The sequence below is a fragment of the Barbatula barbatula genome, assembly GCF_947034865.1.
Source record: "Barbatula barbatula genome assembly, chromosome: 7".
In the NCBI taxonomy this organism is placed as follows: Eukaryota; Metazoa; Chordata; class Actinopteri; order Cypriniformes; family Nemacheilidae; genus Barbatula; species Barbatula barbatula.
This window is the reverse complement of record NC_136770.1, coordinates 6,012,490-6,156,668: the sequence shown is the minus strand read 5'-3', so window position 1 is coordinate 6,156,668 and position 144,179 is coordinate 6,012,490. Positions and strand designations below refer to the sequence as shown.

At 41.2% G+C, this 144,179-nt stretch overlaps 1 protein-coding gene across 3 annotated transcripts; it reads right to left on the bottom strand.

Annotated features, from left to right (window-relative positions):
- Positions 1 to 44,426: 44,426 nt before the first annotated feature.
- Positions 44,427 to 100,130, bottom strand: zeb2b (zinc finger E-box binding homeobox 2b). 3 transcript variants are annotated; one of them, XM_079460367.1, is made up of 10 exons: positions 99,992 to 100,130; positions 98,631 to 98,795; positions 61,464 to 61,727; positions 58,033 to 58,101; positions 56,121 to 56,312; positions 55,044 to 55,258; positions 52,998 to 53,106; positions 50,532 to 52,525; positions 48,893 to 48,995; positions 44,427 to 46,885 (listed from the first exon to the last, which is right to left on the bottom strand). In XM_079460367.1, the coding sequence occupies exons 2-10, from the start codon at positions 98,701 to 98,703 to the stop codon at positions 46,311 to 46,313; spliced, it is 3,594 nt and encodes a 1,197-aa protein (XP_079316493.1). In that variant the 5' UTR covers positions 98,704 to 98,795; positions 99,992 to 100,130; the 3' UTR covers positions 44,427 to 46,310. The 3 variants fall into 3 exon arrangements, with proteins under 3 accessions (XP_079316493.1, XP_079316492.1, XP_079316491.1); XM_079460366.1 differs by lacking the exon at positions 99,992 to 100,130 and having other exon boundaries at positions 98,631 to 99,012; XM_079460365.1 differs by lacking the exon at positions 99,992 to 100,130 and having other exon boundaries at positions 48,815 to 48,995; positions 98,631 to 99,008.
- Between the last annotated feature and the right edge of the window lie 44,049 nt (positions 100,131 to 144,179).

Here is a 144,179-nt window from a genome sequence, read left to right as displayed (position 1 = left end):
CTCTTCGATGTGTTTTGTGACATAAATATACTGGTGGGAGTGGTTGTTTGAGGGTTGTTTGGGTGGGTGTGTACTGAGGCATTTTTAGTGAATGTGATGTATTCAGTGGGTGGGGTTTGATAAGTGTTTGGGTAGGTGGGTTAAATTAGTGTTTAAGTGCGTGTGGTTTGACAATTGTTTGAATGGGTGGGGTTTGATGAGTGTTTGGACATTATGTAGCACTGCTCAGAACGATTGGCATGTGATATCACTGTACCACGCGCGAGACAATAGGATTGTTCGACGATTTAAGGACCGCAAGAGCGATTCGAAAGCAAACTTTCGCTCTCACTGTACTTTGATGTCATCCCCCTGTCGGATCTTGCAGCGCCGAATCAAGTCAAACAAGCCTAAGAGCTGAGTGCTCTGTATATGTCATACCCCACCCACTCAAATACTAGTCAAAAATTAAGTAGGTGTGGTCTGATGCGTGTTGGAGAGGGTGTGGTTTGATGAGTGTTGGAGTGGGTGTGGCTTGATGAGTGCTTTAAAGGGTGTGGTTTGATGAGTGTTGGAGTGAGTGTGGTTTGATAAGTGTTTGAGTGAGTGTGGCTTAATGAGTACTCGAGTGGGTGTGTTTAAAAATGTTAGAGTGGGTGTGGTTTATTTAGTGTGGTTGTTAGAATGTGTGTGGTTTCATGAGTTCTTTAGTGGGTGTGGTTTGATGAGTGTGAGTTGGTGTGGTGTGTTTAAGTGGGTGTGGTTTGAATAATTATTGAGTAGGCGTGGTTTAATAAGTACTTGAGTGGGTGTGTTTAAAAATGTTAGAGTGGGTGTGGTTTATTTAGTGTGGTTGTTAGAATGTGTGTGGTTAAATGAGTTCTTTAGTGGGTGTGGTTTGATGAGTGTTTGAGTGGGTGTGGTTTGAGTGTTTGAATAGGTGTGGTTTAAAGCGTCTGCCAAATGAATAAATGTAAAGAGTTCTTAAGTGGATGTGGTTCAATGAGTGTTTAAGTGGGTGTGGTTTGCGTGTTTGAATAGGTGTGGTTTAAAGGGTTCTTTAGTGGGTGTGGTTCGATGAGTGCTTGAGTTGGTGTGGTGTGTTTAAGTGGGTGTGGTTTGAAGAGTGTTTGAGTGGGCGTGGTTTGAGTGTTTGAATAGGTGTGGTTTAAAGGGTTCTTTAGTGGGTGTGGTTCGATGAGTGCTTGAGTTGGTGTGGTGTGTTTAAGTGGGTGTGGTTTGAAGAGTGTTTGAGTGGGCGTGGTTTGAGTGTTTGAATAGGTGTGGTTTAAAGGGTTCTTTAGTGGGTGTTGTTCAATGAGTGCTTGAGTTGGTGTGGTGTGTTTAAGTGGGTGTGGTTTGAATAGTGTTTGAGTGGGCGTGGTTTGAGTGTTTGAATAGGTGTGGTTTAAAGGGTTCTTTAGTGGGTGTGGTTCGATGAGTGCTTGAGTTGGTGTGGTGTGTTTAAGTGGGTGTGGTTTGAAGAGTGTTTGAGTGGGCGTGGTTTGAGTGTTTGAATGGGTGTGGTTTAAAGGGTTCTTTAGTGGGTGTGGTTTGAAGAGTGTTTGAGTGGGTGTGGTTTGATATTTTCCTCTGAATTGCCCTGGTAATTTGAAAAATCAACTATAAATGTGAAGCCAGATAACCAGATTGGATTGTCATTACAAGAGAGGCCCGTGGCCATGTCATTCTAAATTGTGTGTGTGTGAGTAAGACTCTGGTAAATGGATTCAATCGTAGTTCTTGGCCTTTTGACCTAGAGCAGATTCAGAGGGAATATAATGGAAAGAGAGAACATATTGAAGCTTGCCAGGATCTTTCTGAAGTCACCCCAGAGTCACCGGCCAGAGGAGGAACAACCCAAAATCCCAGTAATTATACAGCAAGAGAGATGGATAAAGAGATTGTTGAGGAGTTATTCACTGGGGATAGTAATCCAATAGCTTCCCTCGTCTGCCACCTCCCCAGTGGTCCTCTCCATTTTCCCCTCTCATTTTCCTGTGTGTGTGTTTGTTTACGTGTGTTATCACCTGCCTGCTCTGATCTTTTGTTTTGTTTGAGAAATGTTCCTTCTTTCTCTGCTTTGCTAATTCGTTCTACACTTTTGTCTCTCTCTGTAGCCGTTACCGCTGCCGGACACAACGAGATAAAAAACGGTTAAAATACGATAACGATAGATAATAAAATAAATATGGACAAACTCCCCCAGAGGAAGTGAACAGTGAAACGTATCTCCAATGTCTGCTGATATGAAGTAATTAAGCAAATTACATGAACAAAAGACTGGAGGGTTCCGCTAATGGAGTATCTCTCGACCTCTGGGTAAACACAGGAATGTTTTAGATAGCGACCGAGGGTCATATCAAACATGAGCTAGCGTTCGGTGAGTCGAGATGGATGCCGAGGCCCGGGAGAAATGTCAGATGTTTGGCATGTAAATGTCGATACCTCTCCAAGAGAAACAACCTTTACGAGACCGAGACGCTTCAACACACCATTACGACGCAGCGGCCCATCGGCTCAGCGGAGATAAACACGACAATGGATAAACGCCGCTAGCATGGGCAGCTAAGCTAATCAACGCTGCCCACCCTGCAAGCATTCGCACGAAGCCAGTGAAGACATCAAGACAAAGAGTTTGTGGACGCCTGCGTGACAAAGAAAGTGCGTGTCCGTGTGAGTGTGTGTGAGGGAAAATGCAGATAGAAAGAAATCTTTAACAATTCAATATGTTCCGAACTGATCTTGGATGACAGTGGTGGTTTGTCTGAAGTTCAGGTTAATTAGCTGCTGCTTATTTTTAATGAACTTCATGCAGTTGTTTGCTTGTATAATCAAGGCACAGAAGCAGAACCACAAAAAGCTAAGGTGCCAAAAATAAGCTGACAGAAGCACAGAGCGCTTTTGCTGCCGCCCCGCAAATGGGAAAAGCCAACTGCCTGCTTCATAAAACTCGCTTAGCACACACTCAAACAAAATGAACTGTAAAGTTCGTTAGATGGAAATATTAAAAAAGAATTAAGCTAATGGAGGTAAAATTAAAAGAAATGAGGCAACAAACACATCACACCAAAAATGGTATCACTCTGACAGCTAAGATCTCTAATGACGGAATACATTCGGAAAAATTAAATGGCATTCCGTGCTTAAATTTCTTTGAAAAGTAATGACCCGTGAACGATGCTCACTCCAGGCAGTTTGTCGAGAGAGGAGGGGCGGTGAGCGAGCGAGATGGTAACAAAGAGAAATGTCTTGCAGTCAGGCATAGGTGACAGGAAATGCTGAGCGCGGGGGAACCGTGCCAGAAATGTTGAGAAAAGGGAAAACCGGGAGTTTGAGAGCTGAGGAAAACGGGATGATAGAGAGACGAGTACATGGTGAGAAAGGAACCTGCACAAGAGGTTGTGAATAACCTGAGGACTGTAAATATTGCTTTGTAACTCACAAAAGAAAATCACAATAACCAATATCGTGGTTGAACAAATAAAAAGACTTGAAAGGAATGAAATGTATCCCACTTCTTTTGATATGAAAAAACAAACTCCTCTGTCACAGGAACAGGTTGTGTGACATGCATTTATCAAAATTCCGGATTACAAGAAATCGAGTTGAGAATCACGGCATTAGACAGCAAGCAGAGCACCAGTATATATTGCAGTTGGGGTTGTAGGGCCGGTTACCTCTTCTTTTTTGTCTCGAAAGTGCTTCATTTTGCCAGATTAGAGAAAAGAACCAAATCCTGGATACAGTGAGTTTTTTTGTGCTGACTGTTAATCTGCTCAAGGAGAAAAAGCAGATGACAATGGAAAAGCACCTTCGGTAATTGGGTCCAACAGCTTACCGTATTAACCCAAAATGAGCTCTTCCCTCTTTAAAAGCCCAGATCCATTATTTCAATCTCCTCTTTGAAAGCGTTCGGGCCCACACGTTCTTCATTTGCAACGGACTCCGGATCGTGAGATTCTCCGTACCTGCTTACATGAAAAATCCCACCAATGACACGCGCTTCCCTCAACCGTCCACTTCAGTGACGACCTTCATCGCGCTCCCTTGAAACAAAACAAATAGAATTTAGGTCTTTTGATTGGACGCAGCTGTCGCCGCCGTACCACGAGCGGATTTGGACTTCACAGCTCTGAAGATTCTTGAAGTTTCCATTGAAGTTCTCAGACTTCAGACAGACAGTAGGTCTTAAGATGTGCGATCCTTCAGCTTCCCTACAGCAGATATCCAAAAAACATCCAGAGTCGAGAGTCTTCATCATTCATGATAGAGAATGTGAGAGAGTGTTTTCACCTGCTGTTAGGGATCATGTGAGATGATGTGAGAAGACCGCTGCACAGACAAACCAGTCATGATTATTCATTAAATCCAATTAATTAGTTTTCTTGGGTTTTAAAGGGATAGTTCACCCAAATATTGAAATTCTGTCATCGTTTGTTCTCCCTCATGTCATTCAGAACACGTGTATGATGTCAGGTGTCCATACAATGGAGGTGTCTGGTAACCAACATTCTTTAAAAAGATCTTCTTTTGCCTCATACAGGTTTAAAATGACGAGGATAAGTAGTGAAATTATTTTCTTTTTTGGGTGAACTATCCTATTAATAAAAAATGTAAATGGGTCGTTCCTATAACGCAGTTGTGTCCTATCACATATGTGGTAATGTATTTTAAAAAAAGTAAAAACTATGAAAACCCATGGGACGTTTCTCCCATGAGAAATAGACTCCAGTGAACAGACATCCTTCCTGCAGAGCTACTGAAAACTGTTTTCAGATGTGCCAACTAGGGCTGTCACGATATCAGATTTTCACTTCACGGTTATTGTGGCAAAAACATTTTGCGATAACAAGACTATCACAATGTCTATTTACAGTTTTTTATCAACAAATAAAATCAGTCTGTCAGTCAGTATCAGCGAGTTTGTAACCACCGTTCTGTAATCTATTGACAGAAATGCATTATAATATACATAACTGTGTCTTCGGGGGTGTGTGAAGACCTTACATAATGAAGCGTTATGTTTTTATGACCTTAGAATGAGCTATTTCTGTCTACAAACACCGCGGGTCACCATACATGGAACGCGCCATTTTGTTTCTACATTAGCCCTAAACAGACAAATTGCTCTGTTTCGTAAATATTTTATCTCCTTTGGCAAAGAAGCAAAAGCGTGATGACATCTTAGTTCTGTGCAGCCACCGAAGTGCTTTGAGTGGAGTGAGCCATTGGTTGCAATTTCTCAACCTCACCACAAGGTGCCACTAAAATTGCTTTTTGAATTTAAAATGGATGCTAAATTATTTACAATATCATCATATGTGTAACATTGACACGGTATCAATGATTGATGTTTTTAATATCACGGTTATTGACATTACCAGTATATCGTAACTAGACCCAACAAACCAAAGTCTGAATTTAAAGGTAAAATGTATTTTCCAACATAAACTTTTTGTCCAAATGGTCTGCTTTATCCACATTTAGTTTTTGCTACTCTTGGTGAATGGAATAAGTTTCTCTTTATTTTTCTCCAAAGACGCAATAAAGTAAACTTTTACTGAGCTATAAAGCAGCAGTTTTGAAGCAACAGTATTTTCCTGTCAAAAACACGCGTGGGTTTTGGTACGTCCGTCCCACCTGATGTCCCGATCCGTGTTTATCCCCCAACATCACACAGTCTGATGTGAATGTGTGTGTGTGTTTTTTTCTCAACAGTGATTAGTTAATGGGGTGTTTGCGAGTGTGTTATTGTGTGTCACTGAACAGTACAGGTAGTGGAAGAGACACACTCATGAAGGTAATCAGCCGTGATTTCTGCACAGAAGCAGAAACAGTTTCCTGTACGCACAGGTGTCTCGCTCGGCTCGCTCGCTATTGCTTAATTGAGCAAATCTCTTATTTTAGTCCCTCCTGCAGCTTGTTAAATGCATGCACGCAAGCGCTCACACTCAGCGCTGGTTATTATAGACGAGTTACAGCAGCCTGTGATTATTCCACAGATAGTTGCCGAGTTTTTATTCATTAAAGCGAGTAAACAACGTTCGCCAACAGACTTCACGGACTCCAATGTTCCTGGGAGGTAAAGGTGGACTGTAGTAGTGTATTACCTCAACATGGAGAGAATTTCATCATGGTTGTTCCCTTAAAAACACAGAGACTGCGATATAGTTTGATCAGGGGAGATGTCTGTCTTAACCAGACATTAACCATTTAGATGAAAGTAAAATTCCTTCAACGGTTCCAGGAAGAGATGCGCGTGTCTGGCTGGCTCTCACCTCAGGAAACTGATCATGTATTAAATATGCATGACAGAATGAGCATATTATAACATTTAAATTTGGATGGTTCCATCAGAGACCTCACAAGAATCAGAGATGAATTAAATATCAGCGGTTTAATCTGGAAAAGCTCCTGGCAGAGAATAGAGAAGAACAGCATGGCAGGTATTATTTGGATGGTGTTAATGTGCGTGTGAGAGAGCGAGGATATCATTACTGGATCATATGAACTCTTGCTTATCAACCTTTACCTTGTTCATTCAAATATTGTATTTGTATTTTAATATTATATACAGTATATATACATATATATATATATATATATATATATATATATATATATATACATGTATATAACATTTAACACATAAGCACACATCACTGGAATGTTGGATCTTGTTGGGCCTGCTCAGCAGAAGCCTGCTAACATCAGGTTTAGGGCGACATAGTTGAATATTGCATTGAAAGTATAAGTCAGACTTAAATCGTAAATATCTAAATATTTTTTCCACGAATGCTAATTGTGCAGTCCATGATATTGCCGCAAATTCTCTTTTAACTCCTTTTTTATCTCCTATATTTTATTATGTGTGTGTTCACACATATGTTTTATATCACTTTGATGCAGTGCAACAACAAGAAATGTCTTAACAGATGAACGCACTGAACTGGACATTACACAGACACATCGGGGTCCGATTAAAAAAAATAAGCATTGTGTTAAACTGAATAAACACACCAAAACGGTAATAAACTATGATTTGAGAAGCACTACAGCAGACTCGGGATAGTGCATGCAGGCAGGGGTGCAGTGTTGCCAGGTCTAGTTAAATTGAACTTTTGATGTTGTTTTTCCATCTAATGACATACCTCAGAAAGTGAATAGAAAGTTTGTATGTAATTTCTTTAATTTTTTTTAAACAAAAAAAATCTGTTGATTTAGTTTTTTCACGTTTTTAGATCTGGCAAACATGGCATCGTGTAACGTAGAAGAGCTTGAAATTACAGCTTGCAGGTCCGCAGCTTCGACTAGAACATCATGTTGCACTTGTTGTTTGTTTACACAGACACACCAACCTTATCTCACAGGAATTCGTAACTCATACGTAAATTTGTGGCAAATTTGTATGAATTCGTACGTTTGAATCGTTACTAAAAAAATACAATACCGAAAGTACCTTACACAATGGCGGGTAAGCAAATCGAACTAAAATGTATGAATAAAAACTTACAATAGATCCGAATGTTGTGGACACACAATATACTGGACTTTATGCAGAAAGTCACTGCACTGAGCATGAACACACTGCATGGAGTGTATACAGTAAACAGACGGGTTTGTTCGTGTGTGTGGTCTCTGCTCCGGTCTGTAACTGTCACACAGAGACGAGCAGGTCTCTGTCTGTGTCTGATGTTGTTTCTGAGTCCGGAACATCATCTCCTTCACTGAGTCTGTCTCCCGAGGGCGGTGTGTGTGTGTGTGTGGAACATGGCCTTCCTCTCTAAGCCTCTGTACTGAAGGTCAGAGTGTGTATGTGCGTACCGTTGTTGAAGGTGTTTCCAAATTGCTCTGATTGGCTGGGGCCCTTTTTGCTCTCCTAAGGTGAGGTATTAGCCAAGATTATTTATTTTCTTTCCCAACCCTTTATTCCCGAATCCCCATTTTACTCATCATACGCTTTCTTTCCTTTTCCTTCTTTCATTCTTTTTCTCTCTCTTTCAGTCTTTTATTTCCAGTGTCTCCTCTCCTCCAGAATAATGGATCTTCTTCTCGAGCGGACGGGCTACCGCTGGGATGACGGTAAACTGGCTTCTTTTTTCTTTGCAATTAATTGGTGTAGAGCCATGTGAATATATGATAACAGATTTTTTTCCTCATCCAGGAAAAGGGAGGTTAATTAATGTAAGAGCTGTGTTCATGGAGATGCAGATTTGACTCCACACACACACACACACACACACCCACCCCTTGTGCTGCCTTAAGAGGCCCGATTCCCTGCTAATGACCTAGTTCTTTTAATGAGCAGTATTAACCCCACGGCTACAGTCGCCCAGGTCTTAATTGTCAACTGAGGCTGAAACAGGAGACCCCCCAACCCCATCCCCCGTCAGCAGGTATGGAACATTACCACATGTCATCAGAGGCGACCATAAACGAATTTGTCACCAAGGTAACCAAACCGGTCTCTCCCATCCAGAGCAGCTCCGCCGTCTGTTAAAACATCTCTCCTTTATTGTTATTTTAACAGTTTGTCAGAGGGGACAACCCAGCCCCCCCTAAAAACGACATGTCAGTTGCAGGCGCAGCCAAATAATGCAGTAATTATGAAGTGCATGAGCTCGCAAACCTGCAAACTCATTAAAACGTGTTTAAATTGTGTTCTTGCATTTGGAGGAATATGATTAAATATTCTGCTTTATATCATACCCAAGAGGTGTTTTCCAAATTCAGCCATTATTTACAATGAAATGTAAAAGGAATGTTGTAGACAGATATGGAAGGGCCTCTGTATAGATGACCACCGTGTCGCGGTGTGTCTCAGATGCGTCAAATGTTTGGGATTCAATACAACTTACGACACAAATCGTTTAACAGCATTGGTGGCATTATGCAGATTGCCAAGGTCAAAAGGATTTTTTTCAGATTTTGAATTTAAGTACTGTTTGTTATCCGTCCCGTTACATTTTTAAACACAAGTTGGGTCAGCCGATCATATCACAGCTTACTAGATTGAACAAAGCCTGTTCCGGATTTCAGAGTTAGATTCTGCGTGTTGTCTAAAGTTGAAATGATGAGCCATCAGGTTGTACAAAACAGTAAGAGAAGGGAAAAGGAGACTGTGTGATGGGCCTTCAGAGCAGAGCAGAGGAGAGAAGGTGTTGGTCCTAGAGAACCGGAGCAGACAGAGCAGAAGTTTGACTGATGGTTATTTAGTCTAAATGTGACCTAAGAGGGTAGAGATACAGGAAGTGCCTTTAGCGTGTGGCAGTCTGACAGAAGCAGAGCAGCTATGGGGTCACACGCTGTCCTTCACATACTGACATGAATGTCCTGTCAAAGCTACAGTCTTCTCCCTGTCTCTCTACAAGCACACTTCAAATGCACATACAATTTATCTGAGGATGTCTGCCGTAGGGAGACTTTTTGATATGGGCTTAAAGTTGGGTCCAGGTTGACTGACATGTGATGTAAAGGTCAGTGTAAACTTTGTTTACATGGAAAGCATGTCTGTCTCAATTATTTGCTTCTAAAGGCCCTTCACGCCAAGAACAATTATGAATATAAGTATAATATTTAGAAAAGTAAGAGAACAGAAGAAGAGAGGAAAAACATTGTAGGGTTTAGTTTCAGGGTGTTTTTTTTGCGGCTGATGAAAACTAAAACCTTGACAGCTAATTGACTTAAACAATAACCGCAAACATCAAAATTACTTTAAAATATACGTTTAAAACAAACAAGTTCTTACAACGGCTTACACATGTGGTTTCCGCAGCAAGTAACATAAACAAACGTTACAGTATGTGGCCCGAACGTAACTTCCGATAGACCCCTGCAAGCAATCAATAACTGTTGAGTAGTTTTAATGTAAGTTATCTCAATAATTATACAGAAAAGAAAATATGAATATAAATTATATAAATAGTTGCAACCAAACACACACCGAGAGATGACTTCGGACCAGGCGCTTACATCGGATAAAACTGTCTTTATACCACATTTAGATGTCATTTTCGACTGACAAAAAGCTGTGAACCCGTGTTGCATCTGACCGGACATCTGACTCATATTTGTATTTTTTTTGTTATTTGACAAAACGCTCCGGTGACAGGTGAGACTGAATTCGTGCGAATATAAACACACGCAGGGTCACAACTCCAGTGATTCTGTTCCTCTCATTACACTGTTTAAATAACCTCTGAATTATGCATCACACAGAGCGTTTGAAATCAGGTTAATTAGAGAAGAATATTTTGTGTTATTTATGTTGTTGTCTGAGAGTAGAAAATACTTTTTTCCTGTTCGCAGCCGCTGTAGATTGCGAGTTCGTGTCTCTTCTGTGAAGCTCCAGATGAGGTTTAAAGGGGAAAATCTCCCACTTGAATTGCACTTCAGAGACGTCACGGTAAATTTACACAGATTCGCTACCTCAGGAACTGTTCACACACAAGCTCTCGCTTCCGCCCCAGGATCTGCTAAAGGTTTCTTTGACACAGCTAGTATCTCAAAGGAGAAAAGTTTGTCTCATTTTTGTATGGGTTCACAAATAAAACAGGACCGTGTCAGACCACCTTCATCGCCATCATCATCATCATCGTGGTGTCGACGTGTTTGATCGCCGGTCGTTTCTCTGTCGTTACAAACACCAGCATCTGACGGTTCTGGAAACACAATGGCCTTGATGTCCTCTCGTCAAGTGTTTTTCTCCATCTTCTTCGTGGTTTCTTTGTGCCTGAGGGTCTCACCGACGCCGCAGCGTGCCTGTTTATTCTGGGTAATCTCGCACTCATCTCTGTGTGCCTTTGACAGATGGTTTCAGGCACAATAGCATTAAGAGTTAGATTTTTCTGCTGCGTGCAACACAACAAACAACCATCAGAGCAGCCATGTGTGTCGTAGGCCAGATCGTGTGTTTGTGTAGCGTGACATCGACAGACACACACACGCGTCTCCGCTGCTAGATTACACCCCTTTATACTCCCCCTGCGCAAGGTAAACTACATTAACCTTGCTTGCCGTTATTAAAATGATAGATTTGCCAGGTTTACCTTTTTATTCCTGAGACACGCACACACTCGGAGACACAGCGGAGGCAGGGTGTCGTCGTTAATATCCGGGCGTGTGGCGGCAGTGGTGTCATTTTTAAAGCGGGTGTCGGGGTGTCAGCGCGGCGCTCAGAAATGATGCATAGAGGTAAATAAGGAGGGTGAAATTAGCCCTCCTGTCACCGCGCTACCTTTCACCCTCGGGCCGGGGGAAATTGACTGCACGCTAGATTTTCAAAATTAGTCCTTAATGTTGGCCTGACAAACGGGGGCTTCATAATGCTTTTCCGTGTCATCCACAAAGAATCCATCATCACCTGCCCCCCATCCACCTCCCTCTCTCTCACTCAGATTTCCGTAATTCAGTAATACGGTGAAGCAGGGTGAGAGAGGTACAATGCCGTATCATTTATATTCAGGGTTTGCACAGGTATTTTCCCATAAGGGATTTGCATTATAATAACGGCTGCCATTTTTATGGTCGGAAATCGGCCAGTGAACTGCGGGATGTTATTGCAGGATGTTTCGGTGGCAGGGTGCTAAATGTGTCTGCTACTACATAAAAACATCATGCCCTGAAAAATTGTTTGCTAATACAGATGATGACCTCTAATGGCACTCGCATAAATAAATCAAGATTTAATATTCTAATGTGCCCTCATTTAAATATTCCGGTTTTATGGATACCTGAAATGGCCATATATCTGATGCTTCCGTTATACGGATCTCGCAGTTTATGTACGCATTCCAAGGTTAAATATTTTATAACGCAATTTGGCCCAAATTTTGAAACAAATGAATGCTGCTTCATACCAGGTCGTGAAATCCAAATGCTTTTCTGCCATTTTGCTTCTCTGCCACATTCATTCACAAACTCACCTACTGATCTGTAAATATTCTTCTCATAATCTCTCTCTTCTCATGTCGCCCATTTTAAACACTTAGGTCAGAGTTCAGAGTCAAATACGCCCAGTTTTCTTTACTCAATACCAATATACATTGCTATAACAAAAGATTTTCAATTGTCATTTAAAAAATCATATACACAGTATTGCACTTGATATAACTGGGGATGACAATGCCTAGGCTATATCTCGCAATACATAATGTACTTCATGGCCCAGTTTAACAGACAAGATTTAAGCCCAGTCCCAGACGAAAATGCATATTTGAGCTGTGTTAACTGAAAACAACTTGCATTGATATATCTTAAAACATGTCAGAGCTACTGTTTTGTCTCAATATGCACACCAGTACTGTTTTTTTCAAAGCCACATTTATAAAGATACTTAATCCAAGCCTTGTCTGGGAAACCACCAAATGTGTGTTAAAATGAGATTAATGTAGAATATGTGCAATCCCTGGGATCAAGCCCACCTTAACGTTGCTTTAGTGCCATGCGCTAACCACTGACTGAAAAGGGATTCAGTCTACATATTCCAGCAACATAATTCGAACTGCAAGCTCACAGATATGAGAGAGTGTAGATAAAATAAATCTTTGACGATCTAAAGATCTTTAGTTCTTTGGAACTCGTGTTGTTTAAAAACTAAAAGCTACGCGTCCCTTACCAAAGAGTCACAGCAACCCTTGAATCCAGATAAGAAAGTTCTTCGCTGTCCTGCTAAAGAACCTTTATTTCTTTCGTAAGTGTACACAACTCTGTGCTCACACCCCACGCACACTCTCGTCATCCTACAAGCTGATGGTCTCCAAGCCATTTATTTGTTATTAATGTCAAAGTCTGAGGAGAAACTCGCTCTTATCCAAAGCTCCTCGGTGCTGACAGACCTGAGAGGGATCAGGAACAGAGGCATTTCCACTCTCGCTGTCCTCTCACAGCAACAGAGGATCTGTGTGACGGTGCTGACACAGACCAGAGGCCTCTTCTTAACATTTAGCTTCATTAAATATAGACGAACTTGAAAGTGACGTGTAATTGTGTGAATGATAAAATGCTCTGTTTGATGTTTAAAGGGAATCATTGTTAGTTGAATCTACCTGAAATATAAACTTGATCTGTTTAGTAAACCGAAACGTTCCACTCTGACTTACCAACGGGGCGAGACTTCATGAAGTTTTGTTAGCACTTTTGAGATGGGTTCCATATGGGTTCTGACTGACACAAAGGTAAGATGTTGTCGAAATGTAATTTCTGGAACTGATAACAGCCGCAGAGTTGTGGTGGATGGTAAAGTGTGTTGCCTCTAGTCTATGAAGAGTAAATCTGTGTTTGTTTCTGCAGGTCTGAGCTGATGAAATATGATTTCTCCTCATCACATCCCTCCGAGGCTCTTATCGTGGCACATAGGTGGTCCGCAGAGCCTCTGTCAGATTTATTGATACCTCTCGCTGCGGGACTTTGTCTTTTTGTAGAATCTCGGATGTGTAATAATGCAAAAAGAGGAAAAAAGCGCTTGTGCTGACAAAGCATTTGTTCCGTCAACACGAGCTGTCACGGTCAGTGTGGTTTGATCACGCAGGTGCTGATAACAGCCAGCCGGACAAGAAAATCTCTGCTTTTTATTCAACTGTGCAGGGAAAGAAAAACGCCTCGGGCTCTTCTGTTCCTCTGTATTCAGCTTAAATAAACTAATTACAATAAGTCATGGTCAATAATTACAAAGGTAGGGCCGCGGCAGATGCGCTAATAACATGAGAGAGAGACGCGGAAAGACACATAAAGGTAAAACTAATTGTGTCTGATAAGGTTACGGTTAAACAGCACTTTGGGATAGAGAGGCTGCGGCCATGAGATTCCCATTAAAACTATTATCTCCATTATACACGTGAAATTCACGGAGCCAAATGCCGAAAGTGCCTCTCGTATTTCATACGCGTTCGAAAAGTAGCAAGCGTACACGATGAAGGCACGGAAACGTGATTGATTTAATGTGACCTTTAGATTGGCCTACACCGAGAAATCTTTTAGTTGAAATAAAAATAACCGCGACATACATAAGTCCTGAAGAAACACAGAGAGATCAAAAATATGTATGCGTGTACAGTATATACAGTATAGACAGACATTTAACATTAGATGATATATTAAATAAAAGATTAGGCTTTAAGAAACATAAGTAAAACACGTATGAATATAAACCAGAGACGGATAAATAATACATACAAGTACGGGAGATTGCCTCACTCAGAATCTAATGAAATATGTTAGAGATGCAACACTGCGTAATTCGGTATTCATTGAAGAAATATGAAAGGTAAAGCTTCCAGGTGTCATTTATATGATCAATAACAATAGAATGATGGATAGAAATGAAGATTGGTATGGGGAGACTTCTACGCGTTGAAGATTCTGCAGTTAAATGAACAGACGCGGGTTCGAATGCACGTCTCCTTCAGTCTCTGACCTTATTTGTTTGTGCGGAGGTAATTTCATTAAGCGTGCGATTCCCTGAGCGCCCCGCGTTACCGCTAAACGCTGGCGGGGGACGCGCGGCGTGGGATTTGGCACCGGACTGCTGAACGGAGAGGCCGCGCAACAATGCGACTCTTTCATGTTGACAAATTCCATTAGTGAGAAAAAGGTTGAGCTTAAAGAGCGTTTTATTTATGATAATAGTTCACTTTAAAGTGAAGAAATATCCATCACCTGCCACCTATACAAACAGACACAATGCGCCTCTGCTTTTCTTTCTCCTGTCAGCGAGGACGCGTCGAGCGCGCTTTCTGTCGCCCTGCGCTTAGATAAGCAGCTCTCTCTTTCTTCCTGTCTATGTGTGCATGTGTGAGCTCAAGCAGGTTCCAGGTTAATGGCTACAGGAAGGGTGAACACGTAGGAGATGTTTAACACTCTCATCTCCGATCCTTCGCTCTGGCATCCAGCAGAAGAATCATTCATGCGAGAAAGAGAAAAACCTTTAGACAATGTCCGTTAAATATACTACCGCTCAAAGGTTATGGGCTCTTATTGTTTTTCCACATTTTAGAATAATATTAAGATGTTTGAACAATTGTCTTTCCCTACGATGTGCCATTCACAATATAAGAAAAACATTTTTAAGGGTTTTTACAATGATGGAGCGGATGTTTTATATTCTAGGGAGCAACTGATTGGACCAAGCATTTTAAGGAGAAGTGCAGAATGATGTCATTAGATTTAATTTTTGGTGCACATGAGAGAAGTTTGCCTACAGTATAATTCTATTTTTTGATGCACGCTAGGTTAACCTCAAGGCAACCTAAAAGCCACAATAAAACATTTTTTGTTTCAAGGGGAACAGCTCTGCTGTTGTTATGGGCTGTTTAGACTACAAGGTTACTGTTCCTTGCAATATATTTTATCATGACATCACAGAATGAGTTGATTATAAATATCAGCTCCATCAGGTTTAGGGTTGAAAGCAGCACAGGGTGTTTTAATGAGACAGAAATGTGCATGGCAGAAAAGCACAACATTGCTACTGAAATCCTCAGTTTTGGTCAGTTAGAGAGTAGGAACTCAAGTGAGAGAGAGAGACATCGATTTCTGGGCCAGCAGAATGGAAAGCACATTTGAATAGTTGGTACAGACACGCTTTTGGGTTTAGATGAAAGTATGACAGATGTTGGAAGTATATGTATTATATGGTGGCTCTTTAGCCTCAGAAACACAAACAGAAGACCACGAGAGAGGGACCGTCCCAGTAGCACACGTTGGACCTATTAGAACTGCTTAGTAATTCAAGAAGAGACCATTTAAAGAAGGCCGAAAATAGATTCTTTATGGACTTCCCAACAGCCAAAATCTCAAAAAAGATAGATATTGTATCCAAATTCTATTGTGTGATAGTCTTAGTATAAGTGCCTTCTGAACATAGAGCCATTTATTCTTTGACACGACTGAATTATTCAGAATGGCAAATGTTCTCATTCTTACAAGCTCTTATAAGTTCTTATTCACTTGAATGTGAAACACTGACTGTTGGCAACCTCAGTGCAGTAGATCATTGCGGTGTAACTTGATTTGGGGTGTAGGGGGGTAGGTCTACTTTTTTTCCATAGAAAAATTATGTTGCAAGGGTTTCATCTCTGTTTTAAAGTGAATAACGAATGCTAGCAAATGATAGAAAAAATGGTGTGTAGGTTTTGAACCAAAATAACTGTAAAGCAATATTTTACTCACACATAAATAAAATGACAACCCAATGATTTGCCTGTGAAGTCAATACAAAACTCTGGACTTTCTCTATAAATACTGAATTATATCTCGGAGTAATTATTTCTCTATTTACGCACTTTTTAATGTTCGCCTGTTGACGCGTTTCCAATAAGAATAGGTTTTGCAGGAACATACAGTATTGTCCCAATATATTTTTTAGAGGCATTGATATACATATGGTGGTATTGGGGGCGGGGCATTGAACACAATTGCAAGCTAAGTAGCCTATTTTAACTTATAAATGCGTGTAAGTGTTAACTTTTGAGTGCATGAAGCACACATGGCTCTAAAGCTAATAGACAGGGACTAAACGGCACAAATGTAAATTGTGTATGGCTTTTAACGGATGAAGTTTTCTCAAGGTAAACCGGCAAGGACAGCGTGGCAGCTTATTCCTGAATGCTTTAACGCACTTATAAACACATTTGCATAATTTGGTTACTTGCGCACTAAATCAAAATTCTGTTCTTTATACTTCGAGCTCGGGCTCTTAATTTGCAATCAGGAAATGCTACAAAGGACTTTTGTCAAGTACAACGAATCAACGGAACGGGGAATGAGTCTTAAAAAATGAGAATGATTTGGATAGCCCACCCTCTCTTCCCACCCAGCCACTTTAGCTGCATAATCTAGTAAAGATTAAAAATAACTATCATAAAACAGGCTTCGGCTGTAAGTAATCCACCTCTACGGAAGAGGACGGGCCCCGTGCCTCTCCTACCCGATCTGTCAGCCTGTATTTTAAACAGTTCTAATCATATACCTTTGTGGACACTTAATTAAAATTACAAAACCAATTTTAATCTGTAGTCCAATTAATATGCAAATATATGCAAATGTAGCGAAACAAGGTGGTGATTAAGTTAAGAACACTCTCCTTTAAGTGTGAAAACAAACCCTGTTTTTTTTCCCCTTCCCCTCTGATGGATTGTAATGTTTACAGGGCCCATGCTGAGCACCAGAAAATAGCCTTAGCGGAATCGTCTTTGAGAATGCGCCAAATAAACGCACGATTGCCGCGCGTCTAAACGGGGACGCGACGTGACCGACTGTTACGATTCCATATGTTGCAGGGTCATTTTCACTCGTCGCATTCATTCAGTTAAAGGTCGAGCCAAAGTTAGACGTACGCCGCAGCTTTTTAAAATGCAAGACTTGGTTTATCCTGCTCTAGGTGAGCGCTGACAAAAGGATGGTCGTATTTCTAATTAGGCCTTGGAGATAGTCCTTCAAAGACATCTCTGGAGGGGGCCGCCCAGACCAGGTAATGACTGCAGCTCATCATCAAATCGGTTTCGTCGAGAAAGTGTTTTAGCAAGAGATGAGTGGGTGTAGAAAGGCCACGGAAGCAAACTTTTCTCTTTCTCATCCCAATTATTTTATTCCAGAAGGTTAAAGTGACACTTTCCGCAAACAGCCTCGGCGCCGTCAACAAAGTTTACACTTGAGGAATCAGAACCTCTTCTTATCACAACACACCACCTTACGCACTTAAAGAAGATGTCTATAAGTTGCGGTTAATTAGAGCGTTTCCGACGAAACAGCCAAAACAATCGAAGCAACGACAGCAGACGACTCCGCAATTTACATCCCGCCCGAGTGGCGGAGGGCTGAGGTGTCTGTTGGACTCTAATTAGTTGTGTTTGAGGAAAAAAGGTTCATTTTTCTCTTCCTTTACAAACCACACAGAAACGGCCTCCTCTAAATGAAGATCTCCCAACCCAAACAGTGATGAGATGCAGAACACGTGTCATACAACTAATGAGAAGCCATAAACCTACTGTACGTTTTAAGGTTAATGGTGGGCAGGTAAGAGCTGCTAGTTTAATGTTATTTTCAAGGTTATCGTTTTAAAAATCTGTACTTGTTACTTTTAGAAGGATAGAAATGTTCACAGACGTGTTGAAGTCTGTGATGATTCTTGTTGGATTCATATGTAATGAGAAACTTGTAAATCCAAACTGACCTCGAATTACTGTTCCTGCAACACACACACGGCCGCGAGTGGGCGCAGCTTTAAAACAAAATCTAAAGATGAGTGAATCTCTGCAGTAGCACCGCATTCATCAATACACGTGTAGAAAGGTATTACTGATGGCACTGTCAGTCCTCTCCGTCGAGACGTTCACTCAATAGTCATTTGAAAATTAAATCAGAAGGTTTGACAGAGTCATAAAACAGATTGTTTGCGGCCAAGCAGTCCACTTAGGATGAACGCCACCGAATATCTCATTTATTAATCAACGGCAATTTCACTGATGACTTCTGATTGGATTAGAGATCAATTTCAAAGTAAAAAAATCATTTGATTTAATTCTCTTTATTGGTAATAATCTGACATCGTCCCCGTGCTCCAACAAATCAAAACTCCCATCGATTTCAGCAGACTAAGCTTCACACGAACTCAGGCAAAATTCACTTTGTATATCACTGACAAACTTTTACGGATCTGTACCGGTGACCTCGTGAGTTCAAAGGTCCTGTCATGCTTTGGATTTACGGAAATCTCCTTTCTCTCCACCATATGATACCTTGAGACTCTAGTTAGTCACTGGACACCAGTGTAGAGTTATGATGGTCTGGTCGGTTCTGATGCAGTGCAAGGCAATATGAAAATGATTGTTTTAAAAGTCCTTTGAAGTGGCGGTTCTTGAGCACGTCTGTTTGGAACAACCCTACAGTACAACACGGCTGCCAAGATTCTTACAGATTCTTACATACCATAATCAACACCTTTAATTAAAATCAGTCGTATATTTGTGTGCGCCATGTATTTTTGAATTTAGAATATTTCAGAAGCTTAGCAATATGCCAAGGTCAAACATGACTTGAACTATTAACACAATCTGATGGCAACTGTTTTACGAAGAGGCTAATTGTTTGAATTTGTATAATATCAATCAAATGTTTTATTATATTTACATTTTACGTTTACATTTAGTCATTTAGCAGACGCTTTTATCCAAAGCGACTTACAAAGAGTTCAGGGAGCAATAAGCGATATGTCATAAAGAGCAATAGTACGATAGGTGCTAATACAAAGTTACTCGTTTCAAAAAACGCTAGACTTTTCTATTTGATCCGTCTGAAATTAAACGATTATTACGATCTTCTTTCGCCCCACTGATGTAAGATTTATGGGGAGGTAAAGCTTTTGGTTTTGCCTTTTTTCTAATAAACATACAGTACATTTTTCACACGAAACCTTCATTTTTCCCCCCCATTAGATCATTCGATTATTTTTTTTACTTTTAAGATAAGTTAACTAGCTGAAGTGCACTTAATGTACAATTGCTTTTTTATGACATGTCGCTTTTTGCTCCCCGAACTGGATAAAAGCATCTGCTAAATGACTAAATGTAAATGTAAGTGATAGTTCAGCCCCCCAAAAAATTCTGTCATCATTTACTCATCCTCAAGTTGTTCAAAACCAATATAAATTGCATTGTTGAACACAAATAATGTTTGTTACCCAACAGTTATAGGATAAAAGGCTAATATGGAAGTCAATGGTGCCCCGGAACTGTTTGGTTTTGCACATTCAGTAAAATATCTTTATTTTTATACGCCAGACTAAAGAAACATTTAAAGGTTTGAAACAACTTGAGGTTGAGTAAATGATGATAGAATTATATATTTTTTTGTGAACTAATTGGTTTGTATTATATTTGCTTAGTAGTTTCATCCACCGTTTTTTGATATATCACACAAGTTGTCATACCTTTCTGAATAAATGAAATCTGCATTACCTGCTATGCAGTTTGTACACACACAAGTGTGCAGTCAACACACGCAGATCTCTCATCAGAGAATCTAACCACTGCCTGACAGAGAGAAACCAGATCATAACAGACTCATATGAGCATATCCAGCATTCCCATAGAAGATCAACCTCGCGCAGACAGAACCCTATAATAATCTCCAATCCTGTTCATGTCAAGTCTCTAGAGGAACAGCACAGGGTGATAAAACATGCATAACATGTTAAATTTTTCACTATGTACATAGTTCAAGTAAGTCAACACCCAGGCGACGTGTACTACAGTAATACCGCACACTGCAGCCTGTGAGATCTATGTCTATAAACACACAATAACCCTTAACTCTCCCCAAATCATCATTCACACATCAAAGCCTCATATTTACTCCATTATTTCTCCATCCCTTGTTTTTTGCCTTTAATCTGTGCATCATTTGTTTTTTTTCTAATAAAAACAGCAATTTCCTTCAAGTATTACAACATGCTTTTTTTCATATAAAAGGGTTTTTAAATTTTAAGTGCAGGATGTCAAGAGAGAATATTCTTGAGACAGAGAGATCATTTCACCCAAATACTCTTTCCCTGCTCAAAGATTGTGTGAAATATCATCACTATTAACCAAACACACACACACACACACACACACACACACACACCGACAAAGAAATTTGCAAAGTAGTGCAAAAAGTAAGTTGCTTTTACTGGTTTAAACAGTCCAAAATCTCAAATCATTGTTAATATCTAATCTTTTGCAGCTGATTTTTGTGAGACATCAATTCATATCCATTGGACAACTTTAATAAGCCAATTTCAATAAGAAATGCTAATAAGTCATGAACATCCTCAAAACTATTTAGAATACAATTTTTTTTTTCATTGGGAATATTTGTGACAAAAGCCACCAAGACATTGTAAGGGTCAAAATTCTTGATTTTTATTTACATTTAAGCATTTATGCATATTTTATGGCAAAATAAATTAAAAAATCATTGGGTTTTAAGTAAAGATCATGTTCTATGAAGATATTTTGTGAATTTCCTACCGTAAATCAATTAAAATAACTTTATTTTTGTGAATGGATGCAGCAAAATTGGCTGGAAAAACACTCCTAGAAATTTAGCTTGCTGCTGTTTTAGACTTTGTCTTTGAGAATTGCCCACTCAAGTTTGGTATCTGTGTAAAGCTTAGAATTTCAGCTTTTGGGTTCATCTACACTCCACAATGTCAGCGGTAAGTCAATAGAGAGCATTTAAACAAGGCTTTTCAGATTTCAGATGATGTAGATCTCAATTTCGAAAAAATTGACCCATTTGACTTATTTTTGTTGTCCAGGGTCACATATGATAACTGCCTGTGGTAAACAAGAGCAAGTCACAGATTTATACAATTAAATCAATGTTTTTTCTTAATCTTTGCTTTTGCACATGTGGCACAAATGTAAAAACGTCCTAAAGCTTGACTATAATATAAGGCTTCTTAGTTAATGTTATCAAACCCGTTTTATTTTGTGATTGTTTCCACCCAAACTTTGGGGTTCTTTCCAGTATGTATAGCCTTTTTCTTAATCCAGTTCCCATCAACATTCAGTCTAGTTGAATTCCAATCATTTTGATTGATTTTTGTTCAACAAAACAAGTTTGATCAACAATACAAACAATTGAAGAGTTTGTGTGCAAAATCAGATTTTGGAGTTATCAGTACTATTAAAAACAAAGGTGCTTAAAAGTTTTCTTTGCAGCGATGCCATAGAAGAATCATTTTTGGTTCCACAAAGAACCATTATTGAACAGCACATAGTGATAAAACATGCATAACATGTTCAATTGAACATTTTGTGAAACAGAAAGGTTCTTCGGGTGTTAATGGTTCTTTATGAAACCAAAATGTTCTTCTGTGGCATCTAAGAACCTTTTGAAGCACCGTTTTATTAAGAGTGTGCTGATCTGTTTTTGCAAATTAACTCAATTATTAATATCATCACTTTAAAAATCTTTCTGTTTAATAACATCATATGTGTGACAGCACCTTTGCTTACCAGCATCCCACACATTCTGTTGAAATTCACTGGGTTTGTGCTCTGTGATTGGTTCAAAGTCAGACTCGTGCTTGATGTGGCACACGGTTGGAGATAGCACACTTTTCCTTTCTGTCTGTTTCTATCCCATCAGCGCTCTCTGTCTCTCCCGTGAAGAGCCGGTTTGTGGAAGGCTTGGGGAATCAGCGCTCTCTTCTCAAGGCCTTCAGTAAAAGCGTTTCTTCTCACTCATGAGCGTTCTATATATCTGCCTCCTGTACGAAAATCGCCCCTGGCAAAAAGAAATATCCTTTGACGTCCTCAGGCTGTAGTTGTCCATGATCAAAGCTTCCGTAAGTCTGTCCTGACAATCCGATATGTGCCGCTCGTGACTCTTTGTTTATGTCCCATTGAATCCGTCCCGAGAGGTACAGTATGCGAGGTCAAAAGCCACACAGAAGGAACACTGTGCTTTTCGTCTTTTACACCTGAATAGGAAATACAATTTACTGGCAGACCTGCTAGTGAGAAAATATATATGACATTTTCCTACTGGCCATGAAACTACATTTAGCTGTATGATTTTTACATGACAATGGAGATATTAAGCTTGGTCCTGTATCAAAACCAAAAGTGCTGAATAACTTGGTTGGTTAGTCTTCTCCATGAAAGATGCACGTTGTGATGTTATCTCAGATACAAAAGAAGTGATCAGATCAGATCGGATTGGCTGTTATTGTGTACACAAGATTTTATCGTAATGGAGACTTTAGATTTTATCGGCATGGAGACTTCAGATTTTATCGGCACGGAGACTTTAGATTACAAACATACTAAATGGATCTGCAGTCATGAAAGATCAACTTCCTAAAGCAACACCTGCGGACCGCTCACAGCCCGCCCTCGTTCAAGGCAGAGGGGTCACAGACTAAGAGAATGGGACGCACAGCGTTGTATTTGAGCTGTGCTGATGAATGAGTTTGTATTGTTCGTCTGTGGGGTTTCCTGTCAGACAGGTCAGTCTCTATTAAATTAGCACTTGTCAATGTGGCCGTCGCTGATTGATAAATGGTCGTGTCAGAGAGACTAGAGAGAGAGAGAGAGAGAGAGAGAGAGAGAGAGAGAGGGGCATTGTTCAACCGGGAAAAACTCTTTGTGTTATGCAGCAAACCACAGCTAATGCCGCAAGCGCTTTAATTTAGTTTCAACCTTTCATTGATCACATTGTTCATCTTTACTTATTCTGTTAAGAATGACATCTTCAAACACGCACACAATTGTGAATGACTTACTTACATTACAATTCAATGCATTATAACAAAATTAAATAAAAATATTTGAACAAATATATATATTTTTTATTCATTATAAAGGAATAGTTCACTCAAAATAACACTTTGCTCAACCTCCAGTTGTTACAAACCTGTATACTTTTGTATTGTGCTGAACACAAATGGAAATATTTAAATGAATGTTTGTAACTAAGCCATTTTGGGTCTCCCTTGACTCCCATGGTAGTCATTGGTCCTGTGTTCAATGGTGACCCAAAGTGGCTAAAATACAAAGTTCCATTTAAATATCTTCAGTTTTGTTCAACATAACAAAGAAACGATGACACCATTTTTATTTGAAATGAACTGTTCCTTTAACTCAGATGCATTTCCCCAAATCCACTGCAAATACAGAAAAGTCTGTTTCCATTTCCCTCTTTAACATGATCGTTTGATCAATATTTATTCAACCCTGCATGCTTCTCTTGCCCTATGTCGTGTCCTGATGCAAATAAGGGTTAAAGATTGCCCGTGTAAATCTGTGTATTATGCATCTGTCCAAACACAAACAGACTTCAAAGACACGAGCATTGAAAATCACCTCCGGATGCTGAAAGCGTCTGTGCGTTTCTCAGCGAGTGAACAGAGAGCCGTCAGTGAGCCACAGGCTGCTGCAAGACTGTCACTCATGCAAATAATCACTTACTGTACACTGGTTGAGTTTGCTTTGGTTAAGGCAAATTACCATCTGAAAATGAGCTGCAAAGGACTCTGGGCGAGAAGCTTCTATCATCAGCTCTCTCTCTCTCTCTCCTGTTTTTCTTGTTGAGACGAGAGAGAAAAATAATGGGAAATGTTGCAAATCCTACTCTCCAATATTGCTTCAGCGTAATATAAAATATATTTTGTGCTTGATAGAACATCACATCTCCACTTTCTCTAATTTGATGACTTTCAAATCCTTCTTAAATTGTGCGTCCAAAAATACCTGTTTGAATCCACGATAAAAACACAGTGTGTATTCGTGCGCGTCATGTCAACACTTTCACTGCAGGAAACTTTGCACTGCCAGTACGTTTACATGACGACAGGAGGTTACATTGCTAAAATTTTGACGTGAATCTGCAAATGAGAAAATGTTAAACATTTTTGGCCATTGTGTTATTGATGGAGACATGTGGTATTCCACTCTGAATGAAGGATTGTTTTGGGGATGGGGGTGTTCAAACCTGAGAAGACCCTTTGCTCATTATTTTACAGAAGGTAAAAAAAAGAAAAGAGCAGTTTGTGGCTGCACGTTTACCTCGTTCTTTGTGTGCCGCTCCGGTGTTTCTCTCTACCTGATTCCGGCAGCTGGCCTGGACGGATTAAACCTGCAGCGATGTTTTTTAATCAAAGTGTGGTGATCCCTGGAAGGCAAATTACTGCTGCAGGGAGGAGAGAGCCAAACTTTCTGACAGCAGCCAATCAGAAAGCAGAGTGAGGTTTTGGCATGACTCTTTGAAGAGACATCCTCAGTCCTGGATCTACAGGCCTGTGGTCTGGCCTGCACACAGTCTCCAGTCAAGCGAGACCTTATCCTAACCTTAAATAGGAAAGAACATCTGTTTCCAAGATGCAGGAGAGAGAATCCAATAAGGATGACAACATATGCCAGTGTAATTTACAGCCGTACACTTCAAACCTTTGCAAACACACAACAAAGCAGCTCAGAATAAAATACATTTTTAAAGAAATCCTTTTAAAATTTCACATTTGTCTTTATGTGGAACGGTACAGCAGACTTTCGGAAATATATTCAGGTAAAAATAGCCAACGTCTTTGAAAGCTAGTAAAACAAACCAAGTAATGCCACAAAACATGACAGAATTAAAAAGATCTATTGTTGTTTTCAACGTTTTCCATCCAATGAAATGATGCCACTCCCAGGAGGATGATAATGTCATGAAGGCTTTTGCTAAAGTTAGAAAAAAATCAATTGAATTTATATACAAAAACCTTTCAATTCACACAACTGGAATGTTTTTAATAAATTGCAAGTAATGAATATAAGGTGAGATTTATGATGGCAAAAAGGACCAAATTCTTCTCAATGTTTACTATTGATGTATTTTTAAGTTTCTGCTGCGGTAAGGACAAGGTTTCTGAGACCTCAATAGGATCACAGTCTAAAAGTGAAGAGGAAGGTGGAGGAAATCTTCTAAAGTCGTCTTCATCTGCTCTGGTCAGCCCGGGCTCTCTGAATTAGAATTAAAGACTTGAAAGAAATGACGATTCAGGGGGAGGTGAGCTTTAAACCTACAGCTAATGCTTGGCATTCCCACAGCAGGGGGTTCTGGTTGTTATTAAGGAAAAGATTCAGCAGCATCTCTACAAAATCAGAATTATGCTTTAACTGTTAATGAGCGTTTCAATAAGAATAAGACGTTTTGTTCGTTTAAAAATATCTGGTGACCGAATGCGTTCTCTTCCCAAAGACAAACAATTTCAGAACAATAACTCCGGCAAAGATAAAGTTTTGGCTGGTTGATTGTCATGCATTAATAATCCGTTTCTTGCTTTTCTTGTTACAGTGTTGCCGTTTCCAAAAATGGTCAAATAATTAACAGCCCACTGATGAAGATCATTTGGAAAATAAAAAATCATCAACAATAATTTTAGTTTGGAGCGCGCGTCTTTTGTGCATATTAATTAAGCATTATTGTAAATAATTAGGTGGCTTCTGGTAACAAATCTTCAGCAGGCAGGAGAATTCAGCGGACGCGTTCAGAGCGGTGATTACCTCTGCGTATTTAACCCTTATGATGACTGTCAGTCATTTATTTACAATAAATATTGTGTTATTGTCTCAACTGTAGTGATGTCGCCAGGTGAATCTTGTGAAACCCAAGAAAATGTTATGCATTGTGTAGTCTCGCGTTATATATTATTATTGTTATGTTAATAATAATACAAGTATTTACATAACGTTCGAATTTGTTGGAGTATTATGTGTCAAACAAACTGTAATTCTCTACGATGACAATTAAATAAGTATCATTATATGACATTTAGAAAAATATGTTGGACAAACGTCTGGTGATTAAGACAGAGAGAGGGAGAGAGATGTGGCTTAATAGCAGCCCATGAATCTGCAGTAATTAGAGCTGTGACAGCCGACAGCTCCCAAACGCAACACTCACTGCAGAAAGAGCTTCAGATGAATGCTGACAGGTCAAGAGTGAAAGGCCAAAGGTCAACCTGTTCATTTTAAATGAAGAAGGATCTGAGCTGGGCTGAGGTGACCTACATCAAAAGACGAGGAATCAGAGGCGAGAGAGAGACTTCCTCAGGGAGCGCTGTATCGCTGCCAGGCTTTAGACGGAGGCGTTTGAAGAGGTCCACTCAAAAGTGTGCATCCCTTTTGAAAGCATACGGAGCAGTTAAGAGCAGAAATTGAGTGTTACAGGAGAAAAGGCCCTCTTGTTTAGGAAAGGTGAAGGACACTTGCCTGTTGTAGATCTGATGTATGTGGTGCACAATGACCACCACACAGTTGCAGTCATTATTTATGCAATCTCATGTAGCTTAAAACACATATTTTGATCTTTCATGAAACATGCTTGGTGTGGTCATTGTCAACTTGTATTAATACGTTTCACAAATTCACTTCTTACTCTTCTTACAGGTTTGGCTTTTTATAATGAGAACTAAATACAGACAGATTTCGTTCTTTTTAAAAGCACAGTTGTCTTCTTGAAACGTGCGTGGTTTTTATCAGGGAAATACAGTAAGAGAGCTGTTTTCATGCAGGCCTGCGTAGAGATAAGAAGCAGGTCTGTTCGTGTGATTCGACGCCGGGGACTACACGTTTGAGTTTGGAAGTAGAAGAGTTTGTTGTTTCGCCGCCTTTGACTGAGGTCATATCAAATTAACAGTCTATCTTCGGCGTAAAAATAGCATACCATTAATTTCTGCTGCGCATAAATCTTAAAGGTTGACCTGATTTTTAATGTTAAACTCTGTGAAGAAATTAAAGAGCACCGAGTATTTTACAATATGCAGACAGAAACTAATTTTAGCTCGATCTCTGACGCGCTGTCTGTCTGCACAGATCTTAAACTGTCTTTTTGCCTGTCTGTCTGTCATGAGAGGTGTTACGGTGATTTAACCACAGGTTAAACCGTAGTAAAGTGACGGTAAAGAACTGCCTCCAGTGGATTAATTCTTCAAAGGCCACAGCAAAATGATCTGAGACACCAGTGTTCTGTAAACAGTTCTGTATATTAATTTCAGTAATCTGAATAAACATTTCTTGTATCCAGTACTATAGATTATTAGTCAATACAGGCAGTTCACGACTGGCAAGTAATGAGCCACATTTCACAACGCCTGATCACAGAACAGTTTTATCCGTATTGTAATTAGGATTTTAAAATGTGTGTCATTACCCAAAGAACTTGGCAACACTTTATAATAACTTTCATTTAATAAGCCATTAACAAATATCATACAGCGTAATGCTCAGCAGATCGCTAGTGCATGCAGATCCATCTATGAACACGTATGAAACTATATGAATCAACATTTCTTGACATTTCTATCTTGCCGAATATACATTGACTAATGATGTGTTAAGCGTTATATAATGTAATAGCATTTGTTAATTTAACTCGTGGAAGTTATTATGAAGTGCTTCCAAAAGCCATAATGGAAACTTCAACTTCGTGGGCAACAAACTCACGCAGTCACAATCATTTTTCAGGTAATGCAATTCAAGTTTAGCAGGCTTAAATTCTTTAATTGTATCCGCAGCGGTTAACAAGCTTAGCGTTGAGCATACAATGTGGTCAGCGTAGTTTAAATAGATCCTAATTATTTCTTGTTAAAGGTTTTAGATTTGTTGCCTCTTGTGCAGCGCAATGATAAACCTTCCCGCTTTCAAAAGCAGCCATTACAAGTGCATTAGCTAAGCATTAGCACCCGCTACTTTATTAGTACGTTCAGCCGCTAGTGCAGACGCTGGCGCCGGCGAAAGCAGATTATGCCTCCAAATCAAGGCTGAACTAATGATAAAGTGACACAACAGAGTCAATTATAGTATTTTCATCAGTCCTTGCGCTGTGCATTTACTGTTTGTTATTTCAATATCACGGAACGCTGGATGTGAAGTGACAGTGGCTGAAGATGAGTCAATCAGACTGCAGACAGCTGGAAGTCTGACAAGAAGATGCTTTTATAGAAAATAATTTCAGTTAAATCAGGACGGTTTCCAAAAGCTGAGAGCAGAAGGCAGTTAAGTGTTTTTCAGTTTAAGACACCAATGTTGGGAAGAGCTTTTAAAACTGCTAACTAACATATTTTTTAGCTAGCTTCTGCATTAAAGCGATACTATTTTTAAATAAACCCTATGAATGTACATACTAAGGACAGAATTGATCTTGCACTACATAAATAAATACATTACCTTTCCGGTTTTCCAGTCTTTGCTGGTTTAAACTGGTTTAGCTGGTTTTGGTCTTTGGGGTCATACTGATTATAAAAATGTAGAACAATAATGCACTGTTGCTTTAAAAAACATTCGCCATTTGCTTAAATGTAACTGTAAAGTTAGAAAAATGACATAATTTACAAAAGCTCTCTGAATGAAGTGATTTATTGAAACAGTAACGTGGTATTGTACAATTTTTCTCTCATGAGAGTAGTTTGTTAGACCACACTGTTTTGAAATCGACTACATTTGTCCAAATATAACAAAACTTGTTTTTTGCATTATTAGCTATACAGTAGTGAAAACACACTACTGGGTTGCAGTGTTCAGAAGATCCCGTTCTCAGAAAGAGAGCCAAAACTATATTTTCAAATCCAAAGTTTTTTTGACATCGAGCTTTATATTTAGAACCGAGAAAGCTCAAAACAATTAAGTGCATTTCTCACAGTTTTTATAATGTGCTACATAACTTCAAAACCTCGACCATGAAGCGTGTGAAATGAATCTTTGATCAGCAGATGTTAGAGGAGAAAGCTCTTTACTCCAGACAGCTCTTTCAGCTGATGAACAACCGCAAAAAACAAATGCGATAGAGCTATAACCTCATTTAAGTCTATACAAGGTTAAGGTCTTAAAATATGCGACGTGTGATGATAACTTCAAAAACGTCACCCCACCAGTAAAGCAATAAGAGTCCATTTAAATTGTTTCTCAATAAGAACGGCTTGAGTTATAGCTTTAAGGGGGCTAACACGTTTTCTCATCAAAACGCGATGCTGTTGAAGGCGAACAATTTAAGAAGAAACGCAAGAGCATAAAACAGCAAGAAACGATGAGAGCCATTAATAAAACGCATCTTGCGGCCGGCGACGTGCAGACTGAACCCTTGAGCTTCAGAAAGCGGGCGTGTCTCTTAAACGGTACCCGCTTCCAATCCTTTCATGTGGTTCAGCCCACGGGTCTACAGCACATCACCGCGCGTCGTCCCATCCAGGAGTATTTGCGTTTCCTACGCTTTCTACGTTTCAATCAAAACTTAGAACAAAAGCGCTCCCCTCCCAAAGAAGTGCAGATGCCTGAGTTAAACCAGATGAACCCCCCTCCTGTTTTTACCCACCGCTGCCAAGAGTAGTCTCAGGGACATCCTGTGCGCCGAACCCCACATTACTTTAACTGCGTTCAGAAACAAAGACATTCCTCAGTTCGAACCATCAGCCTTTGAAAATGATCCTGATTACTTCAGTTCCTCTGATTTCTGCCTTTTGAAAGGGTGGAACCCAACATGCGTTTATCAGAATCCAGCATCTGGTCCGATATTATGTGATCAGCTCCAACACTGATTTCATATAACAGATAACAGCCGGTAAGACGGGATACATGTAAACCTCGCTGATCAAACAAAACATTGCATAGATCAAATGATATCACAGCCATGTTTACACAAACGGGAGCTTCATGTCATCTTCACTTCTGTAAATGAAATTTATGATAGTAAATTCAGATGTGGTAGCTGAATGGTAACCACAGGTTCAGTGACTACTGTATTACTCACATATGGACGGATAATTTAGTGGGCTGTTGGTTGCTGCTGTGGGTTTCTGAGACCACCACAGGTGCCCCACAAAGGCCCGCCCTAGCGCCACAGCTTCACCCCTAAACCCACCCCATCGTACCCCACCACACACACTTTCATTGGTCTAATTCTGTAAACACTTCTACGGCACATAATCACACACAGATGATGTGTAACAATCACATTTATCCTCACACACAACTGTGACCAAAGGAAACCCTTTTGTGATTTAAAAGTGATTTTAAGGTGAAATTGCCTTCTACCCATCATCCTTTATTCAGACAAACAGGAAACCCTAGTTGGATCTCTTAACTGATCTGGAATTCCATTTGAAATTCAGGTTTGAAAAGCTGCAAAAATCCCAAATCTGATCAATACAGAAGCTGTAAGAGATTGTGAATCAGGGACAGTATTGTGTGGTGTTTAATTCTAACCCTTGTGATGTCATCTCTGCAGCGGCTCATTTCTAATTTAAAAGCAGTAGTCCTTCATCCTTATTAAAGACATTTGAGGGCATTCAGTAGCCAGAAGGTATGCTTTAAATATATGTCATTTATCGGCTTTTTGAGGGGAAATCTGGTTTACGAGATGTTCGCTACAAGTACAGACGTACTGAGAACACTAATGGATCAGAATGTGTTACAGTATGAAGGAAGAAAGGCAAAACCATGCAACATCCAGAATACAAAAAAAATCCCGAACAGCATTTTAATAAAGCGATTTTTTTATGCTGTGCAAAGTGACTAAACCACAAACAGCTAATCACATGGATGGTGCATTCCAAGTAAAAAATGACTTATGCTCTCTAAGCATGTTTATATGATGTGTTCATGCACAAAAAGTAGAAGTATGTCACGTACATACATTTTTGAGATTGAGCGTCTGAACTGGACACTCTTAACCCTCAACCTCTTCTTGGGGTCAATATGACCCCAAACCAGTTTTCCTAAGTTAAAGAAAATGGTTCCCTTCATCTCAGTGGAATAATTTTTTTCTTCTACATTTCCTATCTTTATTCACATGAAAATGGGCTTTATAAGGTTGTTCTGAAGGTATGTCAACTTTTTCTCAATTATTCTGGTATTTGGGGTCAATGTGACGAAGTAATTGTTAAAAATATACGGTATACATCAATTGTTGTCATACTGACCCCAAATACCAATAGTGTAAACAGGAAACTATAGGACCATATGAGGGTTTAACTAACACTCTTGCACTCTTAAAAAGAAAGGTGCTTCATGATACCATAGAATAACCTTTTTTGTATAAATGGTTCCATAAAGAACCTTTAACATCCTAAGAACCTTTCTATTTCACAAAATGTTTTTTTGTGGTTAAAAAGGTTTTTCAGATTATAAAAAGGGTAAGAAAGAGATGGTTCTTTAAAGAACCTTTGACTGAATGGTTCTTGTGTAACCAAGAATGCAATGGCATTCTTCTATGGCATCACTGTAAAGAAACTTAAAAGTATCTTTATTTTTAAGGGTGAAAGAAACATTTCATCATGCTGAAGTAAAACTGCGACATATATTGAGTCCAGACTGTTGGTGACGAGTCTAAACCACAGAAAACTTAGTTAGTTTATCAATGTTCAGTAGAGCCATGCATGAGAACAGTTGAGGAACGTCAATACATTGCTCCACCTGGAGACTTCAGCACACAGACTCGAGTCGACAAATCCCTCGACAAATCAAACTTATCCAAACACGATCAAAACAACTCATTTGCACACAAAAGCAGAGAGGATTAAGTATGTCCATCCTTCAGCTCCTGTAAACAGACATTGTGTTGAGACGACACAGCTGTAATCGTACTTTGCTTACTTCTTTTGTACTTTAATCTCCTTTTATTAAAAATACTTTACGCAGAAAGTGCTAGTACTAGTATACTTGTAAGTATACTAAGACTAGTAGGGACTAAATTGGCACTTATTAGTTTATTACAGTGAAGTTATAAAAAGTATTTAAAATGTTTTCTATGTAACACTAGTAAATCTTGAGTACACAGCTAGTTTGCACAACATTTTTCCTGAGAACTAGCCAACGTAAAAAGTAGACAGGAAGTCTACTTTCTTTTTTTAAAGACGTCCACTAATGGCGCACTTGAATTTTGTGGAAGGATTACGCAAGAAAACACACAAGACCTGACAAAAATGTTTTGAACGTTCGACTATAAGTGCTTAACTTCTATACTGAGATTGTATACCGTAAACATTGATTTGTATAAAGATTATATTGTATAAGTATAAACTCATAACAATAAAGATTACTTAAAGTATCTTTTTCTGGTTCTCTAAAGAACCTTTAACATCTACCGAGCCAGTGGGGCTGGGGGGGATCTGGGACCGCCCATAAGGCATTAGGGACCCCCAATAAGAGGTAAAATATAGACTTGGGGTCCTTCAGATATATTTTTAAATAATAATAATAATTTCGTGCACATAGGATACAGTAAATACTGTGAATTAATTATTTACAATAATTAAGTCTATTAACCTATGTCTTTTTTATGTGACTTATGTCTCTTTAAAATGCTTGATATCGTTTATGCTTGTTGAGAACTCAGGAAGTTTAATACTCATTTGGGGGGGAGTAAAGCTATTCGGGGCCTCTCTTTCTTTCTTTTTTCTTTCTTTGTGTGTGTGAAAATCTCAGAATACATATTTAATAGGATCGTTCTTATATTTTCTCTTTTCCAATCAGAGACTGGTGGGTGGAGTTTGTGTAAACAGCCTTTTGTTAACAAGGTGAGCTATTGGCACTAGTATAACTAGACATTCCGATAATATATTTAGAATAGTTTAAAAAACTATCTTAAAATAAGTCTGAAGATCTTGGTGCCGCCCAAAAAAAGACATCTCAAGGCGGGGACCCCCCATTAGACATGATTCAATTCGAGCACTGTACAGACCTACTGTGCAGTTTAAAAATGTAAGAAATGGTTCTTTTATGAACCGTCGACTGAAAAGTTCTACAAAGCTAGTTTGTCTACAGCATCACTGCAAAGGACCATCATCAGCACCTTTTTTCCAGAGTGTATCATGAAGATGCATCTCACAATGGAAAACTGTTGAAATGAAACCAGAGGTTGTTTTGCTCTCCAAGCTTTCCGGAGAACCCGTGAACTCTATTAAACTTTGACAGGTCTATTTAAGTTGAACTTAATTGTTTACAAACCTGTTCAGCTGAGGTCTGCAGGAGAGATTTCATTTAGATTAATGATATGGAGCTGCTTTCTAATGAGGCCGTTTGACAGTAGACACTTCCATTCCCTGGGCCTCGGGGAAGTGTCTTTGTAGTTCAGGTAATTACACACAAACCCTTCACAAACTCTAACCTTTAGAGCTTAACACACACACACACGCACCCTTCCTTCTGTTAGTGAACAGTAAACGCATTCAACCATTGGACAAAATGGTCTTAGACAGACACGTGCAATTAGCTCGGACTCTTTTTGTGTTGTAAGCAGTAAGGATGCTGTTCTGCCTGCGGTTTATTTGTTGAGTCTGAACTCATATAAATCACTTTAACGTCTCAGTTGTTTCTCCTGGATGGCGTTGAGATCAGATGAAAGGTCTGAAGTCTACGGTTTCTCATATGTTTCTCTGAAGCAGACAGCGTTTTTTTTTTTTCTCGTGTTTCAGAAGCGATTGCATAGATCGTAGACACAGACATTTGCGCGGTTTCTCACAAAGATCCGAGCGATGTTGCGAATCGCTAAATAGCTTTAAGGATGTGAATAAAATCATTTGAGATTAGGATACCAATGTGCAACATAACCGAGGTCTCTGAAAAGTATCCAAAGCTTTCCTATCGGAGCACTCTATGCAAGTCCTAGTCCAGGCTCTTGTCCTGTCCAAACTGGATTATTGCAATGCGCTTCTGGCTGGACTTCCTGCTTGCACAATCAAACCTCTCCAGATGATCCAGAATGCGGCGGCAAGAGTGGTCTTCAATGAACCGAAGAGAGCGCATGTAACTCCGCTCTTCATCAGGTTACACTGGCTCCCTGTTGCCGCCCGCATAAAGTTCAAAGCTCTGCTCCTGGCCTACAAGACCAACACCGGATCTGCACCATCGTTTCTCCACTCGCTAATGCAGATCTATGTTCCTGCCAGATCACTGCGGTCTGCAAAGGAACAACGACTAGTGGTACCATCCCAAAAAGGAAAAAAGTCACTCTCCCGTACCTTCTCTGGATCTGTTCCACATTGGTGGAATGATCTACCAGCTGCTACAAGATCAGAAGACTTGGTTGCCATCTTTAAAAAACGCCTAAAAACGCATCTCTTCCGTCAACACGTCGCTGATTGATTTTTCCTAATTCTCTTCCCTTTCCTTCTTTATAAGAAAAAAGAAAAAAAAAAAACTTACTAACCTCACTATTCTTAGCTTTTTATACTGTGCTAGGCTTTAATGGACTAGTTTGATGCACTTATGTATTTTGTGGCCTATGTTGTTATAATTGCTTCCAATGTTTCCTCATCTGTAAGTCGCTTTGGATAAAAGCGTCTGCTAAATGACTAAATGTAAATGTAAATGTAAAGCACGTTCTAGAAAAACTCAACGCACATGAACACTAGAGACCGTTCATTCTCTCAATCATCCCTAATTTTGACTTTAATTCAGCTTGGCACGCATTCTGCGGAGCTCAAACTAAAATATATGTTTAGCTCTTGTTGTTTGATGCGGTTTTGTCCTGGTGAAGGCAGTAGACAAAAGAATGCGGGCCGGAGACGGGCCGCAGCAGCAGCACTATTGAGAGCCGAGAAAGTGCAGAACAAAGTGATCTGTGTGAAAGGCGAATGGAAGAAAGAGACAGATTATCTTAATTATCATTCAGAGGCAGCGCTCAGCAGCACCTGTGCATGAATAATAACATTTATCAGCGCTCGGAGATGTGCGAACATTCTTTAAATCACCCTCATTACTGCCGTGCCGAGAGATCAGCCCTGAATTATCTGTGTCTACACACAGACGGACGGAAAGCACCTCCCTGTCTCAGGGGATGGGGCGTACACGGGCCGCGCATCAGTGAAAGGCCTAACCAGGACCCATAGAGTGCCACGGTGGGCATGGGACACAAAGCGCTCCGGGGGGAGATGGCATGGCTTCATCCTGCATTAGCTCAAAAACCTCACAGTGCTCGGTTTCAATATTGTCTTGATGTGAAAAGCATTTGATGGGATAAGGCCCGGTGAATGACTGAGGCTCTCTGCTGTCACACACGATCACTTCGGTTTAATTCAGAGCCTGTCAGGAGACACACGATCATATTTACGAATTGCTGTATGCTGATGGAACGCTATGCAGGAAGACGTGGGTAAATTAAAACTCAAACAAGTTATGAACAAGTTGGAAAAAGAGAAAGAAAAAGCCAATGGCCCTTTAATTTGGACATTTCTTTACTCACTGCCATGGAAAATGAGAATTTGTGTTCAAGTTACTTGAAGTTTAAATTTGCTATTCTTAACAAACAACCTGAAAGAGGCACAATTCATGCCCTCCATATCAGAACTGCTGAAACCTGGCTGCCACGAAAATTGCCACGTTTCCTAAAATATCTGAAACTCTGATAATTTGAGAGTTAGTCATTCAGAATTAAAATGTCTTTCCTGAAAAAAAGAAAGAATTAATTATGCTAGTGGTAATGTTCCTCATTCTGTGTTTTAGTCCAGAGACTAGAGAGGTTTAAATAAGAATCCATTTCCAGGTCCGGGGAGACGTTACATTCCTCCACGGGCCGCAGCTGGTCACTTTCTGGTGGTTTGTAACTTCTCCAATCACGTCATGGTGAATTGCAAGGATTCCCCAACCGCCCACGTCTACAAACACGCACTACGTTTGCAAACAATCTCCATCACCCCCATTTCATGCAAAACTTCAGCACGCCAGTCGCCTACACAAGCAATTGCGATGATCTGTCCCTGCTGTCTAAAGCCTTCATCGTGGGCGAAGAGGAGACCCTCATTTATCAAATACACGTCATCTGTGAGGGGGACTGAGGTGAATAGTTTTAGAAGTCGTAGGGCAAGGGTCCGAGGTTGAGGAGGGCAGACCATGGGAGGGCTTGAACAAAGACGCGCTTAGAGAGGAGCGTCAGTGCAGCAAACAGATAGAAATGCAAAGAATTCACCCACTGCAATGCAGCCACCAAAGCAGGAGGAGATGTTGAGCAGGGCTGTCAAAAAGTCAGCACTATAAGAGTTGCCTTTGTCCAAGCCGTCACGCGTGATGAAGAATAGACTCTTTTATTTGAACTGGTCAATTCTGAGGTTGTGTCATTTCCTTCTGACATCAGGAAAATGCTCTGAAGTCTGGACTTGACTCAAACTCCAATGACCAATTCTTGTAGGGTTCAAATCTCTGAAGCCATGATCATGAATACTTAACCCCAATGGGGCGACTAAATCTGAATGACACACAAGGTACAACATTTATTCCTGGAAAACAAAATGAGATTTGAGGATCAAGTCATATAGGTTTATGTCGCGAGCTGGTTTGTAGGGCTAAGGTCTAGAACACGTCCAAATTGTCTCTAATGGTACCTCAGGCAAAAACAGACTCGAATTAAAAACGTTTTATCAATTTGAGCGTCTTGTCGAATCACATCATATGAAAGGAATCATTTTCACCCTTATATTCACTTCGCACTAATCTGATTTTTTTCTCTCTGCTCTTTAAAGATGAAGACGACTAAATCAGTCTAAATTCACCTCCATCACCGCGCGTGTGTGTGTGTGGGTATCACGAAGCACTCTGAGACTTTTATGAAGGTAAATGAGATGATATTATTCTGCGGTGTGATACGGTCTGTGTGTTGAATCATTTATAGATCTCTAATAGCTCTTCAGACTTTTGCATGTGTCAACCGGTGAATGTAGTACACTGACCTTCAGACAGCAGATTAAAGACACGTAAGTCATTTCTTATGAATATTCGCAGGTCCTCCTAATATGTAAAATATTTGCTTTTACTCTCTCCTACTGTTTGATTTATATAAAATATTGCATCACGATAAATTATTCATGTCAATTAGCTTTTCATCTTCCCGGATACAAACTCATTGATCCTTTTTAACAACTGTTTGTTTCAGCTGGTGAGTGTGTTTCCATAGCAGAGGGGCGTCTGTGAGCCTCGGGCAACATTTCTTTAATAAAAGCATCTGATTTTTGCATACCTATGATTTCCATATTAAAGGCGTGTGTGGCTCTTTAAGTGGATTTGGGCACTCCGAAATTCCCCGGAATTCCGAGGTCCTCAGCGTCTTCCCATCAGAGACAATCTGCAAATTAAAAAAAAACTTTTCAAACTCTATTATAATCGGGACAAAACTTATTAAAGAAATGCAATACAATGTTTTTATATTGTAGATTAAAAGACCACATGATATACTATATTTAGCAAGAATTGGGGACAATTGTGCTAAAAATCTCAATAATCCTGAACATTATTAGTTATTATATGGAGACTTTTTTAAATAAATATATAGATCTTTTAAGCAAATTATAATAATGAAATGAATACAATTATAATTATTGATTATAACACTAATGTCACTAATACTAATTCATTTTATTTGAATACTAATAATAATACATTTTATTTTAGATTTAATATTGCAAATAAACCAGGACTGAATTTATAAAATCTCAATAATCCTGAATATAGAGATACTTTTTATGATAAATATAGATATTTTATTGTTAATAACAATATTATTATTGTTATTAGTGATATTGTCAATACTAATAATAATACAGTTTATTTTAGATTTAATATTTCCAGTTGTAGTTCTTTTAACCAAAAGATCCTACGAGAACTTTTAATAGAAGTGATAAATCAGGAATGCATCATTTAAATTTATAAAGGCATCTTCTTTTAGACCTTTAACATCAGCATGAAGTCTGACTGAGATGACGACTTCCGATGCGATTTCTCCTCAGTTCTCATCGTATTTGATTTCACAGTCGATTAAAAGACATTTTGTCACAGATGAGATACAATTTAAGAACTTTGGGAAGTAATATTTTAGTCAGATGACTATGGATCAAGGGAAGAAACTTAAATCTTAATCTCCGTTCCTGTCACAGGACATTACACTGTCTCTTCTTCTGGGGTTGGCATGCGTCACGGGTTGAGGTTTACCTCGACGGGACAGAACGATAGTACGCTGGCAGTTTGCGGGTTTTACAGATGTCAGAGGGGTCACGGACAGTAATCATAACACATGTAACACAGATCGGACATGCCCATTGGTCAGGTACAGCGAAACCTCATGTCAGGTCATGTCAGGTTTATTGAAAGAGCACAAGATTTAATAAAGCTTATAGAGGCCCATACGGATACTGGACTGTATTTTCCCTTCGGCCACACAGGAAGTGACCTGCCACCCGTCCGTATAATGTAACTTTGACTGGTTGTTCCTTCTGGGCACGACCGTTTGAGTCACTATGACCATCTCAAGGAGAAAGACTGAGCAATGCTGAGGTCAACATTTACATCATCATGTCCATCATATGTCGTGACCTAGATATGTTCAGTTCAAGAACATAGTTTTGTGTTTGCTAGGTTGAACACGTGTCGCCATAGTCAGTAAAAATGGTAGATGCATTCCTATTCACTTCCACTATAGAAAAAACAATATGTCCAAGATATTGCCGCTGACATAATTTGGACCCAGAGACTCTGCCGAATAGTGAAAGTGAGGTGGAGCAGCGTTTTTAGGGTCCCGCCCATAGTCCTCAATCGACTCAATCGTAAACGAAAAAATGTCATTTTTTGTAACATCTTATAATGAACTAAATCTAAACGTACAAGTACTAGAAATATGAACATTCATTAGCGTGATAAATACTAACAAAAATGATCATCTTTGGCCCAAAATGTTTTTGTTTGCCGTGATTCCTGTTCGTTTACATGGAGAGGGCGGAATTTATGACCTATACTTCAACCTTTACTTTTCAGGACGTTTGAGGCAAGCCTGGTTGTCGCAAACAGCTTAAACGGACTAAGCTCCGTCCACTAAGACAGGAAAAGCTGCCTGAATGACATGATGTGTTAAAAGGTGCAGTGGGTTGGGTGTTAATAAGTGATTTTAAATGCCACAGTTTGAATATCAAGTCGCTTTTAAAATATATACATATCAATAAAATCAGGTTACATTGATCATCTTGGCGCCATTTCTGTCCATGATTCTTTCTGTTGGCATTGAGCGGGTTTAAAGGGCTGCGGACCCCCAATCAAAGCTCCTCCTCTGATCAATTTAGAACCAATCAGCAGCCTCGCAGGATCGGGATTTCATCAAATTCTGAAAGAATTCCAGCATGGAGTTGTATTTTTCTTTGGTTGTTTTTCCCGTGGTAAGGGCTTGTTTCGGCAGCATGAGAGTTCTCGTGGGCTCTAGACTCTGCTTTTAATGAAGTAAAAACAACTCCCACACAAGTTCATGAGTGTTTCTGAGCAAATTCTGAGATGATTACAAGTGAGCGAGCCGGAGGAGGTCTCTGACTCCTGAGGAAAAACTGATGTTTTTTTCTGTCTCTTTTCCCCTGTTTATTTTTTCGCTTTTTCACACGGTGATTCCGCCGTTTTAATCACCCTGTCTTTTTCATAATCGATACATGGCTTCGCGCCAAATTGCCGTTTGCACTAAAATGAAATAATTAAAGAAGTCAACACCAAACAAGCACAGATAAACATTTCCACCAAAAAGCAACTTAATCGTGCAGTCCAAGAAATTATTGTCCTGGACTTCATCCAGATCTGAGACATCACATTTCACAGGTCTTCAAAGATCTTCGTGCAGGAGACGGTGAGCTGCATCTTCCAACGAAGCATTTGATGTTCCTCTCTCCAGGAGGTAAACGCGGAATCCGGCCGGACTCTTTTACATATCACAAATGTTTCAACTGATTGCAGCAAATCTAGAAAAATACAACATCAAAAAAGGTTCCCGAACATTTACACAACCATCACTGCAAGAGAAGGCAGACGGGTGCAGACGGATGCGCAGCTCTCGGCCTCGTTAATGTATTTGCTGGATAATTACCGGTCGAAATTTCTGCCTCACCCTAAAAAATGAAATGCAAATGAGATACGCATAAAATTAGGCCGGTGAATAAGTGAGTAATTGAGCCTCCAAACCTTTCCTTTTGTGTGAGGACATTTCACACTTTCTCAAAGCCTTTCTGCTGTTTTCGCTATAATGGACGGGGTTGGAATCGGTTCACTCTCGGCTCTTTGATCTGGTATTAAAGGATAAAGGAAAGTTGAATTTTTCTAGATTAAGGTTTCAAAGCAACAAAATGGCCGAGACCTTTTTTGCTCTCTATTTCAATTGAGCGAGTCGGGAATCTCTTTGCCTCTCAAGAGTGGAACTTCATAACCGATGAAGAAAGAGAGAAATCTCTCCAAGCGTCTTGAGGTTAATTATAAGACGCTAATGAACTGCTTGAGGTTTGTGTCGCTTTCACAGATGACACTGACACGTATAGTTTTCATCCGAGTTAAAAGTGAATGCAACAAATATTGTTCGGGATCATTTTACGTTAAAAGAATGAAAAACGTGACCCAAAAGGTGTTTCAGATTCAAACTGAGCGTGTTAAGTGAACATAATATTAACATTCACAAGCAATTTAACTTCTACGGTGTGACACATTTGTAAGTGAAGCTGTAGGGCAGGACTTGTACAGGGAACCTTGGGTGGATGGGAAGGAGTTGAAAAATAAGAAGTGTTAAACAGAACAAGAACATTGTTTCAGAGGCCGATCAAGTTATACGATTTTACATTTAGATTAAGTCATTTAGCAGACGCTTTTATCCAAAGCGACTTACAGAGAGTTCAGGGAGCAATAAAGCGATATGAGGAGTAATAATACAATAGGTGCTAAAACCAAGTTACTAGTTTACACAAGAGCCAGAACAAAACCTGTTGTAGGGTTAGTTTTTTTCTCATTTGCTCATTTTGTTTTTTTTTAATGTTGTGAGAGATGTGGTTGACCGGACTGAGTTGGGAAGAATGTTCCACCAAAGTGATTTAGCTATTTTGATAAAATATAAGAGACAAACATCTTATTATTGGTGACGTGTATTGAGAAGGTTTTGGGGATAGTCATTTTTGCTTCATAGTTTAGTTAGTTGTTTTCTACCTAAATACGAAAATAGGTTATTACAATTATTATAATCAATATTATTAAAAAATATTTGAATACTACTGACCTGAGAATGTCAATTAATGTTATTTGATATTATTATTTAAACAAAAATTCCAAATATACACACAATAAAGTCTGAATAAAAACAAATGTAAACACTATATTTTACGCTATAATTTAAGTGATTATTCATTTATATAAATTGTTTTTCCCCATCTCTTTTTTCTTCGGATCCTTTATTTTTATATGTGATATTAAGACGTGTAATTAACATGAAGCGCATTAAAGGGGCTCTTAACTATAATTTGCAGTTCATGAACTGTTTTTAAAAATTACACTTTATATAATTAACTTCTGTCATTAGGCCTAATCCCCAGCGGCTGTGTGTAAATGCTTTGCCTTAAAAAATCACATATAGAGAGAAGGATAAAATGAGACGTACCGTGGGTTTCTCTGTCCAAAGAACAGATCTAATAGCGACTTTGGAATGTGCGACTTCGGAACTGACTTCGGAAACAAGAGAAAATCAACATTTGTACGTGTTTTTTTAAAACACACGCCTTACAACCCTGGAAATAAATCGGCAGCACGTTTTGAGGATCTGCCTCAACTGAACAAGTTGAAATAAATCCAAATATTAAAAAAGTCTAAACTACTATCTGGTTAACCGTGTGACATCATGACAGACAGCTGCGGAGTCACATGACTATATCGATGACATCAGCAGTGTTATATGTAATATAATATGTTCTGTCCTGAGCTCCCGTGTGTTTTGCTGCTTTTACTGTCTGTCAGTGTGTGTGAAGGAAACAGAAAGTGTGTGTGTGTGTGGGGGGGGGGTGTCTGTGTCAGAATAACTGACCGCTAATCTAAACAGATATGATTATAACCTGTACGACAGGCCGCCACACGAGCACAATTCTGCTCCCCTGGAAACACGTAATGAAGGATGTTCCTCGTCCCCAGCTGAGACCCTGCAGTCGGAGCCATGATAAGCCATCTAATCAGAGCTCACACACACACACACACACGCACGCACACACACACACACACACACACACACACAACACAACCTGCTGCCTGCCGTTCAAATCGTTTCTGCATATCAAAGGCTCCACAAAACGAGCTGGTAAAACCTGTAATTACCTTCCTCCTCTTTTAAACCAATAGCCCAAATAAGCTGTTACTGTAGGTATGCGTGTGCGTGGACATTAAAGCCAGATGTGAATGTATGTGTGTGTTGAGCTATAAATAAAGGTTAAAAGGTCATTACAGTATTTTCCCAGTAGAAAAAACATGACCTCATTGAATAATTTAATATGCAATCATTTCTTTAATGCTTACTGGGTGTAGTTGGGTTATTGCTTTTTAGGTTTGTGTCATTGTGAACTTGTCCACTGGTTACGAGGATTGTGTAATAAACCAGTTCTGATGTGTGTGTGTGTGTGTGTGTGTGTGTGTGTGTGTATCTCTGACAGTCGCTCTTGGCCTCTCACTGCTGTCTGTCTGTGTCAGACTGTACGACATTGAACTTTCTCTTTGTGACTGCCAGGCTGCACACACGCACACACCTACACACACGCAGACACACACACACACACACACACACAAACAAACAACACACACACATAGATTTGTACAGCCAGCATATGGGAGACATGAATTATTGAGTTCGGTCAAAAGTGTGAGTTTTTGCAAAACTTGGGAACAAAACAGACACTTTAACTCCAGAAATGTGTCAGAATTATTTTTAACCACATTTCATCTATAAACATAGTAAAGTATAGTGTGACCTATTGATTACATTACATAATTATGTGTGAAAATATTATAACTGCAAAATAATAGACATCATGGCAGTATCTGTAATCACGTAGTACACTGAAAACGTTTTCTATTTTCTTATGTAATCTCAACTTTCATCTTTAAAGAAGACAGCTTGAATCTGCATAACGCTGACTTTACTTCACCCTGCCATAAAAAACATGAATTTTATATTTAAATATACACAATTAGTCTTTTTGTCTACTACGAATTTTACACAAAGTCTTGGCAGATATTCTTGAAACATAATTAACCTAATGTGTGTATGTGAATTCTGTCTATACAACATATAGAGCAGGAATGCGTTCAGTGTGTGTATGTGCGTAAGAGAGAATATCTGTGTGAGTGACATTTGTTTTTACTTTGGAAGATTTAAGCCATGCAAAAGAAAGCTGTTTAAAAAGCACAAGGTCCGAGCCAACAGCAACACACGCTTATGACAGACAGACAGACAGAGAGAGAGAGAGAGAGAGAGAGAGAGAGAGAGAGAGAGAGAGATAGAGAGTGCTTTCTGCCACTCAGTAAGATGGGTGAATAAGCTACATTGAATGGTTAAAAGGGAAAAACCTCCAACACAGTAGAACATTGCCTTTTGTTTAAACTTCTTTGTTTATTAATAATAATGAGTAATTCTATATTTTATTTATTTATATATATATATATATATATATATATATATATATATATATATATATAAATATATTTGTATGTCTCCACATACGTTTTTTTATAAGCTTTGTCTATCAGCTGTATGATGTCACCGTATCACACTATCAAATCCTCTATTGGGAGACTGTGAAACAGAAAAATAGAAGCTTACTGATATTTGAACACATTTTTTTGAATGCAGACAGCCTTCCCCTGAATTATTTTAGACACATACAGACCCTATAGCTGTTTAAAATACCATACTGTATCATAACCCAAGGCACTTTATATGTACACAAATAAGGCCGGGGCTAGTTTTTACACGTCAATCATTTTACGGTTTTGTGCCAAAATTGCAAATCCACAAATATTTTTCCTATCGGTGGTTTCTATTTAGATTTTCAGTTCTAAAAATTGTTACATTTGTTTATTAAACTACAATGTAAAACTGCAATAGTGTCATTTTTGCATTATCTGTTAGAACAAATAAAACACAATAAACCCACACAGGCAAACATTAAAATCTGTACAATGAATGAAGTTTAATTTACATAATTTTCATACATTAATTATAATATATCTGTTGTCTAACACAATGGGCAAGTACAGTGCAAATGTTTAGTCGTTTTTCTTCATTGCATTAAAAAGTGTGAGAACTAGCCCCGGTCCCTTGAGGTAAGTTATAATATGTTTTTAATATTTTAATTCTTCCTGTTATAAAATGTCGTACTCTATTTATATGTCATGCTTTGGCAGCATTTTAAGAAACAGTCGGTTGAAATTGAAGAAGGAGATTCGATAAAGGCCATTGTGATGTATCGATAATGAGGCGTCTTTATTTCTAAAACATCAGTTGATCAGGTGAGGAGGGAAACCGACCATCTTCTGTGTGTGTGAGAGCGTTTGATCGGCCTTTCATATGCATATGCCGTGAGAACTCAAGATACGTTAAGCTTCGCTGTCCTCTCTTCACACTGTCTCTGTCTCTCTCTCTCTGGCTCTCGCTTTGTTCGACAGGTTCTTTGCTCTTTATTTGAAGAGTTCATTGAAAACCTGCTCGGCCTTTATCGGCTGTGAAGTTGTTGAATATCTAATGATGGAGGCCGTGAATCACCTCTGAAAGGTGAAATATCTGCCGCTCTGAGACTGAAGATTATAATGGTGTGTGTCCTCTAAAACAAAACACATGAATATATGGACGACCTATGATAATTCAAACCGTCTCTTTCGACGAGCACACACACGCTCACGTTCACACACTGGCGTTGGAAAACGTTCTTTAATTTGGCTACTTTTATTTGAGCATGGTCATTTCCAAGAGAAATTAAAAATTCCATAATACTCTTACAAAGACATTTTCAGGAAAGTTCTCGTGTAGTCAGTTACGGTATCTTACATTGAATTTCAACTGTCCTTATTCCACTTCGAACATAAAAAGTGGATCTTTTTTTTACCGCTTTTCAGTTGAAAATACAGTGATCTTACAATATTGTATCAAAATTTCCAAATTTTGGAATTTCCAATAACTGGAAAATAAAAGAACAGAAAAACAAAATTTTGCATTTCACAATTAATGTTTCAAAACACAATAAATGCTCTCATTAACTTCATGTTCCATTTTACTAAAATAGATCTATTTCTTGAGGAACTATAATACTGTACTGTACAGTATGAAATAAATAAAATTAGGAGATACAAAATGGGCCACATAAATAAGATGTCCTTAAAACCTACGAACAAAATGATGCAGTTCCGTTGTTTGGTGTAATACTGAGAACAAAATTGCACAAACATCATTGTAAACCAAAGAGCTGCTTGGCTGACGGAGAGAACGAGAACTGAGCGTTTGGTTCGGAGAGAGGGTCTCTCTTCTCCTTTTAACACTGAACAGGGTTGGCACTTCAGAAACGTGCTGATTAACAGGTTCGTCTATAAGGCAGCAACCTTACAAAGGCTTCATCTGACCTCGCCTGTTTATTTCCTCATTCTCTCTCCAACAGCCCCTTTAAGACTTCTTCAAAACAAACAGAATACTTTTACGTTCCTTCACATAAATTAGGTGACGAGGCCATAAAGTGTGTGTGGTGAGGGCAGAAACACGCATTAAATACTAATCGCCCGCAGATTCTTTTTTAACACTGTATAAATATACATCGGCGAATAATTGTTTTATTTCTGTAGTGATTATAGAAGCGGAGTGCAATTTTTTTTGTACAAGTTACTAGTTTGTGCTATAAATACTATGGAACACAGGATTTTAAGATGGTAGCACCACACATTTTTTAGGCCGTAATACTGTACAGTTAAAAAAAAATCATTTTATTCCTTTTCCTTTTTTCTTGTTTGCATAATGCAGCTTCTCAAACGTCCCCTGAACAAACAGTCTAGTCAGAACGCGGCCTGAGACGGCTAAACGGCGTCCTCCGCCGCGTCCTCGTGATCCGACTTGGATTCCGCCTTCCCGTCCATGGAGCTCTCGTCCATGGAGTGCTCGCCGTTCTCCTCGTAGTCCCTCATCGTGTCGCCGTCAGTGTCCATGCTTTTGTTCTCGCTCTCTTCCTCCTCCTCCTCGAACTCCTCGTCTCGCCGTCCCATCTTCACGAACGTTCCCTCCACCTCCTTCAAGCGCTCTCGTATGCTTCCGTTCAGTCCGTCTCTGAGGATGGGTTCTCTCTCCTGGTGCTCCGGGTATCCAGGCGGAGCGATGCCCTGCAAGTACGCCCGGTTCAGCAGCAGCTCCGTGGGCTCCAGGTGGCCCTTTTCTCGCGCCTCCCTCTCTGCCGCCTCTCGCTCCTCGGCTTCCCTCTTGCAGTACGAGTATCTGTGGTTCATGTGCTGGGAGTACGAGCCGGAATGCGAGAAGCGTTTGCCACATTTGTCGCACTGGTAGGGCTTTTCGCCCGAGTGCAGGCGACTGTGTTCGATCAAGTGATGCTTGTGTTTGAAGGCCTTCTTACAGATCTGACACTGGTGCGGTCGTTTACCTGCGGAAACACATGAAAACAGACGAGACGTCATGAGCGAGCGCTCCGGCAGGCACCAACGCATTACATTTTACAACACTAACCAAAATCAACTGCAAATAATAGGGGAAACTAAACGGTTCGGATGAAAAACAAGCGAAAACAATCGAATACAGTCGTGTGTCATGAGTGTTTGTCTTCTCTGGTTGCAGTTCTGCTCGACGTGCCGTCTGTGCGAGCATTTGTGTATTTACTTTGTAACATTCCCTCACAGAAGTGAAGCGTGAAGCGGTGAGCCAACACAGAGCCGCACCGCAACGACGCTGCAACATAAATAAACCATCGCAAACCAAACAAACACACAAGAGCTGTGGCGCAGGAACAAACAAATAAAGACTGAACGAGGGTTTCCTGCAGCGTAACTCAGATGGACAAAGTTGCGAGCTGCACTACGTGTGACGCGATCACGTCCAGATATCAGAGGGTGAGGAAGAAAGTGAAAGGGTCAGATTTGAAAGGGAGAGAGGGTTTGGAGAGAAAAAGGCACAGAAAGTGACAAAACAAACCAGCTATTTAAATGAGGGGATGGAATGATTGTTTCGCCTTCACAGATACTTTCAATTATTTGTTGTTAATATGATACTACAGGTAAGAGTCACATCAGGTTTTTTCGAGGATTTCTAATGCCACTAACAATGTTCAGTTTAAACTGTCCTTTAATAGTTCGTCAGTTAATAGTTTAATTAAATTGTTTTTCAACCTTTCCTGACAATTGTATATGTATTAAAATGATCAAGGTAAACATTACAATGTAGTTTTATATTAGTGCAAATAAAACGTATATATTTTAAACCATTTTGTCTTCTTTTAATTCTAGAAGAAACTTATTGATATACATTTAGGAGAAAATACATAAATACGGAGTTATCAAAAATATATGATTGTTTGAACTGTTCTGCTCAGTGCCGGTCTGAACCTCACAGTTATGCTGTGACACACAACTGCAGCTGGATGAGAGCTCCACACAAACAAGAGCAGGAATGCACAGCCATAATACACTATCGCCCAAATGCAGAAGAGAGAGAGAGAGACGGGGGGATTCATGTCAGACTGTGCGTGGTGATGCAATAAAGAGAAAGAAACAGTGTGTGTGTGTGTGTCTTCTCTTAATGTACTTTTACTCTGTTCCTCACACTGGTTATCAAAAAATGATCACAAAGTTCTACTAAATCCATCCACACATCGGTAACCAAATTTCAGTTTTTTATCTGCTGCACATTTGAGACAAATATAAATTGTGATTTTTTTTGGGAGGGGGTATGAGTTATAATTGAATAATTGTTATTATTTGTAAGTAAAGCACACAGCAAGTCAAATAGCCTGTTATGATTGCTTTGTGCCTATAGATTAATCTGGCTGCTTTGACTATTTTTTACATATTTATAAAGAAAATATTTTTTCACCTTGTGTTACACTACATAACTTACAAATAAATAATAAATAAGTAATTATTTAATTACATAAGTATTTATGTTATTGTTGTTTTGTTTCATTTTAGTGATAATGGTAAAAATAACAAAGACCCCAATTAATAATTTATCATATGTATTAATAAAATGCGTAAAGATCATGCATTAAACTTAATCTTCAATTGCAAAGACTATTATTCGAATATTATACATTTTGTTTGTATATTTGGTTTAACATTTGCGTAATGTTATTGCTAATTCAGCACAATGTCATTCTCGTGTTTGTTCTATAGAAATTAAATTTACAATCCTCTCACTGACTGTCAACAGGAGAGAAACTTAAGAAGGGGGAAAAGAAAAGTTAACATGATTGAGGGAAAAATCAAGAGAAAGAGAAACAGCAGTAGTGTGAATATCTGACGCGAGTTAGACAGACAGTTATTCAATAATGGTGTCTAGAACAGTATATATATATATATACCTGTGTGCTCATATTTGTGTCTGAGGAGGGAACTGCTCTTCTGGAATGTTTTGTCGCAAAGGTCACACGCGTACATACCACTTTCTGTCTTCTTAATCTTCTTCCTGGACAGACAGGCCTCTGGGTCGGCCATATCATCTAGACTGCTCAGATAATCTGCTGTCCCGTCGAGAAGCTCAGTCTGGAGAGAGAAGACCATCATTAGCTCTGGTACTGTCAGCACACCACATCAATATAACAACAATTAAAAAGACTGAAAATATTTTTTGTTCTAAACGATATTGCACATATCTAAACATGTTTGTAAAGTTGAATCAGAATTGATTTTGAGTATAAACATCCTTAAAACGAGATCAATTCTGAATTATTTTTGTTTATTATGACTTGTTATTCCAACTGAATTCATTTAAAAAATAAATATTCAGCTTTAATAAATATTTCTTCCAGATACCCCCCCACTAGTTTTAAGCATTAAAAGGAAACATCAAGGGCCACAAATCCAGAACAAAAACTTACATTCCCAATTTGGGATAAAATGTCCATTTCAGAATTGCTTGTTTTCCCCAATAGTGAACAATATTTAATGTTTCACTTTTTAACAATTCAACCAATTAAAAAATTGTTTTGCTTAAAGTGCAGCCTTTTCTTCGAAACGAGAATTAACATTGAAATATTTGCAACCTGAAAAGCAATGTAAAGACAGGATATTGCAAATGAGGCCTTTCTCTCTGAGGTTTCTTAATCGCACCTTATTCCATATATTTGCATTCAAATTTGGTTTAATTTCATACATGAAAGGGTGTTAGCGCAGTATTTATCTGAGCAGAGATTACCCCGATAGGCTTAAACTTAAATTAATGGGGAAAAAATATTATTACATTAGAAGCTAATAACAATATGAGGAGAGGCTTGGCGGGGCATATTGCCACAGTCCTCTAATTTCGAGCGGTAATGATTAAATCAAGAGAGGCTCGGAAATGGCCGAAAAGGCAGTGCCGGTGCCCTCATTAAGGACAGTCGCTTTGGACTGACAATACTTGTGCGCGGTCTCTTTTTAAAAGCTCTCCGCTATCGTTCCGCTATCAATTTAAGCTAAATGCCCTTAGCTGTATTTTAAAAATCTAATTTAATAACTTAGAATAGGAAACATTATTAATACTTTTTATCAGAATGGTTTCACCGATGTTAAACAGCCTTCAGCGCCGAGATGTAATGAACATGGGGAGTGTGCATTATTAATCTTAATACTCAAAATCATTTGAGCTTTTCTTGCTGTAGAAATTCACAAAAAAGGGAGCAGAAAGGAAAAGGGCACAGGAATTGAAAGATACGTCTGACTTGCTAGGTCTCGTAATCTTTTTCTCACACCTGAGACAGGAAAGAGAATGAAGGCGCCACGGGGCTCTCGTACACGAGCGCTCGGAGCACCTGCCACTTTGAATCTGTTTCCTGCTCTCGTTTCTCTGGACGAGCCAATCGAGGGCTGGCAACAGAACCATGGCGCTATAAGAGCGTGTGTACAGCACTAGAGGCGATGACGTCTGCTGCAGGTTCACTCTCATCAGCCGCTGGGCGTAAGGTGAGCTCCCCTCTCCCACTCTGAGTGGCTTTTAATTAGTGTCTCAAAGAACAGGAGCTCCACTCACACCCACCCGCCAACCAGAGGGCTGGAGAAAGACATGAGGCTTTATTAAAAAGAGTTTAGTCTGTTATTTACCTGGAACCCTGGTTTCCTCTGGTATTTTCTTCTCTGCTGCATCTCGGCGAAGCTGGCCGCCCCCGCCGCATACGTGTAGGCCATGTGTGGCAAAAAGCTTATCTGGTCGAGGCTCGGGTAAGGTCTAAGCCCTGGCAGACTGGCTTGCACGGGGGGCATGAACGTGGGGGGTGGAAATGCGCTTTGGGGCGGCAGGGAGGTGTACAGGGGTTTGGCAGCAAAGGGGTTCAGACCAAACATGGGACTTGAGCTTTTCTCCAGATTGTTGTTTGCATTGGGGCTGCCAAACTCCTTCTTAGAGAGATAAGCCAAGTCAAGCGGCTCGTCAGCGTGCTCGCGTGGCGTCATGACATGGTTGTTTTCAATGGAGATGCTGTTGAGTTTGAGTCGGCTCTTCACAGTCAAGATATGCTTTGACTCCCTCATGAGCTTTGGAAAGGAGAGGTCCAGTGGTTCGGCCTGCAGGTCCTCGGAGGTGAAACTGTTGGGCGTGTAAGAACTAGTGTGAGAGTTTTTGGAGGAGGCGGACGACAGGTTGAGTGGGGATGGCGTGTTGCTTCTGGAATGATCCAGCTTCTCCCCCAGTGGCTTGTGGTTGGAAAACTGGGGTGTTTTGGAAAGCCTGAGAGGGGTGTCACAGTTATTATTATGAAGCTCGGGGATGGATGGGGATGTGATGCGATCAGGCCCTTTGATCAGGGACATCGGAGACCGAATGCCTAAAGAGTCTTTAGTGGGGGTGTGCACAGAGATTGCGTGACCCGTCTCCGCGTAGTTCCTGTCTAACGGAGGAGTCCTGGAATTGTTGTACTGAAAGATTTTTCTTTGTTCAAACCACTCTTTCACAAACTCCTGTGGAAGTCCGACTGCTATGGAGATTTTTAGCAGTTCTTCCGAGTTGGGCTCCATGTTCATGGCGAAATAAGCTTTGAGCACTGACATGTGGTCCTTAAAGGGACTGATGAGCCTGTTGCTGCCCTTCTCAGGGATGATGGAGGGGTACAGGAGGCCGTGTTTCTCAGCAAAGAAGCCGCTTTTGTTGGTCGTGGCATTTTGAGCGGGTTGAAGCACAGCTTTGATTTCCTCATTCATCTTGCAAAGGTAACGCTCGTGCTGGTGCAGGGGAATAGGACCAGGGAAGGTCTCTTTGCAATACTGACAGGAGAAGGGTGTAAACATTAGATTACCGTTCTCGAGGGATTTCTCCTCTGTGACTATATCGAGCATGTGATTCGCCTTCTCTTTCTTGATATTGCTGATTTGTCTCTTAGAGTCTGTGGTCAAGCTCTGAAGGCAGGCTTTGGCTTCGTTGACTTTCTCTAGCGTGTAGTCTATGATGCTTTTCGTCGCACCATTGTGACTGATGAGCGGAAGAGTGTTCTGGGGTCCAGTGGGTGAGGTGAGCCCCTGCTTCTGTTCCTCTATGTGGGTTCCCAGCTCCTTCATGTAGGCCTTCAGCTTGGAGATCTCCTCCGGCTTGCAGTCCATCTTTTGTCGACAAACGGTGTTATCCACGATCTGCAGGACCTTTTGTACTTCACTAAAGTTGTTTCCCAGGGACGGGTATCCCAGAATCTGCCCCTCCATACCCATGCCCAAATGCTGAAGGGGACTGGGGGAGTTATGAATGCCCAGCGGGCTGCCTCCCCTCATGCCACCGTTCAGGAAGGGGCTACCCGCGCCGTAACCGTGAGAGGCCATCATCAGCTTATAGTCGTTGAAGTCCAGTGGTTCAGATTTGATGTTGAGATGGTTTGAGTGGTCCTGCAGGCCGAGGGGTTTTCCGTTTTCCAGTTTGTGTCGGAGCTGCGTTATGGCAGTGTTCGTAGGGGAGGAAGATGCAGAGGTCGGAGATGAACCCGTCTTCATGTTGTTCCTCACCCTGCCGTTGATGGCGATCAGTCCGATGCATTTCTTACTGCTTATGTGTGAACTGTATGAGCCAGAGTGAGAGAATCTCTTCTTACAGTTTGGGCATTCATATGGCTTCTCACCTAGAGCAGAGAGAAAAATTATTGTTAAGAACCACATCAATTCAATTTCTACAGCGCTTTCACAAATGCGCACTATATGTAATCATTCAGATATATTTTTGTTGTTGTTTTGAAATAATGACAAAATATAAAAAAGGATACAAAAATATGACCTAGTGAGCAAAGTGAATGCAACTATGTAAAAATGTACACAGGGTGCATGGACAGTGGTAGTAAACAAAAAAAGTTAATTTGCATAATACAATACAGTATGTTCATTTTAGACTTTAAAACAGTTAAAATGACTTCATTATTTATTATTCATTGTAAATAACAATTAAGTATATATGGGATTGTAGTGGAAAAGTTGCATTCAAAATAATATTAAGAACAATTTATAGAACATTCACCTTTTACAGACCACCAGATTTTTCTCTGATGTAGAAAAACAACCCCAAATAGTGAAGTGATTAAAAAAACCTATGTCACGTACCACTGTGTATCCGCAGGTGCTCCTTGAGATGGTGTTTATATTTGAAGGCCTTGCCACATTCAGTGCATTTGAACTTGCGGTTTCCAGACCCCTGGTTTAGCATCTGGTGCTGTGGAGAAGACAATATTTACATGAATATTATTTTCACAAACACACACAGGCAAGATTTCAGCTAATCATTTCATGGAGGCCAAACGGGTCCTAATGTAGAGTGGCATCTTGCGAATAAAAACCTCCTAGATTTACATGTACTATTTTTTTTCTCACTACTCAGCCAGAAATGTTCCACTTTTACTAATTCAGCATAAACATTCAAATTCAATCCAGCATATCTAAGCAACATGTCCTTCAGACACCTGAGCAAACAGTTCATTACTCAAAAAGGTGGGCTCGCGTAAATGTTGCAATTTCATAATTGGACGCAAATTTGCAGACTGTTTAAAGTCTTCAAACGTCTCTTTAATAAGCCGTGAATGCTGCTCGTAGGCAAGCACTTCATTTGCTGTTCAAAGGTAGAACACGAGAACTGCGCCCCTCGCATTTGCAATTCAAAGCAGAGCCTCTAAAATCAAAATATAATAACAATAACAACAACAACAACAATACGGGCGTCGGTGCGGAGAAGCGGAGAGCGCACCAGGCGAACACAATTAATTCAGAGTGGGAGGTGAGCATGTCAAACGGGCAGAGGAACACAAAAGGCCTGTGAGTGCCGCCCATGATCGGCTCCGACAACTGGTGGGGAAGAGAGAGAGGCCCGCATTCCGCTGGAGACAGATGGCATAAAGCGCAGGATACAGAGAGAATTGTTCAAACAGCGGCAACCTTCGAACATCAAGCGGGGAGCGCGCGGCCCACGGCGGGAGGGACCCGACCGTTCGGTCATATGCTGCCGAGCAGCATAAACAAACAGCGACAGCTGCTTTAAGCCCCCCACCTTCCCTCCGAGGACCCAGGCAGGTTTAGTCCCACCACCCTCGATATGTCACCCCGCCGCCCTAATTGTGACTGGCAGAGGAGAGGAGAGGGATTTGCGCGCCCGCCGCGATACTCTCGCGTTATGCGTGTCAAGCATGGTGTGGGTGGGGCATTTGATTGTATATTTGCATTCGATAGGGCTTAGCTGAGCTTTAGCGGTAACGCAGGCTCAAGAATACATGAGGAGCGCTCCATATTTCCGTCTCCTGCACGTTCGGACAATCGCGGTCTGATTTCAACAGCTTTACGATTTTCTGAAAAACAGGGAGTTTTTAACAAGAAAGTCTTTCAACTGAAGCACACAAACAAAGAGCAACAAATAGGAAGTAATTTGTGGATTAGGGAGGTCACGGGTGCAGAATGGGCCATCTGTTCATGTTTTGAGCGGCCCGTGGCGTCAGGTGAAGAAGTTGGCAGCTTGTCGCGTATCGAATCATTCTGTTCTCGTCAGAACGTCATTTGTGAGAGATAAAAGAGCTACTGTATCTCATATCGCACGACTACGAGAATAATTCTGATGCTACGATAAGTCTTAAGTGGCTTTGAGAGACCCGGTTGTATCGTTTGATTTTACATAAAGCTGCTTTATCGGTCAGGGGAGACTCTGCGTATCCACCTGTGCGTTAAGGGAATCCTTCTATCAATCCGATAACTTCAACAGCCCACATCATGTGTTTAAATAATGTCGGTACAGACTGTTAAGAAGCAAACGCTAAGCGCCCGGTGTACATGTATCATTTACGCAAATGGAAATCGTGATGTGTTACTCTGTCATCGCGGAGAGTTTTAGAGAACATAAAAAAGAAAACCTAAAGAGCGGATACAATTTCTAAATTGGAAATTAACATAGTCATTGGATCGTGAATATAAGACTGCCGTATCATATCAGAGGAGGCCATCAAAAAACCATTTAGACCTCAATTAAAGCTATAACCATTAAAAGATCTGCATCTTCAAAATGCCATGAAAAATTAATAATGATTGCCAATCAAAACGATATCTTTTCTCTGAGGGAATACAGCACATTAGAGCTCAGGGAAAGAGAGAAACAGAGGAAGTGCAGTTCACCTGATCTCGTCCTGGCTTGTGTGTGGCCATATGTCTCTCCAGCTGAGTGCGGTAGGCGAACGTGTAGCTGCACAGAGGGCAGGCAAAGTTCTCCTCGTTCTTCTCGTGCCTGTACTTGATGTGCTCCTTTAGGGAAGTCAAGCGCTTGTAGCCGCGGTCACAGTAGGGGCAGGTCAACAGTTGGGCGAAAGCATCTGGAGTTCCAGGTGGCAGGTCTGCGGCAGAGGGAGGGGCAGAGAGGTCAGCAAACTGACGGCACAGAGCGGGCGTTGTGCCCGGTGCGGTATGAGGTGGTATCTGTACAATCTGCTCCGCTGTGTGCCATTGCGAAGGTTGGCACTGCCACCCATACGCGCGCTCACACCGATGCATCTACACGCTCAAATTCGCACCGTTTGCCGTGTTTTGCTCATGGGCTTTAGGTGATAAAAGAAATATAACAGATAACAGGTTTTAAAGGCTATTTTTAACAGGTATCTACAATAATTTGACTGATAATTTGATAGTTTAACTAGTGGGTCAAAACAAACATAGATATACATCGTATTTAAAGAATCCATATATACAAAATATAGGTTTGGACCAACAAGAGCGTTTGGTGACATCAGCCAAATGTAAAAAAGTATTAGAGAGAGCAAGTCATTCAGTTTATAAATCAATACAAAGACAAAATAATTGTTTTTCTTTTAATTTTCTATGATAAGCAGTTCTAGTACAGCGTTGATGGCATTAGCTTTCCATTGGATCGTGGGCTATCATTGGCTAAAAGCAGCTCTTTCTTGTGCTTTGATATAAACATGGACACTGTTCAGCACAAAACTGGCAGCATCTGAAGCCAGTTGCGCTCTCCGTTTTAATCGCTCCCAGTGGCTCGCACATCTAATTCTTCACACGGTCTTCATAAGAGAGGTATGTGGCATAATGCCCCTAAACCCCCCTCCAGAAGAGAAATTTAGAGTTTCTGATTTCACCACTCAGACAGCTGCACCTCGATCTTAAGGTAAACACTCGGCTTCCGGCCAATCAGACTCCAGCAACAGCTGCCCGTGTTATCGACCGGCTGGGCGGCATTCTCACCGTTCTCCTCGTGTCCGTTGGCTTCGGGCGTGGCAAGGCGGGAACGGGAAAGCTCCTCGGGCGCTTCGGGGTAGATGATGGCGGTGTCGCCCCTCTGGAGGTATTCTGCAATACTGACCACGTGACTTTCGCTGTCCAGTTTACGCTTCCCGAAGAAATCCTCAAACGCAGGCACGCAATGCACACCCTTCACTAGAAAGAGAGAGAAAGCAAGAGAGTTCAAGTAAGAACCGGACTCGAGCATGTGAAAAATATGGTGCACTGGAAGGTGACGGAAACATGTAGCAACAGCTGTGATAAAAGGAACGGAGAAACATTAGAGGAACGTTCTGGGAAGGATATGTCTAAATTACTGCCTTATCTAGCCACCTAATGGCCACTAAAATAAGAAATATTACTTAATCTAACCGGAGAACCATTCGAATCATGGAAAAGCTTTTAACAATAAACCTTTTTTTCTACTTTTAACCGTATTAGAGGCAGTCAGACAAGGAGGAAATGATGTTTGCCGTAACCCCGACATCACTTCCTAGTTCTCCAATCAAACTCTTGACCAGGCACATTCGGATAATTCCATTACACATTAGACAACATTTTTGATGTGAAGATACATCATGATGGAACTGCACATTTTGTTTCAATATAAAAATCTCAGAGGCAAGAAGAATCACTATGAATTGCATTTGGCGAGATAGCAATGAGATTAAATGGAGAGCAAATGGAGAAGAAGCTTCTCTGTGAATCTCCAACTGTTTTCAATCAAATGATTTACTTAGATTTTCAAATCTATCCGGATTATTCGCTATTATTAAATATGCAAAAGAGCAGATCGTGTATTTCAGCCTAAGGTGTGAAGCACAACGTTCATTGTGAGTGTGTTTACTAAAGAATTAAAAAAAATACAGGCAGAGCCTGTATAACAGAGGATACGATGTATGAGTTTATTATCAAACAGAGAATAAAAGCCGTCTCCACTTCTAATTCATCAGACAAGTTAAATATTACGGAGGAGGGTTTGACTTCACTTTTATAAGCTACCTTTTAATTAGAGGGAGCTTGTGTAAGATATAAACACTGCAGTGAGGTTTGTCTGACAGTAAACATTTTATCGTCTCATTTGTGCAAAGGTCGAGCCGCTGAGCTGTGTCGCTGTCAAAAATGTCTTGAAAATGTCAGAGAGCCGCCAGCCCTTTAACATTATTTAACACGGCGAACGATTTGGCTCTCATTACTATACCTGCCTCACGAACAACGCGTTACCGCTGTGGCTTCAGCAACGTACATGATCTAAACAAATCGAGTTTACTTGCAAATTGGATTCGGGCTCGAAATGCGATTTGAGGGAGGTAGAGCTCACGAAAGTCAACGTTCTAATGTTTCTTTCCATTTCACTCCTGTTGCTTGAGAACGGCCCAGCTGTGGAAGAACATTGTGGGCCGTACACACAAGAGACAAGCTGTTTATCTCTGAAGTGTGTGTCTAACATTAGAAAGCTTTATTAAAACTACACCCTCACAGAGAAACAGTTGTTCCTTCAGAACTGTCGAGGGCTACAACATGAGATGAGATTCCCAGTGTTTTTATTGCAATCTACAACTGTTAATAGAAAAGGTCAAATTTGGGCATAATAATGAAAGTGCCCTTACACCCCATCCATACGGAGCGAGCGTCCATGCAGCCAATAATGTATGTAGACCTTAAGTCTATACAGATGATCTGATCACAATCGGTACTGAATTATTTCCAGACATAAAACCAGAACGTATCGCTCATTAATATCTAGTTTACATGCTAAACTCTCCGAGATATCTGGCCACTAACTTTGTCAATTCCAGTGACTTGATCTAATGAATGGCAAGGTTCATTAACTTTATTAAAAATGTCAAGCAAATAAAATACACACGTGACTGACCTGTTCCATTCCCAACTGATGGCAAATTGGCATCAGGCCCCATGCTGTCATAGTCACCCTTCAGTTCATCTGTGAACAAGACAGACAGACAGGCACCGAGAGAGAGAGAGAGAAAGAGAGAGAGAGAGAGAGAGAGAGAGAGAGAGAGAGAGAGAGGGGGGGGAGAAAAAGAGCAAGAGGTGAATCTAGTGATACACACAGTTGGACTGAAACATGCCATTCTGCATCATATTTACATTGACAACAGTCACACACACATACACAGCTGAGAAGCGAGGCGAACGCTCTGGGAAACAAACTACAGCAAACTCAAAGATCAGGGCAAGAATGTTCAGTCCACCTGAACAAGCAAACAGAGAGAGAGAGAGAGAGAGAGAGAGAGAGAGAGAGAGAGAGAGAGAGAGAGAGAGAGAGAGAATATGTGTCTTATGTGGACGTCTCTGATCTTCGGTGTTTAATTAGATCCGTTCTGTGTCTTTGGCACAGAAACGAGAAAATAAAATCTTTGATTAAATGATTGACAGCATAAAGAACACCAATACAAAAATGACACGCACAACTGCCGCACACACACAATCAATTAAAAATCACATGTGAATATAAAACATTTCTCATTGTGGTCTTCATTATAAAACAGCTTGTCGAGTTGAACCGCTTCACTCAGAAATGTAAAACAATGTATGTTGACAACCTATCAACTTTTCCCACGTTTTCAAATGCTTCTTTCATGAAACGTGTAGTTGGTAATCGTGTGACTCCCTTCATCTGTCTCCATGTCTTTTTCATCCTGCTGTTAAAAACGTGCTGTGAGATCATAGTTTGGATTTTTCTCTTTGTGCCTCTTTCTTCTTTCTATCAGCTATACTATCAGTGTTTTGCATGAACGCTGGGTAAATATTCCAGTAGGATGAGAGCTAGCTCCACATACACACACACACATACTGTACACAATAACACACACGCTCTCTCTCTCTCTCTCTAACTCTGTTTGAGCGCTAAGGGAGTCGTGCTCTTGTCTCAGGCTGATAAATCAGTTTTGAGGTGGTTGGTAAGTAAACAGACCTTTAAAGACAACCCTGTTGAATCTCTTTCTCCTCACGATTTCACTCCATTCATACGGTTTACTTTCAAAACATTCCCGTCTGTACGGGCCGTTAGCTCGCTCTCTGAAAACACGCGGCTCCCGTCTGAGGAGGAGGGCCCTCCGAGGACCTTGGAGGGGCCCAGAGAAAGTATGAAGAACAACAGCGAGACAAGGGCAGGTGATTAATTTAAAGTCTCTATCACTGATAACAATGTCACACACTGGTGAAGGACATTATGGGATACAAGAATGAGTCAAGGACAATACCAGCACCGAAATCTGAGTGACCGGAGCAAACAGACGAGAAGGAGAGCATGATGGGCTGATCTCAACACAGAGTTATGCGCTGAGGTACCAATACAGACAGGCCGGCACCAAGCGCATGAAAAAGTCCCGAATGTAAAAGAAGAGTGCCCCCAAGTTTGGAAAGAGAGCACAAAAGAAAGAAAGAAAGAGAGAGAGAGAGAGAGAGAGAGAGAGAGAGAGAGAGAGAGAGAGATTTTGGCTTCTTTCTTCAGACCTGATGAACGTCACATCAGCAGTGTAGAAACACCCGTGGTTTTATCACAACACACACACACATTGAAGGATTTCAGCAGAAGAATCACAGACATCCAGACTCCACAAGGTTTTATCAAATTATAGGAATGTTCCAGGTTCAACAGTTTTGGCGTAATGTTAATTACAGATTTCTTTGGCCTATAGCTTTTTATTGGAAAAGATAGTTGAGAAACGACAGAAAATCAGGCATTGTGAAAGAGAAGGAGACTGAGAAAAGCACCACAAGATTGGACTCGGGTTGACAAAAGCATTATTTTTGACATGCAGCCCACTTTAACATCAGTTTTTTTATTAAACTTACAAGATTAGGGAGTTCTGCAAATGCATTCTTTAGAATCGGTTACTTCAAAGTGGATTGGGAGTGAAGCAATAGTGAATTCCATCACACGTGAAAACGACTCTGATTGGTCAATTTCAGAGTTGGGGTCATGAGGTCCAGCGTTCAAAAACGTCGGACTGAGGCAACAACACTTGAAATCTCCAAAGTGCAGCGATGGGTTGTAAATAATGAAGCCAGCTGCTCTCATCCAGGAATACGTGCAGGGTTTTTTTGGTGGCTGTATTAAATTTTTAGACTCCTGAACGCCCTCTCTCTTTCTCGGCTCTGTGCACAGCTAGTTCATTAGCACAAATGAATAGTGAAGAACTGCTCATTTAGAAGGCCTGTCTTTCATGGTCTCTCACTCTGCTATGTTTCTGTCATATGCTTCCAAGAATCATTGACTCTTATTACACATGTAAATGGCTATCATAAAAATAAAAATTTCATTTAAGATTCTTAATGACTTGAGCAGCAGCCTGGCCTCCCTTAATGATTACCTCACTCCCTCATTAAGAGTATTTATCTCTCCGCGCCTCTGACTGCGCCTCCCGCACCAATGACGCTTGCAGGAGGAAACCGGGAGCCGGGTTTACACGGACTCGCGTGCGGTGCTTTGCTATTACTGCAATTACCGACGACGCTCAGCAAAACGGGCTGAATTCGCCTCAGTCGATTACCGACGAGAGCAGGAAACTGGTCTTATGCGCTAATTAAAAAAGGAAGATTATGCATGGGTTGCATCAAAAGTTGAAGGGAGAGGGTGTGGCTGAGAGGAGTTGGGTGTGTCTGGGAAATGTGGTGGGCGTATTAAATAGGTAAGGGTGTGTGTGAGCGACGAGAGGTGTGTCTAAGAGATGAGGAGTGTGTTTTTTGCCCGTTTTTTTGCGAAATGTTAGCTCCTTAGCAAGCAAATAGATGTTTTTCAAGTTAAAAAACAGTTTTAAGTTGAATTCTTTCTTGTAGGAAGTTGACTGAAGTGTTTTATACGCGTTCGGTCGTCGAACGCACACCCGTGAAAAGTATACTGATTTTGACTCATATGCGTACACACGGTTTTGACGCATGCACATTACGACATATTGCAGTACCTCTCCGGACCTAAAGGGGTCAGGTTTTCTTCTACTAGCTTGAATCGATGTTGCCAGGACATGGTTTCCACCTGGTGGTTAAACTAATCGCAACAAGAAATGGAATGGCATGCCGGACCTGTGCGTACTTTGAACACGAGGTAACAACATTCAGGAGTACTATTCTAATGAAGAAATTGGTCTCACACGCACTCTACGCTGTCTCTCGTGTACGTGTAAAATTGGAACTATACTTTGGCCTAAAAGCGGTTTGTCTAAACGAAGAAGCATTTCTGATTGTAAAGGGGTTTGTGTAAAAAAGAGCCATGTCTGAGATAAAAGGGGTGTATCTAAGAAAAGGGGGCGTTTCTTAGTAAAAGGAAAGAGCGAAACTTACCAGTACCGTCAACTGAGGTGCTCAGCAAGTCATTTTCATGCCAAACGTTTTCTATTCCACTATCCTTCATATCATCTTCCTCATCTACAGTCTTCCTCAACAGCGTGTGATCCAGGTTGGGGGAGGGCGGAGCTATTGACTCATGATTGATGAGGCTGATAGGACTTCCCGCCCCATTCAGCAGGCCGTCCTCCTCTGACACCAGGAGTCTGTCGTCGTCTTCCGTCTCTGAGCCAGTTTCTACAACGTTCTCAAAGTCCACCACTGCGAAACAAACACAGACAATCAATATTAGAGACATCTAATACACACAATTCACATAAGTCCTCTTTTCGGCTGACGCGGTACACTATTGCGTATTGTTTGGTTTTTGTCATAGAGAATATTGCCACCGCCCCCCCACAGCACAGTCTCTTTAAACATTCCTCTGTGGACAAAAAGATTACACTAGGCATATCTGTTCCTAACATGATCTTTGGCTAATCCACTGGTCTGCACTTGCCTCCCGAACAACTGCACAACAGGTGCAAATTAAAATGAAAACAGTGTGTGTGTGTGCGTATGTGACCTGGGCTGAATACCAATTGACAGGGGAAACAAAACCTTTTCAAGAGGTGTGACCACAAGGGTTTAGGCAAGTTCAGACTGAGTAATGCTCTCGGTGAAAGAAAGAGGCAAAGAAAGAAAGAAAGAAAAAGAGGGAGGGAAAAATAAGAATAGAAAAGCCAGAAGAATAAGTGAGACTTTCAGACTCGATGTGAGGTCCAAATATACCTTCAACACATTTACATTTAAAATGCCCTACACCCCCGTGCCTTGACCCAGCATTTCTGGATGCTATTTTACCAATAGGGTCACCCAGTTCTGTGTGTTCCGGTGATTCTGGGACTCCGTATGCACAGATGTAAAAACAGTAAATGTAGGACCTCAATGAGTAAAAGTATTCGTGTGATTGAATAATGAACTTCACATTTGATTGTATATGATCAAGACTTATAATTTAAGGCTGTAATGCGGCACGTTTGTTAGCAAAACGGTAACACCATGGGTTACATCACCATCTGAAGGAGGGCAGAGAGACTCAAGGCAATAGATAGAGAGAGAACTCAAAGTACAAGTGACATCTCGAAAAGTTGAAACAAAATCCATCAACTTTGTACTGGAAGATTTGAAAAGGCCGATAAATAATGATGGGTTGGGCAGAACTTCAGATGGAGTATAAACTCCAGAGCGGGCGCATTGTTTGGCTGACAGACAGCCTATCACGCGCCGGTATTGTGCTCTTCAACACAATAATTCCAACCTGCTAATGTCACCACTGCCATTACTGTGATTTCTCACCTCATCTCTAATCAGTCTTTTGTGTTTCGGGAGAGCAGACACAATGAAGCGATAATGTTTACTTTCTGGCGAAGTTCTCCTCCGATGACACGCTCTATTCGTCGGCGTCTTCTGCGAGTGTCAAAGGGAACAAAGGCGATTACGGCTGCCATTCTCGCAGCGATGCTACCTGCTACTCTGCTTTTGATTTCAAACAAATAAAAGGAACATCTTTCACTCCCATGGCACAGATAATTAAAATGACATTCCTAATTGCCCCAGTCACCGTTAATGCTGGGCTTAACCTACGCGCCGCCAGCAGACGGGCCTGTCATCTCCACGCCTGCAAATCGCAGGGGCCGCGCTAGTTGGTATTGATTCCGATGGTCGTTTCTTAGCTCACGACGCATGAGAGAAAGTCATTTAGAGAGAGAAAAACTTGGTCAAGACGAGCTATAGAAACGCAGAGGAGGGGGAGTCGTTTTTTAAGAGAACAAAACCGCAAAAGTCCTTAAATACCCCATACAATCAAAATGGGAGGTTTGGGGATTTAAAGGAATAGTTCGGCTTTAAAATAAAAATTAACTCACCCTGTTGTCATATTAAATAAAAATACTTTAAATTCTTCTGAAAAACACAAAAGACGATATTTTGAAACATGTCAGTAACCAAAAAACGATTAACTTCTATTGTACCAGACAGAACCAATGCAAGTCAATGGGGACCATTTTCTTTTGTGTTCTGTAGAAGAAAGAATGTCATAGGTTTGAAATGACAAGAGGACGATTAAACACTGACATAATTTTCATTTTAAAGGGGAACTATCCCTTTAAGTCCACGTCTGTTGGTTTTAGACAATAATGGTTTGTCAGAGTAAATCAACAATCGAGCCTTGAATCCCAACCTAACTTTCTGTTACACTATATAATCTTAAAGAACTATTTTAAAGGTTGGCAGCAAAAAGGTCCTCAAAATGAAGCCAGATAACATACATCAAAATAAAATAAAAAGCATACAAACAGCATCTATGTCTCTCCCTGTGACCTCTGACATGAGAAAATAATGCAATAATCCACACGAATCCGAGGAGTTTAATACCTTTCTAAATGTTTCAGGGTTTGGTCCTCGCACACTGCTACACAAATGCAACCTGAGGGCTTCACAGCACAAAACACACGCTTGGGTCCGACACAGTAACACAACCTGTAGCTGAGCCTGTGGGTGTGTGTGTGCGTGTGTGTCGAGGTGATAGACTCCCTGCAGGTAAATACACACACTACAGTTGTTTCATGAGGGCTAATGGGGTGGGATGTGAACCGTGCTGCAAGATAACTGCCCTTTACACATGCAGATCACCTGCATGGCCCAAAGGGAACTCTGTCTGCGTGTGAGAGAGACATTTGCGCCATATTTCTCCTTTCACTTTAATATAGAATTTGACTGTTAGAAGTCAGTGATAACTCCCCCTAATTTTTTATTAATGAAATGGAGCCGTTTTATTTGAAACTGAAACCAAAGAAACTTTGCTTATGATCTCTTGTTTCAAGAAAATCTTATATATATGAAAAACATTGCGCAGAGATTGATTTTCATAGTTTAGAGGACAAATTGGAGATCTCAGTTATGCATCAACTTTATCAACAATGTATCCAAATCCAATGGCAGAAATGAATGAAGAGTTTGGTTCCAAAATGAGATGACTTTTTATAAAATGTTTTAAAATTCATGTTTATTTATTGTGCATTACAATTAAACTTACAATTGGTTTGTTTTGATTTAAGCCATAATATCAAAAAAAAAATACTGCCAACTTACACAATAAAAACAAGACAAAAATATAATTTTGGAAAACATATGATCTCATTTTGGAACCAAACTCTTCAAATCCAGACATTTTTCTGAAGTACACAGCAAATAAAATGTCCCTTAGTTTGCTCTCCATTTAATTCCATTACTGAGATCAAGAGAATAATAATTGATATCTACAATATTTGTCTATTTTATAGATTTTAAATAAATAATTTCTTCAATAATGTCTTTGCAAAGTAAATTTTGCGTTAATGTACTCTTGATGAAACTGTGAGGCTTATATGGGGGTTCTGAAGTGCCGTGCACATCTCCCAAAATAAAAAAAATCTGACAGACAGAGAGACAGACAGAAAAGGGGAAAGATGAAAAGGGGGTGCTGTGGTGAAGGGAGAGGACAGAAGGGTAACAGCCCTGAGCAAACAAAAGAGTGAAGCTCAGAGGCCAATGAATGGAGAGAACTCACTGATGTGTAAACCAACTCCAGCCTGTATGTGTGTGTGTGGGACCGGATGAGCGTGTGTTTGTGTGTGTTAGGAAGGGGGTTGGATATGTTCAATCACTTCTGCGGCCACAGTAGCCGGACTTTAATTGAATTAGAGTCTCATTTATATTGCGGAGGCCGGAGCAACAGGCTGAATAGAGCAGGTCTGAAGGTTTAGCTGCTCGGCCCGACTCGGCCCACTTACACCATCTGTCCCCGCACCAGGTCACCCCCCTCGCTCCACGAGCCAAGAAAATACAACACCCAGACAAAAGGGACCGGTGAAACTTAACAGTAAGAATAACCCGGCGACCGGCGACTCTGTCCTGATCCATCTACATGTCTGAATATAATCCTATGATCTTGTGTTATTTTTAAAGCATCAGTTAGAGAGTTCAGTTAAAGTGCGTATGACTTTTTAACCGCCATCGGAAGCCTTTTTATACTGAAAAAAGCTATTGAGCATATTTGAAACCAGGCGGATGAAAATGTTTGCAGGGCAAGTTTTGAGTCCTGCCGCAAAAGGGAATTTGGAAGAGATGAGAGATGTAGGAGGGAGGACGGGGGGCATGTGTGCAGGTGAGCGCGGGGGTAACAGGGGTATCTCCGGCGCTCACATTCGTCAAGTAAAGGAAAGGTTAAAATTAGAAAATTTAATTTATTTGATAATTTCCCAGAATAATTAGAGTTAATATGGGTTAATTAATATGCAAATCTCTCAGCAGATGTTCGACAGTGAGAGTTGCACGCAGAGGCAGCCCGCATGCGTTTGGCTGTCAGTTAGTGACCGTAATTGCCGTAACTAACCAAATACACACAAAACCTTTAGCTGGATAAAACGCTTTCTGCCCCAGTCCCGGCACACCGCCACTTCTCTCGCACAAAGACGCACAATTTCTTATTTTCTCTCGCCTGAAAGGGCCTTTTATGCAACGGTCGTTTTGCCGGTGAATGGAGCGAGCGTTCAGCGCGCTTCACTCTTCTCTCCTCGCTTTATATTTTCCATAAACGTGTATAAATATAAAAGGCGAACAGAACGACACCTGCTCTCCATGTTGTTGCTGTCTTGTTACCTAAATGTGTTCAGATGGGGACGTTTACGTGCGGCTTCGCTGAATGAACAGGATGAGGCAATGTGAAAATGCTCCTCGACTCTTTTCAACCAGGTTGCTCATCAAATATTTATGCAACTCCAAAAAGTCCTCAGCTGTGATCACTTTAGTGTGTATGTGCCTGCCGCTGATCTCCGAGCAGTTAAAACAGCAAATTCACTCAAGTGCACACGTGTCTTACGCTAATGTTTACCTGATAAAAAACACTGAGCAAGAGCGACACGCGTCGCACAAAGAAGTCAAGTGGTAGATATCGTTTCAAGAAGTCGCTTTATGGGAGGATTCTTCTGCTTTTAAAAAGGTGTTTCCAGGTGTCACAAAGTAACAGCGATGGAGAGGCTATTTTGAAATTAGCGAAGATATAACTTTGTACTTTTTCATTTGTTAGGCTACAAGAAATTTGTTAAACAACAGTCAAGCTGCAACAGCATTTTTCACTGAAAATATAATAAATTATAAATGATATATATATATATATTTGACTACAGAATGCTTCCATTGACCAATCAGAATCCAGTATTCTAAAGCATGTAATTAGGTCTGTAAATTCAGTTGACTCTCTCTCTCTCTCTCTCTCTCTCTCTCTCTCTCTCTCACTATCTCTCTCTCTGTGGAATACTCGGGGTCTCTTCCAGGGTAAACGCCTCCCTGCCTTCCCCACCCAAATGCTTCTTACACACAGACAGACACAAAGACATTCAAGCGGTGGATGCCTCCTTCCCGGTCCTCTCTGTCTGTCTGTCTCTCTCGGACACGGGCAGGTAGTGGAATGCGCTGACGTCCGCAGCATGTTGTGTTGTGTGGGGTGCGGCTGTCGCAGTTCAGTGTTATCAGCCCAAACAATCTGTTTAATAAGAGTGTGGCATTTCTTCTGCTCTGGATCAGATGCACGAGGACATTACATGGACATCCACTGTTTCTATAAAAAGTAAATTATAATGACTAACCCAAAACTCTAACACTAACTATCTGACTTTAATACGACATATTAAACAAAACCTCCAAGCTTGGTTTTTATTCTTCTAAAATATAAGTCAGTAGAATCACAACATACCTGAGCGTTAACCAAGTTCAATCTTTCCTTAACGCTCCACGCAAGAAAACAAATCGGCTATCTTACACATCACAAAGACGAATTTTCGCCGTATGCCCTATATTAATAAAACCGGAATCCATAAAAATAAATAACTTGCACTAAGTAGATGCAAATTCTAATATATGAAATCGCTGCTAAATTAATTTTGCCAGAGCTGATTAAAACATTAATACATCTGTATGGAGTATTTCCCCGATCTGCTGGCAAACGAATTTCACCTCGTGTGAGATTAATAGCAATGCTACAACAACACAGAGCTCTGTCAGAGTAGATTACTGTGTATTTGCAGTAATAATGGCTAAACACAATCTGAGATGTAATTATATTCTGTAACGGGATCATTTGACTGTGATTTGCTTTGTTATAAATAAAGAAGGAACATACGGTAGAGAGAGGTGAGATGGGCTCCGTTTATTTAACATGAAAAGCCATTGGCAGCCCATTTTACTCTTGTAATGTGATGGATTTCTGAGTAAAAGGGGATATTCAATGAGATAAAATTCAGGGCGGGACTTGGCATATATTAATATTATAGGATTGGGTGTCAAAACGTATACATCTCTAAATGACGAAAAAACATCTCTTTATGAAAGGCGGGAAGAGCAGTAGGAAGACATTTGGATGGGAAACGGTTTTACTTTTAGAAAAATGTGCACTGACAGTCGTTCATTTAAATGGGTTATTCGATAGAGAGAACACACAGTTTGCCTTGTATTCACACAAACGTCTATGAATGTCTATTTTCTCTTATTCTGCAGGGCTAAATGCTCAGGCAGACCCTGAGATAAACACGCTGAGAACAGCATTTTGAGCCGATCAAGGTTACGGCACATTCCTGATCCGCCATCCAGTGCAGAATAACCTTTATCTCTGCCAACAGAGTCCCACCTGAAGTTCAGCATGACTCCAGTGTGTCAAACAATTTTATCAAATCAAAACAGGTTTAGATGCTCAAACAGACAAATTTGCAGAGGTAACAATGTTTAACAAGCTGGATATAAATGGGGAAATCCGGACAACGATGGGTGGAATAATACTTAACAAATCTGAAAGACAGCTCTGTCCTGTAAGAGACGTGTCAAATAAAATCTCTTAAACATCTCATGTTCCTATTTGACATCAAAGAGCTCAAATCTACAAGTCTGTAATAAAATGATTTAAACAATGTTTTATTTGACTTCTTTAAGATCAAATCATGTGACATTTGCTTTAAATTGATACCTTACTCGCTAGTCTTGTGTGTTGTAAGAATGGACCTTTAGTAGAAACGTCTCAGAAAATGTTTTATTTCAAGAAAAAATCCCCAAGAGGCGTAAAAGAGCAAACTGTATGTAAACGTTCCTTTGGGTCTGTCAAAACTAAAGAAAAGGAAATGTCATTTATCAACTTGATGCTCCAAAATACGTAGGCGTTATTGTCCGTATGAATAGGAAATTAATAAAATAATAAAATGCGAGTGGATGGGGGGGGTGAAAACTGCCTCTTGGATGCCTTCCAAGCCTTTTTCAGGGGGTCACGGGGGGGGGGCGTATTCATTGTGGGGCCGAATTTTCCTGATGCGTTTCGGGCACAATGAGAGGGTGAAATCCGTGTGAGGGCAGGTTTTGGAAAAAGCATCTGTGCTCAGGTCGATTACTGTCATAAAACTCTGCCAGCACCCAGCTGGAGTTCAGAGAGAGGGGAGCTTTCGTATTCGGAGGGGTCATGGGGAAAGGAAGGGGAGACAGAGGTCCTCAGATGGTATAAAGATCAGAGCAGGGCTATCCAGGTGAGAGGTAGAACCCCCCGGCCAGCCCAATCTGAGCTGCTCATTCAGATGCTAATGAGAGAGGAGAACACATCTGTTCCACCCCTGCCGCTCCGGGTCTTTGTCACCTGAAAGCTCCCCACCAGGTATCAAACAAGCTGCAGGAAACAGCCTCTTTTCATCCTGTAACCTCCGTTCTCCAATCAGCAAATGAGGCCCCGGTGACAACAGGGGCCCCCGACAGCCCGACGGGGCCACTGATGCCCCACACGCACCTGACACAGTTGCGTACCCCAATTAACCCTTAACACACTGACGAACATCACCAGCAGACTGGTTAACTCGACTAAACACACACTCTTCATATTAAACACATTTACCACATACCATTGGCAAACCACAAATTTCCCACACCCGGTATTTGGATGTCTGGTGTCAATCGATTGCCTCCGTGTCATATACGCGGCCTGTGGGTTTACGGTAAAGGAGACATTTGGGACGATATCTGAAGCGTGCGTGGAAGGAGAGTTATATTTACAACTCTGCATATTATTAGAGACATCAGTGGCATGCGTTAACACACATGCAGATGTTTGAATTACAGAACGCGCTTTCACCTGCCTTTTTACTGCCGTCTTGAGAAACACAATGTGTTTAATTAGAGCGTAATGCTGCGATCGCCCCATGCCCTGTCACACAAGACCTGCGCACAGCTCGACCCGAATAACGACCTGAGACAGACAGGCCCGCGGCACACTGGCAGACCCCCCGTCGAGCTTTCTTATGCTAAATGTGTCTCTCTTAAGCCCTAATCTTCAGCTGGGTCGCTTAAACACAACAGCCCGCTGCACCTTTAGTGCCGAACAGAAGCCGTTTGCATGACAAAGATGCTCATATTCATATGCTGAGCGTTCGGCATAATACTTTTTTTTATCTCCGTTAGCGATCTAATCAGGTCAGGCTTAAATCAAATGATGTGCATGGTTTATAGTTATTATACGTGATAACTCCTAAAGTGGTGAGAAATTGTACTACGCGACCTGTGAATAAACGGTTGCACCATGCTAAAAAAACATACTATGCTTTAAGAGTTCTGGAGTAAATTGCATTATGATCACTATACTCCAGTAGAAATATTATTTTTAGCCGGAAGCCATGACATAGAAACACACTAGCATCAAAGCTCCTGTCTTTCTGCCAGTGGTGCACTTGGCAGCAAGCACAATGCAGACGCGTTTCCGTTCACAAACGAGCGCTTTCTGTTCACGTAAGGTGTGCGCAGGGGCCATGGAGAGTTGCGTGCTACAGTTCGGTGGGTAAAAAAGCCAGTTTTGATCTACCGTCCATCTCTCCGGCTTAGTTCTCCAAGCATTTCCCTCTGAGCGGCTCTCTTTTGATCACGGGCATGAGAGCCGTTTCTCGTTTGAGTGCAGGTACCTGGGGTACGGCTAGGTGCTAATTAGCTCAGCGGGATAATTGATGTGTAGATTACACTGCGAACAAATGCCTCGACTTGTTTGTTCTTCTCACTTTTACTTTCCCCCCACCTTTGCCCTAATGAAGGTACCTGCCTCGTTAAAATGGGAGCGTCTGTGCGGGGAGGGCTGTCCCCAGGTGAAATACCTTTCAGCGCGATGGCGTACAAACACGCTCCTGGGCGCGCGCTCCTGACCCTCAGGAACACCTCTGCTGAGCGTGGGGATTTGTGCAGCCGGCTCAAAGCATTTAAAAAGGAAACAATTTCTAAATGAAAGGCCATGCCATTAGAGCACCAATAGAGTTCTATTGTTATGCCCTGTAATGCCATTTCCTACATCTTTTGTCTCAGAGAGGCTATTATTAGCAGGCCTCTCACAGCTGCGTATCCGTTCAATAGGGTTTGAATTTGGTCATTAACAAGTGAATATCAGCAAACACATTTGTGGAGCCCCTGCCACTGCTAATAAACTAACAATGAGTACAAGTCTAATTGGGAAATGCAATGAAGGAATGGGCGCGAGGTGCCTGAGGTAAGGAAGGGAAGAGAAAGAAAGGACAGGTCATTATGAGGACGGATGTAGGGAGAAAAAGGTGAATAGTTGAATTGTCGCCTCTCCGCAGTTTCCGCGGACAGCAGTAATCCGTCTCGCGCTAGTTTACACGTTAAACATGTTATTGTGATTATAGACTTCCATATTATAGTGCAGCTCAGCAGTTAGAGCGCCTACACACTGGAGAAAAGCTATGACGGAGCGTTTGATGGATAGGAATGCGGTTTGGAAAGAGCCGGGTTATTTTAAAATTAAGCAGGAATATGGTTCTTTGGATTTTTAAAAGGGACCCGACTGACATTCTCAGTGTCCAACAGACTGAAGTAAGCTGAATTTTCTCAATACTTGGCTGTATAATGGAGCTTCACTTTTGTAAATAAAATTACGCTTATACCTTCTGTGGACAGTGAAGACGTAACACTATTTTGAAAAACAACACCTTTATAACTAATTGTATCAACTAAATTAAGCAAGCAAGCTAAATCAGTGCATGTAGGATTAGTTCAAGTTGATATCCGGGTGGTTAGTGAATAAAACACGCGTGTGAATTCTAAGAGTTTCTAGAAGAAGTCCATATTGCTTCTCTAAACTAAGCCAAAGGGTTCTAATCCTCCAACAAACTCCACAAATGCACTTTCTCCTGCCTTAAGAAAGTGCAAGGGACCATTTTTTCCTCAATATTTCTTTGCTTAGGCCGCACCATAATCATCTTATACACGCTTTTCTTTGTTTGGGGATTTTCACGTTTCTCCTTCCAGAGAGATAAGCAACACAATAATGAAAGCTTTAATTACCCCACCCTCTGCCCGCTGAAGGACGCGAGAATGTGTCATCGCGGGTAGGGGGGATTGTATGGGAGCTAAGAAAAAACGTATTTGGACTTCTTGCCGGAAAATGGTAGTCGGGCAAACTGGCAGTTTCCATCACCAACCTGATAATTCTCCCTCATCCTTCACCCTGGAGGTCTTTTGTTTTCCAACCGCTTCCTGTCACCATCTCGGCATTGAATCAAGTGATGGCAGGGTTTACTTTTCTCTTTCTCAAGAGAGATCGAGTCAGATAGATCGAGGGTGAGTCAGGTTTTGCGAGGCCACAGAAAACATGCGCTGTGTCAACGTTTAACAAAACCCTTTTTTGGTTTTCCTGAAATTTCCTGAAAATTATTTTCAGTGCAGAACTGATAATGAAGCCTCTTTCAAACTATATGCTTGTCGTTGTATCATTTTCAGCTGTTTTCGTATGTTCTGGATGACACCGTACACTGCTGTTGTCACAGCCTTTGGACTAGCTCCTTTTTATTAAACAGAATCTTGTAACACCCATTAATACGCAGAGCTCCATCAGTCAGTTTACAGAGAGGGACGTTCACCTGGAGACTAAAGCCATGATGTGAGAGGACGCACAGAATGGACCGTCGCTCCTGAAAGCTTTTATTTGTGACGGCCTTGTTTTCTTTCTTTTGCTCTGTGTGTGAGCGTGTTTGTTACCGCGGCTCTTATCGGTGCTGGTGTATGTGTAAGGTGTGAGAGGATGAAAGCCGTGTGGGTGACAGGAACTCAGCTGCGGCGTAGCAGAAAGAAACTAATCAGCCTTGTACAGCTTGAACCGAGGCGGTTAGGTAGCCTCGCACTAACCGCACACGCGCGAGCTCTGTCACAGCTACAAATTGGCTTCTTACAGAACACAAGGTGCCAAAAGACCATTAGACATAGAAAAGCAAGAGTTTTCCCAGCTTCTCGTGTTAAAAAACCTCCAGCTCCCCACCGAGTAAAACACACGCAGTTTGGAGCTCTGGAATATTTCTGCTCTGCCAAACCTAAGACGTTTTTCACAGGATGAACGTTCAAAACACCTTGCCTTTCAGTAGCGTCCCTACCCAGAATTATCAAATATATATATTTTAAACGCTCTTAGATATCAAGACCTAGAAATTAGTATAAATAGTGCGAATCACAAAGGTGATTTTAATTCCCTCTGAACTGGTTGAAAATAAAACACACACGAGCACCTGCACAGGCAGTAAACAGGCTGACGGAGAAAGGAAGCTGTCGCCAATTAGCGGCAGTGCTAATCTGGTTGTGTCGAGAGGATTATACTCTGTCCTAGTGGGATGGGGGAGAAATTTCATTTCCTGTGCAGCGTTCCTAGACTCTACCTGAGTCAGCGGAGCTGCGCACGTCAAATCCGCGCCGAGATAACGGTTAATCATCTCTCACCCTGAGAAACTGTTTCCCTCCACTGGGCCGAGAGTACGACACTTCATTCCTTCTGAAAAAAACATGCGTGAAGCTGTGACCTCACCAACACAGGAAGCACACAAAGATACGTTGCCTCCTAGAATTCCATTTTCCACTGTCTCATTCTGGCCGCGGGTTCAAAGGACATCGGGCTGCTTTCCTGGGAAGTTCACACTTAAAAGTTTGGAAATTGTACGTCATGTTTGTTTAAAGGGAGAATGTCGGTAACCGAACAACAACTGCGTTGCTTTTGTATCTTACTGGGTACCGCCGTTGTTTGGCTACCAACATCCGTCAAAATATCTTCTTTTGTGTTCTGCATGTTTGAAATGACAAGACGGTGAGTAAATGATGACAGGATTTTCATTTTTGGATGAACTATCCCTTTAAGTGATCTTAAACAGTAAACTCGACAATGATACACAGATACTGTAGGCTTGACTAGCCTAACAATAATTTGGGAAAATTTTAAGTTTTTTTTCATTAACAATGTACAAACACAAAAAAGTCAAACAAGAGTTTCATGCATATCATAAAAACAATGTTCCCTCAACTATAGATGTATTTGAATGTCGCCAGATATCAGTGCATCAATAACTTCTGCTATGATGAAAGAGTTTATTACACAGATGGAGACAGAATGAGAGAGGCAGAAAGAGAGTCAGAGAGAAAGTGTGCGTGTGTGTGTGTGTGTGTGTGTGTGTGTGTGTGTGTGTGTGTGTGTGTGAAAGGGTGCTACAGTTATTGTATTAAGCATTGAGCTGTATGCGAGAGATTAGACTGTAACACAGATTCTGTGCGTGTGTGAGGCCAGAGGGGTTAGAGGTATGAGAGTCTTATCATGTTGTTTTGTCCCTGGAAAGCCAGGTGGAGTCATGCATTCATCCGTCATACAGAACCAACATCTGTACTCCATCACTTCCCAGCCACTGCCGTGTGTGAGTGCGTGTTTATCTGTATCAGATCATATGCAGATAAATACTTGCAGCTCTAAAGGGTTTCACAGATTCACTGGAGTGAATTCTGACAGTATTTCCCCACACTAGATGTTCGCTGTCGTTCTCTGTCTTTATTTCATTATTTTGAGCTGATAACACACGGGCGAGAGAAAGTGTCCATCTATCTGAAATTTAAGCAGCCCACACTGACACAAATTCCCAGAGAGAGGAGTGATTTCCTCAGGTTTAACTAAATAATTGATGCTCACCTCGCTTTAGCATGATGAAGCAATTTTAGCCCGAACAGCTACACGCTCTCTCTATCTCTCTCACACACACTAAAGAGGGTGAAAGATAGAGAACGAGACTTCCCGAATGTCTAAATAATTCAAAACATCCAGCAGAGGAGAAATATTTTTAAACTTCGAACAAGAGTGACCCCGAATCTGGAAAGTTACTGGGGTCACAATCTCATCCTGCTTTTTCATTTTTCCTGTAAATATTACCCCCAATTCCTTGCAGCCACTGTTACAGCATCATTAAAGCAAAGCATCATGAAGTAATGATGGACAAAAAGTGTGTGAACTGAGTGTCGGACAAGTGAATCAAACTCATTCAGTAGATTTGTAGCGTTTAGCTGAATAGCCTCGTGTGGCCCGTTTAAGAGAACAAGAGATCGGCCGCAGACAAGAAGCGAGGAAATTGGAGGTGTTGTAACCTTAGAAGGTCAGATTGGTTTTCCTCAGAGTTCTGTACGGCAGGGATTTGTGAGTCAACAGCTACTCTGGCTTCCTGTCAGCGCTCTGTACGAAACCACGAGGGACCGCTGCCTCTCGAACCCGACACGACTAGATCACAGGAGCACAAAAACAATCCTACTTTTGTCAAACCGAAAAGTGAAGAAAAGCTAAATGACAAGTCTTGTAGTTTAAAGGAAGACATGTCTCCTAGGTTTTGTTAAAATGCGGATGATCAAAATATTCATCAATAGACAACTAATGAATTATTATTGATAATGCAAATTTTTACAGGTATTCCTGTATTAGCAGAAAGGTGTGGATTCGGTGGAACACACATACTGAAAAAAGGATAAATGTATGTCCGCCAAATGCATGAACGTATTCATTTAATTTTGGTATATAATGTGCCCACACAATATTTTATTACATTTTTATAAGAAAATAAGAAAAAACATCTATAATTGAAATGATATGAAACCCCCTGAAAATAAAATCTAGGGAAAATATAACCTCTAAATAAAAAGAGATTTGAAGACAATAAATTTGCTACCAGGTGTGATTTTGAGCCGTACTCGACCTCGCAGAACCTTCAGAAACGTGAATTCCTGCCGGAGACACTGGGAAGCGATGGATTATGAGTGGAAGGCGCTTGAACCGCCAGTAACGCAGAGGTCAGCAGAAGTTGTACAGCGTTTGGCAGGAACATCTGAACACGATCTTTCCAAAAAACAGACGAACTGCACAAAACTTGCGTCTTAGAAAAACACTAGGATGAGTGTTTACACCACCAGAGATGGAGGAGAGTGAGGGGGATGAAGAGCGAGTGAATATTAAGAAGAATGTGTGATAACTTTTATGGTGTAGGTTAGCGCTGGATATTTACAGGCCACGTTGGCTAAACAAAGACTGATATGCTGCGAGACCTCAATAAAAATCAATACATCAGTGAACCCCCACCTGCCTCGCCCTCTCGCAGTGTGAGCATGGATCACGTTTCTAAGGCGGTTGCCTACGCCAGATCGGAGCAAGAGAGGAAAACCCATTGGGATTCTGCACAGGACCAGCCCACACTGAACACATGTGTGTATGTGTGTGTGCGTGTTCGTGAGTTTGGCCTATACCCTTCAGAAAAAAGCAAGGTAATATGAACCCTTAATATCATATGCATGTATATAAACGTCTGTTTTATGGTTTATGGAATTTATTTGGCTCAAGAGAGTGCTCTGCATCATCTTCGATTTTGCATTCAAGCAATAAGGCATTGGGTTTTGTTAGGCAAGACATGTGCCTGGCTATTTTATAAAATTATTACTGCATAAAAAAAACTAAAAGTACAGTCTTTATTTTAGGTTTCTAACATGGGCTTCTGTGCAGTGACATTCACGGGAATTATATCCACTATTTCAACTTATATGTTAAACAAAAGCATATAGAAAGCTTAAAGGAGTTTGTGAAAAACAAAGAACTGCAATAAAAACAGCATACTGTACAGATTATCAACACACACACATTTATAAACTGAAATACGACAGTTTGTGTGTGTGAGTGAGTGTGATGTAGGCGAGGGTCTGTTTTTGACCCTGAGGGCTTGTGGGACAGACACAGAGAGAGATTTGGTCAAACAGTGCGGCAGATATGAGCGCTGGGCTCATAAATACAGTGGGCATCATTAATATTTCAGTGTAATGCTTCAGTTCTCTAATTAAACTTGTGGCTGATAGATGCTACTGTCCCATCATTACCGTCATCAGCACGAGCTGAAAAGATTTCATTAGCACTAATGACGAATGATCGGCGCTACACTACGCTGCCGCTATAACAACTATACCTTCTATTAGCATTATTTCATAATAATATCATTACCATATGCACGCTTAATAAGATTATGATCATAACATTAAAGATGGCATTAAAATAAACATTTTTGTAGGCTTTAGTCCATGTCTATGTCTGACTTGATTTAGAGTTAACATTTGCAGTTTGTTCGGGGTATGTGAATATATCGTAAATATAAAAAATATGGTTTTAATAAAATTCTGTAGATTGGGAACCTTCGTCTACATGATATCAGCAATAAGAATAAAATCACAGTTCTGCTGAACAAAATTCTAAATCTAACAAACAATTTTAGGTCACACTTCAGTAATGGTCAACCATTAACTACGACTTTCCTCCCAATAGACCCCCCCACTAGAATGTGTTGCTTATTAATAGTAAGGTAGTTGTTAGGTTTTATGTTATTGGGTAGGTTTAGGGTTGGAGAGTATGGACATGCAGAATAAGTGCTTTATATGTACTAAAAAACAGCCAATATGCCAATAATATGCATGCTAATAACAACTAGTTAATAGTGAGAATTGCCCCCTATACTGAAGTGTTACCCATTTCTTAGCAGTAGAAGTTCAGTTAAAAAGAATGACATCAGTGTTAATCTACACATACACATTGTTTTATAGAGACTGACTTAACACAGACCAGAACAGACCAAAATAAATAATAATAAAAAACAGTTCGCCATCACTGCAGAAATGTGCACAACTTTTAAATATTTATAATTTCCCTGATATATCCGGGTTATTCATGACCATGGGAACCCTCTCTCTTTGTCTCCACATAAAGAGTCAAAGGTCAGTGACCTTCTGTGGGCGTCATATTTGCCCTGATGTTTTCAGATCTCCGTCCCTGACGGACATACTGACAGCTCCTTAAAGAGCCGATTATTCCAATATAAAAGAAGGAACTGAGGAGTTTTCCAAGCAGGATCTTGAAGAGATTTACGGTCCAATACACAAACAGAAAACTGAAATGTATTCTGACTCTGGGGAGCGACCAAAAGACTGGACCATAACGACTTTATTCTTCTGAGTTTCCCCTGATTCTGAGCACTCGCTCGGGGCTAAAGGTCAGAACAAACCCACCACAGCTGTGAGGGAAAACGCAACATGAAAACTAAGAAAACAGGACACCAGCTTTTGATAACTATAGATAAAATATAGTTGCTCTTTTGTGTAGAATACAAACAGGCGTACAGGTCGACTTCCAATAATAGAACCAATGACACACGAAGTACAGAATTAAGCATGCGTTTCTATTTAAATCGCTTTTTAAATTTTTAGCTTTTTAATTTTAAATCATTATCGCCCATTGACCACAAGTTCTTCAAACAGCCTCGTGCCAACAACGCTCTACAAAGCTCTGCAAAAAAGTGAAGACATACACCGAAGAAAAGACGAAAAAATATCCGTGCCCAGAATAAAAGTGAGCGATGTGGAACGAGCGAGACGTGTGGGGGAAAAGGTATCAGCGCTTGTCAATTTCAGGTATTTACACTTTGGTGGTTCTGGGTGTTTTGTCCTAAGGTGGCACCTTTAGTGCGGCAGATGTGTGAGAGAGTGGCATCCTGAGTCGCGCCCCAGGGGCAGCTGGGTAATTCGGTGATGTCAGGGAAGGGTTGAGGAGAGCCGAGCTGACAGACTCTAGGACCAGAGGGCACAACTTCCACTCAGCTGGATCAGAGGCCTGCAAATCGCTTATGAATAGTCATTAGAGTTTCATTACCTTCTCCTCCTGTCTCTCTCTCTCTCTTTCTCTCTCTCTCGTCACCACCAAATGTCTTTTGTCATCCTTGCAAGGTGCAGCATTTAATTGCCAATTGATTTTTGCTTTCTCTCTTTTGCTCTGTTTAACCATGTGACATGTTGTCATATTGGGGCAGAGGCGGCGTTCCCGAGGGGCCGAATCGAGTCTTGATCTCTGAGCTTCCCGGGCGGCAGTAAACGCACTGCTTTGGGAACCCTTTCGTTCGGACGTCTTCAAATCTCATCTATAATTAATGCGTGAGCCCTTATATGATTCCGGCTCTAAAGTTAAAGCAGCTTCCCATCACTTCTGATCGTGTACAGTTCATGCAGATGTGTTCATACGTGTGCCCTGAACCACTTAAAGCAACAAACACGTCTGTTTTTCCAACTCACCGCTCGCAGGAGCCGTCAGTTACGCTCGCACACGTGTAGAGTTTTAGACACAAAACTGACTGCCCCTATCACCCTCCAGTAAAGCCATCAAAAAGTGCCCCGCTCTGACAGGTAAGCCGGCAGCCCCTCCGCTCCCCCCTCGTCTACCGTTCCTCCTTTAAAATCTCCATCTCCGCGCTCCGTTGTCTGACATGCTTCACGTTCAACTTGAGCAAGCAAGCCAGAAAACAGAACAAAGACGAGCGCAAAAAGAAAATGTGAGTTGTGTGTCATGTTCTCGGTTGTATCTTGTTTCCGCCCGGTGATTTTCTACCTCTTTTTTGTCTGTGTACAATTCATTCAGCCCACGATTCTCGGGACCCGTGAATGCCGGCGTGTTTCCCATTGTGCCAACATATCTGAACGCACACGATTATCAGTCAGGTACACGTACACTCTCGCACTCTGTGTGTGAATGGCGTCTGCCCTGCTTAATAAAACACGATCCATCCTGTATTTACTAAACAATTTCTCCCGTCGCTGCAGTTCGAGGGTGCGCGCATTGTTGCCGGGATACGTGAAGCGGCGCCGCTCTCCTTTGGCTTGCCGTGCGGGTTGATTACTGACTCACTCCTTTAATACGCCGCATAATGAGGAAATCTCTGAAACGCAGGAGCGGCATATGAACCCAACAATGTGAGCCGGTAATGCGCGTGTGTGTCGGCGGGGGTAAAGGCTAGCGTGTGTGTGTGTAATAATGAGAGTTGTGCTGGGTAATGTTCACTCTATTGTAGCGGAGAAAACACAGCAACGCATTTAACTGCTCAGACGTGCGTTTGGAAGAATAGCCGGGCCGCGTCTCTCTCCCTCTCCGTCTCTCTTCTGGGGTGATTGGCAGCTCTGGAGGATGCCAGCGCTGTTACTTCAAACCTTTTTCAGTGTAGCAGGTGTGCCGTCCTGGTTAACAAGCGATAATTACACATTCTCTACCGCCCAGACACGGATCAGGTCACTGCCACAATTACAGGCCTTGTTTTAGAACGCTTGACAGAGAGAGAGAACCTTTGCTGTCTGCGACTCTCAGAGCTGATACACACCGACTGTTGCGATGAAGTGAGTGCTTTAACTGATCTAAGATTGTTGATTCAACTTCGAGCATGAACAGAGCTTCCCGAAGATGTGCAAATCCGTAAATTGTCCCCTAAAAGCGAAGAGTACATCCAACCAAGTCAATCGTTTCGAGTGCAAGGTCTAAGTGTGATTTTTAAAGTCAAGCTGAAATTGAACAACTCAGAAATAGGTTCAGGTCATCTAATAAAGACGTGTTCTTTGAAGCATGCGCTACATTTTTGAGACGCATCAAGTGAGTGACAGGGAGGCGGACGAGAGCCGCACGCATCAGAGATCCACGAAAGCCTGAAATAAAATGAGAGTCGGGACTGTAAATGCGGACCTGTCTCGCTCTCTGAGTCTTCTTGCGTACAGTGACCTTGATAATTGTGATGGTCATTAAAATAAGAGCTCATTAGTCTTCAAGGTGCTCAGCAATGATCAATGCAAGCCTCGCACATGCGCTCGCGCACACACACGAAGGCCTGTTATTGTGATTGCATCCTGCAGTGTCTAACCCACCAATCAATATTAACGGCTCGTAAAAAAACAGCGCTGGAGAGATTAGCCGCAAAAATAGACAGACACTTAAACAAAGAGCATCGAACGCAGGACGAGTTTAAAAGTTGCATGATTTTATCCTCCTGAGCTGGTGTGTGTCTCTGCGTGAGTGTTGATGCACGTGTGTGTTGGTACAGCTGTATGTGTTTGTGTGTGTGTGTGTGTGAGAACACACTGATGAGTCGGACTGACACCACATGGAGGTCGTGGACACAAAAACCCAACCATGGAAACAGCAGCACAACACACATTCCAAAATACACACACTAAGCTAAAAAGTAGACACGCTTTCTCTATGTGAACCGCATAATAACTTACTAAATAAAAGAAAAACAGCGGAAAAGAATTGTGTGAGGGTCAGTTTTAGGGAAAGGGGAACAACAGATAACAAATATTTGGTGGTTTCAAGTCGATGTTCCTATTTAGGTAGCCAAGTAAATGTGTGTGCGTGGCATTCGAGGGAACCGCTGTTGTCGGACTCTTAAATTAGATCTAATTGTAGGAATGTCATTCCGGCCGCCACACAGCGAATCCCCATCCATCTACCCAACATTCCCAGGAGTCCAGAGGAAAAACCCTCGACGGACAGCTATCGCTGTTCTGTCAGATCATAACACAACACAGACAGCTCTTTTGAAACACCCCATAAAGTTTTACAAAGGTCTTCTAGACAAACTGTAACTGGACGAGTTGCACAAGCTATATTCTCTCGGAAAGACAAACTGTCTGTCTGTTCATCTCTTTCATCGGTCAGTCCTTATTTTTGTCCGTCTGTCTGTCTCAAATGGTCCGAAACACAAACTTCCCTATTCTGGGTTAATATTGTCTATTTTTTTCCACGTTATTTGATCCATTTGTAATAGTTGTATCTTTCTTTTATATATATATATATATATATATATATATACATTAAGACATATGCCTTCAGGTCAAAATGTTTTTAGAATCATAAGAAAAGTTTGTCAAGTAACCCTCAATTTTTGAACAGTAACATTTACTGTTATGTAATATTAAATATTTTGGCATAAGTCCCATAACCAAATTTCCACTAACAAAGGCCAAAATGTTCTCTGCTTATCAAACAAATCTTCATATGACTTCAAAGTTCACATCACTTGTGTAGCATAACCCCTCACATCACATACAAGTTTGGAACAACATAAAACAATTCAACTTCCCGTTAAAAACATCCAGCCACACCTGCCCGCCGCGTGTATGTAGACAGCAGCGCTGCACTATTTTGCCCGCAGGGTAAAGATGAACCTGAGGCTGTTGCCCCTGCCCTGTCAGAGCCCCTTTAACATGAGCGACATCTTTTCAAAGAGCAACAGACACGTACGGGATTCAAAGATGGTGAAGTGGAAGCTAATCGCCTGCTTCTTTCCCACCTCGACAGATGAGACGCGACGCCCAGCAGCTGCTAGATTTCAATCAGGTGAGACGTTGCAGGATAAATCGTGTCGCTTTGAAGAGCTCTGGAGAGCAATAAGTGCATAAAAGCTTGTATGTGTGAGGTAGTGCTTTAACATAAAAAGCTGATAGGGTCAGCATATCACCTGCAGTGGCCTGTAGCTCTCTTCTCTGCGTACGAATGGAGCGATATACATGAAAAATGGCTAATAAATACTTGTCAGCCAATTGGTGATAGTCTATTTCATTTTTAACTTTGATTCACTGAAAAGCATTAAAAGTATCAATTCTAATGCAGTTTTTGCTTAAATCAATTTCAATCAAAGACCCAATTAAAACATCCGTCTTAACCCTGTCCATCTCATAGAGTCGCGAGACGAAGACGGATCACAAAACTAACGGCCGAGTAAAACCCCCTGTTAAAATAACCGTGACATTCACAATGTTGTTTAGTTTTATATCGCCACCTGAATCGTTGTGCGTGTCACGTGAATATTCAATACATCTGGGTCAGGGATACGCACGCACTTTTCATTTCAACTATACAGCGACACATAAAGAGAACGGGGGATCATAACTCTTATTTATGTCGTTCAATTTGCCCGCACAACTCAGCAATTCATATTCCTGATCAATTACAAAGGCTCCGGGCTTTAGGAATCTATTTTCTGTGACACGCAGCAGATTTCCACACGCATCCTGTCAGCTCGACTCCATGGGGTAAATCCACACTCATTTTTACATGTCCTGTCTTTCCTGTTTGTTTGTTTGTTGTCTGCGTGCTTTCACCTGTTTTGGAGCATGTAAGTGGCTTATCACAAGGTTTTTAGGTAAACGGGTGAAAAAGAAGCGAATCAAAAAAACGCTACGCGTCGGGGAACACCTATTTGTTCAAACGTCGATTTTAGACACCCCAGTTGTCAGGAGTGATTTAGAAGAAAATAAATAAAGAATAACGCTCGAAGAGAAACGCCGGCTATTCGGCTTTATGGATATTCAAATAGCAAGCGATTGTATATTTGGATTTTTCCGCAGCCTTCCTCCCGTAAAGCGGGATGTTTTTTCCAATCATTACCCTGCTTTGGAGAAGGAGGAGGAGTATTCCGACAAAAATGCCGCCGTGAACTTCTCTTTGCTCATGGACACGAAAATTCATTTCAATATATTTACCTCTATGAATATTTTTTTTCTCTTTCAGTGGGAAATAATAAAGAGTAAAGTCGGCCTGCCCAATGGTGGAAGCTCCACAGACACATTAGAAAGGGAAATTGCACTCAGCAGGAAGAAAAATCATTGTGTTACCCCAGGTGAAAAATATTGTTGCTTTGCTTAAAAGTGCATGCAAGGCAAGCCGCATTATTAGAATGTTTAAATATTAATTCTTCCAGCGGGTAGTAAAGATGATCGAGACACTGTGTCAACTACTTTATTTTTCTTGCAGGGGCCACAGGAACGAATGCTCTCTCTCTCTCTCTCTCAGCTCAGGTTTTTCTCTCGCAGCAAACAAACAAACAAACAAAGAACGGTTTCATTACAGCAGATTTGGGCCACGCTTTAAACTCTAATAGCTAAAGCTGCTGGGATGCGAAGATTTCATCATTTTACGGCTGTTTGCGTGCAGATGAAAAGGAATAATTTAAAGACTCCAGTTTGTTCTTGCGAGGTAAATTTAAGTGATGCTAAGAGCCAGGATGTTTCAAATCATATCATCACCGTTTCATCTTCTGCCATGTGCTAAAACCTCTCCTAAAGCTCTCTGTGTGTGTGTGCGCCTGTGTATTCAACGATCCGAAGAAATGCTAAAGCAAATTACAATTGATCTCACATGTCAGTGCGTACAGGTAACAGTCAATAACCTCTGGAACGCTTGGATCGCGAGCGCATGCTTTAGAGTGACAATCTGTGTTGAGTAATTAAAAAGAACCGTCTAGCTCTCTTTCAGATGTGTTTCTCAAGGGTTTTTCACCCCTCGTTCTTACAAAGGAAGCCCAAATTGAGCAGGATTCTTCAGTTTGCTCGCACAAAGCCAGCTTATTTCTGAGGATCTCGACTGCCTTTCAGGTGAACGCTCAAAAAGTTGGTCGCGTTCCCTGCGTCAAAGCCAGATGCCCTAAACGTGGAGATCTGAGGCTCCTCTCCGACTCTCTCTCCTGTCAGTCACCGCCACTTCGCCAGAATTCACCACCTGAGACGGATTTCTGCTCACCGTGTTCGGCTCGCTCATGCGCATGAAGCGTGCTACACAGACGGAGTGTAAAGGCACTTTAAAAGCTCATCAAGCGAGACCTGCACTTGTAGGAAATACCTTATTCATGACGGAACAGGCCGAGTCTAGGTAATGACTCAAATCAAGGTGGCCTCGCAAATGTTTAAATCTACAAGGACGACGAGACCATGAATAATGCAGAATAATTTGCATCTAAATTTTTTAAGTGTTCTTTATTCAAAAACTAAAATGCGGCTCCGATTAAAGTTTGATGACCGGGAGCTAAGACGCCGCGGCATGCAGGAACCAGAAACCTTCTTATTTGCTGAAATTATTTAGAGGGGCGATAAAACAGGAGCAGCGAGGATGAGCAGGACTTCCAATAAATAGTAATTACGTGTGAGGTATTAGTGTCGCTGAACGACATGTGCAAATGCGGATGCGAACACATAATAAGACGACCCTCGTGTTTGTAACGGTGGCACGGTTACATTTATGTATCTGGCGGATGCCTTTTTGTTTTATACATGCTTCCCTGGGAATCGACTTGCATGACTCAAATAGCAGCTGTGCTAGAAAAAGTAATAATGATTGTGTTTTGTATGATATCTGCGCACAGAAAGTGTTCAAAAGTTTGTGCTCATACAAACAGTTAAAAGATATAAATAAAAATGTAATACAAGTAGATAAACATCAGAGCGCTCACCTGCTGTTGAATGTAACAGGACAGATCCACAGTTCCACGGACAGTCGGCAGCAAGAGGGGAAGAGAGAGAGAGAGAGAGAAACAAAATATTGATTAAATTGTTGTCTTGTGTTATCTATGTTCTTTGTAAAAGCTTGCAGAGAGAGAGATTTCACAGCCTGATGGCATTTAAGATGTGTGGAACAAACATTCAAAGCCCCAGGACAATAAAACTGATATCCAATGAGAATGCATTTCTATTTCTACACTTCACACAATCGACTACATTTTCTGCAGAAGGACTAGGCCTTCTGGACGGTTGCCAGGGCGTTGCTATGGAGTTACTAAGGTGTTCTCCGTGGTTGCTGGGGCGTTGCTATGATGTATGTCCCACATTCGAAGATAAAAAAGTCACAAATCGTGTGAGCGACAGTAAAAAATACTTTTTAATAAATTCTTAAAATAAATACATATAGAAAATATTACTAAATATAACCCTAATTAATCATTAGGGAGCGAATGACAGAAAGTCAGGAAGCCATTTTTTCTAAATGTGTAAGAAATGTTTGGTCGTGTATGTACCGCAGGTCAGCAGATAGAGACAGAGAGAGAGCGAGAGAGAGAGAGAGAGAGAGAGAGAGAGAGAGAGAGAGCATGTCTCCCTGCAGGCTCTTTTGCTCCACTGACCTCTCGCCACTCCACCATAATTATCGCTGCCTGATTCTCATTCAATTTGCATTTAACCCACATCTTAGTTCAACACAAATCTCCACCCTGAGTCAAAATTACAATACAAACACACGGACGAACACGTCTGTAATCTTCCCTGGCTTATTTATCACACCATACATGATGTAATGATGTTTGTAGTTTGCACTCATTGAGATAACAATGCAATTACACAACGAGCAGCTATTGAATTAGGGCTTTGATAGGTGAACGTCAAACACACACATTCTCCTTGGAATTTCTGTTTCAGACACGTTGCAACAGAACTGGCAAATAAACCACCGACAGTTGTACCATAATAACTGTACTGTCTGTACTATCAGTGTGAAAAAAATGAGCGCACACACGCATACATTCATTCATCTGCGTGCACACGACGCAGGAGGAGACACACCAGTGTATGACAGACGTGCAGCTATTCCAACGAGTCAACAGACGATGGGGAGAAAGCACGCTGGTAAAAAAAGTGTTTCAGTTGTACAGCGGTTGTTGGTGATGACTAAGAGTACAGCACAGATCCAGCCTTCTACACACACAAAACCAACAGCTTCAATACACCCAAAAAGGAACATGCTATTGATCACGGATTTCTCTTCCGGGGCTCATTTACATTTTCAGATATTTCTTAGGTGGAAAAAGACAAATTGGTCTATTGTTGACATACAGCAAGAATAAGACTACTGCTACTGTACAGTGCATATGAGCTCTGAATTCTTGGCCAAGTCCACGACACTGTTGAGATAAGACGCTTGGACATGGAGGAGGAGGCCATTTGTTATCTTTCTCTCCGAAAGGCTTAAACACTCTTCTCAACGGCTCTGTAAAATAAACTTCCATAATGGGAGGTGTCTCCGAGTTATGTTCGGTTCGAAAGAATAATCCACGATAAGGTCTCTGTACTCTTTGAAAGAGAGAAAACCCAGCGACTGATGGCTATCACAAAAAACAGAAAGAGAAAGCATCAAACGTTAAATATCACCGCCACAAAAGACTCACGGCAAAATATCTCGGGTGTGATCTGTACCGATACCATCAGGATAAACGGGCGCCGAGTCTTTGTGTTGTGATGCGGGAGATCAAAAGCAGGTTCATAATGAGGCAGGCCTCAAATATCTGCTCTCATTATCGCAGGTTTGTGGTTCACACGCTTGAAGGTGTGCTGACAGGAGACGAGCGGAGAAGTGACCACCGCTGATCAACTGGAGTGGGCTGCACGTCGACGTGCTGAAAGCGTGTGAATGAGTGAGACAGTGTCTCTCCTCTGAGAATACGCTCACCTCCGCTCCCCTCTCGCCATTTCATCTGTGAATGAGAAGACACGCTAACATATGTAATTAATTCAGCAGCCGCATGTATGCGTGCGTGCGCGTGTGTGTGGATGCGGTAAACGTGTTCGGGCCGAGCAGTCATCCGTTCTGCGACTGAAACAGCTACAGGACGGATAATCGGGCTCGTGGTTGGAGCCCCCGTGCTCCTCGCGCACACACAAACATCTGCTGTGCATTGATAGCAGATGTCAGTCAGTGAACGCGCAACAGAACGCTGAATTAAAAATGCAAGCATCACCAACTTTCGCGTATTTACTTGCCGGAAAATAAACTAGTATAATAGCGAGAGGTGCTCAACAAATGCCAGCACACCGGGCCGAGTAATTACAAGCCTTTCTCTCTCACTCTCTCTCTTCACCACGGCGCACATTCTCGAACGGTGTTTAGAGTCCTGCTTTCTTTCTCTGCGCTTTAATTCGACAACACAAAAACGAAACCGCAGTGAGCGCTGCATTTCTGTCTGTTTGCATCAGTTTTTTCCTGCATAATTCATTTAAATTAGAGCAGAAGCTTGGCTGAGTAATAAAACTGAGTTGGGCCGCGCTTCAGCGTAAATGAATTGTGAATATTTTACCCATGTAAATGCGGAAATGCTCTTAATCCACTTTCCTGCATTACAAATGGAAGGCGTGAAGAGAAAGGAATGCTTTATTGTCTTTCCTAGGTGCACTAAAAGGTTGCGTCTAAAGAATCATTCTCGCACGCCGTCAGCCAACGGCGCTGACAAACATCTTTCTCTGGCGTCGTTTCTGCAGACGGCCAAACTGGGCAACGCTCGTTCGCCCCTCCACTCCCGTGCGTAATGAAACATCAAACAAACAGCCACCCTGGACCTGTAGAGAAATCGCACGCAGACGGAATATAGGGCTCTTTTAAAACTCATCTACCCTGAAGATGTAATAAAATTGACATATTGATTCCTTCGAATTTACGAACGCCTGTTTCATAAACTCCATTTCCAAAGCTCAGAGCTCCGTTATTTTACCCCCAAATGGATCAATTATGTGCCCACGTAATCCAGTTACCTGTGAAATCTACCAATACTCGCCCATCCCCGCCTCTCAAGGCCTGTCTCTCTCGCTCTCTGTGTCTCTTCACAGACACACATGCGAATGTGTTTTCTCTCTATCACACACAACACACAGACTGCTGCGTTTGCGTGATGGACTATTCCAATGCACCCAACCCTGTTGCATGTTACTCTTTGCTTAGACTCCTGCACTGCTTGTTGACTTACATGCAAGGGACAAATGAAGAGTTTGGTTCAAAAAATGAGATAACTCATAATGTTTTTTATCATGTTATGTTTTCTTGTGTTATCTAGCTGTATTTTTGAGTTATTTTGGCTTAAGTCAAAACAAACCAACTGCAGTTCTATTGATGTTAATCGGAATGCACAATAAAAAAACACGATGAAACATTTTAAACCGGATTTATCTCATTTTGGAACCAAACTCTTCAAATTTACTTTTGGGAAGTTGACATGCAGGGCTATACCTAAAAAAATTACAAATATTTTAAACAGCATTCAATACTTCATTTCGAATTATTATTAAAAAATATTTAGTAATTTTAGTAATATATGGATCTAAATGAATCCACATGAATGAAATGTAAATTAATTATAAATTGTGCCAATACCAAATCACCGTCAAATACCAAAAACAAAGCTCATCTGCAACACCAAAACAAGCCAGAAGTTTAAATCAAAAGACCATCCACACTACAGCTGAGTTACACAAATGCAGAATGTGTGTGTGTGACAGCTGAAGTGTGTTAGGGTCACTGCGCTGTGGAAATACCTGTCAGAGCCAACATGACCCAGGCAGCCGAGAGAGGAAGAGGATGAAATCATAATAAAGGGAAATGCAGTGTGTGTGTGTGTGTGTGCTGTGGTCGGGGTCTTTGGAGATGAGGAGCTGCGTGAGGGCTACATTTGACATGCTTAACACACACAGCACCTCGAGTCCCAGAACACAGCAAACACACGACACTACAAACACACCCTGACATGACACACCCACAAAAAAGCGGCAACAATTTGTCACACTGCTGTAAATGTTGGCCGAGTAGAAAAGCACACTATAGAACGTGTGTGTTGAGTATAACAGTGTTGTGCTTTTAATAAAATGCATACATATCGCATTATAAATGATATACATAAGGATGTTTAACCATTAATCTTCATCTTCAGCACAAACACATACATACAAACAAACTTATATGTATACATACATATACATATGGTTTCAAACCCTGTAAACCATGTGTTGACTAAATGTTGCATATATGAAACTTACATTTGATCCGCATGTGTATCAAACCGATGACCTTTGCGCTGATAACATAATGCTCTAAGCTACATCATTTCTATTTTCTTATACAATGACATTCGGGCATTTTTTAAGCGATACTATATACAGGGTCGCTGTAAATACAGTACACATACGCAATAATCAGACACAACAAATATAAATCCATCAATCTATCTAGGTACATGAGGAATTAGAGCAACGGGAGGTCACGCAGAAGTCTGTCTTATCTCGCACTGCACACTGATTTTAACATTGAAAATCTTGAAAAGAGGGCGGCGGTGGTTTGTATTATGGGATGCATTATTGTCACCTCGCTGTAGACGGCAGATAAACAGATTCTCTCCATTGGCTGTTAAATCCGCGTCTGCAAATGTCTGTCACAAGAGATGAGCTGCGAGTTTAAAGCCATCAGCCGTGGTAACTGCGCAGCTCTCTGCCTTAAAACACTTCAAATATTTAGCAAACACATTCACGGTGCATGCTGGGAAACGTGCGGATGAGGCGCGTTATAAATCACCTCATCAGAGAATGAAATTAACACCGATTCTTGCAGGCAATTTCTCAATTTCCAATGCTAATTACGCGTTTTCTCTTTACTTTTAAATTCTGTACCACCTGTTTGGAGAAAGACATCTTAGGCAGCGGGATGGATTTAATCACAATTTTAATTAACTGCCGTGTACATGAGGAAAAGCGGCAATTATAATACAGATGAAGGATGATTTTTCCACATTAAATTGTTTTGTTTCTTGGTTATGTTGATTGCATAAATACTGACAGAGAACGGTTTTATGTACAGTAATTTAGTAATTGTTTTGTACGGGGGAAAAGTCTCAGGCTGACTGACTTCATCTGTTTGCAAATTATTTAATTCGGTTAACTGTGTGATTGCCAGAACGGCATCGACAGGTTTTGTCCCGTGACACGTCTATAGTCTCTGTTAACCGATGAGTGGACACAGAGGCTTAACGGCCCTGTAAAACATCACTGGCTTTGTAGGGGTTTCTGACCGCGTTCTCCGGGATTTCATTGGCCGTTCTGTTGGAGAGGACGGCTTTTATTAATGTCACACTGATAAACCCGGACACTGGCTCTCTACCGCTCGACATTGTGCTTCAAATGTCAAAGTCTAGTTGTGTGTCATCTCTCTGTGGTTAATGTTCAGGTGAGCAGGAGATGATACACCTGACGGGTTGAGTGACACCTCCTCTCCTCTCAGTATATGCTTGTGGAAGAGAGAAATGAAACGGTAATAAAACTCTGCACAAAGACATCTCTCTCTCTCTCTCTCTCTTTCTCTCTCTCTCTCTCTCCCTCTTGAGGGATTTGAGGCGTTTTTTTGCGATGAACAAGCAAGAGCGATTTGGCTTTGTAGTGCAGCAGAGACAGAACTAGAGCAGATATTCTCAAAAACTTTCAACAATTCGAGACTTAACTGCTCTCTCTACAGCTCTTCCGTGGGAATACTCCAGAAAATAATTGTGCGATATTTCCATGTCTTTTTTCCATCTTTCATTTGGCCAAAGCGACCCAACAGGCACTGACCGCCTGCAATGCGTTTCACAAAGGTAAAGCTCAATTTCGATCTGTGCCGTGTGTGGGGTTTTGAACTGGACTGATACGAAAACTACACTCAAATACTCTATAAACTATAAAATACGCAACAGTAAATATTAACAGACGCAATAAACATAATGCTTTTTGCTGGAGTTTTTGTGCAGTGTTCAAGGGGCTGAGGGTTCAAATCCAGCTTGTTTTATACAGTAATCCCATCATCCATCTCTCCACATATTGATGTTCAATTGAACTCTACTCATACAAAAAAGGTTGTTATTTTTGAGGACGATTTTATCTGTAAATTTCTTCTATTAACACACACACACACACACACACAAATGTGGGAAATGTGTGACATGAACGGAAACCTCTCAAGACAGACGGACACGTGTGTGTTCTCTTGACTTTACACCCACGCTGTTGCGACCTAACGTGCTCTCAACTCTCGCACCTCTGACACGCATGACAACACACTCTCTGACCCCAAACACCCTGAATACACACACACACACACACACACGCTGTCTCTCTCTCTAACTGTCTGTCTCTCTGCTGTCAACTTCTCGTAGCTTGACTGACTTGATTTGATTCAAATACCTCGAGGGGAAATCCTGCGACTGATGAACGCTTACGTCAAGTCGATTTTGCACCGTTGGGAAAAGGTAACCTCTGCAATGGACGGGGAACTCACACACATCTACACACACATACACGCAAGGTTAAAGAGAGTGGAATTCTGTGCGTGCGCCCTAATTGCAGATGAGACTGTCTGCTATTGTAAGAGAGCTGCCCACTCCTCGCAGAAAAGGCAGAAATGAATATTTCATTACTTTAATTACCGATAGAAACGTTTTCACCGGCCGCTCCTTCGCTAATTATGAGCACTGATAAAGCCTGTGAAGTATGACAGAGCTAAAAAGCAAAGAGGCTCCACCGCAGAGAAACGGTCAACGTTTCGTTCGCAAAGGAAAGAAAAATCACAAATTAGATCTCTTTAATATCTCGATTGTTTCTTCCAGATATAATGGAGAGAAAATGCTGATGTCCCCTTGTGTTCTCCATAAAAAAGGGCCTGAAAAATTTCAGGGGTCTCCACAAGACCTTCGGAGAAGTTCTTAGAAGCATTGCATAGCTCTATTCTTTTACTGTACTTAAACATTTGACTTATTTCATCCGGAAAACACACTCACATAAGTTAATGATAACAGACCAGGGAATATTAACAACGTTGGTAACTTCTACGAGAAGCCAAGCGAGACACGCGCACACACACACAGACGGGCAGGTAATGGCTATGAAGCACAGCCCCGGGGCTCGTCCTGCGTGCCGGCGTCTGAGAAAGGCTGAGGACACGCTGTCCGTACGATTACTCGCTGCTACCTGAGGAGGTGTTTGTTTGACATTTGTGTGTGACAGCAGCGAGACGTCGCTTTGACGGGCGCTGCAGCACAATGCTTCATCCGCAGTCAGACTCTATTAACGACAGCGTGCGTGCCAGCCCTTCGGACCAGGAGAAAGTGTGTGTGTGTGTGTGTCTCTCCACGTCTCCTTGGCACACTTTTACCTAAGGTTAAAGAAACACTCCGAATGGCAATTTGAACAATTTCCTTCTCCGCTTTGATGGTGAGATCATTAAAGACTAAATACAAAAGCGGCGTCAAAATCTACATCAACCAGCTCCACTAAATGGACTTCTCTTTTCTGAGGCCTCATAAACAGATGAAGCCTGATATGATGGTGTTATGATCTTCATTTCTATCTCGTAAATGAATTGAAATATTGAAGCGCATGTGTGTTGATGTCATGATGTGCTTATTGATTGTTTGAAGCTTGTGACCTTGCCAGAAGAGTTTTAACAATCATCAAAGAGTAAAATGTGTATGTGTGTGTGTACAGTACACTGGTCGACAGTAATGTGAATTCATTTCTAATAATCTGATGTTTGCTATCAAACTATGATCCTGAGGTTGCGAGACTTTAAATAAACATAAACATTATAATAATTCTAATTATAATGACTACAGAGTAACCAAAACCGCAAAATAATCATTTATGAGTCATTTTCACCCTTTGTTGGATCTAGCTTACATGCCAACTGTAAAAGCCTCTCAATCTTTACATAAGCAAAGATTAGCAAAGTAGAAATGCACAAACACGCACGTGAATCAGCCTTTTAAATCACCTTGAGAGGATAAAAGATAAAAATGTGTTTTCGCTCGCTCTCCAACATAATGTGACCATCAAACTCAGCCTGCTAATTTATACAGAACCAACCTGCGCAACATGGCAGCGTGTCCAAATGAAGACATGTGTGTTTTCACACCTGAGCTGCACAAGAGTGGCAGTCACACCAGCCCTTCCTGCAAATTAACATGTTGACACCTGAGAATTCTTTTCTTGTAAAATCTTGCACACAATATTATGATGCACAAGCAGAGACAATGAGAAATGAATCGTCTGTGAGATCTGAAACGAGCCGTGATGTTTCGTGAGGAGCCGATGCATGAAACGGAGGCCTAAAATCACACAATAGACTGAGTCGAGAAACGCATACAATCATACGGCCGACCGGGCCGATGCTCCGGTGTAGATGGTCCAACGATGAGCTTCGTAGGACATGATTTGTTCAAACGTCTTCATTCACAACTTGGACCGTTTTTCATGTTTCCAAAACAAGGTGCATCTCGGCTACAAAAATCTGACGTTTGAGGGGACGTGATGATGTGCTTACCAAGTAAAGAATTTGAAAGAAAAACTCAGATAAAGAAATAGTAGAAAACTATATCTCCAAATAACGTATCTCCCCCTCCATCTATGCATGAATATGTTTTGTTGCTATACATTTTAAAAGTTATGTTTAACTTGGGCTTGTTAGCGAGCGATAAACACTAAATTAAACTACTTTGGATATTCAAATACATTCACAGTAAAATTCGTAAACAAAGCCTGTGATATGTTATGTTGTTTCTGGGCAGGGTAAGCATTAACATTGCTAGTTACATCATCGTCCAGCTGTCAAGTCATTGGAAACGCGAGCTGGTCTGAAAAGATGCCCCCGATGAAAGTGAAAAAGGGCTAAAGCTTGAAATCTGACAGAGAGCGCTTTCAGGGCCTTTATAAAATATGCTCGACCCATTAGCAACTGAAATCCATCTCACATCATCACACAAGCTGGATATTGAACAAGCACCTTGTGAACAACACAGAGACAACTGCAAGATCAACTCCGTCCAGCTGTGAAGGAGAGAGAGACAAGCTCTTTCCTGTTAGTGTCGGGCTAAACGTTTGGATTAAACTAGTTAAAACATGGGTTACATGCATCAAGAGTTAATTTAAACACAACAATATAATTTCCTGTGGAGCGGGCAGTCTAAGCACCCATTAAACTGTGCTCATATTTGCAAAGTTTTTCATTACTTGGTCCATATTTAAGCAAAACTAAAAACCCTCTAGGTCTTCAGAGCTATAAAAGAACAAAATCTGAACAGCCTACAGTGCATTAGAGATATATATTTATATGTACATACATTCCCTCGGAATAAAACCTGTGACGTTGACATTGCCTGTTAAATCGAGATGGTCAAGTCTCGGCCGACGGTGAAGTCTTCCGTCCAACACCTCTAACAAAGGTCGCTCTTACAAAATAACTCCCACACACAGTAACCAAAGGTGTTTGCTGAAGTAAACCGGGATCAATCCCGCAGGCAGATAATCTCTCTGCTCAAAGTTCTGAGGGAGAAAAGAGTTTGTGGAATTCTCATCACATGATGCTGTTGGAGGTGGAGCAGCTCTCTAGACTGCCGTCCCGCACTGCGAGAATCTATCCGAATGTAGAACGAGACCCAAATAATCCCAAAAAGTAAATAATGTTGAATGATCAGAAACTAAATCAAATTAACATAAACAAATAAAAGGCTGTTTATTTACTGTCCAGTTCGAGTGAACTCAACAAACTGCATTTGTGATGTGATGTGATGTGCACTGACATCGATCGTCGACATTGTGTTGACAGATTTTCAGTAGTTGGGCCAATCGCGTGTTTGTTGCTTTCGACAGAGTTAAATTTGACTATTTGCGCAGAATGATTATTTTAAAGTGTTTCTGTGTCTTGCAAATCAATACATGCACACACATTAAATTGTCTAAACACACACACACACACACCTGTTCCAAACTCTCCTTGCGTCTCAAAGCCGAGCCTCGGATGAATTTCTCTTAAGTGTGAAAGTGTGCGGCCATGAATAGAGCTAACATGCCGCTGCGTAACACTATCTGCGTGAGTGTGTGTGGATCTATATAAGGGCCGTAACCAGGGGACGCCCAACAAACATTCACAAACACCTCAGTTATTTTGCTCTCGACACCCACCCTCCTCTGTCTTTATTCTCTCTTTATTTCTGTCGCTCTACCCCCTTTTCATGCACGCTCTCTGAAGCTGAATGCAAATGCTGAGCGGCGGCAGAGAGGCAAAGAGACAGAGAGAGCGAGAGAGAGAGAGAGAGAGAGAGAGCGAGAGAGGGCTGGGTTGTGATTAAGGAAAAAGGGTCGTGTTCTTTGTTCAGCCCTCGGGGGATGTTTACCGGTGGAGACGCAGTGGATGTGATATGAAAGGCAGTTGGGTCAGCAGTGATGTGAGTAAAAGTGAAGTCACACCTAAGGCATTTCCACTGAGCTCTCTGCCTGGCGAGGAGGGGGTTCCCTTCATAATCTAAAATATCTTCACATGCAAGAACATGGAATAAATTACAACTGGGAGAAACTTTCACTAGTGTATCCTAATGTACATGAAATTAAATCATATTTCATATTTATAAAGCTCATTTAGAGTCTGTGGAATCCTTTTCTGCATTGATTTGGAAGGAAATTGTTAGTGGGGAATTCTGCTAAATGGATTGAATCATGCTATAATGTGCTAAATAAAGCTTGGTGTACAGTTAGCCAAAATACTAACAAAAAGACATAAAAAGAAAAAAATGACAATGCAAAAATATTAAATGTATGAACGAATCAACATGCCATTACTGGTCATTTTTTACACGGACAAACTGGCAACGATCAACTCCTGACCCACAACATGGAATTAGTCCAACGCATAAAGATGATATAATAGAGCAGAGACCAAAGCATACATCAGGCACGCACAACCACAATTCAAATCTGAACTCCGAATTTAGCTCAAAAAACCACATGAAGACACAAGCTCGCAACGAACATTCACCAGAGTGATGAAGAGGACTTCCATACTCCTCTTCCTCAAAAAACACTGTCTGCTACACACTCCTTTCCACTTCTAACATTTAACTAGCCACTGAAAACTTGACGTCTGGAAGCTCAACAGTTTTCTTTCCGTGTGAGAAAGACGTGGGGGACCAGAGGTACACGCTCTCGCTCCGTTCACCTTACTCACATGTAAATGACACACATTACATCTGACAGTCAGCTGTGAGTGGCCCTGCTCCTCCCAAACACAGAAGCAAAGGAGGGGCCGGGCTGGGCCGGGCAGCCAGGGAGCCGTGCAGCATAATGGGGGCACAGAAACAGTTTAGACGGGGCGGAATCTGCCATTGTTGGGGATGAAAGAGCAGCCCGAGCTAAAGAATCACCCCCTCCTAATTCGGCAAGCAAGGCTCAGCTGCCATAATCAAACACTGAGATTCTCTCTCGCCACAGAGGAGCTTTTCCAAACCTGAAATGATGTAATCAATCTGCCCGAGCGGAGCGTCGCTCGCTGAATGAAGGGGCACGTCTTTGTGCTGCAGGAAACGTGTGAAAATATGCGTCTCGGGACGACCCATGGCAGTCATCTGCTTAGGGGGAAGTGGGTCTTCCTGCGGTTTCAGAGCCCTGAATTTGTGAAAGACTTCCCTTACATACAAGTTGACAGAAAACACTTCTTGACCTCTGACATCTGCATATCATATTCAGAGGCACAGAAATCCATGTTTAAAACGACAATCAAAGGAACACAAAGTATAAAAACACTTACAAAAGCAGAACAGCATTATCACATACAGCGAAATCCTCATAGCAAGACAAAACTTCTACACCTGGACACAAACACAACGGCATCCTTGAACCGATTTCCGCGCTCTAAATTCTGATCTGCTCCTATCACATCCAATTCCCTCTACAGTCCATTCAGTCGAGTAGATTCAATTCTATGAGACAGATCAGAAAACTGAAGCAAGATGTTTGCAAAACAGAATTGCAATTTCTACGAGCATTTCCTAAATTAACTTTGCCAGAAAAAACACAGCCAGACCTATTTCAAATCATTTTAAGAAATACAGAATATTTTATCATATTTATGATGTACATGTTGATGAAATATTTAGTTATAATTCTTTCATTTCTGCCTGAAGTTTTCAGATAGTGAGATTGAAACACACCTGAAATTACATGGACACAGATTTTAGCAGGTGTGTGAGTATACACACATTTGCCTTTCCAGAGAAAAATCTAAAAGCATCCAACATTCCTGCATATTTCATCTGCATCCTCGTTTCAAAGCGACTGTCACCCCATACCAATACACACTTTTCCCTTGTGCATTTTTATTTCTAGCATACTACAATTTTGGTATTATACACACGAAAAAAAGATATATTCAAGTACCCCAAATAAACTTCCAATATCAGATCCGTTTCAACTACTTGATTTTCGAGCAAAATGCACACGTTAAATCTAAAACACAAACGCGCACTCATGGTCTAAGATGAAGAATATAAGTCGGCTGTCGTTTTTTAATACATTTGATGAAATGCATTAACATGCACTATTAGTTTTCACATGCGCAAAAGTCTCTAAGACAACAGAAGGATGCTTCTTCACGGAGGTGCCGTATTCAATTTTTTTAACTTCAGTGCTTAAGGACACTCGTGAGGTTGAAAAGGCTCTTATTGATTTTAACGGATCAATACGAAACATTTCATAAAGGAAAGAGGGAGACAGATCTGATCTGATGCGTGTGTTCGCAGCGTTTAATCCCCGTGAAACAGAGGCATTAAAAACTCAGATGTACACACACAAATGTGCACCACCAAACCCAAACACGATTTTAATGCAACTCTATAAACCGCCATCGTTTGTTGTTATGCGTGCTCATGGTGTGTTTAGTTTATATAATGCACTTGTGTTTATATGCGTAAACACGCACAAACAACAACTTGGCATGAATTCAACCTGATTTAACACCACTGAATAAAATAAGTTGATCAAAACTCACGGTGCATTCTGCCCCGCACAAAAGCATTAATGCGTGTTTGTAACTGTTTATCAGACTGCATTAGCGTGTTATAGCCAGCTGCACATTCATTGCGACTAACGGAGCTCTATACACACCCCACACAAAAACACACAACAAGCTCAGCCCCACTATAAAAGAGCACTAATTCACGCATTAAGAATGAATGAAAATAATGCACCACGGCTGACTGTATTCAGGAACCCTGTCGATGTCTTTGGATTGTCAACAGCTTCTTTAACAAATTAAAATGTGCGTATAACGAATCCACAGGCATCTAACATGAGCAAAAGATCAGAGCGCGCATAGCGGTCCAGAGAATTTACGCACAAACTTTTATTTCCAAACTTGCGCACAAATACAAAGCTCCATCTCGTTCGCTACGCGGCCTCTGCGAACAACACACCCGTGAAGTCAAATGTCTAATTCTGCTGTTTTTATGTTATTTATAAACATTAGGAGGCATAAACAGAGTCTGATCTCACTCTGCCCCCTCGCATCGCATTCATTTGCGCAGCGCACCCGCTCCGCGCCAGGACACTTTCCCATGCGTCTCTTACCGTTTTTCCTCCGCGGGTTGGCTTGTTTTCGCCTCTTGCACCGGGGGCCATCCGCCATGATCAGCTCCCGCATTGATAAACGTGGATCAGATGGCAGTTCGCATGGACTCCAACCCGAACGAACACAGCGACAATGTAGTGGAGGCGCAGGGTGAGACGCTCCCTCTGGCAGTCCATCAGCCCGAACAGACGAAGAGAAAGACAGAGAAACACACAGGCACATGGGTGAGTGAATGCGGTTGTTGAGAGGGTCTGTTATCGCTCTGCGAGGGCGCAGCTTGTCTGTGGCCATGCAACTGATCACCGGAGAGCACCGGAGCCGAGCACTGACTGTAAGAGAACGCACTTATGGACTTACATGTAAACACGCCGCGCACTGAACAGTCTGTCCTGTTGCTGTGATCCCTGATTTAAACGTAACAAAAAAATGAATGACGTGAAAAAACAGCGAGTATCAAAGGTCAGAGTCTAGATTTATATTTGACTCGTAGTCATGTATAAATGTCAAAATATTTTGTATGCTTGTTTATTTTTGGAGCCCGAATTAATTTTTGAGACAATTTCAAAGTAACGGTCTGTGTTTACAGTAGGTATTTTACAGAGAACGCCGAACGTGAATCATTCTCAGGTTGCATTTATTTTCATTAAACCATTTATTTCTGGCAGCTCAATTTCTATTTGTTTTACCCGAGTGGTGTAGTTTGTGTTGTTCAATTTGATAAAGCTACATATTTTTGTGCAGGCACGAAACTTTTATTTCTGTTGAGAAATCGAAAGGCTGTGGGTATCTATATATTATATCACTCTGTGTAATGATAACAAGCTACACGCTTGAATAAACGTGCATATTACAGCTTAAAAAGACGCACACAGATATCATATCTGAATCAAATAATATTCTCATCAAGACGCACTATAGGCACAAATAATGTTACAACTTCTTACATTTATGTTTACTTCGCATTTGACTATCATGTAAGGTTAAAATATATATTTTGTGATTGCATGTTAACAGATTTGTAGTCAAAATTGGTCAGAAAAGGTCAATCATATCGAAGCATTTAATCTACAAATTGTAGCGATTCTAACATATTTTATTATTGATCTCGCGCAGAACAAAATATTGTCAAAATAAATATTTGTACGTTCTTCGCGGTGTTTAAACGTTAAGAGTCAGGTTATTCTAAAATAAAATGTTAGTTTTAAATAAGTTCACTGTCATTCACTGCACCTGTACAGGTGAACGGGAATCAGACGCGCGCATTGTCACCTGTGTTTGAGCATCCTGATTCCAGCACAGCAGCTTTATTTCTCTTGAGAAGTATTTTAATATCATATAAAGGCAAAAGAGTATGTCTTACCGTGTCGTCTCTGCTGCAGGGGTGTGTGTGTGTGTGTGTATGGGTCCAGAATAAAGCCAGGGAAACAGACGCGCGTTATTCCTGACGCGCAGGTTTGCAACTGATTCCTCGTGCAGACTCCAGGACTCAAACCTGCGCTCGGACTGACGCGCATACACGCCTCGAATGACACTTTTCCTCCTTTTCTTTTCGAGAGAGAGAGAAACACACGCCACCTATCAGCACAGGGAGGGATAATGGATCCAAACGCGCGTGTGTTATGAGGACACACACACACACACACACACACAGACCGCAGAACATCAGGCACCTTTAACGTTTGAAGGAAGTTACGCACACTCACTTGCTTACTTTTCATCTCCGACCGCAGATCGACTGTATAGAGAAACAAAAGAGGATGACTTTATTAAAGAAAAGATTACTGAGATGATCGAGTTTTATTTTTGAAGAGACGCGTCCTGTCAGGAGAGACGCGCGTCCAGGTTTCCACAGAGAAGGTGTGTCAGGTGAGTCTGCAGGTGCGCAGGTTTATTTCAGGTTTATTATTTTAATAAAGCCATTACGCGGTGGATAGAAGACATTTAATAAACAACGTTTTATGTTTCAATCGAATTTGAAAGAATAAAAATAATTTAATTCTTTGTCGACCGGATCTTCTAGATGTATTTAAGGGCGTGAACAAGCTCTCTCTCTGTTATTTTCTTATCCTTGCTTTACTTTTTCTTTTCTGTTTTGCCTGTTCTGTCTATGCTTTAGTGGTGATGTCTTCAGAGGGCGATAATGGTTTTATATGCGAATAAAATATTCTTACAGCAATTGTCGTATGAATTAAGACATCAAATACTTGCGTCAACACTGATTCATGCTTTTATTTGGAGATCATTCGACTTCAATAATTTCAATAATAGGCTAATTATTATAAGATATGCATTTGTTAACAAAAACATCACTTTTATTATTTGACATGATATACTACTACAAAATAATAGTATTTGCTTTTAATATTTATGAATTAAGATTATTTTAAATGATTTTCTATATTTAACTGTGTGGATATTTGGAGAAGCTGTTCATGATTCATATATTGCAAACCTGCAGGGTGAGTGACAAATCAATCCCTCACTTAATCATTCTATATATTTGTAATTGCAATATTTTGTTAGTTTTTATAAGCGAATAGTTTTACATGGTGTGTGATGGAGACAAACCCTCATCCACAGACCCTCTGGGTTCATAAATCGTTTTAAGGGGGAAACAGACGCCCCCTCTCTGCACGCGATTTACTTACACTCTGTCCTTCATTTCTGACCCATCACAAATTTTTCCTTTATAGTATTTGCTACAGAAAGAGCCTGTTTTTTTTTTTTCACATCACTTATCACTAACATTGCTTTGTAACATACAGAGTTACGAATGCAATGTAAGCTAGAGATATAAAAGTGCATAAAAGATTTATTGTTGCCCTTTTTTCTGTTTAACAAATACAAATGCAGCAATAAGTCATAAAAAGGATCGCAGGGGTATTATTGAAAATGTGTTATAATATAATATAGAATTGTTACACATTTTTTAATCCTCAGTATAAATGTCATTTAGCTCTATGAAATGCTGAGGTCTCATGCCACGTGTGGATGTTAGGTGGTTCATTTTCAGAGTTGTAAGCCACACTGCACACAACAGTACCGGAGATGCAGGCATGTATGTCATTAGCATAATTATCACATCTTCGTGTGTGCATGTTCATCACCAGCCCAAAAACCCCGTCCGACTCTTCACAGATCCACCTCTGTGCAAATACAGCAACGCATGCATGCGCATTACATGCGGTAGCGATTTCTCATCTGTACTTATTAATTATGCATTTACCCAACAAACCTGTTCAATTCACAGCCAAATGTTAATGTGAGTGACAGCTGTACAGAGCGAGCGTGTCACACATGCGCGCGCACGTACACACATACACACACACAGTGAAAAGAAAGGAAGAACAAGGATGACAGATTGACGGACAATTAGAGAGCAGAGTTACCAGAGAGAGATTACAAAGTCTCTCAAACATATGAAATGAGGTCTTTTACCGTAGCCGCAGGCCCGGGGCTCGCCGACGGGCTTCCATCTATTGTATATAACAGCGCGCTGGACTACTGACTCCTCAAATGCTGTATGCTCAAATAGTTAATGATTTTCACATGTAGCACTTGTTCTGAATAAATGAAGAACATGAATGATCTGATTATTAACAGACGCTCTTCATTTGCGCGCATTAAACACGGGACGTTTCAAACACTCGACACAAGACGGTGACGATCCTGTAAAGAGGTCAGGCCTCCAGTGAGGTGAAGAATGCCACTCTAAACCACCATAAGCAGATGAATTTGCAACTATCTTGATGTTCCGGCTTTCATGAGCAATGAAATGAAAAACATTGAAAATTCATTCTGACATTAGGAAAGTTCACACACACTCACAGAGAGAGAGAGAGAGAGAGAAGGTAAAGTCCGTTTAAATGGAAAACTGTGCCTACAGAAACATGGCTTATTGTTCCTGTGGAATTAATAATTGACGGTTGTTAAATGAATAATTTATCATGAACTGGAATAATCGTTGTATCTCTAATCTCAACGCACATTTGCATATGAATCTTGTAAAAATCTGCTACTATGTGCTGTATAAACTTTGCAGGAGTGTGAAATGTAATTTATACTATGAAATAAAATGTGACTTTTTTTCTCTCAGGATTCAGAGCTCTTGTGAAAGTACGGTGGGGCTGCTCTTAAAACAGCCGCCATTCACAGAATGTGTTTTAAACCACTTACCGCACAACCACGAGTGTGAAATTCTTCCTATGTCTGTGTTAAAATCTGTACACGTCTGGAGAGAAGAACATACAGTTTAATTCTGCACTTTCAAATCGTTGAATACATGACGTGTGAATCATGTTAACAATAAAACAATTTATTGTGAAGAGTTCTGTTGTATGTTGGTCAATACTGTTCATCAGCTACCGTGCATGTCACTGTACAGCATCCACAAAGACCAGCATTAAACTTCAGTGTACTGTACACGTCGTGAATGAAATCTTCTAATGGAAGGATATGCCCTTATGAATTTCATTAATAAAAAATATTGTGTCTTTAGTATCCGTATGTCTAGTCACAGTGTTAGCAATACGGCACTCGAGCATTTAAGATAATCAACACCAATCAGTTCTCAGCAAGACACAAAATGAGCAAAAGGACAAATATTTATATGCAGACGTGTGATGCAAATAAACAGTCATCGCCGTGGCAACAAACATCACTGTCTTTTTCTGTCTGTCTGTCTCTCTCTTAAGCGGGCAGGACGTGAGAGTTGATTTGTGTTTGATCTTGCGTGTGTGCGCTGAAGAAAAAAAACATCCAACACAATTGACAGCGACAATTACTGCCGATCAGAGTGGCCGAGCGGACGATTTACACTTACATTTACACGTCTGTTTGTTGAATAAAAAAGAGAAAAGCTGTCGGATATTTCGTATCTGTGTTTGGTGTATAATTTGTTGCGATTTGAGAAAGAGGAGGTACGTAGAGATGCACATTAACATGTGAAAAGGAGGCAATCACGGGCCACTGCTGAGACTATTGTCCACACTCATACAGAGAGAGAGAGAGAGAGAGAGAGAGAGAGAGAGAGGGCAGTTAAGTGTTGCGCTACTGAATTTTACCTATTATGCTGTCTTTATCTCTCGCTTATACACACACATTTACTCACGCATCCATTTGGTGCATTGTAACATACTCCAATAAACGTGTTTTTTTAATTGCAGGTCAGAGTGGACTTGAACATGCTTTTTTATGGAACAGGACACAACATGATATATATCAGTAAGTACATTTACATGGGCACCTACAATCGAGCTGTAAGTGCGCTTTCGCGGGTTTTGCGTAGTTGATCTACACTCACATTGTTCACGTTGTCATTATACTTTAAAATATACTAAGGCAAATTTAGTCGCCCTTAAACATTGATACAACACTTTACAAATTCGAAATGATAAATATAACAAAATACTTTCAAAGCACATATAAATTCAATTACTGAAATACGTGTCCTGAGATATGGCACCTGTGCGTGACACCACTAGACTCTTTCAATTGAAGGGTCTACAGTGGCTCTTTGTGACACTTGACAAAGAACCTCTTCTTATAAAGAACCGTTTTCACAGATCTGGGCTTTTGAGTTATAGCCTCTTCACGTTTCAATACAGGTAAACCGGTTTTCATCTCTAACAACTTCTCAAAATAAAGCCTTTATCTGTTATACTATAAACACAAACCTTTAATTTCTGTGTGTGTAAGAGAGAGAGAAGAAGGGTTGTTGGAGTGGCACGAGAGATGGAAGGAGAGAGAGAGACACGGTGGCAGTGTTGTCCGAGGGGCACAAGAAAGACCAGGCAATGCATAAAGGACGCATACCGCCAGTGAAAGGAAACAAATGAAGGCAGAACGACCGTCCTAGATTCCTAAAATCTCGACGTTCTGTAAAGTGACACATTTAGCAGCCGCCCCCTGCCGGCACAACTGCTGTGTGTGAGTGTGTGCGTGCATATGTGCTGAATCAGTTCTCAGGATGTTTTTTTTCTCTTCTGAGCTGCAGACTGACAAATTCCTGCTATATCTGTAAACTTTGTTTGTAATAAAAAGCAAAACGATACTTCCAACTGAAATTGAAATAAAAGAGTGAAAGAAGTTGGGAAGGACTTATTTGGAATGACACAGAGACCAAAATGTAGAACTTAAGAGATCTTGAAGGGAAAAATCACTTTAAAAATAACAATGTGTCATATTCACTCGCCCTCTTATCATTTCAAACCTTTATGACTTTCTTCAGCGGAACACAAAAGAAGATATTTCGAAGAAAGCTTTTAACCGAACAGCACTGGCCCCCATTGAATTCTATTGTATGGACACAAAAGTAAATACGGGGCAGTTTACAACATTGTTCAAAATATCTTCTTTTGTGTTCTGCCTAAGAAAGAAAGTCATACAGGTTTGAAATGACAAGAGGGTGATGACAGAATCTACATTTTTGGCCGAACTATCACTTTAAGCACCTGTCATGTGACGAAATTCTGAGCGAGACAGGTGGATTAATACATCACATACTGTAATACGCACACACACACAGCTCATGTCAACCTGGTACAAGAATGTTTGTGTTAAGGCCTCTAACTCAACACCAGCTCACTGTGACCTTTAAATACTTTTTTGTCTACATCATCAAGGACCTCACGTAGTCTTTACTGCCACGCAAAGATGTTTATTACACCCTACACCAAACCAACACAAACCTATGGACATTATTACAGTCAAGCATGATATGAACTTATAAGCCTTTGAATACCTCTATGTTTTATGCTTTACGAATACACCAAAATGAGCACATCCTGGCATGTCAAGTAGATTTCAAGTAAGGTACGAACAGCTCATTTTCTCTTTAAGCACACGTAGAGATTCAAGCTCTTCACGCTAAAGAGATTCATGTTATCAGTTCACTGGCTAAAATAAACCTGTATGTGATCTATCAGCACGGACTCTCATACCGCTGAACTAAACTGTGTCTCAGTCCGACCTCTGACCCCATGATTAGATTTCCAGAGGAACGCTTTAGCGAACAGAGTACTCCGTTCCTGGAGCTGTCAGATTCAACTAAAGTCGACATTATTAAAGATCCGCGTGCTCTCGAGGAACACTCCTTAAGTAACGCGCATTAGGACGCAGAGGTTGAAAAAGCGCATTTTACACGCTAGCAGGACGGAGGTGCATGAGCATATACGTGGCCTGCGCTAACCTGATCAAACGTCTGCGGGACAATCACGCTGACTCTGCGCTCCGTCGGCTCGTTCTGAACCAGCAGAGGCTTTGATTGGTAATTATACCAATGTCACATAGTACAAACGCACACGCTTGATTTGAAGTGCGTACCGTCGGAATTTGTTTGCAGATTCGGGTGTAGTAGGGGGAAATAAATACAATTATACAGAACACTTAAAGGGATAGTTCACTCGAAAATGAACATTTTGTCATCACTTGTCCCAAACCTGTATACATTTCTTTGTTCTGCTAAACACAAAGGAAGATATTTGGAAGAATGTCAGTAACCAAACAGATCTTATCCCCCATTGACTCTCATAGTATTTATTTTCCCTACTATGGCAGTAAACGTGGGATGAGATATGTTTAGTTACTGACATCTTCCTTTGTGTTCAAAAGACATTTATACAAGTATAAAACAACCCAAGGGTGATTAAATGGTGACAGAATTTTTGGTTGAACTATACCATTAATAAAAGGACACTTGAATGTGAAGTAATTGTCCGGATTATGAAATACTTAATAGGTTTATATAGTGTGTTTTTTGTTTTTAATATATGCTTTAGTAATGTTGTACAGCTGTACAAATAAATGTCATTTGATCCCAGTTTAGAGTTCTCAGAGATCTCAGACTCATTGGTTTCTATGGAGTGGAATTTCTGAAATATCGTATCTAGAGTCCAAACATTTGATCCTTCTGGACTAGTAAGCAACTTCCTGAACATCTAGCAAGCTGCTAACATTAACCAAGAGACAAAGAACAGCATGTGTACTGTAAAGAGTAAAGAATATTCCTTCAAGAGAAGAATAAGTGTGCTCAGTGAAGGTCGAGTTAATAAGGTCGTCGCTGTCTGACAGAACAGTCACACAGGAGTTTTGCATGAAGGGTATTTAGGGCTGTTGGAGGACCGATGGGGGCAGAAGGACGTTTGTCACCAATGCTTCAGACAGCCATGTGGTTCTTCTGCTTCTTCTGAGAATTGAGGTTTATGTGGCGTTACAGCTGCAGGTCACAGATAACCTCATAAGGATAAAAGCACTACATTCCCAAAACACATCACGGGCCAAAGCATGAGCTCAGGGAACATACACTTTCACTCAAAGTTTGACTTTCGGTCATTGTTTGTGTTCATACTTGTATTTCTTTTCATCCACCCAAACTGAAGTACACTATATGAACTGTGTACTGCAATTGAACACGTCACCCTGCAGGAAAAAAAGGAACATCTACAATATACAGTATTGAAAAACAAAAACTGTGTGTGTTTTCTTTTACGTAAAGCTTCTGAAATTTAGAATCTTGTTAAAACAGGCATTTTTCTGACTGGGAGCCGCCCACGGCATCTCCCCAGCGGAGCCCTAAAGACTCGGTGATATAAGGGTGGAAAAAAGTGTGTAAATGTGCAGAGGAGTGTGTCGGTGGTCTCAGTCAGCCCTGTGTTTGGCTCCTCTGCCCGCCTACCTCATAAAGCATAATTTCTCACATCACCTCTGAATTACTGCCTGCTGAACTCTCGGCAGGAGCTGACGGCTGCGTTCAAACAGGCCTGCGCTTATTTTAGACACGAGGGTCGAGTCGCCCCGTTTGGACTCGTCTCTAATTAGAAACATCAGTGCTGAACATTTACAGACGGCAGTAAAGAGAAGTCCCCAGAGCAGAATTACTCCTGAACGCATACATCACCTGTCCTCCCGCCCGAGTAAAACAATCAACTGCTTAGAGAACTTCACACTTTACATTTGTATCTGCATGTTCAAATAAAATCTGTTTCTGAGACTTGTGCTATCTGAGAACTTAATGCAATCTGAAAAACTATATTCTAGATAAACCTGTTTTTTTACAATTAACCTGGTTCTTGGCCTTTCATGTTTTGAGTAAAGCCACACATTTGTTTTTACCACCAACTTGTAATGCCTGGTCATTTTCTTCCGGATTATAAAGATTCAGAGCTTTAATTCTCTTCAAAACAAGGTCATCTTTATTAAGCTATGTGTAGAATTAACCTAGTATCTTCAACGGTTTGTATTGTCAATAACTGACAACAGTGCCTATGAGAAGAGGAACCTTCCTTCCGTTTGAGGTCCAGTAACATTTATTTCATTAAAAATGATGCTTGACATTTCTTCAAAATGCATTATGATTCAATATTTCACTCCGGATATCCACTAACCCTGTCCTGATCTGTACATCTGTTAGCGTTTCTACAAATGTTACCGTCCATCCAAGTCAAAAAACGACTCCTTCCTACACACGTAAACTCTTTCCAGTAATACAGCTGCAGTCAGATCTTCCTACATACAGAATAAACTTACTGAACACATCATGTTCTACACCGAGATCACAGTCTGTGTGTGGAAGTGAGCCGATCAGTCAGAATAAAGCGCTCACCTCTTTCTCCACCTTGAAACACGTCTTTTAAGCGGTTGCATAATGTCAGAGGAGGGATTTTATAAATATCTGCGGAGCATCAGTGTTGAGCGCTGTGAGAGCGTGCCGGAGTTAAGCGGCTCTCATGTTCCTGTGCTCAGAGCGCCTTTGAAATGCAGATTACGAGTCTATCAGCTGTCACCTGTGCGGAGCAGAGCGCCGGGGAGAGGCAGGTTAGATCGGTATCGTCGCTCTGGCAAATTGCTCCTGATGTCTGTATTGTTCTGTAACAGTGGTTTGATGTCTTTATCCTCAGACGTCTGAGGTAAGAACGCTCACCTTAGAAGAGAATCAATTTTCAGGACGAAACATCAATCCGATACACTCTGCCTTTTTCTCGACAACGATTCGGTTTTTATCCAAATGCGATTATGCAAGAATATGGTTTGAGGTGCACATAATGTCTCTATTTTCACCTGAGATAAGCCGTTTCACTGCAGAATTGTTCCTTTAGCCGCGCTCTCGCTGTTTTATTCAACACATCATTGAAGAGCGTGTGAGAATTCTGCTCTGAAGTTTTATCGAGTTGACAAAGGTTAAGATGTGAATAAAATATGACAATCCCACAGCAGTAGACATTTAACGAATACCTGTGAGACCCCGTTTACACCTGCCGGTACTGCTGCAGGTGTCAGGTTAAAAAAATTGAGGATCTATAGACAGAAATGCAGTATTATATACACAGCTATGTCTTCAGAGCTGTATAAAGACCTTACATAATGAAGCTTTATGTTTTTATAACCTTAGAATGAGCTATTTCTATCTGCGTACACAGCGGGTCCCCTTGCATGGAATTCGCCATGTTGTTTCTACGGTAACCCTAAACAGACAAACTGCTCTACAGAGCGTGTTTCGTAAATACGTTATCAACTTGAGTAAAGCAGTGAAAATGTGACATGTTAGTTCTTTGTCAGCCACCGTAGTGCTTCGAAGGGAAGGGGTGAGGAGTGAGCCGTTGGTTACAATTCACAACCTCACCAATAGATGCTGCTAAATTTCATACACAGGACCTTTAAAACAGATTTTTTTGTTTAAATAAAATGCAACGTGGTCAAGACTTAATGCCTCTAGAGAAATGTTTGGCTTCACGAAACGCCGTCTGCTGTGTACATTCCTTAATCAATCCAAAGCAAGACCTGACCAACTTGACCAAACCAAACTCCTCAGGCTCCTCAAACTCACACAAACCTCTGTGACCTCCTTCCCATTCAGAAACATTACCTGGCCCCCCAAACAAACACAGGACTACCCGCTTGTCTGGGAGTGAGGCCAGAACGATGTTCCCAGAATTCTCTTCCCTCGCTCTGGCACACAGGTCATAAAGCTGTCAGTGCTCTTGCAGGCCAGTCACCTCTGCTATTGTTACATGAAGGAACAAGCTGCACTCACATACGCACAGTCTCTGGTGCTTTGAAAGCGGAGGCTTCGTATCGGGTCAGTGTGCAAAATCCTCTATACCAACATTCAGTTAATAATAACAGAACTGCTGTACAGGACTTATTCCTACCCTTTACAGATCACATCAACACACAGAGATCAGGCCTTCGCACTGCCGGTGATTTCATCTTCGGAGGTCAGTGGTGTTCCTATAACTGGATGCTCTAAAGGGTATTGTTAGGCTGCAAAAGAAGCTATAGATAGAATACGGTCAATTTTTTTGGTAACTTATTAAACATATTGTTGATATATCTGCATGTGGTTTAATACAAAGTAGGGCAGATTTTCGCATCAAGAATATGTGGCCAAAATAAATTATTTTAATATTTTTTATTAAATGAATAATGTTATCAGGTGAATATTTCATCATTTATCCACCTTCCTGTCATTTCGAATCTGCATGACTTTATTTCTTCTTCAGAACACAAAATAAGATATTTTGAAAAACATTGATAGCCGAACAACGGTGGTACCCATTGACTTGCGTTGGTTTTTTGTCCGTACAATGGAGATGAATGGGAACCCCTTCCCCTTTTTTCAAAATATCTTCTTTTTTGTTCTGCAAGAAAGTATATTGTGAACACAATTGCGGATTGAGTTAACTATCCGTTTAAGGCAAACTTTTAAATAGGCGATGAATTACTTACTATTTACGATATGGATAATCGTGGCTTTTAATACCACGGATATTGACGAAACCTGTATATTGTGACAACCCTAATCAAAACCTCATAAAGAACAGAAAAATCACTTACATCTCATTACATGCCTCAACTCCAGTGTGTCCCAGGTGAGGGATCCAAGGGCCTCCGCTGTCCATCTGCGTCACGTCTCACTGGCTGTTGCTTATCAGCGCAGACGGACTTCTTCTGATTCCTGTGAATATTTCATAACCACAAATGAAAATGATGATGCAAAATCTATGACAGACATCCGCTTTGGTTAACATGCTTTACCCTTGCACGATCTACTATGGTAAAGAATATTAACATACATATCTTAAAACAGTTTGGACAAATAAAAAGGAGTCTAAATTACTTTGTTTCTAAAACCATGTTAACAGATTTACTGGAACAAAACTGTATCTGTGGTTATCATGGTAAAGTACAGTGTTCTTTGAAAATCAATGATTCTGTTTTCTTTCCATTAGGGGATTTTAAGTGTGGCTGTTCATACTTCTCAGAAAACACAAAAAGCTGAAAATTACACTTGTCAACAAAACTAAATGTCTATACTTTGTTTGGATGTGTGTAATGTGAAGTACCACACACACACACACGCACGCACTACTCGTTCCATTTTATTGCTGTGTTAGTATAACACTGGCATTACTATGGTAACAATGTGATTTCTTGGACTCTAATGCAGGTTCTAATGCACACGAGAGGCTTATATTATGAAATATTATTATGTTCTATTTAAACATCCTGAAGATGTTGTATTTCTCCCCTGGTTCGTGTGCTCTCAGGTTTTATGAGTGGCCGTCAGCGGAGCGTGTCTTATAGTGTTATTCAAGACTTCGTTCGGAGACTGGGATTTAACACAACACAATACTCCCCCAGCTCTCACTCACAGATCAGACAAAACACACAGACTCATTTCTGACTCGCTACGCTGCAAAGTGAAACATGTCAGATTCTTTCCAAAGTAAATGAGATGAAGGTTCCGGGCTGGAACTTTGGGGCCTGGTCTCATAGCTGGACTTCTGACGATGACCGTGATGTCTACTTTGGGGTGGATTCTGGCCAGGAATGTCCAATTTAGACAGGAGGAAATGTCTAAAATTACAAAATAACCCACGAGAAAACTGTTGAAAAAATGATCATACTAATATGTCCAAAGGTTTTATTTTACTTTAGAAACTTATTGCAACTGGGCACAACATTTTTGTCCGTCCAAAAGTAGTACATACTGATGCACATTCTGCGGATTAAATTAACTTTCTAAATGTTATTAATTCTTATAATCACTATTAATATTGAACATCAAACTGGTGATGTTCCTAAACACTTTTTTTATAAACAGAGCACATATATATTGCATTTTGACAGGAGATATTGTCCCCCATTTTTAAACTATCGTCCGGAAAAGCTTGAAAATTTGCTTTTATCGACCAATAGCGATTATTGGCAGATATACCGTGGCATCTTATTATTTCTCATATAGAAAACAAAGCAGTTCATACAGTTGTGTTCATGAACATCTTCATGTGTTCATAGCCTCAAAACAAAACCGAATCTAACAGTTTCTTCCTCTCAATTACTCAACCTACAAACAACAGCACATTATTTCCTCGTGAACTATAAAAGCATACCAACTAGAAGCTGCAGTGCATTTGAGATGTGAAATTTAAGGTGGCTGGACATCGAGATCATTTCACAACAGATCAGAGGTCAGGAAAAAACTTGCAGCCAACCAAACCGCTTCTATTACGGCGTTGGGAAACGGCTGTGAGCGCTTTTCTAGAGCCGAACTAAAGACAACCAAAGGTAAACACTCCATGGGTGTCATAATTCTGGCATTGTTACTGGCCGCTGACGGCGATATTGACGGCGTAATCGTGGGACAGACTTTAAATTGTTACTCAAACACAAGAATGAAGTGAAATGTGTTCTGTTCTCGGTGCAAATAATACGTTATTTATTCCCGGCTTCCACTGGCAGCCGCGCTGTCTTACGCCCGCTGTAAAATATAGCAGAGACGCGGTCTCCTGCGGAGCGTCTGGGGATGAGACGGCCTCTTTCTCTCACTGCTCACTGACAGCTCACCTAAATCTCACTCTGAGGGGTATTACTAAAGCACAGGCCGCACACGCACACAGAGGAGGGAGGAATATTTTCCACTCTTGTCAGGTTCTTTAAGCATTTTGTAATTCCTTTTTAATTCCAAGAGTAGATGTGATGGATCCGTCAGAGTGGCTGGCAGCACTAACAGGTCTCAGTGCACAGTTTGACATTCTAAGTCTCCAGGAGAGACGCTTCAATTTCTGGCAAACTCAACAACACTGCTCATTTACTACTTATGATAAATACAAGGCTCCTTCTTATAAATCCATTGTGTTGGGCCGTTGCCTCTTTTAAAGAGACACATTTGGGAAAGAGAGGGATGCACCACAGTTATAACACCTCAACGCTATATAACGCATTTTACTTTTACAACATTCACCTAAAATTCTGGTATCTCAGGACTCATTTTCAGGCAGCACACCCTTTTCTTCGATGACTTGATGCAACAACACATAGTAATTGCTAAGCATCCTCACATGTTTATGATGGTCAATGGGAAAGTCATGTTTACAAGGATCTGTGCTGTTTATAAAGTTGGGTTTACAAGGTTTTAAAGAAATGCTGAGAGTTTTAAGGGACAAACAAGCTAAAGGATCTGCTGTTCATGGCATCGAATGGTTAAAAGATGTTCCGAGATTTAAAAGAATCTGATGCAATATTCCAAGACAACTGTATAATTTTTTACAAAGATGCTAATAAACTGTAATACTGATAACACACAGCGCACCATGTTTGGTGTCTATTCACCTATAGCTGCAGAAAAAGCTGTATTACCACCATCAATCACCGGTCAATGTGAAACGTTCACTTATGTCCGATGCCAGCATAATTCTCGCCTGTGAACACACAGACAGAATAATGGAAGTCAAAGCCAGATTTAGAATCAGCAACTTTAATTACCTTAATAAAACAAACACTGGAAGATAGTTATAATGAGACTTGTGGGAGACAAAAGGAGCCGTCTGTGTGGAACATTTAGAAAACGCATCCACCTGTTGGTAATAACCAACTCCTGAGTCTCCGAGGTAAAGACACGAAAATACACAAACATAAACGCAAAGCTTTTAGAAATGTCTAAAATTTGCAGAGTGTCAGCCCCAATACACCTTAGAGAGAGGTAGAAATAAAAAAGACACAGAATGTGAATTGCGATATAGGGTCTATCTGTCCTCCATAGTAATTGAAATAAGAAATAATCTCCTAAATAATAGCATGTTGAAATGAGTATTCTTAACCAGAATAGACTGTACACCCCATCCAGAATAGGCCGTAAACCATAAAGGAATAGTTCATAAAGGAAAATTCTGTCATTATTTACACGCCCTCTTGTCATCTTAAACACGAATGACTTTCTCCTACAGACCGCAATAAAAATTGTGTCATCATTTATCACCCTGTTGTCATTTTAGACCTGTGTGATTTTCTTTCTTCTGCAAAACGCAAAGATATTTTGAAACAGTAAATTTGAACCGAAAACTGTTGGTCCCACCTGACTTGCAGTGGCTTTGTGTACATTCAATAGAAGTCACTAAGGACCAACAGTTTTTTGTTTAGCTACATTTTTTTAAATATCTTCTTAGCGTTTTGCAGAAGAAAGAAAATCACACAGGTCTAAAATGACAACAGGGTGATAAATGATGACACAATTGTTATTTTGAAGGTGAACTACTCCTTTAAATTTCTCTTACTGTGTGTTCACACCAAACGCGAAGCATCACGTTCCTTGCTCTATAGTACTCGTGAGATTATTTGTTTTTCGCATCCTTCACAAATTAAAACCTTGTACGCGATGGGGAATGGATTCGCGCATCCGGATTTGTTACACCGTAGTATTCAATACGCTTTTTATTTTTTCAACTTGCGTGAAAGACACAAATTTGTGCCGGGTGGCGTCATATTCCGTGAACGCACGATATTCCCTTCATTCAGGCAACCCAGTTCATGTCATTTTCATTGCCCGGCGGTATCATACATTTTGTGCAATCAAACATCAAAAAAACAATACCCCCATAACCAAACAAATTGATATTCCAGCATTGTATAATTGAACATGTCTTTCATAGTTTTATACTTAAGTTTAAGATCTTATGTCTTTTAGTCTCTATTTGGGGGGGCACAAAGCAATGAAACCTACACAAGGGGCGCCTTCCATGAAAAAGTGTGAGAACCACTGATAACGCATTGTCCAGAAAATTTAAGTTCATCAATTTGCATCTATTTGCATTGACTTTGTATGTCATTTACTCGTGCAAACAGTTCAATTCGCTCTTGGTGAGAACACACCATTTCCTTAAACAATTAAGTAATTATGACTTTACATGTCCACCCAAAAATTTGAAAATCTAGTTCATTTAACCCACAAAATCCAGGAAAACATTCTTAGTTTGTAATACTTTAATTGTTATACCCGTAATCCCATCTGAAAAGTTTGATTATTTGAATTATAGTCACGAAATATGAACTGATGGGACATTTAAATAGTTAAAAATAAGAGGTCAAACAGATTGTATTATTTTTTTAAATGTAATGTTTTTTGTGATGAGACCGTTCAAGTAATTTGTATTTCCTTCGGTAAACATGGACCCTGTTTCTCCACAATTATGAAAAATGAAGTTTTAATCATGTGAATTCAATGACTCGTAATTTCCATTTTACACTCTGTTATATAATGCTATTTATTTAATCATTTGAACACCATCAGCTCCTAGTAGAGAATACTTTTTTATGTAAACACAAGATTTTATGCAATGTGAACTAAAAAGAGTAAAAAATGCATTGCAAAGATTGCAGTCTTGGCACTGATTTTGTTTTCGTGCTGTACAATAGAAGTGAATGGGTACCTCCGTTGTTCGGTTACCAACATCCCTCAAAATATCTTCTCTTGTGTTCTGCAGAAGAAAGCCATTCAGTTTTGACATGTCAAGACGGAATGAAAATCTTCATTAACTATCACTCTAAGGTTTCATGCGAATGTAACTTAACGTTAAAGGCATCAGGATTCCAGACAAATGAGTTAAATTGACTAATTCATCATTTTTAAACAGCTGATTATTCACAACTCACAACACAACAACTCTCTGCAAATGACGTTTACATTTATCCATTTTGCAGATGCGTTTATCTAAAGCAGTGGTACTCAGACTGGGATCCGTGGCCCCCTGGGGAGGCACCAAGATGGGCCCGGGGGGCCATAGTTTTTCAGCCATTTTATGAAATGTATCATACATTTTGTGCAATCAAACATCAAAAAAACAATACCCCCATAACCAAACAAATTGATATTCCAGCATTGGATAATTGAACATGTCTTTGGTTTGAATCAAAGTCTAAGTTTAAGATCTTAAGTCTTTTTAGTCTCTATTTGGGGGGTCCACAATGCAATGAAAGGGGCGCCTTCCAACGAAAAAGTGTGAGAACCACTGATAACGCATTGTCCAGAAAATTTAAGTAAAGTATTCATATCTTTTCGGGATGTGTATAGTCTGAGTTTCAAACCAATGACCTTTGTGCATCTAATGCAATGCTATTCCTATTGAGCTACGAACACCCTACCTGAACATGAAATAAAACCCCATCAAATTCAACCTATAGTTAAACACCCAACCACCCACCCATAACCAATTAAACATCCAACCACCAAAAGCAGTCAAAACCGTCTTCACCCAGTGCACTCGTCATCCAGTCTCATACTTTGGCTATATTATAACAGTTGAGTAACAGAAATAAATTCATCTATCAATCAACTGGCCAGCCAAACAAAGGACACAGCCAATAAAATCAAGCCAACTACATCACACACACACTAAATAGGGCACCTTTACCCATCATTGACAAAACAGCCAAGCAACATCATGACCCGCTGAGACACAGCCGAAGAGAACACCCCCATTACCCATGCTTACACCCCCACACGCACATCGCGCTGTTTACCCCAGCCCGTCTGAGCATCCATTGTCTCCTAATGAGAACACACAGTCACCTGGCGAGGGAGCGCAGAGGAGCGTGACTCCCTGTGTGCATGGGCCATTGTCTGGGGTCGAGCTCCTCTCCGAGTCTCTCCTCCGCCCTCCCCCCCACGCCTCACGCTTTCTTTTAAAGAAGGCAGTCATTAGCAGAGGAGAACGTGAGGCCCTTGGCGGGACCCGCTCCCTTTCAAAAACACGGCTCGTCTTTTGTTTTTGTGTCCTGTCAAAAACGCTCACCTAATTAAAGACGAGATCCCGGGCCCACAGAAAAGCCTTGTTAATGACTGTCTGCGAGTTTACTTAATGAGTTTAGATGAGCATTGTGGGACGGAGCTTCTGGAAGAGCGCAGGGGGACAAGAAAAACCATAATGCGACAAACACAGCGACGGGCCATTGAGTATATGACTGAAGGCCAAAAAGAAAAGGTGTGGAAGATGAATCAAAGCATGTCATTACAGAACTAAAGCGCAGGGAGAGGGAGTGAGCTTCACCTTGATCATTCTGCATCATTGCTGCGTTTTCTTGTTCCACGGGGCTTGTTTTAGGGCCGTGTCTGTGTTGTTCTGGCGTCGGTGCAGCGAGCTGAGGAATGGGGCTTGTTAGCATGAGCATCACGACTGACCACAGACACAAAGCTCAACCTGATGTAATTGTCATAGCTGCAATCCTGAAAGACACATATCATCCCTCTAATCTCAAACTCTTTAGGCACATCACTTTTTTCTTAAGAAGAATAACTTTGCTCCGTTCTTTGCTCTGTTCCCTCTTTCTCCAGTTTGTTACGCTGACGGTTTTGTCCCAGAACTTTTCATCAAAAGTCTGCAGTTCTAAGATGGTCTGCAGTCAAAGAAATACAATGTAGCAATCACTATGATGTGTATAGCCTTAAATGCGGCTCATTGCATTTCTAAAACATTAACAACAGCAAAATATTAATAAATCTACGTACACGCTATATGGCAAAAATAAACGTGTGTAGCTATTCCAGTCATTTCGATCAGAACAAACAGTATGCCATAGTATGAGAATCTTTTTCTGTTCCGAAGTGAATGTACCCCGTGTACAAATCACTGATGGGTCTGGGTGACGAGTGTGGAATAGACAAAACTATACAATTATACTCTATATAAAATTAGAAGCACACTATTTTATTATAGCATTAAAGTCAGTTCAACCAATATTGAAAATTTCCTCTTGTCGTTTCAAATCTTTATGACTTTTTGTTTCTTTCACAAAAGAAGATATTTAGTAAGATATTAAACACTAGACCCCATTCACTTCTATTGTATGGACACCAAACCGATGCAAGTGAATGGGGGACCGTTAACACATTTTTTCTAAATATCTTCTTTTGTGTTATGTGGAAGAAAGAAAGTCATACAGGTTTGAATTGGCCAGAGGGTGAGCAGATGATGACATATTTTTTATTTTTTGGGGAACTATCCCTTTAAGATTTGTGCTCAAAGAAATTACAAAATTTTTAAACAAACTTTTATTATGTTGTTACTGCTGAAACTGTCTATAGTGTATATTTAGAGTCACAATATACAAAAATATGTAAGATATGACATCGTATTAAACTCATTGGTGTAGCTGCCAACACATGACCTGCGTTAGCATACATTGTTTTTCTATTTTGTGCTTTCCCTGCTAAACTGCTCCGTATCGAAATTTAGGCTTACGATGAAAGCTTTCCAGGGTTCTTATACATATAATGGACTTTAAAGGTATGTTATATCCAATATACAGTTTCATAACGGTAACATTTCCGTGCCCTGCAAGTCGAAAAAAGACACCAAAGGGGTACCCTGCGCATTCAAAAGAGACGCAGAGGGGCGATGACCGGGCGTCAATATGTGACGAGTCAGGAGTGAGAATGTGTTGCGTAAATACGTATCTCCTTTGGAAAGAAGTGGAAATGTGACGACATCTCAGTCCTGTGTCAGCCACCGTAGTGCTTCCAAAGGGATATGTGGAGTGAGCCGTTTGGTTGCGATTCGTAACCTCACCGCTAGATGCCGCTAAATTTCATACACTGGATCTTTAAATTAATTTGTAAGCGTTTACCATAATATGTTGAATAAAACATTCAACGCTGTAAATTCTGTAATGAGTTGAATTTACAACCAAAATCGATATTGTTTAGAAATGAAATCAGTTATCTGAATTAGTTTTTTCACATATTCTTCGATATACTGTGTTACCATCAATTCATGAACCCAGTATCGTGTCGAGAAACAAATAATAACTAGAAACCAGAAGAAAATGAACATTTTGTCGAAAACGGTGTATTGAGAATATGTGGTTCTTAGATTCCTCAGAATGACTTGGCAAATGATCTATCATGTTGTTTCTGGATGGTGGCTCGTGTTTGACAGTATGAGGTATACACTGCAGATATTCCTCCATTCAGTAACATACCCAGATTGATGGATGGCATAATACAACCCTGCTCTGTACTGAAGGACATTAACGTGTGAATGATGTCTAGCCGACACATATTTAATATTTCATAACTCTACAGTGAACAGTATGTCAACATATATCTGACCCGGCCCAGTACACAGGGCTCATTTCAGAAAGCTGATTACTGACCTCAGAACAGTAATGGGCATGTTATCGATGACAAAATCCTTCCCTGTGGAACACGGTCGCGTGCGCTGCTATACAGAAAACCCAGACAATTCACTAACAACATTTCAACGCAACCGGAGGAAAATTTAATTGCTCAAAGGTTGCCCTCTCATACCTCAGGAGATGTGATGGAGTTTGGTGCTGTGCCGTTCGTTCAACTTTGTCTCCAATTTCAAAAAATCCTTAGGACACATAAAAGAGAAATAAAATAAATAAAAATAAATAAAAGTCACAGACTGTTGAGATCCCTTCTAGACTACTGGCGAATAAACCAAAAACTCCAAAGGATGTTAAAAGATATTAAAGAGATCTCACTTGTGTTTTCTTCTGGGTTCACAGACATGGAAACACAAGCAAAGTCTTGTGATAATGAAAGGGAGGAAGGAAGAGAGAAGAGAGGCAGACTGCTTCAGATTGATGTGGGCTCTGCAGGAGATGTGCTCTGGTCACAGTTAAAACTGTTAGATGCTGTTACATCAGCTATTGTGTTGTTTTATGTACTTGGAGCAATTCAATTATTTGTTTGTGTGAGTTAACGGCGATGATTCACATAAATCCAGCGAGTGAATCCCAGCGGATCTCAGACCGGTTTTCTCTGAATGATGCTCTTGTCGGGAACGATGTGCCACAGTGTGTTGAGGAAATGTTTTGATGAATGTGATGCGATAAAAGTGCCGACTGCCAAAATGCCACGGCGGGAGAATTTCATTCATCAGATTAAACCCTGATTGTTGGAACAATTGATTTTATTTATGTTATGCACGGTCACTCCTGCTTTGCGCTCATGTCCCATCATATATATATATATGTATAAACCTGTATATATATATATATATATATATATATATATAATGAATCAAATATTAAATCACTTGAACACAGAATGAATTTGACATATTTTAAATGTTTACTTTTCAGTGTTTGGGTGTAATTTATAGTTTGTTTGCTTTGTGGTAAATATTCTATCTTGTATCTTATCTATACTTGTAAAGCCCCTTTAAAGTGGCATGGCGTAACAATGGCCTCTTTGTCGCCATCTCAGTTTGTAATTGCTACTGCAGGTGATGTGAGGTATTTTCTTTACTTGTGATTCGGCACTGCTCAACTGTGCAGATGAGTCTGATGTTTTGAGTCGTATGGCCTGTGACAGTGCACCGCTGAGAATCTTCACTGTACATCAGTAGTGCGTGTAATAAACATAACAGACAACATGGAAGATGATATAACATGAACAAACTTTATTGGTTTTCATAACTGATGAATCCCCAGATGTCAGCGGTGCTTGGCATTTAAAAGTAAAAGTACTGAACGCCGACATAAATAATACAAATTATTTTCAAGAAAAATATTCTGTATACAATCCTACCCAGCAGTTATGAGGACAGCTACAAACCACACGTCACTCGCTGCATCCACACTAGCAGCCGGATCTTCTTCGTTCTGTATACGAATGTGATGAAATGACGCACAGACCAAAGACACCAAATAAGGATTTCCGGAGAAACGTGACCCGACAAGGAAAATTACAAACCATTATTACAAGGTTTCCGTGGTGAATCCAGCAAGGGTAATGTCACAGTTTTAAACACTATTATTTCATGTACTTGTTCAATAATAGGTTTTTTACATTTATTCACCTTGAATATCTGTATGACTTTCTTTCTTCTGCAAAACACAAACGATGATATTTTGAAGAATGTTGGTAACCGAACAGCAGAAGCAACCATTTACTTCTATTGCATGGACACAAAACCAATGCAAGTTAACTGGTGCCATCGCCGTTCGGTTAATGGTATTCTTCAAAATATCTTCAGAAGACAGAAAGTCATAAAGGTTTGAAATGACTTAATGATGACTGAATTTTCATTTTAACTAACAAAATATGGCATCTGATATGGCATCCTTTGGTGGGAAAGAGTAAAAACCACAGTTTTTATAATGCACTAGATATTTGTAGCATTACCTGGTTTGTCTGTTAAAAAATCTCATCCTGTTTGACAAAAAAAAAGAAATTCTCATTTAGAAAATAAATGACTCACCTGGTCACAAAGTTTACTGCATTTTTACCCTTTTTTGTCTGTCTGTGAATAAATCACATCGGTTCATTTCTGTCACATTGAAAACGCACACACTTAGAAAATCGTATATTGCTTTTCTATTTATTGTGTTTCTCTGTCTGTCATTATGCCATGCGTGTGTATAATGACAGATTAGATCTGAACATTGTAGAAGCCCGTCGTGAATGCTGTGCTGGTTTTATGTGGCTATTACATTCCTGAATACACGGTTTACCGTGTTTTCTGAGATAACAGCAGGTTTATGCAGAGTGAGGAATAACAGAAAACAGTAAAGAGACGAGACTGTCTTAAAAATCCTGCTGCGAGGGCTCTGCGCATTCCGTATGTTTAGGTGTATCTGTAAACATGTTCAGTCACACAAGCCCATGTCATACATTATAATAAAACACATTTGTTTCATTTCAAACAGTTCACAGTCCAGTAAACACAACGCGGGTCCCGCGGAGAGCTGCGGGTCAGAGTCATGTGCTTTCATTTAGCGCGAAGAGGACCCGAGTTCCCCAACAAACCAAGCAAACCTGACAGCCAGTGACTTAAACTTGTGTGTTCTGTGGAAAAAACAGCAGGTTTGACATTTCGAAAATAACCACCTGATGTTTTACGACGAAAGCGTGTTTCAAACTACTGTGTTTTTCATTTCTCAAATGTGATTATACATGTTTTTCAAGAAGCTCATGAGTTCAAGTGTTAATAGAATCCTTGAGTGAGATACAGGTTAACATGTCTGGCTTGTAATGAATTATTACTCGAGTTGAGTGTTGAGGTCAGACAGTCAATATGTCAGCAGTTTTGTCCTGCAGACTTCATCATCAGCACATCTGTTTCACACCTGAGTGGAAATGAGCACCTGTGGACAACAAGACAGGTACCTGATGGACAAAGACAGGGAAATCAGATCTCACTAAATCTAGAGGATTGAAGTTTCATTTTACGTAAAGGATGCCCAATTTAGGACCATCAAGATTTTTGGCCTACTATGTTGTAAAAAGAATGACATATAACATTTGTGAAACACCGTTGCCATTGCTTGTGTTTGCATTTGGAGGAGGAATGGCTTTAGGGAGCTCTCTGAGGAGCTCAGGGCTAGCTTGCTGTATTGTTTTTGTTTGTTTTTTACCTTTTAAACACAAAAATAAAACAAAAAATATATAAATAAATAAATTTTTTTAAAAGGTTGTTGTATAGTAATAACACGCATTATCTGATATAATAAGAATAAAACACATCAGGATGCATAACAGTACTGGCCTAAAGAGATGTCCATTTGCAGATGTTTGTACAATGTTTGCTTTTAAGGCCCACCCAGGTTAGATCAAAATATGAGTATGGTTTAAAATGTAAAAACACTAAAAAATGTATTATTTATTGAATTATTTGTCAAATTAGGGTAATTGCGGCATTTCAGGGAATATGGGAATAAATTATTAAGTTAAACTTTAGCTCGCACTCCAAACACGACATAACACGGATAAAACATTTGTAATACATGTTTAATAACATATTTGAAAAAGAGCGAAAACATACATTTTCCAAAATTGAACATCCCTTTTGGACACTACTGGACACTGATAAGAATTTTAAAGGGATGCATGTCATGACATTAGCATAAAATACAAAAGTTAACTTGAAATTCTTTGACTGTTAAGGTAACAGATGAGCTGGAGATGGTTTTCTGGGACTCGCACACTGAAGAAACATGGTTTTAGTTATAGAACAAGCATAATCTCTCACCGGACAGGTGTTTCTGTACACATTGAGCAACTCACCTTTGAAATTTCCACAAATTATTTAAGGTAAATCATTCTAACTTGACGCCACTTAATCTCTGTTTACGTTCTTGTAGGCTTTGTCATTTGTACCTTCTCTTTTGTCAAGCAAACGTGTAATTGCGAAAATCCTGAAAACTGTAATTTGTTTGCGCTCGGTGCATTTGAGCGTCACACGTTCGTACCTTTACTGCAGGTAGCGAATGAACTGTTAAGCGCTACAAACATCAAATTCACCCCAAACACAGCAGCCACAAATAAATCCCAGGATGCGCTTCAGGTATTGGAATGTAAATCAAGCGTTTTCCATGTGAACAGCAGAATCACCTGAGCGTACGGTGTGTTTTGGTAAAAGACATCAGGCGTCTGGGGTTCAGCGACACTTACACGCTCAGTTCATTTCATAGGGCTTGTAAACACGTTGCTGAATTGATGTTATCAATTGTGATGTTGGCAAATAGCAGCGACGCCTCCACCTCTGTGTTTATCTCCTCTCGCACACAACCACCTGCTAAGAGGTGTCACAGTTTAATGAAATTGTTTGAATATCCCTGGCACGTTGCTAAGAAACAGCGCCGGCGCTCGTACCGGCGTAACGCACGCAGACTTCTGTCATCAAATAATGATTAGGGATGAGGCGAGGTGCGCGGGCTCCGCGGGAGCTGCTGGGCCCAGCGCTGCAGACGGGGTTCCGCGCGTCATTCTGGCAGCGGTTCTGTAGGATTTCAGAAGAGATTTTAACACTCACCATGGGAGCTTCGCTCTGATGGCTTTATAATATCTAACGGGATTGGCGCGATCACGTCTGCGAAGCTAAAACTCATGGATTTCTCAGGTTAAAGGATTACGGCAACTGATGTAGGAGGTGGAAATAAATAAACAAAACGTTTGAACGGCACCTTTTGCTTCGCTCTTTGAGCGCTCTGGTCACATTGAAGTTCAGATAAACGGGTTTCTGTCATCTGATGCTTTCATCCGTCAGTCGCAAGGTGTTTGAGATAGGCCCAGGTATATCCATGGCAGCAATTATCACACGGTCGGACACCGTTGCTCTTTTGGGGTTTCTTTGTACTGGCCGACTCCCAAAAACGAAGTCCATCTATAATTGTATTTGTATGAGCTTTTTATGTACAAAAAGACAGTTTATGGTCATGCCGGGTTTCTGCAGGTGGGAGGTTGAATTTCGATAACGGTGGGAGCATCGGAACGCTACCTTACTGAGATGACGGCACGTCATGGCCGGTTCTCTCGGTAGGGATCCAATAAGGCTGCCGTGGGATGGCAGACGCCACGCGGGTACAGACAGACGGTCCGCTGGGGGCGTGAACTCGCAGTCTTTTAGAAACAAGATTATCGAGTTTTTCTCTCCAGGTTTGGATCAATCTGCCCCTTTTAACGCCGCAGGCCGGTTCAAAAGGCAACATTCACTAACACGTACACACTTATTAACATACACACCTGCATATGGTTGCGTTTCACTTTATGTTCACGTCCGCCTCAGATGTTACTTAAAAAATCCCTGAGGAAAATCAAAATGGAAACGAGTCAATTGTTGAACATACTGTATTATGTTTTAGCATGTAGATAGCACAGATCAGAAAATGTAATACTATTAAAACAATTCTAAGACTAAGATCTTCGTGAGATCGTAATCGTGAGTTACACAGATGAAAAAAATCTTATGAAATAGCACTGAAGATATGCTTTTGTAAGGGATAGTTCGACCCAAAAATCGAAATATTATTGATTCATCTATTTACTGAATGTTCATTCCAAACGGCTTCTGCAGAACACAAAAATATTGTGAAGAATGGTGGTGACCAAACAACATTGGCCCTTATTGACTTCCAATGAATGGACACAAAACCATTGAGGCATTTCTCAAAATATGTTCTTTTATGTTCCACAGACACAAAAAAAGAGTCAAATATATGATATTTTGAAACACAGGTTGTATCCTGGAAATCCCGAACCCACACATACACTGTCGTGGGGTGCTGGAGGCTGTACTGTAGTTTACCGTGCAGTTGTTGAAAGCAACAGAAGCAGATCATAATGGAGAGACTGAACCGCTGACTCGACCAGAGTGTTTAACAGGAAGAGATTGAGTAACTCTGACCGCTGCAACCGCAAAACATACACCTGTGAGAGAGAGAGAGAGAGAGAGAGCGAGAGCAAACCACAACTGAATGAGCAGTTACACAGGTCATTGTTACATAAACTCTATGTTTTTTTCTTGTGTTTGACAGAAACATACCTTTGTAATACTGTATTATTCCTCTGAAAACCGGTACTACTACTATAAGTAAATGCCTTTGTCCGTGAATATGTTAATCATTCAATATTATGGTATGTACCATTAAAGTACTTACTACAATTTTTATCTTTTGCAAAACTATTAAAAAGACGTAGCTTGATGATGCCTGTGAAGGAACGTGGAATGATGGGAGTTGTAGTCTTTGGCACGGATCAGATCGATTGCGTTTTTAAGTATCGCAAGAGGGTGCTCACTGACGAAAAAAAGGGGAAAATTGAATCAATAGATTCCAAATTTTGTACATGCCGCAAACTGCCTTGAGATTGGGTTGAAATGTGTAGTTCAATGCAACGGTGTGCACAAAAACAATATATGTCACCTTTAAAGCACAGTTAACTTGTGTGAAACACGCTTTATACCAAGTATTAACGCATTTCTGTTAAAAATGAAATGATTTGGTGTCAATAAGGAACAACAATCACACAAACATTTGCCATTAGTGTATCTGCAAACTCTACCGGATTAGAATAATATACCATACATTAAGCCGCAGGCAGGTAGACAGATCCCACCACAGCATTAATTACTCATCAGATCTTCAAAGTTAGCAGCGTGGTTCTTGGCTTGGCTCAGTTCAGGCTTTCTCTTAATTAACCTCGAACCTCAGGCCTTTCTGCCAGAGGTTCACAACCCCCACCATCAGCCCAAGTGCCTCTGGTCACTCTACTGACCACGGACCCCTTCGCTGCAGACGGGCCGATGCCAACGATACAGTTATGAATGCGATGTCGCCGTTACACTTAGCCTCGGAATGGAAGAATTGCAGTCGTCTCATGTCTCGGCTACCTGGATGGAGGATAGACGGTAAATCTGAACCTCCCTGAGGTGTCTAGCTGTAGGTGGCTTTCAGAGGGCACGGAAGGAAAAAGGCTTGCAAAACGTCAGTATCCACCGCTGTGTTTACAGAAAGAGATAATAAATAAAGCAAACGCATCTGATGCGATGCAGTTACCTGCTCTCGCAGGAACGCTCACTCTCACCCCACCAATAACCTTTAATATTTCATATCTCACTCTGATCTGTGGGAGAGCTTCTCTCGCTGCGCTTTCTCAACGCAGAGGGCACAGGAGATAGATGGAGGAACAGGATTATTTTTGTACCTGTTCAAACACGCCGCATTGAATTATTCAGCGTGTTGATCTCCTCTCGTCTGCTTTTACCTAGCCGTTGAAAATGCACCTACAACCTCAGACAAAAAGGGGACACGTCGAGGAAAGGAATCACGCCTGAGGGAAGACGAAACAAGAAACAAACGAGAAGAAAACAAGCGGCACTTCTCGCAACCTGCGCGGGCCGCCCGAGCTTCCTTCATTTTTAATTCATGAGCTGTGCTCTCACAAAATGGATCATGATACAGTGGTGCACGTATCCTGGGCAGATATAACCTGATATGACAAGTCTCTGACCCTCTTCTCTGTAAAGTCTGTTATTTTTAGGCAGGATTAAAAAATGCAGAAGCTCTCCTGACGTCAAGCGAGAAGCGGAGAGCCGAGATGAACCCTTACCTGCTCCTGAACAACATCTGATATGAGCCATCAGATAACTATTACATTTTCTCTACATTAGCCTACTGTTGAATCACAAAAAAAACTAATAAAATATCGAGATCTCAATATTTTGTCATAATCGGTCAGCCCTATTCTATACCTGCATTGTGAACAAAGTTTCTGCATTACATTTGACAATGAAGATGGAACCATTTTCTATATAAAATTACAAAACGTAAAGACACATCGCATACTGTAATGTCAAAATGTCACAGAATAAGAAAACTACATTTTGACAAGTCAGATAGAACCTTGCAATACCAATGTGATGAACTGCTACCAGCTGGAAAGTCTTCTTTTGGATGTAATCTGGAAAGAGTGTGTAGAGATGAAAGATTATCAGCGGGATCACACACCTACAATTGAACACCATTACTCTCTCACATTCAATAATCTCACAGTTTTCACCATCATTAGAGCTGAACTTTTCATGTTTCCGCTATAAAGTTCACCACATTTCCTCTCCATAAGGCTGTTGACCACTGTGTCTTCACGACACGGCTGATATGGAACTGTTCAATGGGACTGAACTGTCAGGACGGCACAATCTAGAGAAGTTGAATTAAACGAAATTCTGCAGGTTGATCATATACTGTACTTTATCATATATATTTAGGAGGACAATTAGGAGAAAGGTTTAAAAGCTCAGGAAAAAAACATTAAATTCCAATATTACTAGTGATCATTTATTCACCCTGATGTCTTTGAAAATCTGCATGTGACTCTTTCCTCTCTCAAAAGAAGATATTTTGAAAAATTGGTTATTGGTTCTGTGTCTATGCAGGGGAAGTCAATGAGGGCCTATGCTGTTTAGTCACCAACGTTCTCTTCTCAATATCTTCTTTTGTGTAAACTATTACTTTAGGGGTCAGACTCTGAATTAAGTTAAACCACGGCCAACAGCGCAGACAGCTCTGTTACAGTATATCCATTGCTTATGACACCAACAAAGTCTAAGGTAGTCCCACAGCAAATTACTTTATAAAATTGGAATACAAACCAACCTGATCTCTTGGTAAATCCAAGTGCACATAACCGATTACCGAAGTGCCAAATCATGCAATGTGAATCGCACAAAAACATAGGATTATTAGAAAAAACATTAGCATAAAAACATCATTCGAAAACGTACAAATGAGTAATGAAATTCACACAAATTAACCATGTCACCTCGTGAAAAAGTTTTTAAGCAATTCGTAACCGTTAGATTCTTTTAGCATGAGATGAGAAGTCAAGACTACATCTTCCCCATTCCTGTCTGGTTTAAACTGGGCCACAGAACTGCCCCCTGGTGATTTTGGTGCGGATCATCATGCATCAGAATTCTCATGAACTGCACAGGCGTTTTTTAGACTAATTAAATTAGCCGGGATCAGAGGTACCGAGGAGCTCTGTGCTGGATGCAATGTTGAGCCACATGCCTAAAGGACGAATTTGTGCCATTTAAACCCCTGCATGCCCCAAAGCAGCTGCCGGACCGCCACACACGCTCGCAACCTTAATCTGTCTGAGTGAGAGAGAATTTTGAACTGATCATAAGTGAGACACAAGCGGAGAGCCACGAGCAACTGAGAGAGAGAAAGTGAGAATAGACTCAAAGCACCTGAAGCGAGAGCAATTGTTATTAATTCCTGCCTAAAACAAGGCATTCAGGAAGAAAATTACAGCAGAACAGACATGAACAATCGCGTGAGTAATTCCTCACTACAGAAAATTTGTGTGATCTTTGATTCTCAAACATAACTGGATAGCAGTGGTATTGACAGTATATACACTACTGATTAAAAGTTTTGGATCATAACATACAGTGCATTGATCTTTTAATCTGAAGTACGTTCCAATGTTTAAATTACTTTTGTAAAATTTCAAGCAGTTTTCAAGCGATCCCTCCTATCCTAACGCCAATATTATGTGCCACTGTGACTGACCACCATTTTGTCAGACAAACCTGGCGTAGTAGAGCTTTGGTGATTCATTTGAAAACATTTATTTGTAATTATTGCAAAAGTAAACAGAGAGATATAGCAAGCTTTAATGGACGTTCACACTATAACGATAAACGATAACTAAGTTGTAACTCATCATTCTAAAGGAAGTAGAATAGCTGAGTTCACCTCACTATAACAATACAAGACACAATATTTTTGGAATCATTAACGTACCAATTTCAGACGGAAGCATTAGGGAAGTGGTGTTTTAAGGCCGAATATAAAACTTATTGATATATTTCTTACATACGGTATTACATGTATGAGCAAGCTGTCAAGTTATGCTTTGGACTGTTATTCTTTTCTGTACTCTGACTAATATTTAAAAGTTTACTTTCGTTTTCACAAAGAATCACGGCCGACAAAAACTCTGCCCGAAGTTACTAACACTTACACTAAGGTTAGCTATAAATCCATTTGTGTGACAGTAGCCTACTGCATCGTGCCCAGTTTAGAATTAACGTAACCTTATCGTCTGTGTGGACGCAAATATAGGTAGAATTATTGTTACAGTTATCTCAAATCCTGAATGTATCCCCATGCAGATGCTGCAGACCTTTCTGAGTGCCATCAGCGTGTCATTTTTCCGGAAATTCTACACTATTTCCCCAGGGAGTGCACAAATTTAGACTGGGAGAGCATGGCTGATTACGAAAGCTTGTCGGACATAGCAAAAGCATCGAAGGGGCAGTTTTTTTCAAATGGATTATTGCACCATAAATAATAAAAAGCAGCCAATTAAAGTCCAGCACAGATTCCAATATTCATGTAATGCAATGACAATCGATACTAGTGAGTCTCTTAACATTGTTTGTATTAGATGCTGTCAATACATTGTTTATGTATGCACATGTACATGATGTTAAAGGGATAGTTCACCCAAAAATTTAAATCCTGACATGCATTACTCACCCTCTAGTTGTTATAAACCTGTATACATTTTGTTATTACAACAAACGTTAAGAAGTATAAAACTAGATTTGTTACCCTGGAAAATCGGCTGTAAACTTTTCCATCAGAGGTGCTGTAGTAGGCCGTCGCTTAGAAGAAACGGGTTGGTTTTAACGCTCTCTATTAGCTTACCGCTGTAATGACATCGTGGAGAGTACAAGAACTCGAAATGGGAAATTCTAAACTTCACATAGATACCAAACTTGAGAGGGTAATTCCCATAGACCGGCCAGCAGCAAGCGAAGTTCGTAGGCGTGTTTCCGGCCATTTTTGTTTGCGATGTTGCTGCATCCACTCACAGACATAACGTTCTGATATATTTAAGGTAAGACATGTACAAAATATCTTCATGGAACTTAATATTTGGCTTAATATCCTTATTATTTTTAGCATAAAAGAAAAATCGATTTTAACCCAAACAACGTATTGTTGGCTATTGCTACAAAAAACTTGTGCTACATTTGACTTGTTTTTTTGGTGCAGGGTCACATTTTTCTATCTCTGTAGCTAAAGTTGTCATCCTTGGTGTAAATGGGCATTTAAAGCGGTGTCTAACAATGTCAGTAGGCTGAAACCCATGCACATTTGTAAGGGTTAAATGAAAGGGGGGAACATTATTACCGAAGGTTAGCAATTCTTAAGCGGCATATGTTTAAATGAGCCGAGCACTGCTTCATGTGCTAACCACCCATAAAGTAGTTTACCTGTTTCGCATACACAGACATCTGTTCGTTTACCTGTGTCAGATCCACAGAGGATTCATCTGCACACACCTGCTGAAACATCTGTTTCACCACGCTCACTACACACGACTCAATAGATCTTTCACTCTCTCTTTTTCTCTCTCTCTGATGTATATTTGATCTGATAGTTGTTCACATCAGAGTAGAGCTTCTCTGAGCGGTTCAGATCAAGAAGACGTCTTAAAAACCTTCTTTACGTTCTAAAAGCTCATATTCAGGGATATAAATCCTGCATGTTGACATTCTGTGGACTACAATTACAGAAGGGATTAAGGAACTATTAGCATAAAGTCACACACACAGCGAAGGTGAAACTTTCTCTGCTTATATCAAAGGCTCAGAATGGTAATACAGCAGAATATAAATCTGACAGGGAAATATTCACATAAAGCACTTGATTCTGCCATAATTTACACGCACTCGTGGAACTCAAAAAGAAACTTCACACGACACAATGACTGTTTCATCTTTCATTTTGCTCGACATATTTTGCACTGTTCTGACACATTTCTATTCACTTCTAGGGTGCTTTTTCAGTAACTTTAAACTGCCCATGTATGGAAAAGAGCTGAAAAAGACTTACAGAACCAACATGAGAGACAGTAAATAATGACGGACATTAGTCAAACTGCATGCAGTTGAATGCAGTGAAACATACATGGACTCAATTTCACGGCACATGGCAGGTGAAGGTCTCATTGAGCAGAGTTGTGTAAAGTGATGTATGCCGGGGCATTAGCAGGACATCTGGCTCTCTGTGAGCTCCTGGTGTATAAACGTCTGTGATGACTGATGCTTGTGATCACAAAATCATACAAATCATACAGACGAACTAAAGTTTCAGTTTCACCTGTAGCAAAAATGCACAAATGACGTCATCTAGCTTAATATCTCCCAGACAGCAGCGCTGCTTCAAAGGGACACTTCAGACAAGAAACAAACATCTGGTTCACACGCAGCCAAGGGATAACGGAAGTTAGACATTAACGTTAATAGCGCTGTCAGTATGAATATTTCTCTTAAACAAATGCATCTATTCGCTTCAGAAGGCTTTGTTAAGACCATAAAGCAGTCTCCACCAGTTCTTTGATCGATGGATGCACCTATCGGAGCTTCAAAAAATTGCCCCCCATTCACTCCCATTCTACCACTTGGAAGAAAAATGATACATGGTATAATAACTCCGACTGCATTGTTCTTCAAGAAGAAAGTGATATTCAGTTAGGATGCCTTGAGGGTAAAATATGCAGAATTGTTTTCTTGGCTGAAGTATCCCTTTAAATGCTCAGATGAGATAAAGACCTGGTCGTCTTATCTAGGTATTGTACAAGAGATCCGTAACAATGCCTCATACTGCTGAGATACGACAATCTGCACAAGATCTCAATAAAAACTCTTCAACGTTTCTCATCAGATTCTCCCACAATGACAGACTTGTTTTACATTTGACAGGTAAAATCCTCTAGAGCCACTGAATGCCAAAGTCAAAGCGTATATATGTCTTACGATGCACAAATAAACAAATTAAAACATAATAAAAGGTTCAAATGGTCGATTCTAAATGTCTTTCAGATTTTGACTGTGAACTACTCTCTGACACATAAATCTTTTGCAGCATGTATAGTCTAATAAATAATTGAAAGAGTGCTGAATTGATCCAAAAATAAAGTAATTTTGTTCGCTTGTATTTGCGACGTTTTACATGACGAGATGTATTGTTGTGGTCAAATAGCAAATGCGTGTATAGAAACTAGTGACTAGAATAAGGCCGAAAAAACGGCAGAGCTCACTGGATGTTCCAGAAGCTTAACATGCACAATAGACAAAAAAGAAACACAAATACTTCAATACTGTGAATAGTTACAGTCACAAGTATCAAATAAATAAATGTTTACTTAAGTTGCTGTTGTCATTGCATACATTTATTCTATGTATACAAAGATGAGATTTCAGCAGATTATAATGGGTTTTGCTGGAGGGCAAAAACAGCTGTAAAAGAGCCGTTTATGATTATCAAAAATGACAAAACACCATGTAGATGAATATTGTCAATGTCTTGCTTGGAGACGCTGTATAATTAATCTGAATATTTAGTAGGCTAACAACTTTATACTGCCTTCCAGACACTCTTTTGGATATTCCCTACCTCAACCTGAATATACCGGCGAAGTTTCAATGGTAGCTACAAAATGCTTTAAATGTTTTAATACGACCAACATTGTGACATTGTGAATGTACAACTAAAAAAACAAATGACCACTGATTCATTTTCATCTCCACAAAATGAGCAATTCGGTTGAACATCCATAAACTTAGACAGAAATCATTTACAGGGGTAAACGTTATGGCACAACAAAGACTAACAAATGATAAAAATAATGTTAAATGGGACGGCGGGGACATTGTAAAGTTGAACTTAAAGGGATAATGTCACATTATTATTATTTTCCCTGAGTATAGTCTTATTTTAGTGTTTCATGGCCATTTTCATTAAAACTCTGACAAATAGAATTACATAAAATAGGGCTGTGCATTGGCGAGGGCCTCCTGACACGGTACATATCACGATAGATGGGTTACGATACAATATATTGCTATGCATTTTCGATACGACCAGAAAATGTAAACAACGTTACGATAAGAGAGAGTTGATTTAACAGATTAGGCCGACTGCTGACGCTGAAAAAATTGTGGTCAGTTATGAAATAGATTTTTTCATAAACTTTATTTTTAATTTCCTTGTGGCTATGATATTAATGGCTTGGCTTAACAAAAGTGTGTTCAATTGACACCGTAAATAAACTCCGGGTAAATTTGCAACTGCCCAACTGTAATCATGTGATTATCTAATGACTTCATTGACGCTATTAGGAGCATTCATACATCATGCTGAGGACAAAACACATACTGCTGTTTATGTATATAGAATGTCAGATCCGAAGACCTCTGGCGTCGTATTGAGCAGATTTCTTCCACACCAGTGGATACGTGCTGTAAGTCTCTATGAATGAAAGGTTTCCGTTACCAAACTGCAGTCATCTTTTCACATACCATCACGCCATGCTGTGTGTCCTGTTGAAAATTCAGGTGATAGAAACTTATCCACCCACCCACTCTACTCCATCAGCACCCGGAGAGACAAATTTCCTGCCATCTACTGCGTGCGCCTGATTGGCCGGCTGGAGGATCGTTGTCATGGTGCTGTCTCTAGGTTCTGAGCAGTGATATGAGATTGGTCATCAAATTAATCACATGGCGTGTTTGAGAGGACACATCAGCGTGCTGATTACTGCGATGTGGAAGCGTCTAAACACGCTGTCAGAGAGAGAGACAGGCCGCCTCTCATGCACCAATCATTCTCATTGAGGCGGAGAATCAAATGAACCGAGCGGATGATGATGATGATGAACTCTTCAGGTCAACAGAAGAGAGACAGAGGCCACAAAACATCCCTGGGTGAATGGTAGCGTTGAGCTTACATTTACCCTTTAATCAAAAACGTTTTAATTAAATTTGGCTTAAATTAATTTTAGGTCCATTGTGAGAAATGTGAAAAGCACTCATCTGTTATTGTTGACAACATTTTGGAGCTAAAAATAAGCTTGATGTCATTTTATATTTCGTCATTTGATTTCGGGGTGAAGTGCAATCTGCTCAGGTTCCTGACAGTGTTCATGAGATGCACGTGTTTATCATTCTGTTCATCCCACGTTACTGTACACCGACGTCCGTTGCTCTGAACTGTACTGTAATCATTCCACAAACCCCATCACACTGCCAGCCGCTCGCAGACAGAAATGAAGGAGAGAGAAAGTTACACGACAAGCGTGTTAAGGTTGAATATTTATTAGAAAGAGCCATCTGGCGTCAGACTGTCTGTATATGAGCGAGAGTCCAAGAATAGATCCTCTCTCTCTCTCTCTCTCTCTCTCTCTCTCCCGCACACTCTGGCTCCTGGTATGATTGTAATATAATTATATCATTAAAGGTGGGACGTATTGAAGTGGAGAGCGAATGATTAATGTCGGACTTCAGAGAGAAATGATCACCGCTCACTTCAACCACTTAAGAATATCTTTATCATTACCTGCTAGAGCATTACCCATCATCCTCTGCAGGAGCAGACACCTGATATCCAAGTCGCTGTCCAATGTGCTAACGGTGACTTTAACCTACACAGTATCTTCACTCTTTCTTGACAGCTCCCGTGGATCATGGGAATGTTGTGGGGTCTTTCTTTTGGGAATCTTAAATGGATCGGCTCGTGCCTCATTGGTACCTTGTTAAATGTGATGCTCATTAATCACGGATGTTGTTAAGATAATAAAAATCCACAAAGCACATTTCTACAATGTTTATTCATGAATAAGTAAACAGCGCTGAGGCCTTGACGTAAAAGTGTGTGGGTTATAGGAAAAACTGAAGGGAACAGCTGTATCACACTCTGAATCCCTTTGGAATGTTGCGTATTCCCATCGGGAGAACATTGAAGCTGGATATCTTCCTCTGAGACTCCGGAAAGCAACACTTACATTCCGAACACAGTCAAACACACACATTGGTATGTTTGTACTGTAATCTGCTTGTCATTGATTTACTATAAAGAGTCTTCATTTCCCAGGAATCTGCTGGTGGAAAAGACAAGCTCACTCGTTTTTATATCACCCTTTGACACTAGGGTAGTTTATCTTCATTCAGTTTTTGTGTAATGTAAGTTATTGTGTATGTTTATATGTGTGTGTTTATAATCAAAATCAGTGAGGGCAAAACTTTTCTGTCAACATTTTCTGTCTGTCAACGGCTTAAGTTTTCCCTTCCCAGACGGGATGGATGTTGCTTTCTCACACAGGTCCACAGAAGTCAGCCCAGATGTGTGTGCGTGCCGCGTGATGTGCTGAGGGACGTATTTACGGACAAACCGCTTGCGGTAATTACATCAACACATCCGACACGCGCGCGCAAACAAAAGGTGTTTACATAATCAGGGTTTATTTTAGGAGTTTGTTAGGTTACACTAAGTTGTACTGTAATCATCTTTCTCTTTTAGAGAAATACGCTTAAATGTCTTTGAGCTAAACTTCCAGCAGGTTTCAGATGTTTGTGACACAAACCTGGTAATGAGAGGAACATGTGAACCCTTAAGACATTCCATCTCAAAGAAACACACACTCGCACACACACACACACTAGATAGACCAGCTGGGCATTAGCCGTGTCTCTGATCCGGGCATCACACATATATTTTCTGTCTGACACATATTGGACACGGAAATGTGATGCCTGGAATCACCAGGCTTGATTGGAGCACCAGTCCACCCGGAAATGTAATTGTGTTTAGAACAGTGGTCCTCAAACTGGGGCCCCCGAAATGGAACTGGGGGTCACAGATTTTGTGGCATTTTATGAAACATAGAAATGTATCATAAATTGTATCATTGGGGGGTTGGGGTGCAAAGTGATGCTCCCTACACAAAGGCGGACTTACGACAAAAAGTTTGAGTAAATGATTCGGGGGTCTCACAGGTCCAGGGGGCTACCATAGAATGTTTTGCATTTTATTTTTGAAAAGGCAAGGGGCCTTGAGTCATATACAGTCAGGGGGTCCTGGCTGACATCCAGCAGTCTGGCAATGCAAGACTAGTTCCATGTTTGGGAATAAACTCAGTGTTTCCCCTATATTACGACCCAAAGGCAGCCGCAATTGGAACTTTTAAAAAATGTAATCGTTCCTCTACCCTCATGTATTGTTTTTGAGCTTCCAGACCAATGTCCAGACCAATTTCAATAAGATTTAAGGCTTAAATCTTAAAACGAACAGGTTTATTCTGCACATGGTTTAGAGCTGCAGACAGCCGCGTCGCGTTTCTACTCCCCTTTCCTCCATCTCGCCGCTCTGCTCTGAATTAAATTCATTTAAAAGCCTTAAACTCCCATTAAATTACAAATTACTGAAATGAACCCGAGTTAAACACATAAGAAGGTTATGTTTATAAAGTCATTTTTTTCATTCTCTACCGCAACATGCATTTCAATGACAGGAAGATGAAAGAAAATTACATTTTCATCTGTGCTCGGGAGCAAAATGTGTGTTTTTATGAACAGAGGTTAAACTTTAAATTGCTTGTTTTCTCATAACATTATATTAAAATTAAATAATTGCTTCATATTAGGTGTAATAATGCAGAAGGAGCTTTAGGGGAGGAGACTGAATATTGTAACAGATCTTTTTATTTTCTCGCTGGCAAAAACCACTGGGAATTTCTAAAACTCACCGAACGGCCATGATCTGTAAACAAACTTCTGCTGAAAGTTCTGCATCATTCATTCTGCATGTGTGTGTGGTAGGAGGTCCTGGAATATGCAGATGTGATTATTTCTGATTGAACGCCAGCGGCTGTGGGCTGTTCTCTCACAGATTGTAGAGCGAGCTGGGCTCCGCTGGACTGGTCACACTGCCTGAAGGGGATCGGGACACTATGAGACATTAACAATACTTTAGAAAATTCACTTATCAATTCTCGCCCTGAAATGTTTTAACAAACTGTGCGAGTAAGAAGTAGAAGGATACGTTTAAACTACATTTTGGACCACATCACATGTCTGTGTTTTACCTTTGGCAGTTTATTTGGACTCAGCATGTGTTTTTTGCATGCGGTTTTGCTGTGCTCTGGTGACAAAATTATACCTACACTCAAAAACATGCTGTGTTGTTTTAACTCACGGATGAGTAAAATATGAACAAAACCGACTGCTCGGTTTACATTTATCTATGCTGGGTTGTTTAAACTCCAAATGCTAGATTGTTTCAACCCATGTTTGAATCAAATATAAACATTTTCTGGGCTAATATAACCCACACTTAAAAAGGTAAAGTTCTTCACAGCGATGCCATACAAGTAGGGGCGTAGCACAGAATATCGAGCCCTCTGCGAAGGCAATGTGTGGGGCCACGCTATATATAAAGTAAATTGTTACATTTATTTATAATATACGACTTAATCTCATTTCTCTATGAATTGTGATATGCTTAAATATCACCTCAGTATCCCCTTAAACACGAATTCTCAGTTTTACTATATTTAAATTGCATTGTTGAGATCGATTTCAAACATTTCCGTCAGGAAAAACAATACATTTTCGACACAAGTGCTAAAAAGAAACTACGAAAAATATTACTTTATTGGATCAAGCACTAGCGGTAAAGTGTTTGTACTTCATCTACCTGTCGATGAGACTATCCATCATCTGCTGTGAGCTGAGTCAGTGAACACAAGGTTGTGAGCGGGAAATGGAGAACCCGAAGCGGAATACACAGATCTCTCGCGGAGTGATAAAAGAATGCTTTTAGCAAGGATATGAGTCCACTTCACTCATTCACCGAGAACAGAGAAGTTGCAAAGATGCACAGTATATGCGCACAATTCTATAATAATAATAATCATAATTTCAGGAACTTCAAGGCCCCTAACATGCCAGGGCCCTATGTACTCAGTCACCCTTTTCCCCAACTTGCGACACCCCTGCATAAAATAACTGTTTTTTAAGAACCTTTTATCCGGCCAAAGTACAGAAAGGTTCTTCTAATGTTGAAGGTTCTTTATGAAACCATCTAGGAATTTTTGTATCATTTCTTTATGAATGCTTCAGATGTGCATTTTGTATTATGTTGGTCGGTAGTCATAACAAATAGGTTTTCATGATCAAGAAAACCAGAATCCGGAAAAATGTAAATTGAATGCAAAACAAAATGCATCTCTATAATTGTGTTTTTTTAAGATGAAGAATGCGTTGAAAAAAAGGCAGTGTGTCCAAACTCTGAGGTATTTAGGTGTTATTTTATTTGTCATTTGGATAATGCTAATACAACATTCAGCCTATAGTGTTTGTTCCATGTGTGGCTGCTAAATTAAACCTTGCTCCTCATACGCAAAAGCGACAATTCTCTTCGGTCTCTGTCGCAGTTATAAGGTTAGTATTTATAGATTTTTGTCTTCACTCGATGTTCAATGGTAATTCTGAGGCCTGCTGCAAAACCAAAGTGACCACTGCATGTGTGTGGATATCGTCTCAGTTGAATTGGGAGACACCCATTATATTTGTTATTTCTTACAGATAAAGATTCTGCTGGGTGTCAGTGACGTCAGAAAAACTTCATCAAATTCACTCTCATAATTTTCACTATAAATGATGTTTTATTAACAAAGTTCGGGAGAAACCTAAGCATATAAATCAGCCCGATGTTCCATCAGCAGTAATCACCTATCAGCCGAGCACGCTATCTCTACTTAATTATCTAGGCTGGTTCACCATCAGCAATCACCTATCAGCCGAGCACGTAATCTCTACTTAATGATCTAGGCTGGTTCACCATCAGCAATCACCGTATCTACCCTATCAGCTCCTGCAAGCTCTATCATAAATAGACAAACAATCTTACCTGTTGCATCTTGTCAGATAAGCATCGTCAAGTTTCGCCACTATGTCAGAGTCTCCCGTGGTCTCTAAAGTAGCAAACGTTCCAGATCCTTCGGTGCCATCATGCGCACCCCAGCTTTCCAGCTCAGGGTCGGATTATACGGACTATTTCCAAGCTTCGCCGCGGGGCCGCCATCCCCGCCGCTCTGAGCGGCGTGCATCTAAGAGGAAGGGTTCGTCATCGCTCCCACCGGCACGATCTCCACCTCATTCACCGGCGTCATCATACGCCTCTGCGCTCCCCAAGATATCTGCATGCAGCAAGTGGACGATCCAGAGCCTTCGTCTGGCCCTTGCCAACGCGGACGTCCCATTCAGCAGGCGGATGTCGAAACTAGAGCTCTACACCCTTTACGTGTCGTCCCAGGCTGACGTCCCCTCGATGAGGTTGGCACGATCGGCTGTCAATAACGAGCCAGGCTCGGCTCGGGGTCCCGTCTATTCCAGGCACGGGCAATCTACCTCCGCGGCTCGGCTAGGCCTCCCTCACTCGAGCCGACGCAGCAAGCCTTCGGCAAGTCTTGGAAGCGTTCAGGTCATGCTAGAAGCCACGGATATCCCGATCGAGCACCTCCGGCAGCCCGCGGCATATCAGCTCAACGCGTGGGACAGCACAGCGACTGTAGATGACCGCCCCGTACAGGCTGGCCGGCAACTCTCAGGAGCCCTGGCTCACCCATACGTCTCAGGCGTGAGGCTGCCTCCGGTGGGAATACAACCGCTGGTCTCTGGACCACTATTCTTTGGCGCCGTCGCTAGCGCAAGCTTGTCTCCGTTACACATACAAACGCCCGACATTAGATTCGCCTTGCCCGCCCCGGGCTCTTGGCTCCCCAGTGCGAGCCTGCCTCCGCTGGGGACACAAGCGCTGGTCTCCGGACCGCAGTTCTTCGCTTCCGCCGCTAGCGCGAGCATGTCTCCGTTAGATGCACAAGCGGACGCCATTAGATTCGCCTTGCCCGCCCCGGGCTCTTGGCTCCCCAGTGCGAGGCTGCCTCCGCTGGGGACACAAGCTCTGGTCTCCGGACCGCAGTTCTTCGCGTCCGCCGCTAGCGCGAGCATGTCTCCGTTAGATGCACAAGCGGACGCCATTAGATTCGCCTTGCCCGCCCCGGGCTCTTGGCTCCCCAGTGCGAGGCTGCCTCCGCTGGGGACACAAGCGCTGGTCTCCGTACCACAATTCCTTGACACCGCTACCACCGCTACCCCGAGCCTATCTCTGTTAGACGCACAAGCGGCCGCCACTAGATTCGCTTTTCCCGCCCCTGGATCTTGGCCCGCGGCGCCGGAATTGACTTCTGGGGTGAGGCTGCCTCCGTTAGAGTCACAGGCCTCAGTCCCTGGGCCTCATATCTCCGGCGCCGCTGCCAACGCTAGCACGAGCTTGTCGCCGCACAACGCGCAAACGACTGCCATTCTCTCTCTTCAACAGGCACGCCCCACGTTTTCATTGGCCACAGCCGCTGCGATGCCAGCGCCTCCACACGTGCATGTGATGGAACCTCCACCAGTCTCCAGCAACATCAGAGCGCAGATTTTGGCAGAAGTCCAGGCTGCTGGCGCTCGAAGCGGACCCCAGGCCTATTCCTGTACAACCTTATCCGGAGTTGATCTTACAGTGAATCACCCACTGCAAACGCTTCTCGATGCCTCTCTCAATTCCATAACTAAGGCAGTTTCCCCCAGGACCCTGCAATCATACCTCACGGCGTGGAGAAGCTTCAGATCATTTCACCAGGCTTTCAGCATTCCCTTCCCAGAATTTTCTCTCCTCACAATTACCTCATACATCTCATTTCTCAACACCGCAAAAAACCTTCAGGCCAGCTCCATCAGAGGTTACCTCAGCGGACTCCAGTTCTTCCATAAATTGATTTTCAACTCCCCGTCACCGGCCATAGCAAGCTCCCAAACATCAATGGTTATCCAAGGCATACGAAGATCCCAACCCGCCCGTCAGGACGCTAGGAGGCCCATTACCTTGGAGATTCTCACCAAATGCATCTCCACCCTCCGCAAGGGATATCACTCCACACATGTTGCCCGCACACTTGACGCCATGTTCACATTGGCGTTCTTCGGCTTTCTACGATGCTCAGAGATCACCACCACATCCAAATTCGACCCTTCAGTTCACCCCACCATGAATGACCTCCAGGTGCTGGATTCGGAGACGATTTCTTACTCGATTAAGCAAAGTAAGACTGACCAGACCAGGAGAGGTCATTTCGTCTACGTGTTCAACATCAATTCACCGATTCAGCCATATCGAACCCTCCTAGCCTACCTTCGCTACAGACAACCCCGGTCAGCGGCCTTATCGGATCCCCTCTTCGTCGACGACTCTAATCGCCCGGCCTCACGCTTCTGGTTTCAGAAGCACCTCAAAGCCGTCCTGCTCCAATCTGGCATCCCAGCAGACAACTTTTCCGGTCACTCCTTCCGCATAGGCGCAGCTACCACAGCCGCCCAAAAGGGCCTATCCCAGCCGCAGATCCAAGCCCTAGGCCGTTGGTCATCAGAGGCTTTTAGAAGCTACATCCGGACAGACTTGTCGCTCCTCAGGGAAGCCCAGCAAACACTCCTTGCCCGTATCATCTGATAGTCTCGGATGTTAGTTCAAACCTCAGCCACTTTGACTCATGATTCCTTGAAGATCGCATCACCTTCGGACCAATCGACTCAAGCAGGCGTCGCATTCACAAGTTACCAGTTGTCCAGCTTTGACACCCGGGAACACCTTCGGAGGAGATGGTTCTCACATCTGGGGCTCGGCTGAGCCAGTCTTCTTTGCTTAAGGCGGCACCACAATACAGTTTGTTAACAAGGCAGCCAGCGCTTCCATCTCACGACGTTGTTCTCAAAGTCTCGAAGACTGCACCACTCGCCCAACCGGCCCCGCAGGGGTCCTAGCCTCCAACAAGTGCTCCGTAGCAGTAGGCACCACCAGCAATGAAGCCAGTATCGCAGCAGCGACCGCCCCCGCAGGGGCCCGAGCTTCCAACAAGTGGTCTGTAGCAGCAGGAACCACCAGCAATGAAGCCAGTATCGCAGCAGCGACCGCCCCCGCAGGGGCCCGAGCTTCCAACAAGTGGTCTGTAGCAGCAGGAACCACCAGCAATGAAGCCAGTATCGCAGCAGCGACCGCCCCCGCAGGGGCCCGAGCTTCCAACAAGTGTTCTGTAGCAGCAGGCACCACCAGCAATGAAGCCAGTATCGCAGCAGCGACCGCCCCCGCAGGGGCCCGAGCTTCCAACAAGTGCTCTGTAGCAGCAGGCACCACCATCAATGAAGCCAGTATCGCAGCAGCGACCGCCCCCGCAGGGGCCCGAGCTTCCAACAAGTGCTCTGTAGCAGCAGGCACCACCAGCAATGAAGCCAGTATCGCAGCAGCGACCGCCCCCGCAGGGGCCCGAGCTTCCAACAAGTGTTCTGTAGCAGCAGGCACCACCAGCAATGAAGCCAGTATCGCAGCAGCGACCGCCCCCGCAGGGGCCCGAGCTTCCAACAAGTGCTCTGTAGCAGCAGGCACCACCAGCAATGAAGCCAGTATCGCAGCAGCGACCGCCCCCGCAGGGGCCCGAGCTTCCAACAAGTGGTCTGTAGCAGCAGGAACCACCAGCAATGAAGCCAGTATCGCAGCAGCGACCGCCCCCGCAGGGGCCCGAGCTTCCAACAAGTGTTCTGTAGCAGCAGGCACCACCAGCAATGAAGCCAGTATCGCAGCAGCGACCGCCCCCGCAGGGGCCCGAGCTTCCAACAAGTGCTCTGTAGCAGCAGGCACCACCAGCAATGAAGCCAGTATCGCAGCAGCGACCGCCCCCGCAGGGGCCCGAGCTTCCAACAAGTGTTCTGTAGCAGCAGGCACCACCAGCAATGAAGCCAGTATCGCAGCAGCGACCGCCCCCGCAGGGGCCCGAGCTTCCAACAAGTGCTCTGTAGCAGCAGGCACCACCAGCAATGAAGCCAGTATCGCAGCAGCGACCGCCCCCGCAGGAGGGGCCCGAGCTTCCAACAAGTGTTCTGTAGCAGCAGGCACCACCAGCGTGCATTGGTCACGCAACGCGCATTGGTCGCACAAGGGTCACACTCGTGCATTGGTCACGCAACGCGCATTGGTCGCACAAGGGTCACACTCGTGCATTGGTCACGAAACGCGCATTGGTCGCACAAGGGTCACACTCGTGCATTGGTCACGAAACGCGCATTGGTCGCACAAGGGTCACACTCATGCATTGGTCACGCAACGGGCATTGGTAGCACAAGGGTCACACTCGTGCATTGGTCACGCAACGGGCATTGGTCGCACAAGGGTTCCCAGTCACACTCGTGCATTGGTCACGCAAGCGCATTGGTCGCACAAGGGTCGACCGCCCCCGCAGGGGCCCCGAGCTTCCAACAAGTGCTCTGTAGCAGCAGACACTACTAGCAATGAGGTAAGTATCACAGCAGCATCTGCCCCGCAGGGGCCCGAGCTTCCAACAAGTGCTCTGTAGCAGCAGACACTACTAGCAATGAGGTTAGTATCACAGCAGCAACTGCCCCCGCAGGGGCCCGAGCTTCCAACAAGTGCTCTGTAGCAGCAGACACTACTAGCAATGAGGTCAGTATCACAGCAGCAACTGCCCCCGCAGGGGCCCGAGCTTCCAACAAAGCTCTGTAGCAGCAGACACTACTAGCCATGAGGTCAGTATCGCAGCAGCGATAGCCCTAACAGGCCCTCATCCTTTCGTTTATTAAAATTCAGGTTGTACCTCCGTAACGCACAGCATGGCATTTGGGGGGGTGTATGCGTACTTCGGCGGTTGTCCAGCTTTATTTGCATTTGGGGGGTGTGTTCTGGGCTCGAGCCGGTTCCGAGCCCGGAGCACTTGCTCTGAGCAGGGTAGAGTGCTCCGGGTTCGGATAGATCCGGCGGGCTCGGAGCCCACTCCCTGCACAACACGCCAAATACGCATAACCTTCATTCCCATGCTTTACCATCTATCCCAACAAGGAGCTGTTTATTAGCGAGGGCGAACTCGTGAAATGATGTTTTATTAACAAAGTTCGGGAGGAACCTAAGCATATAAATCAGCCCGATGTTCCATCAGCAGTAATCACCTATCAGCCGAGCACGCTATCTCTACTTAATTATCTAGGCTGGTTCACCATCAGCAATCACCGTATCTACCCTATCAGCTCCTGCAAGCTCTATCATAAATAGACAAACAATCTTAC

Excerpts from the sequence above, each read along its gene's own strand:
- zeb2b (XM_079460365.1), bottom strand. The coding sequence starts at position 98,922 with ATGGCCACAGACAAGCTGCGCCCTCGCAGAGCGATAACAGACCCTCTC. Across the intron at positions 61,728-98,630 it reads CAACCCGCGGAGGAAAAACG|TGGTGGACTTTGAGAACGTT; the intron begins GTAAGAGACGCA and ends TTTGTTTCGCAG. Across the intron at positions 52,526-52,997 it reads GCACCTGCGGATACACAGTG|GTGAGAAGCCATATGAATGC; the intron begins GTACGTGACATA and ends TCTCTGCTCTAG.